Source organism: Ascaphus truei, chromosome 1, assembly GCF_040206685.1.
Source record: "Ascaphus truei isolate aAscTru1 chromosome 1, aAscTru1.hap1, whole genome shotgun sequence".
NCBI classification, from domain to species: domain Eukaryota; kingdom Metazoa; phylum Chordata; class Amphibia; order Anura; family Ascaphidae; genus Ascaphus; species Ascaphus truei.
This window is the reverse complement of record NC_134483.1, coordinates 548,532,046-548,676,224: the sequence shown is the minus strand read 5'-3', so window position 1 is coordinate 548,676,224 and position 144,179 is coordinate 548,532,046. Positions and strand designations below refer to the sequence as shown.

The window sequence follows — 144,179 nt, the reverse complement described above, 5'->3', positions numbered from 1 at the left end:
ATTTCCAATCCGAGTTCTTAAAACTCTGCGATCCCCATGCTCCACTAAACAAAATAAGGGTACAGGGGGCCCACCTTCCATGGGTTACAACTGACCTTATTGCACTCTACCAGCTCAGGGATGCCTTGTGGAAAAGCTACAAAGTAACTGGCACTACCAAGGATCTCAATCACTACAGATGCCTGCGGAACATGTGCACAAGGCAAACAAGGCACGCAAAAGCGCAATATTACTCTGACAATCTCCACCAGAATACATCAAACCCAGCTAACTTCTGGAAGGTTATCAACAATATATTTCAGCCTCCTAACCATCAACAACCAAGTAATATCACTAAGGGGGATATTACTCTGACAAACCCCACTGACATTGCAAATGCATTCAATGATTACTTTGTGGGGTGTGCCACTAACTTATTAGCGAAATGCAGCCCAAACCACAAACCTGAATCTCATCCTGGGAGTACCCAAATAGTCCCACCCCCTCCCAACACTGCCCACAATTTTCAATTTGGCCCAGTATCTGAAGAGGAGATTACACAAGCGCTCCTCAAACTAAAACTAAGCAGCCAATGCGGACCTGACTTACTACAATCTAGGTTCCTACGACTTGGTGCCCCAGCCATTGCCAAACCAATTGCTTCCATAGTCAACTCTATCCTGTCGGCAGGCCATATCCCTAAGACCTGGAAAACTGCCAGAGTTGTCCCAATCTTCAAAAGTGGGGACAAAAACACTGTCTCAAACTACAGGCCAATCTCACTTCTCCCAATTCTATCCAAAGTCATGGAAAAATGTGTCCACTCCCAATTAAGCGATTACTATACCAAGACAAATTTCCCTATCCAATTCCAATCTGGCTTTCATCCCAAACATTCCACCGTAACTACCCTGCTAAAAGTTTGCAATGAAATCCAGTGTGGAATGGAACGGGGACAACTTACTGGTGCAGTATTCCTAGATTTTACAAAGGCTTTTGATACAGTTGATCATGCTTTCCTGCTTAACAAACTCCAGAGCTCTGGAATATGGAAACATGCTTTAAACTGGTTTCAGTCCTACCTATCAGGAAGATCCCAACATGTGTCCATCTCAGGCTCTAACTCCAATCCCCTGGATATCACCTGTGGTGTCCCGCAAGGCTCTGTTCTGGGGCCCCTACTCTTCTCAGTGTTCATTAATGATCTTCCCACAGCTTGTTAGGAAGCCTCAATACACATGTATGCAGATGACACAATCCTATATGCACACAGCCATTGCCTCTCTGACCTTCAACACATACTTCAGTCTGACTTTTTCAGACTCGAAATCTGGATTTCCCAAAACAAACTGTTTTTAAACACTGACAAGACTGTAACAATGGTATTTGGGACTAAGACAAAATTTTTAAAGCTTCCAGCGACTGAGCTCCTGATTAGAACCAACGCTAACACCACCATAACCCCTGTCACTAGTTTTAAATACCTGGGCTTATGGTTTGACTCCCACTTAACATTCGGAATGCACATTGATACCCTGACAACCAAGACCTATGCCAAACTATGGGTACTTTACAGGAACAAATCCTCCCTAAGTCTTCTGGTCAGAAAGCATATCGCACAGCAGATGCTAATGCCAATTATTGACTATGGAGACATTCTATATGGCTCAGCACCCCAAACCCACCTTAGCAAACTTGACACCCTCTACAATTCAATTTGTCATTTTTTTCTCCAATGCAACTACAACACACATCACTGCGAAATGCTCAAAAAACTAGATTGGTCGTCACTAGAGTCTAGGCGCTATGTTCACCTTTCCTGTCTTGCCTTTAAATTCTTTATGGGCAAGCTACCCAGCTATCTGAACAAGCTCCTCACCCCTACCACATGCAGCACTTATCACCTGAGATCAGACTCAAAAAGACTGTTCATGGTCCCAAGGCTCAACAAAGTATCCGGCCGTTCCTCCTTCTCTTACCGTGCACCCCAAAACTGGAACAACCTAGCAGAAACTCTCACATCCACCACCAGTTTAAGTTCTTTCAAATCTAAGGCTGTCTCACATTTTAATCTGGTTTGTAACTGTTTCATACGCCCATAATATATATTTTCTTTAACTGTCCTTGCAATGTCTTGTATATAATGTATACCCTGTTCATTTATGTAACTGTATTTGTAACCATGTATTATTTGTCTTAACTCTGTCCCCAGGACATACTTGAAAACGAGAGGTAACTCTCAATGTATTACTTCTTGGTAAAATATTTTATAAATAAATAAATAAATAGTGGGGACAAACAGGACAGGCTTTATGGTTCTTTCTAACTTCTTCACTCGGTGCAGCGCCTCCATTCCCTGCAGGCCCCAGTAAGAACTGGGTGCAGTCCCTTCTTAGTATCCCTCAACACAGGGAGCTTGAGGCCCTAAGAGTCTATCCTTAGCTCTTCCCCTATTCCTTGGTGGAATATAGGGTAGTTTTCCCACTCCCCTAATGTAGGGGAAGGAAGGTTGGCTGAGCCCTTACTCCACACTTCCTAGAACTCAGCATGGAACTCTGTACAGAACAGACTAAATTTAGGCTCTGCAGCTCCTTTTGTGCCCAGGAGGAGGGTCCAAGGTCCGAGCCCCTGATTGAGCAGAACACAGGCCTTAGCCCACCCCCGTGTCACTCAAGGAAGCTGCTTACTGCAGTGGAAAGCCTGGAATAACCCTAACACTGCCTGCGCTGGTACCAGGGCTTATATGTTAGGCAGGGCAGATTAGTAGCCAAGAGGATACATGGCTACATTTGTAATTGTGCTATTCAGTTGTATATTGGTTATTATGTGTGTGGTCATTTGACCAGATATTAAATTGTTATTTTTAATTCTGATCCCTGATGTGCTGAGTGTGGATTTCTTTCTGCCCCAGAATTGCACCACGTTTGCCTTAATACTAAAGGGTAAAAGAGGCAAAGTATAAAGTGTTTGCTCGGTCTGTTCCAGCAGCAAAGTGACATTAAATAGCACAGTGTACGTCTCAGGTTAGTTGTATTAAATGCATTTGCCCCTTTTTAGTCTCCCCTGTGTCACACAAGGATAAGGGGGGTAGTTACACAGAGAAAGGTTTGGTGTAATATTGTAATAATGATTCCAGTGCTGGTCAGGACGGAGCAGGCAGAAGCACAGAAGTAATACAGGAACCCACGGGCAGACACAGGGAGGTGCAGTCCTATTCTGTTTAGTATCGGAACAAAGTAATGCAGATTACAAGTCATTCTCTGGCCAGTGAATCATTTCACTGACTGGGTGTATGCAGCCAGAGGAAGAGCTGACACTAACCTCGTCTTCCTAGCAATTTAGGTTAAATTCACCAGAATTACACATGCTAAATAATTATATATTAATCAATGAGAAATTTACAGTGCATATGTACTGTATGATACAGCCCGAGTTAAGCACAGAACATACGTGTAACAGTACAGTATGTCATGAGATCCCCAATTTATGGAATATGTGTTCTGCATGTTACCCCAGAATACCCATAGACAATAATGTGACCTATTTTACAATGTTAGTACTTGCAGCAATACAGGCCATATTTACTAAACCGTGCTACGGTATAAGACAGGTATAGCACTGTTTAGTAATATGGCCTAAAACTGTTAATTTATGTGCAGGGTTGTTGCTATAGGATGCGGTAGGGTTATTACTATAAGATGCATACCTACTGAAACCCATGGTGTGAAACATGTAAGGATGTAATGTATAAACCCCGCACACAGCGCCCTGCTAAATCCTTACATGGGCAGGAAGGTCCCTGTTATCCAGCACAGTGTGCAACGGGCAATTACATAACAACTGTATATTATAAATAGGCTTATGCTAGAAATATATATCACACCTGTTTATGCATGTACAGCGCTGAGCATGAGAGCAACAACATGCCACAAACCTGCTGAAATCCTGCGTCCTCATTCACATAATACTATACACATCTTTTTTATATAAGCAGAGGAGAAAGTAATGTAATTCTGCATCATTCAAGATATTAGATATGTATAAGATGATTTGTTACCATAACTTTTTTATAATAAATAATTTGCGTTATAAGATAAAATACAGTTTAATATGTAAAAAATACTTACACCAAACAAAAATAGCGAGGGATACTTCTGTGGTTATGTATAATTTCTTTCATTATATTACTCACTGTGAATATCCCCCCAATAATGATGTCTCCGTCCTGAGTATATTTGGGTTGAAATAAAGATCCTCTGGGAGAGAGATCACATCCAGGTGCTGAGTCCTGAAGTCTGCATTGTGTCACCAGTAAGACACTTACAGAGAATATTACTGTGAGCCGAGGAGACCTGCTAGAGGCCAGAACACACTGAATGTGCCTCATTGTAATCTCTCCTCACAGGGAAGCACAGAGTGGTGTGCGGGACGAGGTCCTGGAATAGAATCTTCCTGGTATTGCTGCACTGGTTGAGATCGGTCTGAGCTGATTTGTGATTTGCATTTAGTGGGAAGGAAGGAGTGAGGTTTAAATAGAAAATGAACTCGATGTGATGGAAACAGAGAGAGAAGCTGTTTCTATTTTATTCCACTTATGTGACTTTGAATAATTTCTAAAATAGATTCTGTCTATCCATAACGTCTCCCAATAGAGAAGCAAAGTGATTGGTTCTGCGTCTAATACCCAAAAGCCTCTTGTTAACTCCCCTCTAGGACTCAATGCAATTAAGAAGTTTGTGTAATACTATAATTTATATCTGCGGTAGGAGCAAGAATAATACAAGTTGTGTAGGGTTGTAAATATGTAACAGTAGGGTGAATCCTGGTCACACTTTGGGATCTATGGGGCTTATACAATAAGGTGTGATAGTGCTGATTTTGCAATACTGCACAAAAAGTCCCATTTAAGTCAATATTGCCTAAATAATAGCGCAGAATGCTCTATTGTTGCAAGTTTTGGGATGAAAGCGATACAATGCAACCTGTTTAATTAGAGTCTCAAGTTCTATATACATCCCCTCAAACCTCCCTCCAAATAACACAGGTAGAGAGACCCCTGTGCACCTGAGAGATATGAAAGTATATTTAAACGATTCACATCTATTTTGCTTTGACATGTGAGGCACCTTGTGAGAAATAGAACAGGATTACAATCCACAAAAACGACTAATAGTAGCTCTAGCAGTGTGAGCTAAACTGGCTGCTCGGTAGCACCACTATCACACATACTGCTCCACTGCTCACACCTGCTATTAGCATACCTCCCAGGTATCTCAGGTGTGCTGCTTTATGTGCACAAGGAACATATAACTGGTAATGGCACCCAGGAAATTTAAGTGGTCTGCTTATAATGGATGTCAGGGACACAGGGTTACAGGTGTGAGCAGTGAGCATCTTAAAAGTATTCTGTGACACACTGCTGGAGCTGCTGCCCAGAAAAGCAGCGGTTCTGTGGGTTCTTCTAATCATGTTCTATTCCCACAACGTACCATATCTTAGATGTCAACTCAATATAGCTCTTACAGAAATCCTTTTAGGAAGTGTGGGATATGAGTTATTTAAATATACTTTGCATATCTCATTAGCATATCTCCCACGTACCTCATGAGTGCTCCTTATTTTTTTAATGACAGGTGTCTCCCTGTAATGGATCGGGGGACTCTCTCTTCCCAGCGTGTCCCCGTCACCTCGGTCCCCCCGGCTAACCCTTCCCTTTCCTTACCCTTGCGGCCCCTACGCCTTGCGGCGCGCTCCCGTTCTTTGTCTGCACACTCATGCGGTTCTCCCGTGGTGCACACGCCATTACCCTAGATTACTTCCCTGTCTCCTCCCCTACTCTCACACACCTATCCCTGCAAGCTCCCAGACAAACCCCTGCTCCACCCCTTCCTGCTATTTGTCCTCCCTCCTTTATAACCCCAGTCTGCCCTCTGCTTCCTCGCTCTGCATAGCTTTCCTGCAGCTCCTGTGTGTGCAGTGTCTACACTGGCGACACACTTTATTCGAGCTCGGCTAGTCCCACGAATTCGGGTATACTTGGGTGTATTGAGGTTTGTGACTGTTTTCTGCCCGAGTGCATTGAGGTATTTTCTAGGCAGGGATTGAAGCATTTTATTCCCGCTGGCTGCAATACTGCACAGTATATATATATATATATATATATATACTGCATTACAATTCATGAATTTATGCCATCTGGTAGACACGCGAAGAATTGCAGCCTATTAAATCCTAATCATTATCATTTAAAAGATTAGCCGCCCGTAAGCCAGGCATGAACCCAGGCTGGGAAGGCAAATGCAACGGGGCTTGTCAGAGGTGAGGAGCGGCGCATTCCAGGTATCTGCCAGGTACATACTGGGTATTTGCTCGAATAAAGTGTGTCGGTGCAGTATGCCCAGCTCCCTTGTCTATTACAGCTCTGGTTCCTGTCCCTGCCCTTGTTTGGATTCCCTTGGTTTGAACTTGAACTCTGCTTTGGACTTTGACTATGCTGCCTTCTCCTGCCCTTGAACCTTGGCTATTGGACATTACTACACTGCTCCCTCCTATCCCTGGACTCTGGCTATTGGACAACTACCTACCTCTGGCGCCCCGGACTCAGCAAGTATAATGTTAACCCTTTCTCACCAGGCCCGGCAACGCAATTACCACACTCCGGGCATGCCCTCACTGCTGTGGGTGCGTGTGACACAGTGAGAATATGATGCAAGGAGGGGGGGGAGAGGTCTGACATAACAGCACTGGGATCTAAGCAGCCATTTTAAGTCAGCATCCATCTTAGGTGCCTGATATTGTCATCCATTTTGGGTTTTGTTTGAATGAACGGGGCATGAGAATGTAAGTTTGAAAGAGATTTTGTTTTGCTTCTAATTTTTAAGTGATAATAAGCTGTCCAGCTAACCACAAAAACCTTGAAGAGGGGAGAAAAGTGCGAATGTTATGAAAATAAAATATAGATAACATGCACGTCTTGCATTCCGAGGGAAGTTCCCATGAAATCTTGTACATAGAGTAAAGGTCACCGGTCTGTATAAGGAGTATTAGCTGAGTCATTTCATTTTTAATATGAATCTCATAGTAATGCTATTAACTCAATGTGTTCATGTTCATATTTTGTTTATCTTATATGCTTATGTAGTGATGCACATGCAACCTCGTATAGGGGGCGTGGGGTTAGTATTTGGGGTATAAATAGGGCCTGTATGCCAGTATTTCGTTGGGTGAGTTTTATTTTGAAACTCGTGTGCACATGTACACTGAAATAAACGTATTTGTTATTCTGCAATAATCCTCAGATTGTGACTCTTTTATTCACACTTTTCACAGATGGCGCTCCGAATAGGAACACAAATATACCGGAAGCTGAGCACCTGAAAAAAACACTCCTCGGTCACTCAAATCTGAGAGCTCATAAGAATCAAGGTAAAAGGCACCTTTTGAGGAAAGTCTGAGTTTAAAAAAGTTGTTTTGAGTGATGTGCAGAGAGATGTGTTTTGGAGGGTGTCTCAATCTGGGTTGACGGGGTTACCTAGCAATTTCAAATAAGTTTATTTGTCTGTTCCTGTATCTATTTTATAGTGTAAGAGTTGTAATGTTTTGTTAGGGACTAAGGTGAGAGACCCGTTAAAAGCTTTGTTGTTTTGGTGATGAAGGTGAGTGTTTGTATGCTTAAGGGATTGTTTTCAGACCTTCCTGGGTTGTGATAAATATTTTTTGTTGTCTGAGCAGGAAGGGTCCCTGATTGTACATTTTCTCTGTCTTGTCATTAACATACCAAGTGAGTCTATTTATGGATATCTGTTTAGAAGGTCTTATCTGTATCCATGTTATAAAGGTAGAAGGTTTATCAGGACTGGGTTGGACCCGCTGAAGTAATTCAAGTGTTTTCTTGGGTATGGTTATGGTGAAACAATATGATTGGGGAACAGTCTCGTGACAGGTCCTTATTTGCATATTTACACTATTCAGAACAATAATATGCCAAAAGAGTTGTACGCAATCAGCTTGCGCTGATTATTGTATAAGGAGTATTGTACAGGTCAATTAAATGTGATTATTGTAGCAGGATAATAATGGGAAACCAAAGTTCTCAAAATTTGCCGTTAGAGGTTGTGTGTCTGCAGACAAAAATAATAAAGAATGGATACAGAGAACAAGAAGAGACAATGTAAATATGTTTTGTTGGCCAATGAAAGTATACATGCAAGGCCAATGAAAATATACATGCAAGTTCAAGTGAAAAAACACATGCAAGTCCCAGTGAAAAACACCCCAAGGTAAAAAAGTTTGTTTGCAATAAATTACTATGGAAGGAAGCGTGAACCTATGGGCAGCCGCACTAGTTTTCTTATTCGTAAGAATGCGGACGCAAGGGCTCATAGTGGAACCTTCTAACTTTCAGTAATCCCTGTGCGTCTGTGCCAGTATAAATCTTTGGATTTTATGAGGTTTTTGTGGCTAAAGTCAAGCATGGCAGGACCGGCTGACGGAAGCGGCAGAAATCAGGTGTGCACGTATCAGCTTTTCCTTCCATTTCCCCACAAGCAATAAGTGGTTATAAATCATTTCCTTATATAAACTCAAGTTTCGGTGCCGGCAAGTAAAATTGTTGCGCCCTTAATGGAGAGTTGCCAGATGGATTTGATACCCTAATCAATTTTTCCTGAATGATTATCTGTGTGAAAGATAAACCATGCTAAATATCACGTATACACAAATCACCATCCAAGAACTTGCAAGTACTTAAAAAAACATGAATATTATTTGCTCACAATGAAGTCAAATGTCTGCAAGAAAGAGAATCAGAATAACAGCAGCACAGATCGTGCCCCCTCATTTTTCTCCAGCTCGAGGAATGTGCAAAGATAAGAAAGTTAACTCAAAAACTCCGGAGCATCAGAGTAGTTTTAAATTCAGGTTATTTATGAGAATAAAGAAAGAGAAGGGAACTTTTATTAATATAGTTGCAGGATGAAATTGTTTGGTAAGAGGGAAGAAATGTTTTTCTTTTATTTGTTTGTTATTTTTGTGATGTTGTTTGGCTGTGTATGAGAGAAGTTCTTGTATTGTGGTGTACTGTATTGTGTGTAACCAGTAAAAACACCTTTCAATTTTATTTCTATAATATTAGGATATAATTGGGAATATTTTGTGTTTAAACATGCAGGTAAAAGCTCACAAGCATTGTGTGAATTATATATTGTATTGTATGTTTTTATGTATATAACGCCATTAATATGCATAGCGCTTCACAGGAGTGGTGCACGTCGTAATCATATAGGTAGCAAATGGTAAAGGTAGTAGGTCATGAAATAAGTGATCCAAACATAAAAGTAACATTAAGGAAGAGAAGTCCCTGCACTGAGGAGCTTACAATCTAATTGGTAGGTAGGGAGAGCGTACAGAAGCAGTAGGATTTGATTAGTAGCAAGGAGAGGAATTTCAGGAGGGGAAACCCAGAATCAGAGTTTAAAGAGTAGAGTGATTCTGGCAGCAGCGTTTAGGATAGATTGTAGGGAAGACAGGTGAAAGTCAGGAAGGCAGGATAGCAGGGGATTACAGTAATCAAGATGGAAGAGAATGAGGGCCTGAATCAGAGTTTTAATAGTTGAGCAACAGAGGAACAGGTGTATCTTTGTGATATTGTGGAGGAAAAAAGCGACAGTTATAGAAATGTTTTGAATGAGAGAGGAGAATAGGAGAGAGGAGTTGGGAGTGACCCCTAAGCAGCGTGCTTGGGCTACTGGATGAAAGATTGTACTTCAAGAGTAATGTGGAAGGAGATAATAGGGTCAGGTTTGGGAGGAAGTATGAGGAACTCTGTTTTTGCCATGTTAAGTCTAAGGCAAAGGAGGGCCGTCTAGGATGGGATAACAGAAAGACATTCAGAAACTGTGGTTTGTACAGCAGGTGTAAGGTCAGGGGTTGAAAAGTAAATGTGTGTGTTGTCAGCATAGGGGTGATATTTAAACCCAAGAGATGTTATTAGGTCACCTAGAGAAAGTGTGTATAGAGAAAGGAGAAGAGTGTGGTCCACAGAGGCAAATGTTTCAGAGGGATTGTGAGTAATATGAGCAGAGTGTAATGACCTCTGTCTTTGGCAACATATAGGTCATCACTTATTTTAGTGAAAATTGTCTCCGTGGAGGGAGCAGTGCAGAAGTCAGATTCTAGAGGGTTAAAGAGAGAATGGGTGTTGAGAAAAATGGAGCAAGCAAGAGAATACAAGACAAGTTAGTAGTTAGAAAGACAGGTAGGATCAAGCTTAATATTTTTGAGTCATGGTATAACTGTTGCATGTTTGAAGGAGAATGGAAAGGTATCAGAGTAGAGGGAGAAGAGGAGATCAACAGTGGTGGTGACATTCTCTTCTGAGACAGTGGAAAAGAGTCAAGGAAAGCAGGAAGCGGTGTAGGATAGGAGGAAAAAGAACGAATAGTCTGATGTATGGATTTCACCTTTTTTCTTAAAATAGTCATCAAAGTCCTGAGATGAGATGAAGGAAGAATCAGTGTGGGTTAGACTTGTCGGTGGTTTTGGGGCATGCGTCCCAATGACAGTGCTCAATCCAATTCTGAACTTCAATAATATGAACAGTTTGAGTCCATAATTGTAGGAAGTCAGTATACCCACACAGCGAGATATTGGACCCAGTGCTTGATTGATGCAGCAGAACAACAGACACTAATCAATGTAATAGTCCATGTGTCAAAAGGAAAAAGTAAGGGTTAACATACCATTGATGTGTAGGACTGCGCCATACAGGACCCTTATGCTGCAGCACTGTTACCGGTCATCAAGTCTCCATGTGAGGGAGAAATACAATACTCACGGGTAGCTGCTTCCTTGGTTGCGTGCATCACGCTCCATATTCAAAGTAGTGGTAGAAATCCTGTGATTCCAGCGGTGCACAGCCAAGTAGAATAGGAGGGCAGCAAGGTGTGGGTTAACCCACACTTTGCTGGTCTCCTATTCTACTTGGCTGTGCACCGCTGGAATCCCAGGATTTCTACCACTACTTTCAATATGGGTTAGACTTGTGAGTGTTGATTAATGGAGAGAAGTAGGTTTGTTTAGCATGAGAAAGGGCAGAATTGAAACAGGATAGCATAAATTTGTAGTGAAGGAAGTCTGTGAAAGTATGAGAGTTCAACCAGAAGGCATTAAAAAGAACTGAGTGGAGGGAGATAGCATGAGCATGTGGGAGCTAATTGTGTGTTAAGAAGTTATATAACCTCAGCTATATAAAAGCCCGCTATTTAATTTTTGAGAGGCCATAAAAAATGTAGTTCTTAGGGCTCTGGATAGAGCTCCATGTATCTAACTTTAAGCAAAAGTTCCAATCCAATAATTATTATTTTGTGTAGGAAGAAGCCGTTGTGCCGTTATCTTATCTGTTCAGGGTCAAAGGAGATTATAAGTGGCACACCACTGTTTTATAAGGAGTTTACATTTGGTGCTCACCTTCGTTGATCCTGGCGTCCCAAAGCTGGATCCAAAGTAATAGCAAGATAGGAGAAAGGAAGTGGCACACAAATTGTAGTGGAATCAAATGATTTCAAATGTATTGATGCATCAGAGCTAACAATAGTAACGTTTCAGGACAAGCAGTCCCTTCCTCACACCAAACACCTTGGTCTGAGAAAGGGACTGCTTGTCCTGAAACGTTACTATCTGTTCAGAGTCAATTGGCGAAACGCCCAGAAACAAGATGGCTTTTTGCCCGGGAACAAGCTTTGAAAATATTTTTTTTCTTTAGTCAGATGAATATGCGGAGTGTCTTTAAAAATATAAAGCTGACCATGTGCTCAGCACTGTGCAAAGAGATTATATACAGCCGCGGACCCTTTTATTCTAAAACGTCACCGCATTTTCCGGGATTTTTATCCGAATGCTACGAACTTCACCGGGTGCATGCCGCATTCATGTTGCGTTCTCAGCCACGGTTGATGCGTGGTTCATGCGCGGTTGATGCGCGGTTCGTGCGTTTATTGAGAATGGTTCGGATTTAATAGGTTGCAATTCTTCGCATGTCCGCCAGATGGCAGATATTCATGAATTGTAATGCGCATGCGCTTCAGTAATGTGTCGACTTGCAGGTGTTTCGTTTAAAAAAGATACCACAGTGGGCTATTGTAAATTGGCCTTGGGACTGAAGGAAGAGGTTACAATAATGTATCAATTTAGGCTTTTCATATTAAAGAAAGACAAACACCAGTTTCTGTTATTCTCCAGAGTCCCGCCGCCATGAGTGTTCCAGTGCAGCCCGTGTTCCAAAAACCCGACAGAACTTACGCGTATTTAATATGGGCCGTGATTAATGCAACAGATGATAAGATGGCAACAATTGTTCAAATGTATCAGTATTTTATCGAAAACTATGACTTTTACAAATTTTCGCCAGCTCCTCATGTGTGGAAGCGTGCAATAAGGAAAAAGTTATGTAGCGATCCATGTTTTTATCGTATTGATCCCAAATTTATTGGAGGGTATAGGTGCGTATCACCGGGATTTTCCTGTATCTATGATCATGCAGACGGCAAAAGGCGAAAGATTGTGTTAAAACCAACTAAGAAACGACAGTCGCTGGCAAGCAATGCGCCAGCACCAGCACCAGCTTCCAATTACGGTCTGACCGTCAGTGACAGCCCTTGCTGTCTGTCCACGTCCGGATATCTGCAGCCTGAGCCGGATTTTGCATGCAGTTTCGAGCAAACTTGCATGTACCTAAGCGATTTCCAGCCTCATCAGCTGACTACAGGTGTAGTAGTCCCGCTGCCAACTGTCAACGTGTATGATCAAGAATACTGGACTGGCAGTGGCCCGGCGCCGGCGCTAGCTGAATGGAAAATTCTATGGTGAGTAATGTTGCCTTATTTTTTTCTGTTTTTTTTTTATTTTAAAAATATCAATATCGGTGCGATTCAAAAGTCAAGCGATTCTCCTGTAAGCAATATCATAGGCTGAGCGGCTTCTACAGTACTGCAGATACTGAACAATTGGTGGAACGCTAGGCGCATGCGCATTGGAACCTTCTTGAAACGCATATGCGTGTCATCACATCGACGGTAGGCGCATGAGCATGTGAACAGGAGACACCCCCGAGAAAATTATTGGTGGGACTGATTGGGAACTTCTTTAGGGTACTGACCATTACAGTAAAACTTTTCTTTTTGTTTTTCCTGAGAAAAGAAAACGGCAAATGGGGGGATTTCGATGGATAATATCGCTTTGTGTAACAATGCCTGCACATTGCTGAATCGGATTTAAAAAAACACGTACCGGAGTCTACAGTTTAGTGGCTGTTGTTATTGATTAGGATAGAATACCGGAAACAGTATGCTGATGTTTTCCGACCGTACAGTATACAATACTTTTTTATATATACTGTATAATAAACCCGAAAAAATAAAAAGTATGCATTTATTCTACATGTATTACAGTACATACAGTATGTGTCTTCTATACAGTACCAGTACATACTGTACAGTACAGTATGTGTCTTCTATTTTTTTTAATACTCTTGTGATGTGCAGTACTGAGCATGCCTACAGTATACAGTACAGTTTTGTTACCGTATCAGAGGAGCCAATGGACGAATTTAAAACAAATCAACATGTTCTTTTATTGGTGGAGTAAGTACAAAAACATTTATTTACAAATACTGTACAATGTAAAAACATTTTAAGTGCACAGCAATTCAAAACATCAACAGGTGTATGGTTTACTGCTAGTGAAAACATTTATGTACAGAAAGTAAAAACATTTACAGTCAGTCAGTATGGTTTACAGTCACATGTTGTTATTAAAAAAAAATCTTTATTCATAAAATATACAAAACGCAACATCTCCTTTATTAAAGAACGGCAAGTCAAAACATATACAGTGGGATGGTGTGCAGAACAGTCAGACAAGCCTGCACAACTCCAGTCCTCGCGGGCCACAAACAGGCCCTGTTTTCAGGATAGCCTTTGAAATCTGGGCCTGTTTGCGGCCCTCGGGGACTGGAATTGTGCAGGTCTTGTGTACAGTAAACAAAAACATTTATTTATTAATACAAGTTAAAACACACAACATCTCCTTTATTTAAGTACAGCAGGTCAAAACATGTACAGTACAGTTCAGCACAACAGTATGGTCTTACCTGTTATTAAAAAAAATTCTTTATTCATAAAATATACAAAACGCAACATCTCCTTTATTAAAGAATGGCAAGTCAAAACATTTACAGTGGGATGGTGTGCAGAACAGTCAGTCAGGCCTGCACAACTACAGTCCTCGAGGGCCGCAAACAGGCCCGGTTTTCAGGACAACCTTGAAAACCGGGCCTGTTTGCGGCCCTCGGGGACTGGAACAAAACATTTACCAAACATTTACAACAGTTGAACACTCACGCAAATGCGTACTCCACCAGATTGTCCTTCCATGGCCGATGCCTTGCATGGCGCAAAATGCCATTAATGCAGTCTCGAACGCCTTTCATTACAGGATCTGTAATTGAATAATAGCGCCGCAATTCATCCAGAATGGTCTTTCTTAAATTGTCAGGAAGCACCTTTTTTTCGCGATTTCCTTCATAGTTCTCTTTGAAGGCCCACTCGCAGTACATGAAGTAGGACAAGTGGTGCTTAAAAATTAACAAGGCATACTTGTGGGGTACACCAGCACTCATCACCCTATACTTCTTCCTGAGTGCCGGTGGCATATCACGCAGGATGATGTCGGGCACCGTATCGATGAGAGCGAATGTAGGTGTTCTTCTGTGAGCGGGTGTGCTTGTGGCGGCGGGCGAGGGTAGGTTGTCTGGGAGGAAGCTTTCCTCCTGTCTTGGTTGCCGTGTTGTCTCCTGGCATGGTCTCGATGGGGTTGTCATGTTATCCTCCTCCTCAACGGCATACATGTAAACAAAATCTTCTGGTGGAGGGGGTGCGCTTGGTGATGGAAGGTGGTCGATGCTCCCATTCATCACATCCATGCCACCCTCCTGCTCCGGCGTCGGGGATACAGGGACATCAACGCCGAGCAAATTATGTATCCCTGCTATGTCAGTCTCTATCTTCTCCATCCGTTGATCCATCTTCTCCATACGTTGATCCATCTTCTGCATCCGTTGATCCATATTTAGCATCCGTTGATCCATATTTAGCATGGTCTCCAGAAGCAGATCTATCTTTGCCAGCACAATAGAGTTCCTGGGGATATCCACACTTATCCCATTCAGCATCCGGTCTAACGAGCTGCTTCTTGTGCATGGAGTGCTGTGGACATCTGGGTGGATGGGTGCTACGGCGGATCAGATGGGGGTTCCATGGAGAGAAGCGGCAGCGTCGTCGAAGAAGGGTGGAGGAGGTGACCTGTGGATTTCCGGGAGAGGAGAAGCGGCAGCGTCGTCGAAGAGGGATGGAGAAAGAGACTTCTGGATTTCCGGGCGAGAAGCGACAGAGTCATCTAAGAGCAAAGGAGAAAGTGACCCGTGGATTTCAGAGGCACCAGCGGCAGCGGCGTCGAAGAGCAGTGGCGAAGATGGCCTGTGGGTTTCCGGGAGGGCGGCGGCAGCATCGAGGACGAGTAGTGGAGAAGACGGGCTGCAGACATCCGGGAGAGCAGCGGCAGAGTCGTCGAAGCGTATTGGAGGAAGTGGTCTGCGGGTTCGATGGGTTGGCTGCTATTTGTTTTGCGTTGAGTGTACATCACCGTATTTCTTCCTGACATAATAAGGCTGACGTATTTTAAAACCATTAGCCTTTGGAGTCAGCAGAAGGTTTTCTTTATTGGCCTTAGCCTGTCGCTTTGGCCTTGGCATGGAAACGTCTGCCACATTTCACTTTTTCTGTGTGATAGGCACGGCAGAGGCGAGTGGCTTCCTGCATCCATAGAATCGGGGTTGATCCATGGAAGCAGATGGCACAATGCAGTATCTGGACAAGGGCAAGTTCAGATAAAGATCATCGAGTGGTGGGCTATGCAAAGTGTGTAACCTTTTATGCATGGCGACGAGGTACAGGTGTTGAAAGTGGGCGTACTCTAATGTGAGTCATTAACGTATAAATACATCATCCATTTTGTGGATTCACTGCACATTGAATACACATCGACTAAACATCGAATATACATTCTTGTGTTTGTATTTCTTTCTACTCGCAGCAATGCCTGTTAAAAAGATTTCAAAGGATCTCAGCATGCGAATTAAGGAGATGTACACGAACGGACACCGAATTGCTGATATCCAACGCAGGTTAGCTACTTCATGCCTCGTTGTGCCAGCAGCCACCGTGAGCTATCATGCATACGGAAAAACCACAGAACGCAAAAGGGCACCAAAGGTAACTAACGCGTAAGTATATATATATAACTAAATTTATTTATTTTTTTATAAAATATTGTACTGTAGATCTACTGGTGTACTTTTTATAGTGTAGATCTACTGTATCTAATTTTATAGTTATTTTGGTATATTTATACAGTATAGCAACGGTATACACTGGCGACACACTTTATTCGAGCTCGGCTAGTCCCACGAATTCGGGTATACCTGGGTGTATTGAGGTTTGTGACTGTTTTCTGCCCGAGTGCATTGAGGTATTTTCCAGGCAGGGATTGAAGCATTTTATTCCCGCTGGCTGCAATACTGCACAGTATATATATATATACTGCATTACAATTCATGAATTTATGCCATCTGGTAGACACGCGAAGCATTGCAGCCTATTAAATCCTAATCATTATCATTTAACAGATCAGCCGCCCGTCAGCCAGGCATGAACCCAGGCTGGGAAGGCAAACGCAACGGGGCTTGTCAGAGGTGAGGAGTGGCGCATTCCAGGTATCTGCCAGGTACATACTGGGTATTTGCTCGAATAAAGTGTGTCGGTGCAGTATGTATATTTTTTATATTACTGCATATTAATAGAACAATATATTGTGTACTGTAGATCTACTGTATCTAATTTTATAGTTATTTCGGTATATTTAAACAGTATAGCAACGGTATATGTATTTTTTATATTGCTGCATATTAATAGAACAATATATTGTGTTCTGTAGATCTACTGTATCTAATTTTATAGTTATTTCGGTATATTTATACAGTATAGCAACGGTCTATGTATATTTTTTATATTGCTGCATATTAATAGAACAATATATTGTGTACTGTAGATCTACTGTATCTTATTTGATAGTTTTATCGGTTTATTTATACAGTATAGCAACGGTATATGTATATTTTTTATATTGCTGCGTATTAATAGAACTATGTATTGTGTACTGTAGATCTACTGTATCTAATTTTATAGTTATTTTGGTATATTTATATAGCAACAGTATATACTGTATATTGTTTATATTGCTGCATATTAATAGAACAATATCTCACTGTATACTATTTTTACTGCAAATGATGTGCTGTGCTTGTGGCCTACTGCACTGTAACTTACCGGATTGTTGTTTTTCTGTACATTGTAGGGAGACAACTCTTCTGGTGGACAAAATAAGTGAGGAGAATGATGAGAAGGGTGCATTAAGGGTCAAATACACTCTGCAGGAAAATCACAATCTCACTGTATCCGAGACCAGCATAAAGAAGATGAGACGCATAATTGGATGGAAATATGGACGTGTGAGGTTAGTACTGGACAGTACAGGAGGTAAAAGTGTTGTTTAAGAAACTGTAGTGTACTGCTAAAATTATTTATTCCTTGTCATTACAGAGCGTACCCCATGATAAGGGACGTTAACAAAATCAAGAGAGTGGTCCAGGCCCAGGCATGGATCAACAGTGGAGAAACTTTCCAGGATTACATCTTCACTGACGAGTATACTGTTTCGCTGGAGAGATTTGCCACTTTTGCATTCCACAAAAAAGGTCGCATATCTATGAAGCCGCGGCCAAAACACCCAGTGAAGATGCATGTGTGGGGTGCCATCTCTAGGCGTGGACCAGGATGCATTGTCATCTGTGAAGGTAAAATATATAAAATATAATGTAGCCTTATGCACTGTACTGTACTAGTGTGCAGTTTTTTGAGCACTTTTCTTTTCTTGTTATAGGAATCATGAATAAAGCTTTCTTCCAAGAGAAAATTGTGCCTGAGATTGTGGAATACATCACACGCGAGTTCCCGGATGGTCACCGTTTCTACCAGGCCAACGATCCGAAGCACACCGCGTCAACAGCGCATATCCTTGAGCGCGGTATCAACTGGGTGAAGACGCCAGCGGAGTAAGTGCGGTAACTGTGTCTCATTTTTTCCCCACTGTTTTTACTGTGTACTGTATCTTTTAAACTAATTGTCCTTTTTTTTCCAATGACAGATCACCAGACTTCAATCCGATCGAAATGGTCTGGCATCAGCTGAAGGACAATATCCGAAAAGTCGTATAACCCTCCAAAAAGGATGAGTTGGCGAAAGGCATACTGAGTTTTTGGAACGATGTACACACTGTGGAACGCTGTAATAAATATATTGACCATATTGCGACTGTGTTGCCCATTGTGATTGCGTGTAATGGGCAAGCATCAGGAAGGTAGTATGGTATACTGAAGTACTGTACTGTAGTATTGTAAGTACAGTATGATACAGGTAAGTATGGCACAGATTTTTTCTTTCCTTGTAGTCAGAGTATACAGTAGTTCCAGTATAGACTAGTTTGACAGTACTACGGTAACTGCATACTGTAGTCCAATATGGAGTAGCTATACAGTACACAAAGCCATAATACAGTATGCACCTACTGTACAGTACAGTAACTGCTCAATTTCTTTCTTTCCAGAGAGAGCAGCACCAGCCATCTAGTTACAAAGTATTTAACAGTAGTCAGAGTATACAGTAGTTCCAGTATGGACTTGTTTGACAGTGCTAACAGCGTACTGTAGTCCAATATGGAGTAGCTACAGTATACAGTACACAATGCCATAATAAAGTACAGTATGCACCTAACCGCTCAATTTCTTTCTTTCCAGCGAGAGCAGCACCAGCCATCTGGTTCCAAACTAATTAACAGTAGTCACAGTATACAGTAGTTCCAGTATAGAGTAGTTTAACAGTACTAATAAGCACACAATGCCATAATACAGTACGCACATAACTGCACTAATTTTTTGTTTTCTTGTCTTTGCAGGAAAAAAGGATGGACTGGGAGAGAGGGGGGTGTCGTGTACAGTCTGAACTGTTTGTACAGTCAAGTGTACAGTATCTAAACAGCAGTAATGATGTACACAAAACATCTCCTCTCTCAATGAACTACTGTACTGTACACAGAATGAGGAAGAAGATAAAGACGGAAACAATTATATTACTATATATATATTATAAATTATATATTATTAAATAATATTATTTTCAATCTGCATTATTCATGTTTATCCACCGGCCCTCAATTTCCATCTGACAGAAGAACTTAATAAGACTGCATTATGTATTATTCATGATTATTTTTATATTTGTATTTTTTGGTTCCTGATAAAATAAAATAAATATTTATTTACATTCATGCTAATCATAATCATTGACAACAACCTTCCCCCCCACACACCTACAGTACACCAAAGAAAAAGAATGAATGACAAAACAACATGAATCAGTTAATGGTTTTTTAACTCTCAATTCTCACAGTGCTGTGCAAATCAGATTTACATATCAAAATCGAGAAGGGATTTTTCCAAAGCGTTACCGCAAACAAAGCCTCAAAGAGTTGGAGGGGGGGGAGGGGTGGGGTGAGTCATGCGCAGTAATCAGCTAGCTCCCATCTCAAAGAGGATTACACGCAGGCGCAGTGAGGTGACGCTCGGCTAGGGACGGATTAAAAACACAATGACAAGCTTCAGAAACTGAATGACTCTATAGAGGTAAAGAGGAAAAAAGGGGGAGCACAGGTTTGAGAGGTGATAGGAAAATAATACAGATTCAATGTGAATAAATCAAATGTTCCTGAATTGATAGGAGCAGGGATGGTGGTATGTAAAATATTATAAACACTTACACGGCCTTGTGTAAATGCTGTCACGTAAGAGTCTTTTTCCTCTCCTCCTTCTTCCTTCTTTTTCTTTCTTCTTTTTTCTTCTTTCTGTAGTGCTTCTTCTGCTTTGGTCCGAATAAACGTCTCTTCCGTGTCTCAACGAGTTTCAGTTATGGTGTCACCCTCGGAGCAAGAGATAAGAATTTAGGGACAAAAATTTGTACAATATAACACACCCTATTCAGATGGTTGGAACAATAAATGCAGAAAATACTGCAAACACTCACACGGGCAAGTGTGAGTGTATTCTTAGAGGGGGTATCTTTATCCTCCTCACGGGTGAGAGTTCACACATAGAGCTCTAATCCTCCAGATAATGCACCATTGATGGGGAAAAGGGAAATGAATATAACAAAGTTAAAACAAAGATACTCACACGGCCACGTGTGAGTTCACACTGTCGTTAGGTATCTTTAAAACTCCTTCCTTAAAGTCCAACACTGCTGTCCAGTGGAAATGTTCTGAGTGCACCTGAAAGGTTCATTAAACCAAGAACAGGTTCAGATTAGTCTTATGGCCTAACAAAACAGAATTGCTTTCGACTATGTTTTAGCTTCAAAAGGAGGGGTATGTGCCCTAATTAAAGAACAATGTTGTGTTTTCATTCAAGATCAGTGTAGCAATGTGCAGCATGAACTAGATGAAATAGAAGAGATAAAAAAAAAAGGCTTACAAAGAGAAGTGACAGAATATCACCCATTGGGGTTAGGTGGATGGCTTAGATCACTTGGAGCAAAAACTTGTGAATGCTTTGGTGTGTGTGGGGGTGTTACTTGTTGTCATATATGTGTGTCATGTGTTGCAGAGGTAGGATCCACAAATGTGCTACCGCCTCCTCCAATCTGATGCCTCTCTTTGCAGATGCCAGAAACAGCAGTCCCTTGAAGAAAGAAGATGCCGATCACAGTTATTCAACTCCAAAAGACATGTTGGGGCCACAGCGCCTTACGAGACTATGACAGTGAAGGGCACGCACCCTTGTCCTCTGAGTTATACCAATGAGCAGTATCAGATGATGGAGCACCCCAGTATACAATACGAGTCTGTCTATGTGTCCCTGGACTAACATCATAACCTTAATTCTCAAAAGCGATGTTTTAAGAATAAAAAAGGAGGGAACTGACACAGTGAGAATATGATGCAAGGAGGGGGGGAGGTCTGACATAACAGCACTGGGATCTAAGCAGCCATTTTAAGTCAGCATCCATCTTAGGTGCCTGATATTGTCATCCATTTTGGGTTTTGTTTGAATGAACGGGGCATGAGAATGGAAGAGATTTTGTTTTGCTTCAAATTTTTAAGTGATAACAAGCTGTCCAGCTAACCACAAAAACCTTGAAGAGGGGAGAAAAGTGCGAATGTTATGAAAATAACATATAGATAACAAGAACGTCTCGCATTCCGAGGGAGGTTCCCATGAAATCTTGTATATAGAGTAAAGGTCACCGGTCTGTATAAGGAATATTAGCTGAGTCATTTCATTTTTAATATGGATCTCATAGTAATGCTATTAACTCCATGTGTCCATGTTCATATTCTGTTTATCTTATATGCTTACGTAGTGATGCACACGCAACCTCGTATAGGGGGCGTGGGCTTAGTATTTTGGGTATAAATAGGGCCTGTATGCCAGTATTTCGTTGGGGGAGTTTTATTTTGAAACTCCCTTCTATGTGTTGTGACAAACGCCCCTCTTTTGTAGCGCTGACGTCTGTCTGGGTTCTTCCCGACACAGTCTTCTAGGGTTATTTATACAAAAACAGGATCATGCAAAGTATTATGCTGCTTAACTCAGGCTTCTGCCTGCTTTATTTTCATCCAAGTAAGGGACTGCAGCTTTAACATGTGTAGGCAAGAGGCACTCAGATATTTACATTCAGCGGTTTACTCATATCAGTGTTACAGTATTTCCCACACTGTTATTTCAAGTAACAAGAAACCAAATTATATAAACAAAATCCTATCCCTTTCAGGGATCTAACTACACATCATAATCAGCCTCTAACTGCTGCTGAGCCAACTAACCTGGTTCCCCAGTTTAAAACAATGCCCTCTTATTTAGGGTCACCAGATAAAGCATAGAGTCTATTAGATACAGCAGTAAACATGTGTTTGTCTTATCTGTTCGTGGTGGGAACTCGGTCCCAAGTGTCCAGGCAAATCCTCTGGTACTGTGATACTTGAAGGGGCCGTCCACCCCGAACTGGATGCAGGGGAGCAGCGACACCCCCAGCCCCAGGCTCTAAGGAGAGAGAGTGAAATGCAAACCTCTCTGCTCTAAATACCTGTGCTAGTGATTAGGAGAGCAGGTGAGGGAGAACTAGACACATTGTAATCTGTGGTCTGGATTTTCCATCCACCAGCCTGAGTTAATGTGAAGCTGTGGAATGGATCATTAACTATTTCTGCACTTTCTGATCTAAAACGTGGCAGAAAGCTGCCTAATATCTTTGGACTATGTCACATATCCCCCTCCCCAGCTCACACCTACTGGGGTGAACGGCCATGGACCTCACTGGGGTGAGCGTCCTACCTGAAATATTTGAGCTAACTCCCCAGTACAATATTAAGCATTCACATGATACGAATATTAATGTTTTCACAGCAATTATGGACAATATGACGAAACCTAAGAGACTATACTTGGCAAACATATTTTGTTGCCCTCTATTAGGGAACTATTTTCAAAAATATATTTCTAGCAACCAATTACTATAACCCAGGATATGATAAACATACTCATAAAACTGGACAGTTTCTATTACCTCCCTGGGTTTTTTTCTTTTCTAGAATAGGAACGTCATTATATATTTACCAACCACAAAGGGCATTTTTTTCCTATATTGTAAGCTACAAATATATATATATATATATTTATTTATTTATTTTAAACTACAGCCTTTCTTAAGGGCCGTCAACCCTGTATATTAATTTGTAGTTTAGCTACATTTTCAACACAGAGAAACAATATAACATTGCAATATTGACAAAATGCTTATTCTAGAGGCCTAATATAGCATAACTACACTAGCTTATTTGCATAGTTAAGTGTCCGTGACATAGTCCACACGTGTAAAAAAAAAAAAATCGGTCAGTTCCCCCAACATTTTTTTTCCCCTTGACTTCCAGTCCATTACATCCTCTGACTTTATTTAATAGCCCGCTGCATCCTGCAAATGACTGGACTGTTTTTTCAGCCACTGATGAGACACTCGGACCGGATTCTCCTTGGCTCCACAGCGTGGTCCAGAGTGGCAAGATCTGGAACTATTCAGGCGCCGTGTTGACCTTCGTTGCTTTTTCTTTTCAATCTTTGATTTCCGTTTTGGGGCCATTACCATGCCTTTGGGTTTTGGAGACCTAGTTGCCTCTGTACAAACGTAGTCCATATTAACAACGTCATCAGGATCTGTCAACAAGTTTGTGTTTTCAGGAACTCTAGGCAAAGTTGAAAGTGAAAGTTGTCCACTTGGCTAAAACATCTTCTGTGTTGGCCTGGGTGTGTTCACTTGTTTGATAATCTTCTGGGCAACGTAAATGAAATTGAGGATCTGGATTTTGAATCCCAGATCAGGGAGTATATTCTCAGGAGGGTGCCTATCTGTTTCTGGAATAACAGCAGCACAATCAAAGTCAATTCTTTCTCCTTCCTCTTTGCCATCAGTGAGGGCATTGACTTTACGTGTATAGGAACGTACAGCTTGCTTGGTTAGGAGGTAGGATTGAAAGCCCGACTGAACCCCTTTAGCAGCTTCTCTCATGTCCTGGTAGCGTCTTTGTTGCTGTCCTTCTTTATTTCTTTTTCCACTCAGTGCGGCTGCTAATTCAACTTCTTTGGAGTTGAGTTGCGACTCCATGTCTGTCATCTGTTTAAGAGCAAGGTTTAACTTTGTTTCATTTTCTCTATTCTTGACCTGCAGCTGCAGGTGCTCCTCCCGGGTCTTGTCCAGCTCCAGCAGCAGCCGGGCCCCCTCATTTGCCGTGTGGTCCAGCTGCTTGTGGATATCGGCCATCTCGCTTTCATAGCGCAATGTCAGGCAGACCACCTGACGGACGGACATCTCCTCCCTTTCGGCGCACTGTATCTCACGCTCAGCCATCTGCTTCTGCAGCTCTTCCTGCATTTATAATTTTTCCTGGATCAATTGCTTCTCCACTTTTCCTGCTTGGTGAAGCTTCTTATCACCTTCACTGATCTGGTCAGTCAAGTCTGAATTTTTTTGTGTCAGAATTACATTCTCTCTCTTTACAGTCTCTAAATTACTCAGGGCATTCTCATAGGTTTCTTTCAATATTCCCAACTCTGTATTCAGCCCGTGGCCCTCCAGGCGTAAGTGTTGCACCTCTGCTGAGCGCGTGAACCTCTTGCAGAACCTTCCCGTATTTCTGTTTTAGGATAGCAATCGATTTGTCAGACTTAATTTGTTTTTCATCCATGGTGGCAATTATGGTGTTGGCCTTTTCCAGACTAGTCGTCACCTCTTCCAGCTCACTCCGTAGAGAGACTCTGTTTTCTTCAAAGCCTCGTGCTCTTGTAAAGCTGGGAGTATACACCTCTGTAACTCTGCGTTCGCTTCTCGCTCCTTCTTGAATCCCTGCCACAGGACTTCATAATCATGGCAGGCAACTTGGAGTGCAGAAACACAAGCCTCTTTACCCTGGATCAAGGACTCAGCTTCCCTTTGCTCCTCGTTTTCCTTGGCCACTGTTCCCGTGACAATTCTGCCGGTCACTCCGGTCTGCAGCACATCTCGGCGCCTTTCTGATGCATGTCCTGACAGCGCAGGTTCAAGTGGCTCGGTCACTTCCCCTGTGACTTGAGGAACAGTTTTCTTTTTCTTCTTCTTTCTTTTTGCTTTATTAGCTCCAGAGATATCAGTGGTACTGGGCACACACTCACTGGTAGCTTCCACATCTTGCTTGCACTCACAGGGCGTTGCTTGCTTTTGCAGCTGTTTGTCTTTGAAAATTTGGGGGCACACATCTTCCAAGTGACCTACTTCATGACAGGCCCAGCATACTAAATTCATCTGTGGGTACGGCTCTCCTCCAGGGGCCACATACGAGTCGTCATCATCATCGTATGGCCTGAAGGGACACTGTTTTTCATGATTATGTACATTACAAAACAAACATTTCACGTCGGCAATTTTTAGAAACCCGGCAGGGACAATTTGCTAGCTGCAATTTCACTCACTTCAGCAACTTACATACAGCACTTGCTAGATGCAATTTTCACTTTCTTCAGCAAAACATTTTGGTTTTCTGTTTGGGTTCAAGGTGCTATTGCATCCACACTTCACACATTCTCTGTGTATGCTAGAAGCACAACTGGATATACACAGTGGGACAGACTTCACTCATAGCATCTGTACTTTACTTCAGCTGGGCGGCCATTTTAAACCCCCGCATTTATTTTCAAACCCACAGACGTTTAGTGTCGACCCGCATTCTCCACCATATGCGCCCCTCTTTTGTAGCGCTGACGTCTGTCTGGGTTCTTCCCGACACAGTCTTCTAGGGTTATTTATACAAAAACAGGATCATGCAAAGTATTATGCCGCTTAACGCAGGCTTCTGCCTGCTTTATTTTCATCCAAGTAAGGGACTGCAGCTTTAACATGTGTAGGCAAGAGGCACTCAGATATTTACATTCAGTGGTTTACTCATATCAGTGTTATAGTATTTCCCACGCTGCTATTTCAAGTAACAAGAACCCAAATTATATAAACAAAATCCTATCCCTTTCAGGGATCTAACTACACATCATAATCAGCCTCTAACTGCTGCTGGGCCAACTAACCTGGTTCCCCAGTTTAAAACAATGCCCTCTTATTTAGGGTCACCAGATAAAGCATACAGTCTATTAGATACGGTAGTAAACATGTGTTTGTCTTATCTGTTCATGGTGGGAACTCGGTCCCAAGTGTCCAGGCAAATCCTCGAGTACTGTGATAATTGAAGGGGCCGTCCAACCCGAACTGGATGCAGGGGAGCAGCGACACCCCCAGCCCCCAGGCTCTAAGGAGAAAGAGTGAAATGCAAACCTCTCTGCTCTAAATACCTGTGCTAGTGATTAGGAGAGCAGGTGAGGGAGAACTAGACACATTGTAATCTGTGGTCTGGATTTTCCATCCACCAGCCTGAGTTAATGTGAAGCTGTGGAATGGATCATTTTTAACTACTATCTTTCCTTGCCCCTCTCTCCCTAAGGAACTACCGAAGAAGGTATTTCTACCCATAACCCTTGTGGCTCCTGAGCTCCAACTCGAGGTTAAAGCCTTCATCGACTCCGGGTCTGGTGGCAACTTTCTTGATCACGCCTTTGCTTGCAACAACCAGATTCCTCTAGTCAAAAAGAAGTCACCCATCGGCCTCGAGGCCATTGACGGTCGACCGCTTCAACCAGCATTCATCATTTGGGAGACCATGCCACTTAAATTGACCACCGCGGATGGTCATACCGAGGTAATTGTCCTTGACGTTTTCCACTCCCCTACTGTCCAGGTTATACTGGGATTGCCGTGGCTGCAGCTTCACAACCCGCGTATTGATTGAACCAATGTTTTGCCGATCCAATGGACTGACACTCCAGAGAAATTGGTTCCTCCTTCTGTTTTCTCACTCTGCCTTGCCAAAGGTATATCATGAATACTTAGATGTCTTCAATAAAACTCCCGTTGATTTAATTCCTGGAATCATTCTCCCTAAATCTAAATCGAATCCCTTATCTGTGCCCGAGATGGAAGAGATGACAGCCTACATCCAGGAGAATCTTAAGAAAGGGTTCATCCGGAATTCTTCTTCTTCGTTCATCATACCAAATTGGTTCTCTCTCGGCTTCGTGCTAATCGCCTTTACGCGAAAATGGAGAAATGTTTGTTCCATCAATCTTCCACAGCCTTCTTGGGCTATATAATTTCTGACAAAGGCTTTATCATGGACCCCGCGAAATTGAAGACTGTACTTGATTGGCCATTACTGAACTCTCTCAAGGCCGTGCAGTGCTTCCTTGGCTTTGCCAATTACTATCGGAAGCTCATCCGTAACGTCTCCACTATTGCTCTGCCTATCACTGCTCTCACCAAGAAAGGTGCTGATCCGACTGTCTGGTCCCCTGAAGCCATCAAAGCCTTTGACTTTCTAAAAAAAGCCTTTGTGTCCACCCCTATCCTTTGGCATCTGGATACTTCCCTTCCTTTCACTCTCGAAGTAGGTGCCTCGGATGTGGGAGCCAGTGCAGTGCTTTCTCAGAGATCCTCCCCACAGGAGAAACTCTATCCGTGTGGATTCTTTTCCAAAAAATTTTCTTCGGCCGAGAGAAATTATGATGTCGGGAACCGCGAGCTGTTGGCAATCAAATTGGCTCTCCAAGAATGGAGAAATCTCCTCAAAGGTACCAAAGAGCCAGTAGCCATCCTCACCGACCACAAAAACTTATTGTACATCGAGGGGGCTCGTCATTTGGGATCCCGTCAAGCTCATTGGGCCTTGTTCTTTTCAAGGTTCAATAATACTATTTCTTACATTCCGGGCACCAAGAATATCAAGGCCGATGCTCTATCTCGTCAGTTCTCCACCGAGAACGAATCTAACAAATCCTCGGAGTCAATTCTTCCTGCTAAGTGTATTATTGCTGCCAATTACTAATTCAGCTACTCTAGCCGACGTTTTTTCCAAGGAAATTTTCAGGTTACACGGTGTGCCAATTTCCATTGTTTCTGACAGAGGTACTCAATTCATCTCTAAGTTTTGGCGAGCTTTTTCTCAAAGACTTGGCATTTCCCTTCTATTCTCCTCGGGTTATCACCCACAAACCAACGGGCAGACGGAGAGGATGAATCAGACGCTGGAAAAATATCTTAGATGCTTCGTGTCTGAATCATAGTACAATTGGGTTGACCTGTTACCCTGGGCTGAGTTTGCTATCAACTCATTAAAAAACGAATCCACGCAAGAGTCGCCGTTTTTCATTAACTATGGATTCCACCCCAGCAGTCTTCCCCTCTGCTCCCTCCCCTCTGGTGTTCCCGCAGCAGATTCTCACATATCAAGCCTTCAAAATTCCTGGAAAAGGATTATAAAAACCTTGCAAAATTCCGTTCTAAGACAAAAGACGCAAGCGGATCGGCGATGCCAAGTGGGCCCAGAGTTCAAACCCGGAGACAGTCTGTGGCTGTCCTCCAGGAATATTAAACTCAAGACCCCTTCTCAGAAATTGGCTGCAAGATTCTTAGGTCCTTTCAAGATTCTCGAAAGGATCAACCCGGTCGCTTACCGTCTTGCACTTCCTTCCACCATGAAGATCCCTTCGGTGTTCCATGCATCTCTACTGAAACCTGTGATCCAGAACCTTCATTTTCCGGACCGTCCTCGTAGGCCTAATCCTGTCGTTATTCAAGGACAGCAAGAGTTGGAAATTCAATCCTTACTCGATTCTTGTTGGTCCTGGGGTAAACTCCAGTTCCTCGTACACTGGAAAGGATACGGTCCGGAGGAACGCTCTTGGATACCTTCTCACCATGTCCATGCCCCAACTCTCCTCAGGCAGTTCTGTCGGAAGTTCCCTCATAAACCTTGGGAGGATCGTCCGGAGTCCGATCCTCAAGGGGGGGACACTGTAACAGATCAGGGGACTTGCTCTTCCCAGCGTGTCCCCGTCACCTCGGTCCCTCCGGCTAACCCTTTCCTTACCCTTGCGGCCCCTACCCCGCTCCCTTGCGGCGCGCTCGGCGCACTCCAATTCACGGTCCGCACACTCGCGCGGTTCTCCCGCTGTGCGCGAGCGTTCCCGGTCCCTGGTCTCCCGTCAGGGGACTCACACCCCTCGGCGCACCTCCGCTCCTTCCCCCTCTCTTACACTTCAGCCGAGCACCTCCTCCGCGATGCTTCCACCACGCTCTGGCACTCGCGTATTGCGCGCACGTGACCGCGTTACAGAGGGCACGCGCGCACGCGCTCTATTGACCAATTCTCCCCTGATACTGGTTCCGCCCCTCGGAGCTTACAGGCCATTACCCTAGATTACCTCCCTGTCTCCTCCCCTACTCTCACACACCTATCCCTGCAAGCTCCCAGACAAACCCCTGCTCCACCCCTTCCTGCTATTTGTCCTCCCTCCTTTATAACCCCAGTCTGCCCTCTGCTTCCTTGCTCTACATAGCTTTCCTGTAGCTCCTGTGTGTGCAGTGTCTATGCCCAGCTCCCTTGTCTTTTACAGCTCTGGTTCCTGTCCCTGCCCTTGTTTGGATTCGCTTGACTTGAACTTGAACTCTGCTTTGGACTTTTGACTATGCTGCCTTCTCCTGCCCTTGAACCTTGGCTATTGGACATTACTATGCTGTTCCCTCCTATCCATGGACTCTGGCTATTGGACAACTACCTTCCGACCTCTGGCGCCCCGGACTCAGCAAGTATAACGTTAACCCTTTCTCACCAGGCCCGGCAACGCAATTACCACACTCCGGGCACGCCCTCACTGCTGTGGGTGCGTGTTATACCCTTACCCACCTCAGTACTGGGGACTGGCCAGGTCTGCGGGCATACAGGCGTTACACTCCCTATGTCATTTAGAGGGAGGTTTGAGGGGATATTTATAGAACTTGAAGCTCTAATAATAAAAGTTTTTGCTCTTTCACTCTCACTAAAGCCAGATTTCAGGGATTCGGCAATCACCAACGGATTGCAGGCTTTGAAGAATCCGTCGGGTGAACTTTCAATGATAGAAAAGAAACACGAATCTGCTTTTTTGAGATTAATCCGTGGAATTCCGAGGCTGGAAGGAAACGGCCAATCCGCAGTGGAATCGAATTTCGGGGAACATTTTCCCCATCTCTATATATTACCCCATTAATGATAGAAATACTGCATGGGTTAGAGAGATAACACATGCCTTTCCATTCTTTTCAATTAAACTGCGGCTTTTATTCTGTTGAATCGGTGTAGCGTAAACACGTGGCATTGCTTTAACGGGTGCATTAATGTCTGCTACATCTGTAATTGATCCAAGATGTTTACTTGTCACTGTGTTAATAGAAGGAAATCTATACATCGGCTGACACGTTTTCCATGGCCATTTTTCAGCAAATGTAAATAAAAATAAACCAGGAAACTAAAGTGTGGCAGGGCCTTAACCCCTGTCTAAAGGGGATCCAAATACAAAGCCTGGATCTGTCTGAGGAGCTGGTTAATTGCAGCTACAGTCAATTAGCAAAACTCTGGTTACTGCTGCGACACACTTTATTCGAGCAAATACCCAGTATGTACCTGGCAGATACCTGGAATGCGCCGCTCCTCAACTCTGACAAGCCGCGTTGCGTTTGCCTTCCCAGCCACGGTTCATTTTGGAAAAAATATATATCAATGTGGCGCTCTAAAATTATATTCCTATATAAACAAGTGCATATAAATAAGGTGATACTAATACAAACATGTGAATGCCATCAGGAAATGTGTTTCTGTTTTACACAGATGAAGATGGATTACAGATAGAAGACCCGTGGATTGATTTGGATTTTTAGTTTAATGTTTATTATTTTATGGTTTTTTATTTTATGGGTTCCTGATCGTGGATTGGTTCGTGAGTAAGCTGCTCAACGGGAATCGGTGGGGGCAAGTAATGGTAAGTTAACTAAAGAAATGTATTTTATTTAACTTGTTAATTTTTTCAAAAGGTTTTTTAACATGTGTATTTATTTATTTTTGTGGTATATCATTTCTTGCCACTGTATGTATGTATGTATATGTCTAGAGAGATATATACTGGTACATACAGAGTAAGAAATTATGATGTTTTAAAAGCTGGATTAGATGTGTTTTAAATTATTTTGTGTATGCTGCTATGCTTTATTGTGAGTTTAAAGTATTTTAAAATTAGATAGATGTATTCCTTGGTATTGTATTGTGTGTTTGAGGAAGGTCAGGGATAGGCTTGGTTGTATTTTTGTCGGTACTTATATTTTTTCAAAGGCTTAATTGTTCTGCTCTAGGCGTGAATTTGTTAATGGTTTCATTGTTCGGGATGTAGCGTCAATTGTTTAGGGATGTAAATAATGATTGCTAATTGATTTTTGTTTACTTGGTTGATTAATTTGCAGAATGTAGATGGTGCATAGATATTTAGGCATCATTTATATTGGAATGTGAGTTGTTTAAATGGCTTTTCAGAGGTTTTGTGATGATTTAGATTGAGAGATCAGTTATGAATATTAAAGGAAATTGATTTTAATTTAGTGTGTATGTATGGAGAAGTGTTTGGTTGTAGGACAGTATGGTTTTGATAACCCTTCTACATTTATTTGTACTGTATATTGGCTCATCATGTGTGTGTGTGTGTATATATATATATATATATATATATATATATATATATATATATACTGTATCTCTCTCTCTCTCTCTCTCTCTCTCTCTCTCTGTATATATATACAGTATATATATATATATATAGTTGCATGATGAAGCCACTGTACAAATTCATGGGTGAAGGGTGGGTATCGGTTCAATGTGGTTTAAACCCTTAATTACCTTTGCGGTTATTATCCGATAAGGTGTTTAAGGGGTTAATAGATATCTGAATGTACTTGCAATGTATTGGCTTGGTATTGGCTATGTATTGTGTGGGCAAGAGAAGGAAGGCGCTGGCGACGGACACTTCGTATTGATGAGGTCAGTAGTACTTTATTTATTTGAATATGCTAGTTAATGTTTTTAATAATGGGCAAATAATCTATTATCCATATCTGGATAATAGTTATTTTGCACATTATTGTACTGTAGGTGTTGGGGGGGAGGGTGTATTTATTGAATGTATAGGCCAGGTTTATTTTTTTTACATTCAGGGTTGGTTCCGTGGTTCTGCGTGGGACCTCTGGAGACCACCTGTGGGTATCCTCGGGTATCCCAAGGGTATCAGGCTGGTGGTTCCACGGGTGACACATGCGGGGATGAAGCGGTGGTTTCACATCTGTGGGGGCACCGCCGACCCGTAGTCTGCGGGGATGACGATGTGTGGTCCCACTTGCGTGGGGGCACCGCCGATCCGCAGGTGCGGGGATGATGTGTGTGGTCCCACTTCTGTGGGGGCACCGTGGACCCATAGTGAGCACTCGTGAGTTCCCCAGACCCCTGAGGGAACCACCCGAGGCCCCGCAGACACCTGTGGGTTTGACCCGGGGCTCCCAGACATCCGCGGGCCTACCGTGGGGACCCAATTGTGGCCCACGGTGACCCAAGGAGACCACCTGGGGGCCATGGTGCTGGCAGGATCCACCAGCAGGCCTCCAGAACCTGTGTAAAAAGGGCTGCTTGTAAACTGTAGGTCTGTCCAGGTGCCCTGCCAGCCCACCGGGGACTAGCGTGGGGCTGCGTTATGAACCCTGTATGTAAAAGGATAAATCTTGTATTTATGGGGGGGGGGCACAGGGGGTGGGTAATGTATTTAATAAATATAATGCTGTTTATTGTGGGTCATTGTACTGTTTTTATTGTGGGTACTGGGGGTGGGGTGTTTCCCCAACGGTATGTGGGTAGGCCTCCCTTGTGGGTACTGACTGGGTGGTTAGGCCTCACGGGGGGGGGTGGTTAGTGTGGGAGGGTATGTAGGCATCTCGAGTGGTGGTGGAGGGTGGGTTAACCCCTTAATGACTGTAGCGGTTAATAACCGCTATGGTGATTAAGGGGTTAGGGGACATTACTTTGGATGTTTCAATTTTTGTGTCTGTTTTGCAGAAGTGGAGGGGCCATGGCCAGGATGGGGGGGGGTAACGGTATGTGGGTAGTGGGTGAGGGTGGTTAGACCTCACAGTATGCACATTGGGTCCCCCCCCACATTTACATACACTGCACTCACAGCAATGCAGGCAGGAGATTTAACAGAAACATTAGGGGGGAGGGGGCTTTAAATCTCTCTGCCTTTAGTGTAATCTTTTTAAAGCCCCCTCCCCCCTAATATTTCTGTTAAATCTCTCTGCCTTCAGTGTAATCTGTTTAACAGAAACATTAGGGGGGAGGGGGCTTTAAATCTCTCTGCCTTCAGTGTAATCTGTTTAACAGAAACATTAGGGGGGAGGGGGCTTTAAATCTCTCTGCCTTCAGTGTAATCTGTTTAACAGAAACATTAGGGGGGAGGGGGCTTTAAATCTCTCTGCCTTCAGTGTAATCTGTTTAACAGAAACATTAAGGGGGAGGGGGCTTTAAACAGATTACACTGAAGGCAGGGAGATACAGGGGATGTACTGTACTGTATGTTGTTTATTGCAATGCTTCAATGTGTGTATAATGTATAATGTTTTTTACAATTAGATAGATGTAATCCTTGGTATTGTAAGGGTTAGCTTTGGTTTTAAATTGTTTTTTTCTGGTTGGTACTTACAGTATATATTGATTTTTGTTTACTTGATTGGTTAAAATAGTTGACTTGTTTGGAAGTGTTTGTATTTACTGGTACAGTAGCTTGCAATGATATTGTTAACATTCATTTGCAGAATGTATATGGTGCATAGATTTTATGCATCATTTATACAATGTAAATGCAATGTACTGTGTGGATTGGAATGTTATGTTTTATATTGTAAGATCAGTTAGGATTATTAAATGGATTATTATTATTGTCTGTATGGAGAAGAGTTATTTGTAGGACAGTATGACTTTGATAACCATTCTACATGTATTTGTATATTGTTTCATGATGTGTGTGTATATACTGTGTGTATATATATATATATATATATATATATACTGTGTGTGTGTATATATATATATATACACAGTATATATACACAGTATATACTGTATATGTATAGGGATTGTTATTATATATATACTGTATATATATATACAGTATATATATACAGTATATATTTATTTCTCTTCATGTATTTATTTATTTATTTAGATTTATTTATTAATTGTGGGGCTGCTGTGCGTGAATTTTTTTTATTGTGGGTAGCGGGGATGGGTGAAGGGGGTGTTTGGCCCTTGGTGTGAGTTTAGGACTTGCGGGGGGGTTGTGGGTGCACTTAACCCCTTCACGACCGTAGCAGTTAATACCGCTACGGTTGTGAAGGGGTTAAGTGCACCCGCTACCCCCCGCAAGCCCTAAACAACCACCGATGGGGCTAATACCCCCTTCACCCACCCCCACTACCCACAATAAAAAAAATTCACACACAGCAGCAGCAGCACAATTAATAAATAAATCTAAATAAATAAATAAATAAATGAATATAAATAAATACATTTAAAATACATTTTTATTGATAGTGTAGATGTGCAGAGGGTCTCCGGAGCTGAACCGCTGTGGTTTTGGGTCTGGGGACCCCCTGCTCCCCGAGATACAGGCCCCTTTAGGGGGTGCCGGTATCCCTCTGCTTGGGTTACAGGTCGCGGTCACGTGATTGGGACCTTTAAACCAAGTAGAGGGATACCGGCACCTCATAAAGGGGTTGTATCTCGGGGAGCAGGGGGTCCCCTGACCTGAAACCAACGCGGTTCAGCTCCGGAGACCCCCTGCACATCTACACTATAAATAAAAATGTATTTTAAATGTATTTATTTATAGTCATTTATTTATTTATTTATTTCGATTTATTTATTTATTTTTTGGCGGCTGCTGTGTGTGTATTTTTTTTATTGTGGGTAGTGGGGGTGGGTGAAGGGGGTATTAGCCCCAACGGTGGCTGTTTAGGGCTTGCGGGGGGGTAGCGGGAGGGCTTAACCCCTTCATGACCGTAGCGGTATTAACTGCTACGGCCGTGAAGGGGTTAAGTGCACCCGCAACCCCCCCGCAAGCCCTAAACTCACACCAAGGGCCAAATACCCCCCTCACCCACCCCGCTACCCACAATAAAGCGGGCACGGTGAGTTAACCCCTTCATTGCCTTAGCGGCTATCCGCTATGGTAATGAAGCAGCATTTCTGTATTTTTAATAATATTGTGCAGGAGCTTGGGGGGTCCCTGAGCATTAATTTCTGGCTCAGGGAACCCTCTGCTCACTGTACAATATTATTAAAATACAGAAATGCTGCTTCGTTACCATAGCACATAGCCGCTAAGGTTAAAAACGATTCTTTATTGATGTGTGTGTTTTATTTATACTGTACATGTTCAGAGGGTCTCCGGAGCAGAACCGCTGTGGTTTTAGGTCCGGGGACCCCCTGCTCCCCAAGATACAGGCCCCTTTAGGGGGTGCCGGTATCCCTCTGTTCTGCTTGGTTTACAGGCCGCGATCACGTGATCGGGCCCTTTAAACGCAGAGGGATACCGGCACCTCATAAAGGGGGCTGTATCTCGTGGAGCATTGGGTCCACGGACCTGAAACCAGTGCGGTTCAGCTCCGGAGACCCCCTGCACATCTACACTATAAATAAAAATGTATTTCAAATGTATTTATTTATAGTCATTTATTTATTTATTTATTTCGATTTATTTATTTATTTTTTGGCGGCTGCTGTGTGTGAGTTTTTTTTTATTGTGGGTAGCGGGGGTGGGTGAAGGGGGTATTAGCCCCAATGGTGCTTGTTTAGGGCTTGCGGGGGGGGTAGCGGGAGGGCTTAACCCCTTCATGACCGTAGCGGTATTAACTGCTACGGTCGTGAAGGGGCTAAGTGCACCCGCAACCCCCCGCAAGTCCTAAACTCACACCAAGGGCCAAATACCCCCTTCACCCACCCCCGCTACCCACAATAAAGCAGGCACGGTGGGTTAACCCCTTCATTGCCTTAGCGGCTATACGCTATGGTAATGAAGCAGCATTTCTGTATTTTTAATAATATTGAGCAGGAGCAGGGGGCCCCCTGAGTTTAGATTTCTGGCTCAGGGAACCCTCTGCTCACTGTACAATATTATTAAAAATACAGAAATGCTGCTTCTTTACCATAGCGCATAGCCGCTAAGGTAAAGAACGAGTGTTTATTTATATATGTGTTTTATTTATACTGTACATGTGCAGAGGGTCTCCGGAGCAGAACCGCTGTGGTTTTAGGTCCGGGGATCCCCTGCTCCCCGAGATACAGGCCCCTTTAGGGGGTGCCGGTATCCCTCTGCTCTGCTTGGTTTACAGGCCGCGATCACGTGATCGGGACTTTTAAACTCAGAGGGATACCGGCACCTCATAAAGGGGGCTGTATCTCGGGGAGCAGGGGGTCCCCGGACCTGAAACCAGTGCGGTTCAGCTCCCGAGACCCCCTGCACATCTACACTATAAATAAAAATGTATTTAAAATAATTTTTAATGTGCCGATGTTTGCGCAGAGAGAGAGCAGCGGATCTCTCTCTGCTGCAAACACATCTCGCCCCCGCCGGCCCATAGTATCATTTATGTATGTGCATATACAGTACTGTATGTGTACAGTACTGTATGTTAGGGGTTATAGGGGTTGTTGTTATACAGTATATATATTTATATATATACAGTATACAATATATACTGCATTACAATTCATTATAGGGGACGGCTTCAAAGAGAACAGCTCGCAAGCACCCCCATGTGTTTTTACACGGCATTGCAGTATTGCAGCCAGCCGGAATAAAATGCTTCAAAACCTGCCGGGAAAATAACGCTATACACTCCGGCAGAAAACGATCACAAACCTCAATACACCCGAGTATACCCAAATTCGCGGGACTAGCCGAGCGAGAATAAAGTGTGTCGCCACTGTACAGTCAATTAGCAAAACTCCACCTGTCTCATCAGTCAGGTAGAAAGCCTCCTGCATAAACTGCCGGGGATCCCTAGCTCTGAGGAAGTGACGCTGAAGGAGATCCGTAGGAACCAGACCCTCTATTCACAGACATAGCGGTCCCTGGAACCCGCCAGAGGGTTCACCCTATGGACATCAATCCAGACCTGGACTGAGGCAAAGAGCCCTTGATAACAGGTACCTCTTTGTACTTTTGGGTCAGGGGTTGGCAAGAGGACTAGCCTCCCAGCCCTGTAGATTTTGACTGGGAAGTGTGAGTCAGCCCTTATAAAAGATAGGCCTGTTTGTTTAGTTTCGTTTATTTGTATGCTGCCTTAAAGCAGTGTTGTTTTTGGAAGCTACAGGCTGAATAAAAGCCCAGGTTTATTTTCCACATTATATGTCTCCCTGGTAAAACCTCTGCATTCGTCTCCTACATGTGGTGTTTGAAGTGGGATGAGAGGTGGCCCTTGAATTTCAAAGGGGCCCCGGAGACTGTCTGAAAAATGGTTGGGCTTTTGTGTCCCACAACAGCATGAGAAACAAAACCAAGACCTACAGCGTCAAGTGCAATAGTGACCAGAATAAAAGGGCTACACTTCCAGGCACAAAAGCTACGCTGCGCTGGAGAAAGCTACAATGCCACAGTCTGCCTGACTGTGGGGACCACAACAAGGAATCTCGACCCCCTATACCAAAAGCAGAATCGTAGTGATAAATGCATTAGCGGGTATGTTAATAGCGCAGGGACATGTTAAGCAATACAAGAAATGTATCAATATGTTATTTCAGTGGATAACTCTAGGATACCACAACGTTATTCTCTGTAGTGCACAGGTGCTAGGATTAATATAACGTTAATATATGTTCACTCCTTGAGCACAGACATGCCATTCTAACAGAGGCCCTCACACGTAGTGTTCCGAGACACTACTTATCCAAAACACTCCAAGGATCCGGTGAGTCTCAGTATTATGGAGCTTATGTCCAAGCTGGGAGGGGACCGTTTTAGGTCCCTTTATGTCAGGGAATCATTCTGTGTCTCTAACACAGGAACATTTGCACCTCTAGGTTTGAATGAGTGTGTAGATATAAGCACTCTGGTTTAATTCAGTCTTTACCCATTGTTGCTTTGTGCTCTGGACTCATTGTTCTTTACATTGTGTCATCATCTTAGATTAAACATTTTTAGCCTCCATCTTTGATCTCGTCATTCCCCTTTTCATTAGTATAGTGGTATTATTTAGTAATACAATTTATAGTCATTTTATTTATTTACAATTTGTATACTTTATATTCATTATATATGTTGCACACATTACTATATTAGCTTCCAGTTATCATATCTTAGTTATTTTCCTCAACTCACTATTCCACATCACTTTATTAGTTTTTCATTTTTCTTATGGGTTTTTATTTAATTTTCTTTACATGACTTTAATATATTCTGTTTATTATATTTGTCTGTCATTGTTCTCTATGTATTCTTACTCTCTGTATTGTTATCTGATTGCATTGGGGTGTAAAAGCTGTAAAAATGTTACAACAAAGATTCAGTTATCAAATGAGTTTATTTCAGGTGCACACAGCGGAGACAGCTTCAAAACAAAAAGCTCTCCCCCAGATAACACAGTGTGCCATATATTTATACACTAAAACCTAAAGCTCCACCCCTTTATGGGGGGTGGGCTTGCACGTCACTAAATATTACCTCATTTTGTAATACATAACAATACTAAAGCTGATGTCATTTTGTAATACATAATAAATATATGTAAGCTAAAAATCATTATGGGGTTAAATGTGATGTCAGTTCTGCCACTTGGCACATTGTATGAGAAACTGAGCTTATCTTAGACTACTAACAAGGCTTTCTCATAACTTCTGGCCTGTTTACACTTTCATTTGGAGCTGATTGGATGAGGAAAGATCAATAAAGTCAGCTAGGAGCGAAAACATTCCATTCTCTCTTTCACACAGATTTCTTCACATAGAAAGATGACATTAAAACTCACAAAGACAAGACAAGATGGCGGACTAAAATAATCAAACAAAATGGCTTCTTTAACCCTCATGCTGTTACGTCAGACCCCATAATGTCTCAACTTCGTCAGTCCCTCTTTAAAACATTGTTTTTTTGAGAATTATTGGTATGATTTTAGTCCAGAAACACGTTGGAAGGCACAGGGGTGCTCCATCATCTCATAATGCTGCTTGAGGGTATAGGACAGTGCACGAGGGTGCCTGCCATATGTAGTCATAGTCTCGTATGGCGTTGCGGCCAAATTCTTTTCCAGAGTTAGAACACTGTACTTGGCATCTTCATTCTTCAAGGGACTGCTGTAAATTGGTTCTGCAAACAATGGCATCATGTCTGCAGAGGGGGTAGCACATTTGTGGATCATGCCTTTGACAAACATAACACAAACATAGAAGACAACGAGTATCACAATCACACACATTACCGCATTCAAAAATGTTGCTCCTAGTGTTCCTACCAATCCACCCAGCCCCAAAGGGTCCCAGTCTGTGTCACCTTCCTTCCTAAATCTTTCTTGAATTTCTTCTATCTTATCTAACTCATGCTGTACCTTGCCACTCTGATCTTGGATGAAAACAAAACATTGTTCTTTAACTAGGGCACATAAACCTCCTGTTGATGCTAAAATGTAATCTAAAGCCATTCTGTTTTGTAAGGCCATAAGCCTGATCTGGACCTGTTCTTGGTTTAGTGATGCAATAGCTGTAGTGGTGAGATTGAGGACATCATCTAACACATCTGTTAATGTATTAAGCCTGTCATATTGTAACCCAACTCCTACATTTGGGACTAAACTAGCACAAAATTGTTCTTTCCATAAAGTACTTTTGAGCCCTGAAATATTTGGTGTTTTTCTCTTGTTTCTGGTTGTTGGAGGCACTTGATCCATAAATGATTGGTGTTGCTAGTGTGTAAAAATGGATACAAAAATGCTAAAAACCTAATTTTAGGCATGTGACCTTTCTGCTGCTTGCTAAAGAAAATGGCATCTATCTCTACCATCATATATTTTGAGAATTTGCACAACATTCTATTACTGAGAGTTGAAGGGGGTTGGTGTCAGTGGAAGTGAATGCATGATCATCACTCCTGCACGCATTATATACATCATTCACTCAGAAAAACAGAACAAAAAAATGTCTGCTATGGTCAAAAATGGCTGACTTATGATCCTTTCCTTGTGGCTGACACATGCCCCTGGGTGACCCCCTCCTCTCAGTGGGGGTGCAACACACTTCTGGATCAAAGTTTTGCTGCACATGACACATACATAGAGAGTGATGAGTACTGTCAAAACACATACTAGAGCATTCACAAGTCTCACTTCCAGGGAACCAATGAACTTTGTGATGTTTGTGGGTGAGATGGTGAATTAGTGTAGTGTTACCTTGACCATGGTGATAGATATCAGCGATGTATAAGGAACACAGGCAGATGAGTATTGTTGACAAAGCTCTGTAGAGCATCATCATGACAAGCCTGTCATCTCTCTGTGGGTTATACCTTTGCAGACCCAATGGTGCATACATCTTAAAATTCTAACTTAAACACACTATAAAAATTAAAATATTGAAAAAATGAAATGTTCTGATAAGATCAGGCCTCAGCCTGGTGTCTTATTTTCCTCGTTGGTTAACGGTCAAAGTTTATGTCTCGTCAAAACGTTAACTTGATGCGGCTGTGCTTTAGATGACTCTGGTCTTTGGTGGAGCTGAAATGAGCCACGTGGATCCAGGAAGAAATCTCTGACACTTTAATTGCTGTATTGGTGGTTAGTATCGGCCTTTTCATCTGGGATGAAGAGCATGCTTGTGTAGGAACTACTTGACCTTTAACTCTGTGAGACTCAAAAAATATATTAGTGGCATACAATACTTATTAATTGTTTTATTACCAATAGATGGTCCTTAACTTGTTCCTTTGAACCACTGATAGTCATAAGTCATCCCATAAGTGTCTCATTGGGAGATAATTTATACCTAGGAATAAATTCTTGTGTCGATGTGTTTACTACTGTCTTAACATCCGCATATAGACAGAGGTATCTCCTATTAATGCTCCTCATATTTAAAACTAAGCAGCTAATGTGGACTTGACTGTACTACAATCTAAGTTCCTAAGACTTTGGGCCTCCGCCATTGTCAAACCAATTGCTTCCATAATCAACTCTATCCTTTCTGCAGGCCATATCCCTAAGACCTGGAAAACTACCAGAGCTGTCCCAATCTTCAAAAGTGGGGACAAAAACACTGTCTCAAACTACAGACCAATCTCTTCTCTCCATACACACTTGCTCTCATTCATGCCTCACTGTCATCTCCTCCGATGCAAATGGTATTAACCTTTTCATTAAATACTAACTAACCTTAAAACTTGTCCCACAAATCAAGCATCCCAATAGCCTGCACTCATGGCTATTATTCCACACACAGTCACTCCTACCACACCCATTGTGGCCAAGCACTGCCATCCACAGCACTTATTCCCTCACCTGCTATCTCTGTAAATTCCACTCAAACCTTAGATTGTAAGCTCTTAAGGGCAGGGATTTCCTTTCCTATTGTCTGATTTTGCTGCACTTACTATTCTATTCTTTGTGAAGTGCTGAGTACATTTTTGACGCTATATATAAATAAAGTCATACACTACAATACAATACTATCCAAAGTCATGGACAAAAATGTGTTTACTCCCAATTAAACAATTACTATACTAAGACAAATGCCCCTAGCCAATTCCAGTCTGGCCTCCACCCCAAACACTCCCTTGTAACTATTCTGCTAAAAATGTGAAATGCCTTGCATATAATGTATACCCTGCTCACTTATGTAACTGCATTTGCAACTATGTATCACCTGTCCTTTAACTCTATACCTAGAACATATCCAAAAAACGTGAGGTGACTCCCAATGCACCACTTCGTGGCAAAACATTCTACAAATAAATAATAAATGAGCACCTAGGATGTTGTTTGCTTAATCAGCAGAATTAGAATTATATATTATACAGTGATTTTACCAGTAACTACTGCTTATAATAAAATAGAACACCTATGGAAAAAATAAATGGTTAAAAGTTATAAAATACATCACATATTCAGATAATAGTCAAATGCTTTTGTATAGGACTTCACATTAAATTTCTTGTAATATAATCTCTTTGCACAGTGCCGAACACACTGACAGCGTTATTTTTTTTAAAGATACTCAGAGAAAAATTTCAGAGCTTGTTTATCTTGGGCAATTAGCCAGCCCGGGCGTTTCGCCAAAAAGACCTTGAGAGTGCCGAGCAGATAACAAAACAGCTTCTCAGTCTTCTAAATATTAATTACTGAATTGAAACGTCCGCTGAAAGTTAAAAATGGAGCTCTCTCCACAGCAATAAAAACGAAAAAATTTATGGCCTCTCAAAAAATAAAAATATGGCCTCTTAAAAATAAAAATGTGGCCTCTCAAAAATAAAAATATGGACTCTCAAAAATAAAAATATGGGTTCTCAAAAATAAAAATATGGCCTCTCAAACATAAAAATATGGCCTCTCAAAAATAAAAATGGGACAATTAACTAAACTGAGGTTAGATACACATCATATATAATTTAAACAATACGTGTGAGCTTAAAATATTTCCAACATATCCTTATCCTATAGAAATGCAATTGACATGTTTTTACTGGTTTACACATACAGAAACCACAATACAGACACACAAAGAACATAGACACAAACTTTTCTCCTACACAGCTAATCAACTTCTCATAAATAACCTGCTTTTAAAACTAAATTTTTTTTTATGCTCCGGAGCTTTTGAGTTAACTTTTCGTATATCTTTTGCACATTCCTTTTGGAGAAAAGGGGGGGTTTTGTCGCGGTCTGTGCTGCTGTCATTCTGATTCTCTTTCTAGTTGCCATTAGAACAGAAGGAAAAATAATATTTTCTGGTTTAAAAGACCTATTCGTGTGGCCAGTATGAACAAACCTTTTAAATTCCATTCTTTTTCTTCTATTCTCTCTCTTAGGGCAGCTCTGCAATTACTGGCAACATGTCCTACCTTTTTACACTTATAACACTTTCTGTCCCTTCCAAACAATATACACAGTCTCTAATTGTATGCCAATTTCATAAAAATAACCCTCAATACCTACTTCCTCAACACCATCATATGCCTTGAATATCTATCGGCAAATTCACTTGCTATTTCTTTCCTATTCACTTTCTATTTCACTTGTTATTATATTAACTTCTGTCCTGGCAATGGTTAAAATAAATGCAGCGTGACCCTCCTGTCCCTCAACAGAATTCTTTTGCCCCTTATTAACGTAAGGTATGTTTCCCTGCTTATCAATCCCACAGAAAAAGACCCCTCTTTCATTTAAACATCTGCGCAAATTGTTGATAATAGTACAAACAGTGCCATTCACTGGCCAACAAAATATATTTATATTGTCTCTTTTCGTTCTCTGTATTCATTCTTTATTATTTTTGTCTGCAGACACACAATCCTTTGAGAATTTTTGTTTTCCCATTATTCCCCTGTTACAGCAATCAAATGTAATTGACCTGTACAATACTCCTGATACAATAATCAAATTTAATTGACCTGTACAATACTCCTGATACAAAAATCAAATTTAATTGACCTGTACTATACTCCTGATACAATAATACAATTTAATTGACCTGTACTATTTAGCGTTACAATAATCAGCGCAAGCTGATTGCGTACAACTCTTTTGGCGTGTTATTGTTCTGAATAGTGTAAATATGCAAATAAGGACCTGTCACGAGACTGTTCCCCAATCACATTTTTTCACCATAACTATACCAAAGAAAAACTCGAATCACTTCAGCGGGTCCAACCCAGTCCTGATAAACCTTATACTTTTATAACATGGATACAGATAAGACCTTCTAAATAGATATCCATGAATAACTCACTTGGTATGTTAATGACAAGACAGAGCAAATGTACAATCAGGGACCCGTCCTGCTCAGACAACAAAAATATTTATCACAACCCAGACCGGTCTGAAAACAATCCCTTAAGAATACAAATACTCCCTCTCTTCACCAAAATCACCAAAGCTTTTAACGGGACTCTTACCTTAGGCCCTAACATCTCTTAACAACTCTTACACTTTAAAATGAATACAGGAACAGAGAATAATAAACTCACTTGATAAAGCTGGTTTCCGTCACTCAGAGAAACACCCTTTAAGGACCAGCTCTCTACACAGCACTCAAACAATTTTAAACTCAGGCTTTCCTCAAAAGGTGCCATTTACCATAATTCTTATGAGTGCTCAGGTTTGAGTGTCCAAGGAGAGGCCTGTCCAGGTGCTCTGCATCCGAGATATTGGAAACCATCCTCTGCTACCATATGTAAAAGCTGTAAAAATGTTACAACAAAGATTCAGTTATCAAATGAGTTTATTTCAGGTGCACACAGTGGAGACAGCTTCAAAACAAAAAGCTCTCCCCCAGATAACACGGTGTGCCAAATATTTATACCCTAAAACCTAAAGCTCCACCCCTTTATGGGGGGGCTTGCACGTCACTAAATATTACCTCATTTTGTAATACATAACAATACTAAAGCCGATGTCATTTTGTAATACATAATAAATGTATGTAAGCTAAAAATCATTATGGGGTTAAATGGGATGTCAGTTCTGCCACTTGGCACATTGTATGAGAAACTGACCTTATTTTAGACTACTAATGAGGCTTTCTCATAACTTCTGGCCTGTTTACACTTTCATTTGGAGCTGATTGGATGAGGAAAGATCAATAAAGTCAGCTAGGAGCGAAAACATTCCATTCTCTCTTTCACACAGATTTCTTCACATAGAAAGATGACATTAAAACTCACAAAGACAAGACAAGATGGTGGACTAAAATAGTCAAACAAAATGGCTTCTTTGACCCTCATGCTGTTACGTCAGACCCCCTAATGTCTCAACTTCATCAGGGGTCACCATTATAATGCTGTATTATGTATTATTTGTGAGACTTTTACCCTTCTCGGTCAGTCTAACACGTTCTGTCACTTTATTGCTTGATTGTAGCAGACTACTGATTGCACAGTCTGTGTGTACTGTTGCTTAGCAACAGGGGGTATTTAAACCCATGCTACGCTTTAGCCAACCACCTCCTGATGAAGTCACGTAAGTGATGAAATGCACAGGGTTACGTGCAACGACGCCCTGAGCTGGCTGATACGGAGGTGAACACTCTGGGTGGTGGACACTATATGAACCTTCTGGCAAATCTTTTCCCTCAGTAGAGACCTCACAGGCGTGTTCTGTGTGTGACCCGATACCTCTGCGGGCACCATTGTCACTGCTGGTGAGGAAAAAAGCCTGAACTGTGTGGGACCTGCATCGCTGACCTCCCCTGTGTCCGTGAGCTTGTTGACTTGTGCAGTAGAGTAAAACACTTACATATGTGATCATTCCTGCTTCACTTGTGATGGAAAGTCCATAGGACGGTTTTATTTTTGATGAAATAATTTTTATACAGCATTACGATTTGGAGCTTGTGCATCTTGTTCTTTTTCAGATAATGTTAATTTTGGTTAACGTTGCATTAAATTGTCTAAGGGAGCTTCATGCATCTAGGTGTTAGTGTGTCGTCATTGCAGCCACATACACAGGTTACAAGTGTAACCACACAAGAGATAGCTATAAATCTATATAGAATACAAATGAATTTACAGTACATTGTAAACATTTATACTTTAAGTATAGTTTATTTCTTTATTTCCAAGTGCTCACAGACTATTGATAAAGCTGTACCTGAATAAATCACTGTAACGGGAGACCAGGACTAACACACCAGGAATCAACTCGCCAGACAGAACTACAGAGTTAATAAAAGTGAATTATTTGGAAAATAATATCCACGACTGTCAAAGACATGAGACATACACTCACCCACTGGGATAACTGGGAAATACCCTGCAGGCCTAGGCGCGGGTAGCTTCGTGAGGAGAATTTCCCTGTTCTGCTCCTATGCAGTGTCTACAGGAACTTGACTTCAGGCTCGGAACCGGCACTGGAACCCACTCTAAGGTAGACACCGGCACAAATGCCTAAGTCTCTGACGGGAATTCTAACCTGGAACTCTACATAACAGGGACCTCCCAACCTCTTATACCCCATGGCACAACATGGATATATTTAGGCAGGGACATTGGCAGCTGCGTCCAATATTATTTAGCCCCCTGATTGGTGGGCTAACTGCAACATAACTTTGGTTACATAAAAAGAGTTACATGGAAAAGGTCAACCTGAACTAGCAACATTTCTCCTGAGTACAGGGTTAACCCCTTGTCCTTGAAGTGCTGGAACCGGGCTGCTCAACACATAGATATATTCATACAGTAGAATGGACAGGTAGGGGTAAAGGCAGGCTTATCCTTTATTCAAAGGACCCAAATCTACCCGTATCGGCACAACCACTTCTAGAGAAAATGATCAACAGGATTTTTATTAGGTTCAGCTTCAACTTAAACTTCTCATGTCAAAAAAAGGTAATGGGGACACATTATAAATAAAAGTTACTTTAACCTCCCATTTACAGGCAAATATCGCAGATGTACATGACCTATAAATCAAAATATTTAAAGCAAACAATTGTAACACAACGTCATTGGTTTAACAGGATCAATTTCTCTTGGTTGAGTAACAGTTGCAGTAAATTGCATTAAAATACATTTCTCTTCTGCTAAATATCCTTATTGATGTTGATGTTTGCCTTCAAACTTGAACTCCAAAGTGATAATGTTTTGATTTCCCCGTCTTTCTTTGTTCTGTACCCCAAAATGAAAATCTTAATAAAAAATCTGTGATAAAAACAAAATAAATTTCCATTACTACCTTTTCGCACATATAAGTTGCAGCAATATTTTTAGATGTTAGCCTTTCTAAATAAATAACTTTTTGTGTTTAAATCAGGTCTCAGCAACATAATGTAGCATTTTGGAAAGAATATACAGGACAAAATTCCCGCACTTGATGATAATATGGCAAAAATCTCTACAATAACCATGTTCTTCCCCATAACACTTAAATATGCTGGTATAACAGAGACCCACACACTGCAGAACACCAGCATGCTGAAGGTGATGTACTTGGCTTCATTAAAACTGTCAGGTAATTTCCTAGCTAGGAAAGCTACAATGAAACTCGCAGCTGCAAGGAATCCCAGGTAACCCAGGACAGTGTAAAATGCAACAACAGAGCCTTCATTACACTGAATAATGATCTTTCCAGGATAAGAGTGTGTGTTAAGCTCCTGGAAGGGGGGAGAAATAGCCAACCAACTAACACTAATTAAAACTTGAATAAACGAACACATAAAGACCACACAGTTGGATATTTTGACTCCCATCCATTTTCTCCAGGTGTTACCAGGTTTGGTGGCTTTGAAAGCAATGCAAACCATGATAGTCTTGGCCAGCACAGAAGAGACCGCTATGGAGAAGATAATTCCAAAAGAGGTTTGTCTCAGCCTGCAGGTTATATCCACAGGACGACCAAGGAACAAGAACACACAGAGGAAGCTCAGCATGATGGAGACGAGGAGAATTAAGCTGAGGTTGTGATTATTGGCTTTGACAATGGGAGTGTCCCGGAATAAAATGAAGATACGCAAGATAATGGCAGTTATAATAGAACATAAAACTGAAATAAAAGAGAAGATCGGAGCTATCGGATCCCTTTTGTAGGATAGAAATTCAGTGCTTTTCAGAACACATTTGTTCTTCTTCTCATTTGGCCACCGATCATCTGGACACTTCTGGCAAGATTCACTGTCTGTTGTAAAAGGTAAAAAAAGGAGGAACGTTAAAATGCATCTGTAATATTATTATATAAAAAATTTGGGGTGACCATCGGGCCTCAGATTTATCTTTATGGGTTGTTTTTTTTATAGTTGGGCATTGTCCATTGGATTTCCTCCTAGAGACTTCAGCCCTGAATATGAGAATGGCCATAATTCTCAGTGTGGTAAGTAGCCCAATTTTTTTTACAGGTCATCATTTATTGCCAATGTGTGTATCTACTGTAGGTCCCCATTAAGAAGGTATAGGTATCCCCAGTGATAATCAATGGCTTTATGGTTGAAATGCTTTTTCTTTTTTTTTCTTATTTGGATTGGCCAAAATGAACCATTTGACTAATATGACTATTGGTCATTAGTCTAGAGGGGTGCAGAAGTTAGGTTTGTTGGGGGGTCTGGTAGTGTATGCGACAAGGGTGATGGTAGAGGTTAACCCCTTATTTGCCTTAATGGTAAAACTTTGCTAGCCATTGAGATAGCGAAGGGGTTAGGTAGTGTAGTTGAACATTAATATATTTGTAGGTGATAAAAAAATAATTATAAATATCTGGACTGGATATATGGCATTTAGTCAATTTGATGCCTATCGCAATATTTTTAAGTCGTGGTAAAGAAAAATGGTGTTGCGACGTTGATGTATTGCCCCATAAAAATAAAAATAATACATTTATATGGGAAATAATACTGAAGGTTGATGTATCCAGGCCATAGTGCTTCTAAATGTTAACCCCTTAGGCATCGTATACATGCCCCGCATCTCGTACTACTGACGATATCATTGTTTTCTTCCTCTAATCTCTATGCAGTGGAGAAAATACAAAGGACACAATGTAACATTGGTAGTGTAGGAACCTGATGAGGGGGTAGGAACCTGATGAGGGGGTAGGAACCTGATGAGGGGGTAGGAACCTGATGAGGGGGAAGGTACCTGATGAGGGGGTAGGAACCTGATGAGGGGGAAGGTACCTGATGAGGAGGTAGGAACCTGATGAGGGTGTAGGACCCTGATGAGGAGGTAGGAACCTGATGAGGGGGTAGGAACCTGATGAGGGGGAAGGTACCTGATGAGGGGGTAGGAACCTGAGGAGGGGGAAGGTACCTGATGAGGGGGAAGGTACCTGATGAGGGAGAAGGTACCTGATGAGGGGTTAGGAACATGATGAGGGGGTAGGACCCTGATAAGGGGGTAGGAACCTGATGAGGGGGTAGGAACCTGATGAGGGGGTAGTACCCTGATGAGGGGGTAGGACCCTGATGAGGGGGTAGGAACCTGATGAGGGGGTATGAACCTTATGAGGGGGCAGGAACCTGATGAGGGGGAAGGTACCTTCACGTTGTTGAAGACTTGACAAATGTGGGACAAAATATTGAACTAGATGACCCATACTTATGAGAAGAAGAAAAACACATATAGACATTAACGAAATAATTTAACATATTGGATGTGCATTGGGACTCCTTTTTCTACCCTGGCCACAACATATGAATACTATTTTACTACTACAGATGCAGCAAACATTATTGCAGCCCATAGTGCACTGCAGCAGGACATACATGATGTGAAGAAGTGGCCATTGTTTTGAATCAGTGGCATGTGAGCAGGAGGTGCGGCTGTGGCACCATTCCACCCACATGTGTGCACCACAGTTTGCAATACCACTTGCTACATCTGTATATTCTACAGCAGAACCAGCTGCCTCCCCACATGCAGAATAAAGTACATAGAAAGCTTGTGCACCAGATTGATTGGAAATCTCTCCCATTGAGCATCTTATGCAGTCATAGCAGCAGGCTGGCTGTCCTCTCCGCGAGACTTTTCTATAGCCAGGAAAGCAGTTTTCCGAACATTGAGAGCGAGGAATCTGTAACAAATGTGAAAATAAACAAATGTTTTTCAAATACAATTAGACGATCAGAACATATTCCCAAATGCACAAGTCGATACTTATCTGTCTGTGTGTTTAGGAGCCTGTGCGAACAGCATCCTCTTCATTTCAAAATAACCAATGGGTTTGTGTTGGTATTTATCATTATTATTTTAGTAATAGAAACATGACTATATTTGAAGACGTGAACAATGGAATATACAGTACCTATGTTAGAACCCATCTAGCTATTACGTTTGTCTTGTCTAAGGATATATTTTTCTTATGGGTAGGAAATTAAATTGCACAGCCTAATGAATTTTAAGATTTACGATTGTATCTGCAATGATCTCAAGAGTGAGATCTATTCTTTGCTTTTCAGACATGTACAGTACTATGTATGATTCCAGGCTCTCCAGTCCATAAAACCAGGGTTATCCAGAGTTATGAGATTAAAGTAATGCAATGTTAATGCCACAAAGTGTAAACATTATGGGGATTAAAGTTAGTTAAACAAATATCCTAATATTAAAACAATGAACCAGGATGTGGAACTCTTTAGAGAGATATTATTAGGAATGAAGAGGTGACACCAATAGAGACCATTGATAAAAGCTCAAGTGCAGACTATTAAATAACTAGTAAATAGTGAGCATACTAAAGACACTAAAAGAGACAATGTTACATCTAGACATCAAACTAGAAAATATTTTAAATCCTCAGAAATAGAAAGCTTGAAAAGGTATTTTTATATAACTGATCTGTAAGACATTTACATGCAGTATTCTTTCTGCACATCAGCCCGACTCAGCATAGGGAGGTTCCTTGGGCTTGCTCCTTTATAGAAGGATTTGTGGCTCAGCATAGGGAGGTTCCTTGGGTTTGCTCCCTTTATAGAAGGATTTGTGTCTCGGCATAGTGAGGTTCCTTGGGCTTGCTCCCTTTATAGAAGGATTTGTGACTCAGCATAGGGAGGTTCCTTGGGTTTGCTCCCTTTATAGAAGGATTTGTGTCTCGGCATATGGAGGTTCCTTGGGTTTGCTCCCTTTATAGAAGGATTTGTGTCTCGGCATAGGGAGGTTCCTTGGGTTTGCTCCCTTTATAGAAGGATTTGTGTCTCGGCATAGGGAGGTTCCTTGGGTTTGCTCCCTTTATAGAAGGATTTGTGGCTCAGAATAGGGAGGTTCCTTGGGCTTGCTCCCTTATAGAAGGATTTGTGACTCAGCATAGGGAGGTTCCTTGGGCTTGCTCCCTTATAGAAGGATTTGTGGCTCAGCGTAGGGAGATTCCTTGGGTTTGCTCCCTTTATAGAAGGATTTGTGGCTCAGCATAGGGAGGTTCCTTGGGCTTGTACCCTTTATAGAAGGATTTGTGGCTCAGCATAGGGAGGTTCCTTGGGCTTGCTCCCTTTATAGAAGGATTTGTGACTCAGCATAGGAAGGTTCCTTGGGTTTGCTTCCTTTATAGAAGAATTTGTGGCTCAGCATAGGGAGGTTCCTTGGGCTTGCTCCCTTTATAGAAGGATTTGTGGCTCAACATAGGGAGGTTCCTTGGGTTTGCTCCCTTATAGAAGGATTTGTGGCTCAGCATATGGAGGTTCCTTGGGTTTGCTCCCATATAGAAGGATTTGTGGCTCAGCATAGGGAGGCTCCTTGGGCTTGCTCCCTTTATAGAAGGATTTGTGACTCAGCATAGGGAGGTTCCTTGGGTTTGCTCTCTTTATAGAAGGATTTCTGACTCAGCATAGGGAGGTTCCTTGGGTTTGCTCCCTTTATAGAAGGATTTGTGGCTCAGCATAGGGAGGTTCCTTGGGCTTGCTCCCTTTATAGAAGGATTTGTGACTCAGCATAGGGAGGTTCCTTGGGTTTGCTTCCTTTATAGAAGGATTTGTGGCTTAGCATAGGGAGGTTCCTTGGGTTTGCTCCCTTATAGAAGGATTTGTGGCTCAGCATAGGGAGGTTCCTTGGGTTTGCTCCCATATAGAAGGATTTGTGGCTCAGCATAGGGAGGTTCCTTGGGTTTGCTCCCTTATAGAAGGTTTTGTGGCTCAGCATAGGGAGGTTCCTTGGGCTTGCTCCCTTTATAGAAGGATTTGTGGCTCAGCATACTGTAGGCAGGTTCCTTTGGTTTGCTCCCTTTATAGAAAGTTTTGTGGCTCAGCATACTGTAGGCAGGTTCCTTTGGTTTGCTCCCATATAGAAGGATTTGTGGCTCAGCATAGGGAGGTTCCTGGGGCTTGCTCCCTTTATAGAAGGATTTGTGACTCAGCATAGGGAGGTTCCTTGGGTTTGCTCCCATATAGAAGGATTTGTGGCTCAGCATAGGGAGGTTCCTTGGGTTTGCTCCCTTATGGAAGGATTTGTGGCTCAGCATACTGTAAATCTTTGTTGACTGCGTAATCACTTTACCTTTTAATATTGTTTTATAATATTGTGTGTCATTACTATAAATGAAGAATAACTTTGTTGAAGGAGATTTTAATGAAATGATATCATTAACCCTTCCTGTGACTGTAAATGGAATATGATCACAGATTTGGTGAGAGCAGCTGCCAGGATATTGATAGAGAATGTGGTGATTTAGCATTGGCATTTATAGTTCCAAACTCCGGCATTCTCACAGTATAGTCGAATGATTGAATCATCTACATTGCATATCTCCAGCTTTTCTACTAGAAAGTTAGCAATAATCTGGACAGTTTCTAATCTTAATATATTTAACACACACACACCAAACACACACACGCACACACACAAGCACACACACGTACACAGGCACACACATACACAGACACAAACACACACACAAACACGCACACACACAGACACACACACACACACACACACAGAGACAAACACACACACACACACAGGCACACACACACATACAACCCACACGCACAAGCACACACACGCGAACAGAGACACAGAGACACAGAGACACAGAGACACAGAGACACAGAGACAAACACACACACAGAGACAAACACACACACACAGAGACAAACAAACACACAGAGACAAACACACACACAGAGACAAACACACACACAGAGGCACACACTCACACAGAGGCTCACAATCACACTCACACTCACAATCAGACTCACACTCACACTTTCAACCACACACACACAACAAACAACATACACACTATAATATATCCTTATTACATACTAGGAGAACGGGGGAATTTCCTGAGTTGAAGATGGTTGGTTACTGTTTATGTGGTAACTGACCTGACTGAGGTTATGCTTCCACATGATGTCACTCTGATTGATGATGAGCTGCTCTCCTTCAGGAGCTGATGTATTGAAGCTTCCAACATGTCTCACCAAGAAGGTCCCATTGGCTAAAACAAACCGGTTTATAATGTGATACAGTGTGGCCATTTCTCCTTTCTCATTGAAATATACATCCTCCCCAGTGGGATCCTTGAATCGAACTCCTCGTATAAAGTTCTGTAACTATCAGATTGGTAGATTTGTTAATAACAGGTTCATTTATAAGTTGTTATAAACCCATCAGAAAACCCAATTCCTTCTGATTATTGTACTATAGGATATGAGAGAACAGCCTTGATGAAGAATGCAGCAAAGAAGACTTTATGGGGCTTGTTTTTGTAGCTTCGATAACCAACTCATCGAGGATTTTGAGCAACTATCGCAAAATTTTGCTCGGTACTTTAGCTATTCAATAAGCCTCAATGAGTTGGTGAAAGCATACGGGGAAGGCATATTTTGTGTGATTTCTGGCTCCTGGACAAACTTGCTGAAAGAAAGCTGCAAAACTGCAACAACTCGCATTTTTCTGAAGTCATGCTATTCTAGTAGCTCAGATGAGATAATTGGAGCTCTGGAATTGCGGGTTTATCAAAAATTCATCTCGCCGGCACTCGGGTGGCGAGATGGGATCTGAGAGAAGGACTTAGAATAAAAAATGCATTGTTCCTGCATCGGATTGAAGCCGGGAGTCTCCGGAGCTGATACCCATTAATACCGGCTCCGGAGACCCCCGGCTTCTATCCGATGCAATAAAAATGCATTTACAGGCTGCTTCATTATATTAGCGTGTAACTGCTAAGGCAATGAAGGGGTTAACTACCTGTGTCTGGTTTATTGTGGCTAGCGGGGGTGGGTGAAGGTGGTATTTGGCCCAAGGTGGGTGTTTAGGCATAGCGGGGGGGTTGCAGAAGGAACTAACCCCTTAATTACCTTAGCGGTTACTACCGGTAAGGTAATGAAGGGGTTAACCCCTCACGTTACCCACCCGGTAGGTATAAACACCCACCACAGGCCAAATACCACCTTCACCCACCCCCGCTAGCCACAATACACATAAAACAAAATACAAACACAATACTAAGCAATACGCCTATTCATTGTAGAGAAAGGAAATACAAGGCGCGCTGTCCCAAAGGTTCATTAAATCCATTAACCAATAACTGTTATCTCCCTGGAGCTCCTGTTCTCCTGTGATCAGCGGGGTCACTGAAGGAAACAGTCAAACAAAAAAAGGGTGTAAAAGAGGAAACAAAAACAGAATCAGTAACAGTATAATCCCATTTATGTAAAAAACACAGGTGATATTCACATCAATGAAAAATCACATGAAAAAATAATCACATGGTCCTCTGCTCATCAAACACAGAGGACATGATCCTTCAAAAACAGGGTCCTTCGAACTGAAGAGTCCCAGATCTAAATAATGGATTCAGTCCTCTTTAGCAGATATTATGTGCAAAGAACTTAGCTTCTGGTCGGCGTCCTCGTGGGAGCAGGATGAATGGCAGCCATCCAATATCCATCACTGTGGTATCACGTGCTGCGCAATGATGTCACCACAACGAGTTTTGCGCCTTTTGCCATGCTCGCAGTTAGCGGGTATAGCCAGGTATCATCTCCGTGGAAGGTACCATGAACTTTCTGAACGTGGAGCGGTCAGGGTAAGCCTTCTGAAGCAGGCACCCTGCACCTAGTTGAGGCAAGAGTCTCCCCCCAGACCTCCAGTTAAGTATGTATTCTACTGTATTTTGTGTATCATTGGTATATCTGCTGGTCTCACTAGAATAAACCTCATTTTATTCCACTGCGCACCTTGTTCTGCCTGGTGATCTCGGAAGGTAAAAGTGTTAAAAGTACTGGTCTTCTGTGGCAGTAGCTTTGCCCATTATTGTATTGTACTGTACTGTATGGTTGTCGGGGTAGAGGGGGTGCCCATTCATTCTCATTGAGGTTATCATTGCTCCCATTGAGGGCATAGGTATCCACAATAGCAATGAATAGGTGTGTGCAAAGAACTTAGCTTCTAGTCGGCGTCCTCGTGGGATAACATAACTGCTAAATAAAAAACAAAGCACTTAAATAAAAAGAAACACTTGTATACACTTGTATACTTAATTCACAGGGTGTTGAGGCTATCACACATTTTTTGCATGCAGATAACACTCTCATTTTGCACAACAACAATTTATAATTGATATTATCATTTTTATATTGAATCACAATTGTGTTTTATTTGAGGGTCAATTCTATCTCCAGACCACTGAGACGGCCATGGGGACACGTTTTGTACCAAATTATGCGGGACTTTTTATGGAAAATGGGAGCTCGATTTCATCTGCAATATTAATGAATTTAACAAACACCTTAAATATTATCGAAGATATATAGATGATATCTTGATTGTTTGGGCAGGGACTTTGGAAGATCTCAATAACTTTATCTGCTGTTTGAATCGAAATGGTAGAAATCTTGTACTGATTGGTACAAACCACAGTACTGAGATTAACTTTTTGGATCTCAACTTGAAAATTGAGAACAACAATATCGTTACAAAATACATAGTTTAATCAAGTTGATGTAAACTCATACCTGGATTTCCAGAGCAGTCATTCCAAATGATGGTTGAACAACATCCCATACGGTCAAATGCTACGGGCCAGGAGAAATTGCTCCCAGGTATCAGATTTTGACGAACAATCTGGAGTTTTAGCCCAAAAATGTGCTGATTAGGGTTATGGTTCAACACTTGTTAATAGGTCCATTCAGAAAAGCAAAGATTATCCTAGAGATCAACTGCTGATCCCCAAGAAACAAAAACCACAGTAAATGAGTTTGGTGATACACCATTATTCATTACAGGGTTTTGTAAGCAGGATAACAGAGTAATAAAGATCCTAAAGAAGCATTGGGGTGTCCTCCAAATGGACCTTATTCTGCAAGATAAAATCACAAGGAAACCTAAAATAGGATTTAGAAAAGCCAGAAACATTACAAACATTTTAGATCCCAGTGCATTGAAAAGGATAACCCTAAATGCACCTTTAAATGAGAACTTCCAATCTAAACCAGTGGGGAACTACATATGCGGAAAGTGTGTTATGTGTAAATACATGGCACGTGAGAGAAGCTTATGTGATGTTAGACTGGAAAATATCACAGTATTACACAATTTAATTGTCTGACAACGTGTGTTGTGTATATCATAGATTGTCCATGCAATTTATGGTATGTTGGTAAGACAATTAGGCCACTCAAAACAAGGATTGGTGAACATGTCAATGGAATAAAAAATGCCCAAAGTAATTTGGATAAAGATAAAAAAATTACATAACCTGGATGTTCCATTCCTGAAATAGAATTTGCCTTATCTATAACTGTATGACATCCAGATCCTGTGTTCAGAGTGTTTACTATTTCACATTTTCTTTGCTGTCTATGTTAATGGAGAATAGTTCTGATATTGATTGATTATTATTTATCAAGATTTTATCATTTTTTTTATCACATCCTTTATTGTGGATGCTTTCATAAAAATTATATTTTAATTTATTTTGGATTTATTCAATGGTTATATTTATTATTTTTTATATCTGTTTCATTATTCAATATAATATTTGTTGTATTATTAATCATTATTAGTTGAGTGTATTTGTGACAGTGCATATTCTATACACAGGCGGCACACTTTATTCGAGTGCGGCTCATTCCGCAAGCCGGGAAATGTCCCGGCTTGCGAGCCGCACTCCCTCAGCGTGCCGCGCATCACCGATGCGCGGTCACGCATCATCGGGTGCCTGTGCCGCCTGTACGCGTGCCCAGGGCTCCCCGAGGGAGCCCTGGTGTCGCGGGGATGTGCTGACGGCGGCGGGACGTTCCGGGGGACCCGGCGGACCCGGTAAGGAGAGGGGGAAGCCCCGATCGGCGGGCCTCTCCTCCGAGGCTTCGGCGCGCGCCCGGCACCCTCCGGCGCGCGCCAGGTTACTGCTGCGGCCGAGAACGGGCAAATGCTCGAATAAACTCGGCCGCAGCAGTATATATATTTACTTTTATATTCTATTGCAGGGGAGCGCAATTTTTTCCCCTGCGCCCCCCTGCCGGCTGTTCCCTGCTCTCCACGGCCCCCTCCCCACCCCCCATTATCTCGGCTCCGGCGTTGGCGTCATGATGTCACATTGCCATGGCAATTTTAAGGGGGATATACTGCACTCCACAATGATAAATTAATGTATACAGTTTACCGGTGCTGCTGGTTCAAGAAGGTACCTGTATGTTATGTATACTTACTAAGGTCTACCCACTATTCATGTCTTAAAAAATCTTTATGCATCTGGTGCTACTATCAGATACACAAATAAGATACTGTGCTATATTAACAAGACTGTAAATACACTGTGGTATTATCTGGTTCCAAAATAGTAATTAGAGGTCTTACACAATGGGAATATAATATCCTGTCCTCACAAATCCCTTTTGTACTGTTTCCATGTAGCAATATCATACTGTATGTGTATACCTACTGTCATTCTAGAGTTGCACTACCCATCTATTCATTTGGGGTATGTGAATGTAGCTTTTGGAAAGAATATGCATAGTTATGGTGTTGTTTAAAATGGACCAATTTGGATGTATAACTTTGTTTGCATACTTGATACGAGTTACTTTCTGAGAAATAGCATAATTATGCATGTGCTAGATTTTAGACAGTTTTCCATCTCTTATGTTTTTAACGTTGCGCTTTTTAATTAGTATAGTGTTAGCAAATATTTCTTTGTTATTATTCACGTTGTGTTTTGTATATTTGGCTATTTCTCCGTTATACATATGACTCCCAGGCCACTCCTATAGGGGAGGCTATTCTCCTACGAGTTGCGCTATTGGTTGTCATACCTACAGTACCAATGAGCTAGCTTATCCAGCAACTCGCGCGATATTTGTAGACCCTGTGACATCATCGTTGGGGGCGGGAGCCAGAGCTTATAACGGAGAACCTAGCAGACGCGCATTTACTCTTTGATAAAGGGACGCAAGTCCTGAAACGCGTCAGAGTGTTCTTTTGTACTCCTCATGACCACCCAATAAATTCTTTTTAATTCGGAACTGGTTTGCAGCCCCCATTGTTTACAATTGCAGTGCTCCGCCGTCGGATCCCACGGGACCACACACCGCCTATCTATTGCAGGGAAGCGCAATTTTTTCCCCTGCGCCCCCCTGCCGGCTGTTCCCTGCCCTCCACGGCCCCTCCCCACCCCCCTTACCTCGGCTCCGGCGTTGGCGTCATGATGTCACATTGCCATGGCAATTTAAAGGGGGTTATACTGCACTCCACAATGATAAATTAATGTATACAGTTTACCGGTGCTGCTGGTTCAAGAAGGTACCTGTCAGGTATGTTCCAAGGCAATACTCAGGAAGGAAGGATCCAACGCTCCACGTTTTTTAAAATAAAGTTAATTTATTGTGCCACACAACGTTTAGACCAATAGGTCTTTCTCAAGTGACTAGGCATGCACCAACTGAGGAAAACCCATGGCAACATGATGTCACATGACCTTGCGGCGTAATTTGACACTGCGTTGCCATGACGACGCGCCTCCAGGAACCACCGGTGCCACGGTAAGTGCTGTTTACAGAGGCCTTCGCCGCTTCCCAGGCACTTAATTTAAGTTCCTTCAGGAAATGCGTGGGGCCTCTGTAAACCCCGCGCCCCTCAGTTTGCACACCGCTGTTCTATTGTGTCATTTATATATAATTTTGTATTGTGTCAGCAATTATGTTTTGCTTTCATGTTTTTTTTGCAATATTTGTATTGCTATATATGTAGCCTTTTCTTTTTATTTATGTGCTTTGTTTTTTGTTTAGTAGTTATGCTATGTTTCATGTACTATTTGTATTGCCTTGTATGTAGCCTTAGTAATGCAATGTTCTGATTGGTTGGCTTATTAACAATATCCTGATGCGATCTGGATTGGCATGAAGGTTCGAGCCTTCTGGTATTTAAACCGCGCCTTAAGATCTATTAGACCAACCCCTGATGAAGCATCATGAAGGCGCAAAACACGCTGTGGTGACATCATTGCGCAGCACGTGATACCGTGATGACAGCTATTGGATGGCTGCCATTCATCCGCTCCCACGAGGATGTCTACTAGAAGCTAAGTTCTTTGCACACACCTATTCATTGCTATTGAGGTTACCTATACCCTCAATGGGAGCAATGATAAGCTCAATGGGAATGAATGGGCACCCCCTCTACCCCCAACAACCATACAGTACAGCACAATACAATAATAGGCAAAATTACTGAATTAATGACATGGGAGACCAGTACTTTTAACACTTTTAACATTTTTACCTTCGTACTAGGCAGAACAAGGTACATAGTGAAATAAATGAGGTTTATTCTAGTGAGACCAGCAGATATACAAATTATACACAAAATAAAGTAGAATACACACTTAACTTGGGTGTGGGGGGAGTCTATAGCCTCAATTGGGTGCAGGGTGCCTGCTTCGGAAGGCTTACCCTGTCCACTCCATGTCCAGAAACTTCATGGTACCTTCCTCGGAGAAGATACCTGGCTATTCCCGCTAACTGCGAGCAAGGCAAAAGCTGGAACTTGGACGCAAATGCAGAACTTGGTCTCAACTAGGAAGGCTTCTCCGGCAACTCCGTGCTGAGTGCTTTGCTATTCAGAGCAAAGCACTTTTGAAAAACCTGCCAGTGCCTCACCGACCCAAGTTCCAAGACGGATCACGGGCATATCTCAAGAATCCATTTAGAGATTTGTTTGAATAACAGCCGCTGCATCTGTATCACAAAAGGAAACATCATGTTAACTATAATCTATCTCTAGAAGAGAAAAAGCTTCCAAAGGGATGGTGGACAACAAATACTAGGGGCCTCATGCAGTAAGCAACGATAAGCCCTATCTCGCCAAAAAGCCTACTGATATTCAGTAAGCCCTGAGAAGTTGTCGAGAATAGGAAAACTCGCCTTTTTTTTTTGGCGGAATAAAAAATCCACTGACTGCTGAAGCCCTATATCGCCGCTCATCGCCAGTTTTTTAAACTCGCTGTATTCAATTTCCCCCGATCAGCATCTCACAGCGGATCACCGCTCAAAAATGGCGAATTTATCGCCAAATCGCCTCGGCACAAACAGTTGGCAAGAAGCTGGGGACGAGCGGCGAGACGGGACTTAGAAAAAATCAGGCCTTTATTTCATCATAGCTTTAAAGTATGGAGGCTATGGAGCTGAGCCATATTATTTAGGATTTGTGATGCCATGGCCTTAACCCTTTCTGGTCCAATGTCGGAATACATCCGACAAAATATTTTGCCACTTGCGGTCCAATATCGGATCCGGCGGATGAGGGAGGAGGGAGGAGGGAGGAGGGAGGAGGGCGGAAGTTGTGGAGTGAGGCGCCGGCAGCAGCACAAAGAACTAGATTGGTCATCACTAGAGTCTAGGCGCAAAGTTCACCTTTCCTGTCTCACCCTCAAATACATTCTGGGCAAGCTACCCGGCTACCTGAACAAGCTCCTCACCCCTACCACATGCAGTACACTACCGACACGATTTATTCGAGCAGGGCTAGTTCCGCAAGCCAGGGGATGCCCCGGCTTGCTAGCCCCACTCCCTCGGCGTGCCGCGCGTCACTGATGCGCGGTCACGCGTCATCGGGTGTCAGCGCCCCCTGCACGCGCGTCCAGGGCTCCCCGAGGGAGCCCTGGTGTCCCGCGATGTGGGGGACGGCGGCAGGGGGTTCCGGGGGACCCGGCGGACCCGGCAGCGGTAGGGAGAGCGCCCCGATCGGAGGGCGCTCTTCCGCTGCTTTGGCGCGCGCCCGGCACCCTCCGGCGCGCGCCAGGTTACTGCTGCGGCAGAGAACGGGCAAATGCTCGAATAAACTCTGCCGCAGCAGTACCTATCACCTGAGATCAGACTCCAAAAGACTATTCATGGTCCCAAGACTCAACAAAGTATCCGGACGTTCCTCCTTCTCCTTCCGTGCACCCCAAAACTGGAACAACCTACCAGAGACTCTCATATCCACCACCAGCTTAAGTTCTTTCAAATCTAAGGCTGTCTCACACTTTAATCTGGTCTGTAACTGTTTCATACGCCCATAATACATATTTTCTTTAACTGTGCATGCAATGTCTTGTATATAATGTATACCCTGTTCATTTATGTAACTGTATTTGTAACCATGTATTATTTTGTTTTACTCTGTGCCCAGGACATACTTGAAAACGAGAGGTAACTCTCAATGTATTACTTCCTGGTAAAATATTTTATAAATAAATAAATAAAATAAATAAGTCCCTTGCATTCCCTTCTCTCAGCAGCCGCACTGATCCCTCCTCCTCCCCCCCAGCCCTGTACCGATACCACCCCCAACCCTGCACCAATCCGCCCCCTCCCCCACAGTGCCGCACCAATCCCCACAGGCAGACAAAGCAACTGACATCGGAGGTAGGGGGTGTGTGTGCAGTGTGTGCAGTGTGCGCAGTGTGCGCTGTGAGTGTGCGCAGTGTGCTGTGAGTGTGCACAGTGTGCGCTGTGAGTGTGTGCAGTGTGCGCATATGCGCTGTGAGTGTGTGCAGTGTGTGCAGTGTGTGTGCAGTAAAAAAAGCTGTATGTGTTATTTTTCCCAAAAAATAAATTAGACTTGCTGGCGCACTTAGTGAAAATTAATTGGACTGCAAAGGGTTAAAAAGAACTATTTTTAATCAATATAAGTGTTTAACTTATTGATCTAATAGTGTCCCTGCATAAGTTATTAATGTGTTGAGATATGACTTGCTGATGTTATGATTCTTTACGTGGTACATTAATGTTTACATTAGCAGGATAGTGCTATCGTTACCTCTTAAAGGTACAGTTCTTACAATAACAAAAATACATATAGGCATACCCCGCATTAACGTACGCAATGGGACCGGAGCACGTATGTAAAGCGAAAATGTACTTAAAGTGAAGTACACCCCTTTTCCAGTTATTGATGCACGTACTGTACTGCAATCATCATATACGTGCATAACTGATGTAAATAACACATTTGTAACAGGCTCTATAGTCTCCCCGCTTGCGCACAGCTTCGGTACAGGTAGGGAGCTGGTATTGCTGTTCAGGACGTGCTGACAGGCGCATGCGTGAGCTGCCGTTTTCCTATTGGTCGATATGTCCTTACTCGCGAGTGTACTTAAAGTGAGTGTCCTCAAACCGGGGTATGCCTGCACTGTAGATGAGCATGTGTACCGTAATAGGAAACTGTAATGCCTGCGCTGATCCATGAGCAAGACTGGACCCTGGTACTGAGGTGGGGAAGTAGCAAACCATGCACCCACAACAGCGGGAGCTTGCCTGGCAGGTGGATTGTCAAATGTAGCCGGGTCTGGGTTGGAGAGAGTGGGTTAATCAATACTTGCCAAGGTCTTGGAGTGGAGAGTTCAGAGTAGTCAAAGTCTGTTAGCCGTGGTCTGGGATTGGAGAGATCAGAATCATGGAAGTCCATATAGACGTGGTCTGGGGTTGGAGAGGTTAGAATATTGAGGTCCGTATAGCCGTGGTCTGGGTTGGAGATTCCCACAAGGTCGAGGGCAAGCCAGGGTCAGTCTCCAGAGAGATTCCAAGGTAAAGCCGGGTCGGTACACGAAGGGTTAAACTGCAAGGTAAACACAAGACAAGGAGCAGGTCACAATGGACATAAGCGCTCAAGGCTAGAGGAAGTTATGCTCAGCAATGACTGGGAGTGAGAGCAGGTGTACTTATGGGAAACAGGAACCAGTAGCTAGGGCGGTGGAGCGGAGACACGGCCTCTGCGGAGGCAAGGATTGGCTGCAGGAGACAAGTTGGCTAATGAATACTTGGCACGCAGCTGGGGAGCGGTGCACGTCGTGATGTGTGCGTGCCACACATGACAGAAGCGCGTCGTGTCCGAGGGGGCAGAGCTAAGCTACGTGGCACACTAGAAGAGCTGCGCGTGTGTGCGCATGCGCTGGTGCCAGAGCAGAGGTCTGAGATGAGACAGGTAAGGAAAACACGTTGCAAAGGACGTGTTCCCCGATACCTTACAGAAGCACTTTCACTCCATGATTGTGCAGGTCGTATGCGATGCCTACATGAAAATTCTGAATGTGGTAGCCAGATTTCCAGGTTCTGTCCACGATTCCTCTATCCTCCGGAACTCATCTGTCTTCCATGCATTTGAAACAGGTCATTTTGGGCATGGTTGGCTGGTGCGTTAGTATAAATAATTCATTTCACTGTTAGGCAACATTTTGTGGTAATGTTGTTTGTTTTATAAGTTTAGTTATTTTAATTATCACATATCCATTTTGTCAAATACTCACAAGTACATAAATATTTTTTAAACTTAATTGTTAGAATGTAGATTAGATTTTTGTTAATAAAAAATCCATGTGTATTGTTTTTGTCACATACTAAACAAACATACACAACAATACATTTGACATACAATACATCTGTTAAGTTAAAAAATAAGATGAGCCATATTTGAATACTACCTATCTAACATCCAAACATGACATTTTGTTATTAAATTTACTATGGATGTTTAATGTCATTAAATAATATGATTTATTAAGGTTTCAAATACAGATATCTGAATGTTTTATGATCCTCTCAGATATGGATAAACACCTCATAAATTAGATATACAATATGTTTGACATCATAGAACTAGTGTGTCAATAACAATATACAAGTAGAAATATTTTTACATGGTACTATGTTTTTTTAATTATTTGAATATGATGTATTATAGGTGACCCAGGATATGGGATCAGACCATGGCTCTTAATCCCACTTGCTAACCCTCAAGCCCCAGCAGAGGAAAGATATAATGTGGCACACGTATCCACTAGGTCGGTTATAGAGAAGACATTTGGACTGTTAAAAAGTCGGTTTAAATGTCTGGATCACTCAGGTGGTGCCCTATAGTACAGGCCTAAAAAGGTGTCTGACACAGTGATTTTTTGGTGCATTCTGCACAATGTTGCACTGCGTCATAATCTTCAAGGCGACATATGGGAGGGTCTGGAGGAGGACCCTTCTGTCCATGCTGCAGGGGATCAGGAGCAAACAGCCAGTGGGGTGGAGACACATCTGAATGTGATAAACAACTATTTTTCAGGTAAGCAACAATGTATATGTTAACATGAATATATACATTCATTCATGTTTATTACAATGACATTTTACAAATATTATTATCTTAGGATAGGGATGCCTATAAGCAACTTCTTTGCCCAAATGATCTTGTATAAAAACATGTAATAACATGTGTAAAATGTGTGCATGAGAGGACTATGTTGAGCATGTACAAGTGTTATGTTAATTTTTGTGTTGTGTATGCGTTCAAATTTGGTGTTTCTTAATTTTCAGTCATATTAAACTAATCATCATTGAAGACATCTCTAAAAATGTATGTACATTAAAGTTTAACATTAAATCTATTTTGTTTAACATTATGTACTCTGTGTTAATATCTAAAGAAAATGTTTGGATGAAATATTAACATATGTACCTGACAATTAGATACATTATAACGAACAGAGATAACAAAACATGTATGTCCTTTCTCTAGCAGAAATGGCTTCATTATTATTGACCGCAAAAAACAGGAGATGATGATGAACCTGGGAATAGAAGCTTATAGGTATTTACAGATTACTTGAAGTGCTTAAAATGTGCTTATTCAACATTTTTTGCGTTGCCACAGTCCATTAGTTTCATGTGTCCATGGTCTTTGGGGAGAGGCGGAGGAGAGGGACTTAAACTTAAACGACTCTGTGTAGAATTGTTATGGAACATATTTGTTGACGCGTATGCATGATAAGATTTTACATTAAACTCATGCACATGCGCGAATAGAACACTCTGAACGCACATGCACTACATCACACAGCACCAATTTTTAACACCATCACTTGCCTAGCACAATATGTTGAATGTTTGCCTGTATTTTGATATGCTTCTTATTAACGCAGTTTACATATATATATGTTGACATTAATTATTGTCACGGGAGACCAAGACTTATGCACACATTAATACCGGGATTCTGGACTGAGCACACAAGATGAGTAAAATAAATTGTAATTTATTTATTTTCAGACAAACATACAGAATCTTCACAATATACACTTAATAAAACACTGGGATGGGGGAACAAAAACTTATGTCCTTGGAACGAAACAAAGTCGCTGGACACCCCTGCACGCATGCAAGTGGATACGCAAAAGGATCCGTGTAGCAATTCCTGGCTAGGGGCTCAAGTTGCCAGCCCTCTCTCTCAGCCAAATGGACAAAGTTCATTCAGTCCTTACAGGGTTTGTTCGTGAACCCTTAGCTCTAACGAATTCCAGAAGAGGGCATCAATCTTCGTTGCAATGTAGTTTAACCCATCACACTCTGGAACCGCTGACGCTAACCTTGGATTTTTCTTCTTAGTGGAATCCTAGGGAGAAGCAGGCATTTTTGTGGGGTTCAGGGTCCCATACTTAAGATGCATAACCAATACGCCCGTGGGAACATTTCTCCCACCTATCCCCGACATGCCAGTACTTTGCAGAAAGGGCAGAAGTTGCGTCCCGGATCGCACGGAGCAGGCGTTAACCTCACACCTGGGCTCCTTAGCATACTGGGGTCCAACCTCTTCCCTGGCGGCACTAAGTCTGGGGTTTGGCCACCCATACTTTACACCGGTATCTGGCACTTACCATATACCAGCCATCCTAACATCTAGGATCTCTGAGGTTTTTCAACTCCGGACTAAACTTTATATGTGTGTGCATGGTTTCTTTCTTCCTAGCTGCACTCCAAGAATTAGAGTGCTAGCTCACTTCTAGCATGTGTTAGCTTACTTAATTGATGTTGCTTGCTCGTGACACTACGCGTCTGCTGACAGACTCCTGACGAAGCGGTGAGTGACGTCAGCAGGGCGCTCGTGATTCTACGCGTTTTGCTGTCGTCGCTTCGTCAGGAGTCTGTCTCCTGACAGACTCCTGACGAAGTGATGATAGCGAAATGCGTAGTCACAAGTGCCCTGCTGACGTCACTCATCTGCACCTCTCTGCACCCACGATCCTCCGTGATTTGGAAAGTTGGAGCGCGCCTCAAAACCAGAAGTAACGCGCCGAGAGATCCATGCTGAGGATGGGGTGAGAGTATGGAAGAAGAGTTTGCCTATCTTATGTGCCTATGATGTATTTTTATTGATGTAAGCATACATCCTTATGTTTTATAGATTAAATTAAATTTGAGTATTATCAGTACACACTATGTTTGGCTTCTCGTTTTCCCATACATATATGGCTCCTTAGCATACCGAGGAGATTTTAAACTAGAATGGAGGGGGGAGGGGAATGAAACAGATAATTAACTAAATGGAATAGATGAGGATACAAGGTGGTATGGAGGTAGAATGGGGGAAAGTGCAAGTTTGACAAGCAGTGAGACACCCATAGTAATTACAGATAATACTAGAAAACTTCTAAAGATTATACCAAGTGGGAGCAGAAAGGAAGGAGCAGATAATAGTACAGGCTGAAAAAAACTTAAATGCATGCTTGCTAATGCATGAAGCCTGGCAGATAAAATGGGGGAGCTTGAATTAATAGCTGCAAGGGAGCAGTATGATATCATAGGGATTACTGAAACATGGTGGGATGAAACTCATGACTGGACAGTTAATTTAGAGGGTTATTTTCTTTTTCAGAAGGATCGAACAAATAGAAGGGGAGGTGGAGTATGTTTATATGTTAAACCGGATCTAAAACCTATTATAAGGGATGATGTCTATGAAGGGAATGATGAAAATGTAGAGACTTTGTGGATAGAAATTAGCAGTGGAAATAAAAGTATAAAGAAAATGTTTGTGGGAATATGCTATAAACCATCAAATATCTGTGAGATTGAGGAAGCTAAAATACTTTTGCAAATGGAGAAGGCATCAAAACTGGGTCATGTTTGCATAATGGGGGATTTTAATTATGCAGACATAGACTGGGGCAATGAGATTAGCGTTACAACAAAAGGAAACAGGTTTTTGGGGGTGCTTAAAAACAATTATATGACCCAAATTATTGAGGAACAAACCAGGAGAGGGGCAGTTCTGGATTTGGTCATATCAAACAATGTAGAAGTAATAACAAATATTCAAGTCCTGAAACATTTGGGTAACAGTGATCATAACATGGTCTCATTTGAAATAAATTATCAAAAAACAGATTACTTGGGTTCAACAAAGTCCTTAAACTTTAGAAAGGCAGATTTTAATAAACTGAGGTCTAATCTAGTAGTAATATAATGGGATGATGTTTTTGCATGGAAAAATGTAGAAGATAAATGGGCAGTCTTTAAAACATTGTTAGAAAAGCACACTTATCAGTGTATACCCTTGGGTAATAAGTGTAAAAGAAATAAGTCAAAACCAATGTGGCTAAATAAACAGGTAGGGGAGGAAATGGACAAGAAGAGGAAGGTGTTTAGATTCTTTAAGTCAGAAGGGACAGAGACATCGCAACAGATTTATAAGGATTGTAACAAAAATTGCAAAAGGGCAATCAAATTAGCAAAAATGGATAATGAAAAAAGGATTGCAATAGAAAGTAAGGTCAACCCTAAAATGTTCTTTAAGTACCTTAATAACAAAAAAATGAGAAAAGAAAATATAGGACCCTTTCAGTGTGAGATGGGTAGGCAGATTATTGGAGATATGGAAAAAGCTGAGGTATTAAACAAATTCTTTGCCTCTGTATTTACCAGGGAAGAATCAAGTTCAATAGTAGTGCCGCAGGAGTAAACCACAACCTCCATATTAATGAACAATTGGTTAACTGAGGAAGAAGTTCATAAGCGACTTGAAAAAATTAAAGTAAATAAGGCACCTGGCCCCAATGGCATACATTCAAGAGTTCTCAAGGAGTTAAGCTCAGTAATAGCAAAACCATTATATTTAATATTCAATATTCAAGGACTCCATTTCCACAGGCTCAGTACCACAAGATTGGCGTAAAGCAGATGTGGTGCCTATATTTAATAAGGGAGCTAGATCACACCCAGGGAAATTACAGACCTGTAAGCTTGACTTCAATAGTAGGGAAACTACTTGAAGGTTTAATACGGGATAATATTCAGGAATACCTAATGGAAAAAAAAAATTATTAGTAATAGTCAGCATGGATTTATGAAGGATAGATCATGCCAAACTAACCTTATTTGTTTCTTTGAGGAGGTAAGTAGGAATTTAGACCAGGGTAATGCAGTTGATGTGGTCTACTTAGATTTTGCAAAGGCTTTTGATACGGTTTCACACAAGAGGTTGGTGTACAAAATAAAGAAAATTGGACTCAGTAATAATATATGCACCTGGATTGAAAACTGGTTAAAGGACAGACAACAGAGGGTTGTCATAAATAGAAATTTTTCAGGTTGGGCTAAAGTCGTGAGTAGAGTACCTCAGGGATCGCTACTGGGACCCCTGCTTTTTAACTTGTTTATTAATGACCTTGAGGTTGGGATCGAGAGCAAAGTCTCCATCTTTGCTGATGATACTAAATTGTGTAAGGTAATAGAATCAGAGCAGGATGTAATTTCTCTTCAGAAGGACTTGGAGAGACTGGAAACGTGGGCAGGTAAATGGCAGATGAGGTTTAATACAGATAAATGTAAGGTTATGCATTTGGGATGCAAGAATAAAAAGGCGACTTACAAATTAAATGGAGATATATTGGGGGAATCCTTGATGGAGAAGGATTTAGGAGTGATTGTAGACAGCAGGCTTAGCAATAGTGCCCAATGTCATGCAGTAGCTGCAAAGGCAAACAAGATCTTATCTTGCATCAAACGGGCAATGGATGGAAGGGAAGTAAACATAATTATGCACCTTTACAAAGCATTAGTAAGACCACACCTTTAATATGGAGTACAATTTTGGGCACCAATCCTAAGAAAAGACATTATGGAACTAGAGAGAGTGCAGAGAAGAGCCACCAAATTAATACAGGCGATGGACATTCTAACTTATGAGGACAGGCTAGCTAAATTAGATTTATTTACATTAGAAAAGAGGTGTTTAAGAGGGGATATGATAGCTATATACAAATATATTCAGGGACAATACAAGGAGCTTTCAAAATAACTATTCATCCCACGGGCAGTACAAAGGACTTGGACCATCCCTTAAGGTTGGAGGAAAGGAAATTTCACCAGCAACAAAGAAAACGGTTCTTTACAGTAAGGGCAGTTCATTACCCATGGACACTGTGATGGCAGATACAATAGATTTGTTTAAAAAAAGGTTGGACATCTTTTTAGATAGGAAAGTTATACAGGGATATACCAAATAAGTATACATGGGAAGGATGTTGATCCAGGGATTAATCCGATTGCCAATTATTGGAGTCAGGAAGGAATTAATTTTTCCCCTCAATGGGGTTTTTTGTTTGCCTTCCTCTGGATTAATAAGTAAGTATAGATATAGAATAAAGTATCTGTTGTCTAAATTTAGCATTGTGTGTGTCACAATAGAACAGACAATATATACAATAACCGGGACAGATTGAACAAGATTAGGATATAGTAAACTGAACGAGTTTATTTCTTCTGAGCAGAACAGACAATGCATGAAGCAAATAACATTACAGAAATATCCACACTTACTGGGGTTGGATAATGAGATATTCATCCGAATAGCAGCTCATTTAGTTGTTACAGTCACGACAAGCACAGGAATAAGGGGTGCTAGCAACTATATAGATGCAGGACCCCATTCCTACCATGGCAGTTCAGTTATTGGTGAACAATTACCTTGTCTCAATCACAGGTTGACAGGTAACGTGAGAAGCAGGGTTTACCCAGCCCCTCATTAATACACCCCTCCCCGGTTACTACTTGGCCAGCCCATTTATAAAAAACTATGACCACAGGTCTGGGTGCCGTTCTGTCTAGCAAAATGCTTATTGGGCAGAGACTGTTCCTGAAAGGGTGTTACATGTAACAGGTCACAATGGTTAGTGTCCATCTGTGAGAGCTGGCTGCATATGCAATGAGGCGAGTCACCTCCATTGATGTCCAGGTCTTTTAGCACCTATGGCTAACCTCCACAGGGGACCGAGGAGTAAAATACCTCACAATGCCTTTCAAGTATCCTCCTTTTATTGTACAATTACACATCAAAGCTGTCATCTGGCAAGCTTTTTGTCCTATGTCCAAAGTTATAGTAAAAAAAGCGATAACTCATAATTATATTTCACATGTCATAAATCAGATTAATAATATGTATGCGACCTGTGTTATTTGCATAGGAAAACATATCCAAATTTCACTTTCGTAGCATGTATATAGCAAAAGTTATAATTTTTTACACTTTATCCATTGTCAACGATACAATACAATTCTTCCCCTCCCTCCATGTTAATTCATAACATAGCAATTAATTCTGCTGAAGTGGGGAAATGCAGATCCACATATACACAATATGGTTAACCCTTTCCCTCCCGACATGATTTCTACACATACAGGAATATAACACAGACTGCTGGGGAAATAAATCTAAGACCTGGGATAATTCTGCTGAAGCAGGGGGATGCAGATCAACATATACACAGATCCCATTAACCCCTCCTATCCTGATCATGACAAGGGATATACCAAATAAGTATGCATGGGAAGGATGTTGATCCAGGGATTAATCCGATTGCCAATTCTTAGAGTCAGGAAGGAATTTATTTTTCCCCTTATGAGATATCATTGGATGATATGACTCTGGGTTTTTTTGTTTGCCTTCCACTGGATCAATAAGTAAGTATAGATATAGGATAAAGTATCTGTTGTCTTAATGTAGCATAGGTTGAACTTGATAGACGTACGTCTTTTTTCAACCTCATCTACTAAGTGATAGTGATAATCCAGTGATCAACACAAATTATGTGACTTATAAATATGACCGTGAAAGTGAACAATAAAGTGATAATATAGTGCAACTCAAGTGCAAAAAATTGATAAATGCTGCTCAAAAACCCTTAAAGGGATGGTCCACAGTAATCCCTCCTGCTGGAACGTGTGGAAGTTGAAGGGGAGCGCAACTCAATCAATGGTGAATATGCAATTATAAGAAAAACACAATATAGTGCAACAACATCTCTTCAAAGTGTTATCTTTCTGAAGGCTTCTTTAAAATCAGGACTCACATTTTCTCTGTTAAAATCAAGCATTTATCCCAAACTCAGGGGAATGACTGTAGTGGGGTGTGCTGCAGGTCCAGCCTTCCTCTATTGTATGTTGTCTTGGGGGTCAGGTCACTCTCTGTGATGGGGTGTTAGTCAGGATAGTGGAGGCACAACCATATATGTATGGGAAAACGAGAAGCCAAACATAGTGTGTACTGATAATACTCAAATTTAATTTAATCTATAAAAACATAAGGATGTATGCTTACATCAATAAAAATACATCATAGGCACATAAGAAAAGCGAACTCTTCTTCCAGACTCTCACCCCATCCTCAGCACGGATCTCTCGGCGCGTTACTTCTGGTTTTGAGGCACGCTCCAACTTTCCAAATCACGGAGGATCGTGGGTGCAGAGAGGTGCGGGTGAGTGACTTCGTCAGGTGTCTGTCAGGAGACATAGTCCTGACGAAGCGAAGACAGCGAAATGCGTAAAATCACGAGCGCCCTGCTGACGTCACTCACCGCTTCGTCAGGAGTCTCTCAGGAGACAGATTCCTGATGAAGCGACGACATCGAAACGCGTAGAGTCACGAGCAAGCAACATCACAGCCCGTTCAATTAAGTAAGCTAACGCACGCTAGAAGTGAGCTAGCACTCTAATTCTTGGAGTGCAGCTAGAAATAAAGAAACATGCACACACATATAAAGTTTATTATAGTTACATAAGCAGAATATACTTTTATTAATAAACTGTATTGTACTGATGGTTTTAAATGTGAAGACGGGCGTTTTTTTCTGTCAGCCCGGGAATAAATCCTTTAACATGCAAAAATGTTAAGGATGAATGGACTGAGGGATTTTTCATCTCCGTACTACAGAGACACCCTGCTTAGAGGGTGCCTCAATGTCTATGAGAAGTCCGGAGTTGAAAAACCTCAGAGATCCTAGATGTTAGGATGGACAGGATATGGTAAGTGCCAGATACTGGTGTAAAGTATGGCTACTTCACACTTGGTGGTCAAACCCCAGACTTTGTGCCGCCAGGGAAGAGGTTCTATAGTTACATAGTTACATAGTAGATGAGGTTGAAAAAAGACGTAGGTCCATCAAGTTCAACCTATGCTAAATTTAGACAACAGATACTTTATCCTATATCTATACTTACTTATTGATCCACAGGAAGGCAAACAAAAAACCCCATTAAGGGAAAAAATTAATTCCTTCCTGACTCCAAGAATTGGCAATCGGATTAATCCCTGGATCAACATCCTTCCCATGTATACTTATTTGGTATATCCCTGTATACCTTTCCCATCTAAAAAGATGTCCAACCTTTTTTTGAACAAATCTATTGTATCTGCCATCACAGTCTCCATGGGTAATGAATTCCACATTTTAACTGCCCTTACTGTAAAGAACCCTTTCCTTTGTTGCTGGTGAAATTTCCTTTCCTCCAACCTTAAGGGATGGCCCCGAGTCCTTTGTACTGCCCGTGGGATGAATAGTTCTTTTGAAAGCTCCTTGTATTGTCCCCGAATATATTTGTATATAGTTATCATATCCCCTCTTAGACGGCTCTTTTCTAATGTAAATAAATCTAATTTAGCTAGCCTCTCCTCATAAGTTAGATTGTCCATCCCCTTTATTAATTTGGTGGATCTTCTCTGCACTTACGATTGGTGCCCAAAATTGTACTCCATCTTCAAGGTGTGGTCTTACTAATGCTTTCTAAAGGGGCATAACTATGTTTACACTGGCGACACACTTTATTCGAGCACGGCTAGTCCCACGAATTCGGGTATACTCGGGTGTATTGAGGTTTGTGACTGTTTTCTGCCCGAGTGCATTGAGGTATTTTCCAAGCAGGGATTGAAGCATTTTATTCCCGCTGGCTACAATACTGCACAGTATATATATATATACTGCATTACAATTCATGAATTTATGCCATCTGGTAGACACGCGAAGCATTGCAGCCTATTAAATCCTAATCATTATCATTTAACAGATCAGCCGCCCGTCAGCCAGGCATGAACCCAGGCTGGGAAGGCAAACGCAACGGGGCTTGTCAGAGGTGAGGAGCGGCGCATTCCAGGTATCTGCCAGGTACATACTGGGTATTTGCTCGAATAAAGTGTGTCGGTGCAGTACTTCCCTTCCATCTATTGCCCGTTTGATGCAAGATAAGATCGTGTTTGCCTTTGCAGCTACTGCATGACTTTGGGCACTATTGCTAAGCCTGCTGTCTACAAGCACTCCTAAATCCTTTTTCATCCATAATGATTTTGTTCTTTTGTTGTTAAGATTTGTACTCACCAAAAATGTCTTTTTATTTGATAAGAAAATCTATCATCAGATCCAGGGCACGGCCATATGCACCACGTGCGCTCCCACCTTCGCCAATCTATATCTGGGCTGGTGGGAGGAGGCCGTGGTGTTCGTGGAGGCCAACGCTAAGTATACGGATCATATTGATCTCTGGATCAGATTCATTGATGACGTGCTGATGCTCTGGTCAGGCACTGAGGAACTATTGAGAAGTTTTATTGACACACTTAACAACAACCCCTTTAACCTTAGACTCACGTTTGAGGTCCATTGGTCCAAAATCAATTTCCTTGACATCACGGTCCATAGGAAGGCTGATGGTAAACTAACTACCATGAATTATCGCAAATCAACATCCACCAATAGCCTGCTCATGGCAGATAGTCACCATCCATCCTACATGATTAACAGCATTGCCCTGGGTCAGTTTTTGCGTCTCAGACGTAATTGCTCAGAGATCAGTGAGTTTAGGATACAGGCCAAGGACATGATGCGTTGATTTGTTGAAAGGGGGTATTGGAAGAAAATCATCAAGCAGGCCTTCCATCGAGCCCTACATACCCCAAGACCATCACTCCTCACTGATCATGCTAAAACTAATGAAACTGACTCAGGTGTGATACACTTCATAGGCACTTACAGCAATCAGTGGTCTACACTACACCACATCCTCAGTAAACATTGGCATCTATTGCTAGAGGATCATGATTTTTTGCATGTTTTAAATTCTACACCCACGATGGTATGCTGCCGTGCAAAAGCCTGAAGGACAGACTGGTCCACAGCCATTACCAGACTCAACCAGCTAGGACATAGCTGGGACCAAAACCCCGTGGCACTTATACGTGTGTAAGATCACTTACCAGGTCAATTCCTTCATCAACTGCCTCACCACTGGGGTAGTGTACTTGATTTCTTGCAAGTCCGGTATGCAATATGTAGGTGAGACTCATAGGGCCTTCAAAGTGCATTTACTTGAGCATTTGGGCTCAATCTGTAACCTACAAGATACACCTGTCGTGAGACATGTCAACGGTACACACAAAGGAGATGCAACTACCCTATGTTTTATGGGTATTGCACATGTCCCTTGGGGCCCACGCAAGGGCAAATAGGACTATAAATTGCTGAAATGCGAATGCAAATGGATTCACACATTGAACACTTTATCTCCTCATGGTTTTAATGAGGGTTTTATTTTTTCATCATTTCTTTAAGTCCACATTTTTTTCATGATATAACATTAATTTGGTTTATTGTACTCAATATGGTTCTGTGTATCAATATGAGCTTAGTGGGATCCAGGTATACAGTATGCTATTAACTATTAGAAGGATCCGTTTTGACTTTAATTAGGCGGTTCCGACAGTGTAGCACATTCCTACATCATTATACCTGTTACCCACTGGCCTATCCCATTACGTATTCATGGTGAATAAATAATATATTTTTACAGTATCATCTATATTGACATTTGTGTTCCTCGCAGCCTACTATAATATTACATCATATTATCTCCTTGTACTTGTTGACATGTCTCTGACTTTTGCCTTCTCCTCCTACCCCTATGTGTAATTTTGCAGTGCTGGTACTGTTTCTTTCTTTTGTGCTACATGGTAGCCTACAGCTGTTCAGCTATCATTACTTTGTGAGTTGGGAAGCATGCCCCTCCCCTCCACACACACCCACGCAACTATTGGTTACTGACACCCCAGTTAAACTTGCCCTCCGAGCATTTAAACTCTCACATACCATCTGTACATGACTCCTCCTCCCCCTGTGAAGAAGCGCGTGAGACGCGCAAAACGGTTGTCGAGGCATAGTGATGTCATCACACTGACGGTCACGGCGGGCGAAATGGAGCGTACACACACTTTCTAACTGTGCGTACATTCCTTCTAACTGGAGTTTTTGGTATCAGGCTTTTGGAACATTGCTCCCATCCACTCGGCGGTCAGGTTGTATACTTCCTGCTCACCATAGTCCGTGGGATGTGGCAAATTGCAGCCCTTATAACATACTGTGTACACTATATTTACACCAATGTCTGGTGTATACTATATGTGGTTATGTACTTTACCATTCTTTGCCTGATCACTGGAATATTGAATAACATCTAGTTGTGACATACTATCACTCAATCACCATTGCTATCCCCTACTCTTAGCAGGATGTGATCATTTGTTATCTAGCTGTTGCTCTATTGCATGATATTGTAGTGAGGTTATTAACCAAGTTATTATATTCTGGTTTCTACATTACTCCTGTGTAGTACATTTCTAGTAATATACCAGTACTTATTTCCACTACATCTCCGTTTCGCCCTTAAGGGGACCTTTTTAAATTTAAATTGATATGATAAATTGATATGATAGTTGTCATATTACATTTCTCATCTGGTTTTATTTTGTATTAAAGGTTACGTAATTTTTGTCGTGTTATATTTGTGGTTGTGGGACCTTATAATTGGTCTGTTTCTACTTTGGAATTTGTGGTATCAGTTATTTAACTGTTACTTTATGTATACAATATACTATACTATACCTAGAGTGCAACATTAAGGGAGTTTTAGTGACCCCTTGTGCACCAGTTATTGTTTTTCTCTTATGTCTGGTGAGCAAGGTGCTTTTGTGTGATCTTTATCCCTACTTCCGCACAGCTGGCTCAATTAGTGGCTCAGTATGACTGAGCCACTAATTGAGCTAGCTGTGCTCAAGTAGGGAAATCCTGAAAATCTGGCCTGTTTGCGGCCCTTGAGGCACTGCTGGTGAATTTAGAGAAGGGAACATCAATTTGAATTTGCTTACAGGAAACTTTTCTAAACTTGTAAACCGAATTCCACTAGTAAATGAGTTTCCAGTAGGTGGATTTTACATAAATTACACTGGGAACAACAATAAATTTATGGGTCATGTGCCTCCACCAACTAATGAAATCTGTGTAAAAATGTATTTACAGCCCGCAGCAAAAAAATTACAGGAGGATGTAGCCTTAATTTTACAGTTTTAATTAGTATATTAAAAAATGCTTGCAAAGATTCTTCTTTACCCTGCGGACTCTATTGGCTCTGTGGTAGGTGGGCCTATAGAGTCTTGCAATGTGGATGGACAGGCTCTTGTTACTTAGGAAAAGTGGTCCCTGCTTTCACAGTCACCAAATAATTATCTAAAGGCCATCTCAGAAACAAGCGAGAAACACCCAATACTTCAGGGCTGAAAAGTAGTTTATGGAAAGAAGAGTTTTGGGCTAGTTTATTTTCAGATGTATGGTTTGGGTTACTATATGACAGGCTCAATGCATCAGCAGATGTATTAGATGATCTTCTCAATCACACAACTACAGCCATTGCATAATTAAACCAAGAACAGGTACTGATTAGGCATATAGCCTTACAAAACAGAATGGCTTTAGACTATGTTTCAGCTTCAAGAGGAGGTGTATGTGCCCTAATTAAAGAACAATGCTGTGTTTTCATCCAAGATCAGAGTGGCAATTTACAGCATGAACTAGATGAAATAGAAGAGATTCAAGAAAGACTTAGAAAGGGAAGTGATAGAATGGGATCCTTTGGGACTAGGCGGATGGCTTGGATCACTGGGAGCGAAACTGATGAATGCTTTGTAGTGTGTGTTAATGGTACTTGTTATCATATATGTGTGTGTCATATGTTGCAAAGATATGATCCACAAATGTGCTACCCCCTCTTCCAATCTGATGCCACTCTTTGCAAATGCTAGAAACAGCAGTCCCCTGAAGAAAGAAGATGCCAATCACAATGATCTAAATGGCTTGTGCGTCATTACATATGCGTATAAGATAAACAAAATATGAATATGAGAACATTAGTTTAATAACAGAAATGAGCAAAAATTAATTGAGTCTGCTAAAAAATCATTATGCAAGCTCGCAACCTTTATTATATATACGCAACTTTTCAGTGTCTCCTGTGTTTATGTATTTCTTACAGGGGTACATTTGACCGTGAGACCCTCCCTCTGTATTTCTACCACTTTAAATGTGAGAAGTGACTGTTATCTTTATTTCAGTTTCACAACGGCTTATCTCCATCTCAAGGTTTGCAGCGAGCTAGATGGCTTAATATCAACAAAATGTTCTGAGAGTGAGAAAAAGAAAAAATCTTTCTTTCAAACTCAAACTTCCATGCAGACAAACATTAAGTTGGATGACACACAGAAATGAGAATACATACTGGGACAAAATGGCTGCCAAGATCAGGCAACCAAGATGGATGCTGAGCAAAATGGCTGCTTAGTTCTTTTTACGTCAGACCCCCCTCCTTATATAACATTCTCAACTTTCTCTGTATCCATCTTTCCTGATGACACTAAATTGTGTAAGGTACTGAAGTAGAATCAAAACAGGATGTAATTTCTCTCTACAAAGACTTGGATATACTGTTAACTTGGGCAGGTAAATGGCAGATAAGTTTTAATACAGATAAATGTAAGGTTCTAATAAACACTCAACTTACAATTTAAATGGGGATACATTAGGAGAGTCCTGGATGGTGAAGGATTTAGGAAAGTTTGTAGACAGCAGACTTAGCAATAGTGCCCAAAGTTATGCAGTAGCTGCAAAGGCAAACAAGATAATATGTTGCAATGGATGGAAGGGAAGTAAACATAATTATGCACCTTTATAAAGCATTAGTAAGGCCACACCTTGAATAGGGAGTACAATTTTGGTCACCACTCCTTAGAAGAGACATTATGGAACTAAAGAAAGTGCAAAGAAGTGCCACCAAATGAATAAAGGGGATGGATAATCTGATTTATGCTATGAAGAGAGGCTAGCGAATTTAGATTTGTTTACATTAGGAAAGAGCGGTGTAAGAGGGGATATGATAACTATATATAAATATAATTGGGGACAATAGAAGGAGCTTTCAAAATAACTATTTATCCCAAAGACAGTACAAAGGACTCAGGGGCATCCCTTTAGTTTGGAGAAAGGATATTTCACCAGCAACAAAGGAAAGGGTTCTTTACAGTAAGGGCAGTTACAGTGTGGAATTCATTACCCATGGAGACTGTGATGGCAGATACAATAGATTTGTTCAAAAAAAGTTTGGACATCTTTTTAGAAAGGAAAGGTATACAGGGATATACCAAATAAGTAAACATGGGAAATATGCTGATCCTGGGAGTAATCTGATTGCCAATATTTGGAGTCAGGAAGGCATTTATTTTTCACCTCATGAGATATCATTAGATGATATGTCCCTGGGTTTTTTTGTTTGCCTTCTTCTGGATCAATATACTGTAAGTACGGATATATGATAAAGTATCTGTCATCTAAATGTAGCATCTAAAAGACGTATGTCTTTTTTCAACCTCTTCTACTATGTAACTATGTATTACAAATGGGGTGTGTGGAATATTCCTTCCTATTATTTAATGTGTAATGATAGGCAGTACAAATGGTTATGCATTCAAAGGGCCTCATGCAGTAAGCGTCCATAAGCCACTTATTGACCACTTATCAGCCAAAATACCTACTCCGATTCAGTAAACATCGATAAGTGGGTGATAAATGCCTGATTTGCCAAAAAAACTTTGAACAAAACCAAATCGCCGACTGAGCGGCGATAAGCCACTTATTGACGCTTTTCGGAATGTTCATCAACTCGTGCAATTCTAGTAGTAACGAGTAGGTTATCGACGCCTATCGCCTCTCTAGAATGGCGATTTTCTCCCCAAATCCAAACGTCAGGGAAAGTTGGCAAGTTGGTGGGGAGAAGCTGGCGATAAGCAGAGAGACGGGACTTAGAAAAAAATCAGGCCTTTTTCCTGCATGGATGCTGTTTCATGCCTTCATGGTACGTGAGCTTCCTGTTTCCCCGGGAGTCGGAGGGCCAGCGCTTCTAATGGTAAGTAAAATATTGCATGTTTGTAAATGTATTTTTTTACAGGTTGTTACATTTTTTATTTTTTATACATTGACTGATAATGTATTAATCTGTACCACTTTAGGGTACAAATCAATACATTATTAGAATTTTTTTTTGCCATTTCTCGCTTTGTATTGATGGTGATTTTTGCTATGTCAGTTTATTATGTGGATGTAATTGTTTGGTATTTTGATGCTTTATTTAAATTAATTGTTGGCGATTGATTTTCGCTTTTAATTAATGATGTCTTGTGTTGGCAAATGCTTTAGATATTTTTTAATAATTAATTTCTTTGTAGATTAATGTTTCAATTAATTCATTGCTGTTGTATTAATTAATTGGTATGATTGATTACTGGTACAATTAATTTATTGTTGTTGTATTAATTAATTGGTTTGATTGGTTACTGGTTTCATTAATTCATTGTTGATCTGGTTACTGGTATTAATTGCATTAGCTGGCTAGTGTTTTTATTTAGTGATTTTTTTTGTGTGGAGTTTTGTAATGTTTTATTATTGTGTGTTTTGAGCATTAATGTATTTTGATTAGGGTGCCCATTGAGTGCTGTAGAGGCTTATCATGCCCATATTATTATATGGATATGATGTACCACTATACTACTCACTGGGTACAATGTGGGTGATTAGGCATCCCAGGTGGGTAGTAGGGCAGGGTGGGTTAACCCCTTAATTACTATAGCGGTTATTAACCGCTAAGGTGATTAAGGGGTTAGGGGCCATTAGAATGTACATATTATGTATGTATGCGTTCTGGCAATGGAGGACAGGGACCTTTATTATCCTGATGAGGATGCCCTTCATATTACTGTGGTAAGCAGAACTGTATTTTATTTAGTGTATTTATGCTGGTTAATGTTGTGTTTAATAATGAGCAAATAATCTATTATCCATATCGGGATAATAGTTATTTTCCCCATTACTGTACTGTATGTATGTGGTGGTGGTTGAGGTGGTGGTGGTGGTGGTGGGGGGGGGGAGATTATTGATTTATTTAATGTAGACTCATGTTTTATTTGTTGACATATAGGGTTGGTACCTTTGGTCTGCGGGGACCTATGGAGACCACCAGAGGACCCCCGGATGCCCCCAGGTACCACTCAAGGACCCCCAGATGCCCACGGGTACCACCTGTGGACCCATGGGGGACATCTGTAGGGAAGAACCGGGGAACCGGCAGGGACCACTTGAGGGCCCCAGACTCCCGTGGGAACCACCTGAGGGCCCCCAGACATCCATGAGCACCCCCCAGGATGCACTGTAGGGCCTGCGGACACACGTTGGGCCCACTGGGGACCCCCGTCGATCTGGGGTATGAATCCTGTAATACAGAGATATGTAACTGTCATGCGCTCCTAGGCTAAAGTTGAATGAAGCACTGGTTGTGCAGGGCTGGTAGGAAAATGAGAGGATAAATAAAGACCACTATAAAAGTTGGGGCTCAGGGGCAAAACAGCAATCTTACCCCTGTCAGCTCATCCGTCCTGGGTCCTAATGGTTCCTCAGCAGTGAGTCCTACAGCGTGCATCCAGCAGAGAGGTCATGTGGAAGGGAGAGGTGTATCCAGAGCAACAGCAAACAGCCCAATGACGTCACAGTCCAAAATTGAACATCAAAGCTTTATTGGAGACACACAGTGGACACAGCAGGCTGCAGCACAGCCTCCTCCTCTACATGTTTCACGCACACAGGCGCTTCGTGTGCGTGAAACATGTAGAGGAGGAGGAGGCTGTGCTGCAGCCTGCTGTGTCCACTGTGTGTCTCCAATAAAGCTTTGATGTTCAATTTTGGACTGTGACGTCATTGGGCTGTTTGCTATGAATCCTGTATATTAACAAAATACATCCTTGATAAAGGACACGTGTCTGAAACGCGTAGGAGGGGTTTTCACCTCTTTGGGTGATGTTTTGTATTTGTGCTGAATAAATAGAAGATTATTTTTACAACACCTAACACCCTGGCAGTGTGCTGCTTTCCTCTTTTTTTCTACAATTGAAATTCTGCATCAGCGGATGGCACGCCATCACGAACTCCTCAAAACTTAAGGAGTGGGTAAGATCTTTCCCAAATATTCCTTATGTGATTTATGGATATGGATGAGTACCAGTGCATAGTTTATTTCCTCCAATGAGGTTACATCAAGGTGATATCCAGCATTTTTGATTGTTTCCTTCAGGAGAAGTTATATCTTACTTGATTGGTCACTCACAGATAACCCTTTATAATTTACCCACTCCGCAGTATAGTCTGTTATAAGAGCCCTACACGTTAATCTTTATGGATATTATTGTGTGAAGATTTCATCATCCTTGCAGCAACCACTCCCTATACATGTTAAAAAATAAATAATGGCTTTACATTATTGGGGTGCATGGGGTGCATGGGGGGTGGTGTTGTATTGATGCTTAGTAAATATTTTTTAATATACATTTTCTTCCTAGTGTACAAGTGCGCCGACGAGTATTCTAAAACTTGCCATAAACATGCTTTGGAAAATCTGGGGCTACCACCAACAAGATCCAGGTACATGCTGCAAACATTTCAGTGACATTTCTGCAGAGACTAATGGCCCATCAGATTAACAGAGCAGGGGTCCCAGGGATTGCCAGGGACCCCCGCTGTTAATCCAATGGGCCATTAGTCTGTCTGCAGAAATGTCACTGAATTGTTGCAGCATGTACCTGGGTCTTGTTGGTGATTGCCCCAGATTTGTTTTAGAATACTCGTCAGCACTACAGTAGATGTGCAGGGGGTCTCCGGAGTAGAACCACGGACGCCCTGCTTCCCGAGATACTGGCCCCGTTATGGGGTGCCGGTATCTCCTATGCATTGGATTCACACGTCACGTCACCGGGACATTTAAATGCATAGGAGATACCAGCACTCCCTAATGGGGTCTATATCTCAGGAAGCAGGGGGTCACCAGACCTCCAACCAAGGTGGTTCCGCTCCAGAGAACCCCAGCTCATCTACACTTGGAAGAAAATGTGTATTAAAAATCATAAATTTCAGGTGAGATTTTCTCACGGAGAGGCGATCCTATCGTCGGCAGCAACTCGCTGTTTTGGAAATTTTCCTGTGACAGGTAATTAAGCTTTTCTGAATACCGTGATACCAACGCTCCAAAAAACGGCGATATAAATGGCCGGGCGATATTTATTTTGAACCTTTACGGCATAGGCCCCTGAGACTTAAAGCTACATACTTGATACTTTCATATAAAACAGACAATGAAGGAAGTGCAGCTCTTTGCTACTTGTTATGTTTAATAATGTTAATATTTTGAGTAAAGCAGAATGTGTCACAGGAGCGCAACCAAAGGGTTTGATGGGAAGTGTCTGCAATGTGTATATTTACCTGCTGTTTGTATTCATAGTTTTGTTGGTGCTTTTTAGCAGGATTCCTAGAGATGGATAAGTGCATTTTGTGCAGAGCATGAGCCATGGCATACACTGCCACGTACACATGGTAAGTGGTTCCAAATCTATGAGTATTGTACACACGATTGCCAATATCAGTAAGACGTTTCTTCTCGGTGCAGTTGGAGAGATGGACATTGTAAAGCCTTTCAATGATCATGTTCCTATCTGGATTTGATGATAAACATTTCAAATACATTGTCCACATATGTTCAAGTAACTGGTCATGTGGGCGACTTGCAGGGTTAACGTTCTCTAAGAAGTCCTTCATGGCTGGGATATTTTTCCTGGGATGTGTAAATGACAGACTGCCATTAAATGGTGTTATGGAGATATTGTGATTATCTTTGTGAAACGTCCAAGTAGCAGGTACAATAAGAGTCTTTTCGGTAATGGCGGCACACTCTTTTCCTATGGAATAAATACAGGACAAGGAAACTGCGCCACAAAGTACAACAACCTGGGAGTTTGAGGATTGGAGAATTGCAGTGTTTCTAGCATTAAGCTCTCTTCTATTTGTGCTTTGGAGACGAGCTATCTTCAGGATGAACTCAATGCATATTCCATGATTGGTGGCCTCTTTTTCCAGCTCCTGACTCTGTGTCTCTCCACCCTCATCATCTGATGCAATAATTCCAACCCACGTCCAGCCAAAATGTCTCAGTAACTTGGAAATTGCTTTGTATTGAATCTGGTCATTTTGATGGGTTTGGAAAAAGGATGGGTAGAAAAGTTTGTTGCCTAGAAGAGGGTCTGTTGCACCATAGCTGATCTAAAAAAATAAAAATGCATCAGTAAGCAGAGATGCTAATAACCATCTCAGCTAGTTTGCAGTCACAGTCTATACAGCTGCATGTGATTATATTTTAACAGTAAAGTAACTCTGAACTTAGAATTTTCTAAACTGGCATCAAAGCCAAAAGACAAAGTTCTGGAGGAGTCCTTAAGGCAGGTCAGGTTACTCAGTTACTGCATTGACTGAATGGGGACAGTTGCTTGGTGGAAATGCATCCTCTCCCTTCTATCCATCACAGTCATTGCCTGGGCCACTGATTGAGCCACTTGTGCTGAAGCCAGAATATCCTTAAAACCTGACCTGGCTGGTGGCCCTTGAGGACGGAAGTTGGCCACCCTTGGTCTAGATACTCTAAAAGATACTACGCTTTAGCACACCTCATTCATTCATTCATTCATATACATAGGAGTAAAATGTAGCACCCATTGTAAATCTGGGCCAAATACTGTATTCCTGGCACAAGAACAGGTTTTATAACAATAAGAAGAAAAAGGAATGGAAACATGACAACAGTAACACATATTTAATAACAATTTGTAGGACTTAGTGTGAAGTGAGGGGGTAACCAGGCTCTTAATAAAGGTTACAACCGTTTTTGGATGCCCCTGATCCAAAATAAGGGTTCAAGAAGAGTCAGCTCTTGAGCCCATTAGCGTTATATGCATAACCTGTAATTTGCGGTAATAAATAATTGTTATCTTTTTGCCTTTTCAGGGATGCCAGTGAGCGGGTATTACTAGGGTATGAGTTTCAAGGGGGTTTTTGAGGAGGAATTGTTGTCAGAATGTGCCTAGGTAGTTGGGGTCCAGAGTTGTCAGTTCCCCTAAAAATATACACGGGAATCATGCCTGATTCTCGTATATATGTAGGCACATTGTCCCGGCAATATCTCCCCTTGAAAAGGTAACCGCGACTCACCACTAGGGTTCCCTTCTTCAGAACAGTTGTGACGGTGAGGGGGTAACCAGGCTCACTAATAAAGGTCAAGTCTACTTGGTTGCCCCTGATCCATGTTTTGGGGTCCAAGAGTGTTAGCTCTTGGGCATGACTGTTGTATATGTTCTGAACAAATAGAGTGATGCTGCACACCTCAAAAATAGAAAAAACATACAATTACCGGTGCTCCAGTGTTTGCACGAAAGCCTGCAATCAGTCCAAGACAGATGAATGAAGGAACAAAGGGCACTGCGGATTTGAGCAAAATAAACCCATTTATTGAGCCAACACGACGTTTCGACCTAAGTGGTCTTTTTCAAGTGACAATGGCATAAATACATTCCACAATAGTAACATATAAATAGTGCCCCAAATCCCCACAATGCAACCTGTCCAATTAGTGTAGATAAAGTTCATATACTGAGACAGTCCCTTTAGCCAATCTCCAATCTGTGCTCCTTTACACCAGCTGTTGGTGCTCCATGTTAGATTCTGGTGTTCACATCCTCCTTGCTCCTGTGTAGTCCGGCATCCATCTTGATGACGTCATCACTCCTCGTTTCTGGCGTTTGGAACGCATCCTGGTCCCATTCTGCCATTGCACGTCATCTCCGATCGTGCTTTTCAAGTCCGCGCGTGCGCGGTGTCAATCCGGTCGATCCTCTTCATCCCTATACCCCTTCCGATCGTAGAAAGCGCAGATCATTGCAGAATCATTGCGCCTGTGATTGTCAATCATCCTGCGGTCCTGCAGGCTCGGGGGGGGGGGGGGGGGGGGAAACAACTGATCTCCAGTGTCAAATCGGTCAGGTGTCTTGATCCTAGTACGTCATCTTCATCTGTCAGACAGTGTGGTAGGATGTCTTCATCACCAATGATCCATAATGCATAAGTGGAGGAGAAAGGGGAGGAACAGATCAGCATTCCCCATATAGAACAGGCTGTGTGACATATTATATCACCGTGATTAAGTGTTGATAATAAAAATCTAAGAAAAAGGTTTGTCTTTGTCAATGAATTCAAATGCCTAACCCCAGAGGTACAGTATAAACGGACGAGTATACTTACAGCAGGCAGTGGCAGCAACCTAAGGAAAAAATCATCTCTCCTCAATGAAACAACCTAATGACAAAAAGTCATTTAGTCCATTTGGGTATACAGTATTTAATGTGTGGATCCAAAAGGATTCCCGCTGTAATAATAGCGTATCCTTATCCAGACCAGCCCTAGCTTTTTTAATATGCTCAATACCCATTAACTTTAGTGAGGATATTGGGTGACTGAAGTCAGAGCAATGTTTGATAAGAGCTGTATCCTCTGCATGATTATTAATTTTGCTCTTGTGTTCTATAAATCTAGTTTTGAGCATGCGACTGCTCTTGCCAATATAACATAGTCCACAAGGGCATTTAATCATATAAATGATGTTCGTAGTGATGCATGTGATACGCTCCTTTATTTTATACAGTCTGCCACTTCTGGGGTGGTAGAACTTATCCCCTGTATTCAGACTGTTACACACGCTACAGCCATAGCATTTATAACAGCCTACTTTAGGCAAACTCAAGAAGTGTGGTGTTATGTAATGTTTTTCATTATCCGCCTTTATCAGGATGTCTTTAAGATTCTCTCCATGCTTATAAGCAAAACGTGGGAAATCCTTACAAACATCTTTGAGTGTTTCGTCTGTCTGTAAAACTTTCCATTGTTTTTTTTAAGTGTTTTTAATGAAACCACTGGCCGTTGTGAATTTGCTAACAAATGTCAGACGGTCACTTTTAATCTTTGATTGGGGTGTTGTATCAAAAGCCTTTATAATCTCAGATCTGTTGTGTCCCCTCTCAACAAATCTGTCCTCAATCTCCTTTAAAGTTTCCTTCAAGTTAGTTGGCCTGTCTACTATGCGTGTAGCCCTAACCTTTTGTGAAAATGGTAACATATGTTTTAATGGTTCTGGGTGGAAGCTGGTTGCATGTAACGTGCTATTCTTATCTGTTGGTTTTCTATATAGATCACTATGAAGTATTCCATTTTCATAGGTAAGGAGCACATCTAGATACGAAATCTGCTTTGTGCTCCAGTTTTTTGTAAACCTAACAGTGGTGTTTAGACCATCCAGATAGTCACAAAAGTGGATAAGTTCTTCCTCTGTACCCTCCCACAGAAACAGCAGATCATCAATATATCTACAGTAAAATAACATTCTCTTATAGTGTTCTGTAGGATAGATAAATTGCTCCTCAAAATCAGTCATGTATAAATTAGCATAGGACGGGGCCACATTGCTGGCCATAGCTGTCCCTGCAGTTTGTAAATAAAAGGTCTGCTCGAACTTAAAGTAATTTTTGTACAAAACAAAATGTAGGAGGAGCATGATAAAATCCACAGATGGATTTGATTTGTGAGAACTAGTAAGATTCCTTCGAATGACATCTAAGCCACCATCATGAGGAATTATGGTGTACAAATTAGTAACATCCATAGTAACCATGATAAGTTTTTTTCCAGTTAATGACACTGTGCGTATTTTTGTAAGAAAATCAAATGTGTCACGTATGTAAGATTTGTTCTTAATTACCAAAGGTTGAAGAAAGGTATCAATAAATACCGCTAACGGTTGATTGATGGAACATGTAGCAGAAATTATGGGTCTGCCGGGGGGATTCTGTAAACTTTTGTGGATTTTTGGGAGTAGATAAATAACCGGGCGTCTTGGATTTTTCATAGTAAGAAAGTTAACTATCTCCTCACTAATCCATAAGTTATTTAATCCAAGTTGTAGTATCCCCCTAATTTCTGTTTGATACCTTACAGTCGGATCCATATCCAATTTAATGTAACACTCTTGATTCTCCAATTGTCTTAAAACTTCTGTTTTGTACACACTATAGTCCTGCACTACAAGTGCTCCTCCCTTATCCGCTTTTTTAAAAATGATGTTGCTATTCTCCCTAAGTGTTTTTAAAGCCTCCTTTTGTGCAATTGTCAAATTATAGTTTGTGTAATGATGTTTCTTAAAATGTTGTTTCACATCATGTTTTATAAGATTCATGAATACACTCACACTAGAATTTTTGAAAGGTGCAATAAACCTTGATTTCAATTTACACCGGTTAGGGTTTACCTGCTCTTGTTGCTGCCACTGCTGATCTTGCTGATCTGTGGGTCTTAAAAAGAAAGATTTTAGATTCAAGTTTCTTTCAAATTTGAACAGTTCAACCTCTAATTCAAAAGGGTCAGGTCTAGTGGTGGGGACAAATGAAGGACCTTTGGATAAAACACAGATATCCATTTCTGTTAACTCATGAGAAGACAGATTAATGATTAGATTATGCTTACTCATGGTCGTGGGCGGAGAACCGGAGGTGTTCTTTGTGCATCTGCGGCCCCTCCTTGTCTTGCGTCTTTGGCCCTTGATGTCTGTCCTCGTCCCTTGTCTAAAAAAGACCTCCCTGGGGTTTACTATAAATAGAAACTCATTCCTAGGGGGTTTCGTATAAAAAAATCGCCCAACTATTGGAATTGACAATACTATTTTTTGTGACAACTGGTATAGAATTTTGAATAAAGCATCACTTGATTTGATACTGCTGGTGATAGAAGAAGTGGGTCAGCAACTCACCACTGTGAGGCATGAGATTCTAAAAATAGAAATCATTATTGAGCAGACACATCAAAATGACATTACTGTCAAATCACTAGATGACCTTAAAGTTAAGCTACAAAAATTTAAGGATGATTTAATCCACTTTAAGAAACAAAAATTTAAGGTAGTAGTGACAGATTACAAAGAGAACAACGTCTATTTTTGGAGAAAGTCTGACAGACGCTCAAAAAACCTAACAAAATAAAAAAAAGTGGCTAAAAAACCATCAGACTTCACAAGTGATTCTGACACCGCTTCATCAGCAGAAGGTGCAACAACCCACACCCCAGGGAGGTATTTTTTAGACAAGGGATGAGGACAGACATCAATGGCCAAAGACGCAAGACAAGGAGGGGCCGCAGATGCACAAAGAACACCTCCGGTTCTCCGCCCACGACCATGAGTAAGCATAATCTAATCATTAATCTGTCTTCTCATGAGTTAACAGAAATGGATATCTGTGTTTTATCCAAAGGTCCTTCATTTGTCCCCACCACTAGACCTGACCCTTTTGAATTAGAGGTTGAACTGTTCAAATTTGAAAGAAACTTGAATCAAAAATCTTTCTTTTTAAGACCCACAGATCAGCAAGATCAGCAGTGGCAGCAACAAGAGCAGGTAAACCCTAACCGGTGTAAATTGAAATCAAGGTTTATTGCACCTTTCAAAAATTCTAGTGTGAGTGTATTCATGAATCTTATAAAACATGATGTGAAACAACATTTTAAGAAACATCATTACACAAACTATAATTTGACAATTGCACAAAAGGAGGCTTTAAAAACACTTAGGGAGAATAGCAACATCATTTTTAAAAAAGCGGATAAGGGAGGAGCACTTGTAGTGCAGGACTATAGTGTGTACAAAACAGAAGTTTTAAGACAATTGGAGAATCAAGAGTGTTACATTAAATTGGATATGGATCCGACTGTAAGGTATCAAACAGAAATTAGGGGGATACTACAACTTGGATTAAATAATTTATGGATTAGTGAGGAGATAGTTAACTTTCTTACTATGAAAAATCCAAGACGCCCGGTTATTTATCTACTCCCAAAAATCCACAAAAGTTTACAGAATCCCCCCGGCAGACCCATAATTTCTGCTACATGTTCCATCAATCAACCGTTAGCGGTATTTATTGATACCTTTCTTCAACCTTTGGTAATTAAGAACAAATCTTACATACGTGACACATTTGATTTTCTTACAAAAATACGCACAGTGCCATTAACTGGAAAAAATCTTATCATGGTTACTATGGATGTTACTAATTTGTACACCATAATTCCTCATGATGGTGGCTTAGATGTCATTCGAAGGAATCTTACTAGTTCTCACAAATCAAATCCACCTGTGGATTTTATCATGCTCCTCCTACATTTTGTTTTGTACAAAAATTACTTTAAGTTCGAGCAGACCTTTTATTTACAAACTGCAGGGACAGCTATGGGCAGCAATGTGGCCCCGTCCTATGCTAATTTATACATGACTGATTTTGAGGAGCAATTTATCTATCCTACAGAACACTATAAGAGAATGTTATTTTACTGTAGATATATTGATGATCTGCTGTTTCTGTGGGAGGGTACAGAGGAAGAACTTATCCACTTTTGTGACTATCTGGATGGTCTAAACACCACTGTTAGGTTTACAAAAAACTGGAGCACAAAGCAGATTTCGTATCTAGATGTGCTCCTTACCTATGAAAATGGAATACTTCATAGTGATCTATATAGAAAACCAACAGATAAGAATAGCACGTTACATGCAACCAGCTTCCACCCAGAACCATTAAAACATATGTTACCATTTTCACAAAAGGTTAGGGCTACACGCATAGTAGACAGGCCAACTAACTTGAAGGAAACTTTAAAGGAGATTGAGGACAGATTTGTTGAGAGGGGACACAACAGATCAGAGATTGTAAAGGCTTTTGATACAACACCCCAATCAAAGATTAAAAGTGACCGTCTGACATTTGTTAGCAAATTCACAACGGCCAGTGGTTTCATTAAAAACACTTTAAAAAAACACTGGAAAGTTTTACAGACAGACGAAACACTCAAAGATGTTTGTAAGGATTTCCCACGTTTTGCTTATAAGCATGGAGAGAATCTTAAAGACATCCTGATAAAGGCGGATAATGAAAAACATTACATAACACCACACTTCTTGAGTTTGCCTAAAGTAGGCTGTTATAAATGCTATGGCTGTAGCGTGTGTAACAGTCTGAATACAGGGGATAAGTTCTACCACCCCAGAAGTGGCAGACTGTATAAAATAAAGGAGCGTATCACATGCATCACTACGAACATCATTTATATGATTAAATGCCCTTGTGGACTATGTTATATTGGTAAGAGCAGTCGCATGCTCAAAACTAGATTTATAGAACACAAGAGCAAAATTAATAATCATGCAGAGGATACAGCTCTTATCAAACATTGCTCTGACTTCAGTCACCCAATATCCTCACTAAAGTTAATGGGTATTGAGCATATTAAAAAAGCTAGGGCTGGTCTGGATAAGGATACGCTATTATTACAGCGGGAATCCTTTTGGATCCACACATTAAATACTGTATACCCAAATGGACTAAATGACTTTTTGTCATTAGGTTGTTTCATTGAGGAGAGATGATTTTTTCCTTAGGTTGCTGCCACTGCCTGCTGTAAGTATACTCGTCCGTTTATACTGTACCTCTGGGGTTAGGCATTTGAATTCATTGACAAAGACAAACCTTTTTCTTAGATTTTTATTATCAACACTTAATCACGGTGATATAATATGTCACACAGCCTGTTCCATATGTGGAATGCTGATCTGTTCCTCCCCTTTCTCCTCCACTTATGCATTATGGATCATTGGTGATGAAGACATCCTACCACACTGTCTGACAGATGAAGATGACGTACTAGGATCAAAACACCTGACCGATTTGACACTGGAGATCAGTTGTTTCCCCCCCCCCCGAGCCTGCAGGACCGCAGGATGATTGACAATCGCAGGCGCAATGATTCTGCAATGATCTGCGCTTTCTACGATCGGAAGGGGTATAGGGATGAAGAGGATCGACCGGATTGACACCGCGCACGCGCGGACTTGAAAAGCACGATCGGAGATGACGTGCAATGGCAGAATGGGACCAGGATGCGTTCCAAACGCCAGAAACGAGGAGTGATGACGTCATCAAGATGGATGCCGGACTACACAGGAGCAAGGAGGATGTGAACACCAGAATCTAACATGGAGCACCATCAGCTGGTGTAAAGGAGCACAGATTGGAGATTGGCTAAAGGGACTGTCTCAACATATGAACTTCATCTACACTAATTGGACAGGTTGCATTGTGGGGATTTGGGGCACTATTTATATGTTACTATTGTGGAATGTATTTATGCCATTGTCACTTGAAAAAGACCACTTAGGTCGAAACGTCGTGTTGGCTCAATAAATGAGTTTATTTTGCTCAAATCCGCAGTGCCCTTTGTTCCTTCATTCTGTTGTATATGTTCTGCCATGCATTGTATGTAAGATATGCGACAAGTAGATAGAAAGTTGAGGAGCGCTCAATGCCAGGAAGAATGTTAAATAACACCAAACCACCAGCCAAGGAAAATGATGTCAGAATTAATAAGACGTGTAAGTAATATAGCCAGCAATTGTGGGTAAACACCCCCTGAAGAAGGGTGGTGGGAAGCAAGAAAAAGTCCCCACCATCAATCTCATTGGGGGGTATCCCTGTAGAAAAAACAAAATAATTACTCACAATACCTGGTGTTGCTGGATGGATATGCTGCTTCCAATGAAGTATATGTGATGCAGATGATATAAGGAGCGCACAATCCGGTAGGAGCAAAGAGAGGACCCAGGTAACAAAAGTATACATTTATTGAGTCATCAAGACATTAAAATCCAACACATTTCGAACGTGTTAGCGTTCTTTATCAAGGATAATCATACAGTGAAAACCAGTCCTTATAAATACCCTTCTTACCTGTATCCCGTTCGCGCCGAAAGAACATGCGTAATGACATCATGACGTCCTCGCATGCGATACCGCGCAAGTGCGAGCAACCAAGACGTCAGAAGCAGTCTAAGGGCGGAAGTGGATGCAAGAAAGGGCAATGAAACTAAAATAACCAAAGGCAAAGTCGAACCAACGGAAAGCATAGAGGAACAAAAAAAACATAACAACATAATAAATCATTGATGTCCTCAAACAAAAAGAGAAAAAGAAAGACAGGGGAGAGAGAGGAAAAGAGAAAACAAAAAAGGGAAAGAGAAGAAAAGAGGGAGAAGGCAAAAAGGGGAAAAAAGGGGAAAAAAAAGAAGAAAAAAAGGATGATAACAAATAATGACAATTAAAATCAATAACAAGAACTGTAAAGGAAGCACCAAATAAAAGGAGAAAAAAGAATATATGAAGAGAAACAAAATTGACAAATCACAATAGTCATAACAAAAAACCTAAATAAATAAATATGTAAAAATATAAACATATAAACCATGGTGCTATAATCCCAGCAAAGCAGCTTGATAAATGGTGATAAATCAGCATAACATGTTATAACATTCTTTAAAATACGTACTGCACCGACACACTTTATTCGAGCAAATACCCAGTATGTACCTGGCAGATACCTGGAATGCGCCGCTCCTCACCTCTGACAAGCCCCGTTGTGTTTGCCTTCCCAGCCTGGGTTCATGCCTGGCTGACGGGCGGCTGATCTGTTAAATGATAATGATTAGGATTTAATAGGCTGCAATGCTTCGCGTGTCTACCAGATGGCATAAATTCATGAATTGTAATGCAGTATATATATATATATACTGTGCAGTATTGCAGCCAGCGGGAATAAAATGCTTCAATCCCTGCCTGGAAAATAACCCAATGCACTCGGGCAGAAAACAGTCACAAACCTCAATACACCCGGGTATACCCGAATTCGTGGGACTAGCCGAGCTCGAATAAAGTGTGTCGCCAGTGTAAGTAATTATGAAATCACAAGTTACTGTATCATGATAAATATGTTTACGGACTCAAAGGACATCATTTTGCATATTATATAGTGGATACTGAAATATACAAACGGCCCAGGGAATATGACAATCAGAGTAAGTGGCCCATATGCCATTCAATATTTAAACCAAGGGGGTAACGTGTTCTAAGAATAAAAATCCAATATGCCTCCCTTTGGTTTAACAAATTGACATGATCACCACCTCTCAATTTATTGTGAACTAATTCAATACCCAAGAATGAACATTTTCTAACACCTCCCTGTCGACATTCAGAGAAGTGCTTGGACACTGGGTGGTTATGGTACCCTAATCTTATCAGTCTTAAGTGCTCTAAAATTCTGATTTTAAGTGCTCTAATAGTCCTCCCCACATATCTTTTGCCAAAACCGCATGTAATGTAACCAGTGGAGGTTCTAAGGCTATGAATTTCAAGGGTGACTTTGGTTGTGTTTTCTGATTGTGTCTAGATTGCCGGGGCCCAGAGTTACTGGCCACCTCAAAAATGTAGCCAGGAGCCGAGTCGAATTTCCGGGTACATGTAGACACAGACCTCCGGTCAAAGTCCTCCCTGGAAAGCCGTTATGCGGCTCACCGCCAGGATGCCCTGCTTCAGCACAGAACAGAAATGTAAAAGGGGGCATTGGGATAAGCATATCCCAGGTATAGTCAGGGTTCCCTGGTTTATGTGGAGTCCCCCATCGTATATACCCAACCCCCGGAACCGGTATACCCGGTAGGAACCTGTACATTAATAAAGTATATTTTGATACACTAAGGTATACAGTATGTTTAATATAATTCTGAGTCTCTGGGTACAGGGGACAGAATAAAGAAGATGCTGTACTACTATTCCTAGCTGCTTTAATCCCCATACACTATCTTTTGGACTCATACTGGACTCTCAGAGTCCCCCCTCAACCTTTTATATGGTTGGGGCACCCACGAACCCTACACTGGTTCTGGGTCACCTTGGCACTAGCTGAGGTACCCCCCTTAATCTAGGGATTCCCTCAGGTACAGGGATACCTATTCATCCCTGTGCCTCATTCTCCTTTCTGAGCTATGCTGAAGCAAGGTACCCTATTGGTGAGTCGCGCTTGCCTTTTCTAGAGGAGATATTGCTGGGACAACGTGCCTACATGTATCCGAGAATCAGGCATGATTACCGGGTACATTTATGGGGGAACCGGCAACTCCGGACCCCAACCTCCTAGGCACATTCTGTAAACGAATCCTCCGCAAACCCCCCCTTGAAACTCATACACATATATATGTGTTGTGAAGCAGTAGAAGTGGAGTGGTAAGTGAGGTAGAGACTATGGGAAGCTAGTGTAGGGATATGTGTAATGGAGCAGTAGAAGTGCAGCAGTGAGTGAGTTAGAGGATATGGGAAGGCAGGGTAGGGATAGTGTAGTGCAGCAGTAGAAGTGTATAGGTGAGTGAGGTAGAGATTATGGAAAGGCAGGGTAGGGATATGTGTAGTGAAGCAGTAGAAGTGGAGCGGTGAGTGAGGTAGAAGCCATGGGAAGGCAGGGTAGGGATATGTGTAGTGGAGCAGTAGAAGTGGAGCGGTGAGTAAAGTAGAAGCTATGGGAAGGCAGGGTGGGGATATGTGTAGTGGATCAGTAGAAGTGGAGCGGTGAGTAAAGTAGAAGCTATGGGAAGGCAGGGTGGGGATATGTGTAGTGGATCAGTAGAAGTGGAGCGGTGAGTAAAGTAGAAGCTATGGGAAGGCAGGGTAGGGATATGTGTAGTGAAGCAGTAGAAGGGGAGCGGTGAGTGAGGTAGAAGCTATGGGAAGGCAGGGTGGGGATATGTGTAGTGAAGCAGTAGAAGAGGAGTGGTCAGTGAGGAGTAGCTATGGGAAGGCAGGGTAGGGATATGTGAAGTGCAGCAGTAGAAGTGTAGAGGTGAGTGAGGTAGGGATTATGGGAAGGCAGGGTGGGGATATGTGTAGTGAAGCAGTAGAAGTGGAGCGGTGAGTGAGGTAGAAGCCAAGGGAAGGCAGGGTAGGGATATGTGTAGTGGAGCAGTAGAAGTGGAGCGGTGAGTGAGGTAGAAGCTATGGGAAGGCAGGGTGGGGATATGTGTAGTGAAGCAGTAGAAGAGGAGTGGTGAGTGAGGAGTAGCTATGCGAAGGCAGGGTGGGGATATGTGTAGTGACGCAGTAGAAGTGGAGCGGTGAGTAAAGTAGAAGCTATGGGAAGGCAGGGTGGGGATATGTGTAGTGAAGCAGTAGAAGTGGAGCGGTGAGTAAAGTAGAAGATATGGGAAGGCAGGGTAGGGATATGTGTAGTGGAGCAGTAGAAGTGGAGTGGTGAGTGAGGTAGAAGCTATGGGAAGGCAGGGTGGGGATATGTGTAGTGAAGCAGTAGAAGTGGAGCGGTGAGTAAAGTAGAAGCTATGGGAAGGCAGGGTGGGGATATGTGTAGTGAAGCAGTAGAAGTGGAGCGGTGAGTGAGGTAGAAGCTATGGGAAGGCAGGGTGGGGATATGTGTAGTGAAGCAGTAGAAGTGGAGCGGTGAGTGAGGTAGAAGCTATGGGAAGGCAGGGTGGGGATATGTGTAGTGAAGCAGTAGAAGTGGAGCGGTGAGTGAGGTAGAAGCTATGGGAAGGCAGGGTGGGGATATGTGTAGTGAAGCAGTAGAAGTGGAGCGGTGAGTGAGGTAGAAGCTATGGGAATTCACTGTAAGAACATAATATAATAGCTAACATAACATAATATCTAGTTACTTTAAAATGGACAAACAATGTAACAAGAAAGTTGTAATGGCCACAAGAGTGTGAAGTTGTAGAGGGAGACTTGTTACCAGTAGAAAGAGTTGGTATTGGTGCCACTTTTATTTGTAAGACTTTAGCTAAAGCACAGATTTGGAGATTATATACATTAAGGATCCATCACAATAGATGTAGCAGCGTTAATTGCTCCCACTGAACTTATAGGTTCAAAGAACAATGACACCATATATCACAGAATATTCCACCCTAACGCGCCAGTTGGAGATATTACCGTTGCTATATCTGCACTGTATGTGCACATGTTTTTCTCCTAAAGCCATAAGAGGACCTTTAAAGGTGACGATTTACATTGGACCAAATGAAATGTAATGATAATAATTTGATTCCATAATTTATAGCGACATGAATAAGGGTTTAAAAAAAGGTCAGAACTAACATTTTCCTTTATTTCTTAGTTTATTCTATAACCTGAATTTGATGCAGATCATTTTACTGTGCTTATATTTACATTATCTCTATCATGTTCTTTCTGATTTGTTTCTCAGATTAGTTATGCAGCATTTATATGCTGAATAATGTATTATTTGTGTGGAGCAAAGACAATATATACAATCACTGCACATTCATCCTTTGTAAATAAGGACAGAGGGAAAAGCTTTATACCTTTCTCAAAATTTTAATAACGTGTATTTGGATACTGAACGTATCCCTCTCATTAGTTCAGTTGCAGGATTACAACATACGTACAGCACACATTTTTGATTAAATTACAGAGTATAAGGTAATCCTTTCAGTATACCCGTAAATTAGGTACATACTGCTGCGCCAGCCTTTATTCTAAAACTTCTCTGAGCCGTTGTCGTTGCATCTCCTGTATTCCACGCGCTATAAATTTTGCATCCCCCGTGTTCATGCCCGGCACCCACGGTTGATCTGCGGTTGATCTATTTAATTACAATGGTTTCGAATTTAATTGGGGGCAATTCTTCGCGTATCCGCCAGGTGGCAGATATTCATGAATTCTAATGTGTACACTACTTGTGCTACAGTAATGTGTCAACTTGCAGGTGTTTAAAAAAACCCACAGTGGTCCATTGTGAATTGACCTTGGTACTGCAGAAGTTACTGTATCAATTTAGGCGTTTCATAATAAAAACTCAATACGCTGTGTCATTTTTACATTATTTCTCCTGTCCTGCACAGTTGCCGACCGGACGGACGCAATGAGTACACCGCAGTACGTGTGCAAAAGACCTGACTTATGTTCTGCAATTAATGCAGCAGATGATAAAATGGCCACAGTTGCCGAAATCTATCAATATTTCATCGTAAATTATGACTTTTACAAATTTTCCCTGATGCTCGTGGGTGGAAGCGAGAAATAAGGAAAAAGTTAAGTAGTGATTCGTGTTTTTTTCGTATTACCCCTGCACACGGAGTTAGAGGAAGGTATTGGTGTGTGATGCCAGATTTTTTCTGTATCATTGATAAAGAAGACTTCAAAAGGAGAAAGGTCATGTTAAATCCAAATAAGATTAATCAATCCCAGACCAGCAATGTAACAGCGCCTGCACCGGCGCCAGCACTGGCTTACAATAACGGTCTGACCATCAGTGAAAACCTGGTGACTGGCAACCCTTGCTACTGCTGCGGCACACTTTATTCTAACAAATCACCGGTTTGTCACCGGCTTGTTCCTGGAATGCGACGCTGTTCACCCGGAGCATGCCGCGTTCGTTTTGCTTTCCCAGCCACGGGTCATGCTCGGCTGACGCGCGGTTGATGTGTTAATTGTTAATGGTTCAGGATTTAATAGGCTGCAATGCTTCGCGTGTCCGCCAGATGGCAGAAATTCATGAATTGTAATGCAGTATATACAGTATATATATATATATAAATATATATATACAGTATATATACTGTATAACAACAACCCCTATAACCCCTAACATACACATAAAGTACTGTATATGCACATCAATGATACTATAGGCCGTCCCCTGGCGAGATGTGTTTGCAGCAGAGAGAGATCCGCTGCTCTCTCTGCGCAAACATCGGCACATTAAAAATGATTTAAAATACATTTTTATTCATAGTGTAGATGTGCAGGGGGTCTCCGGAGCTGAACCGCGTTGGTTTCAGGTCCGGGGACCCCCTGCTTCCCGAGATACAGCACCCTTTATGAGGTGCCAGTATCCCTCTGCATTTAAAGGTCCCGATCACGTGACCACGGAATGTAAACAAAGCAGAGGGATACCGGCACCCCATAAAGGGGCCTGTATCTCAGGAAGAAGGGGGTCCCCGGACCTAAAACCAAAGCGCTTAAGCTCCGGAGACCCTCTGCACATCTACAGTATGAATAAAACACACATATCAATAAACACTTGTTCCTTACCTTTGCGGCTATGTGCTATGGTAACGAAGCAGCATGAATGTATTTTTAATAATATTGTACAGTGAGCAGGGGTTTCCCTGAGCCACAAATCAAAACTCTAAATACTGTATATATATATATATATATATATATATATATATATATATATATATATATAATCAAAAAATAAATAGATGACACCGTTCTGTGGCTAACGAAATGCTTTTATTTGTGCGAGCTTTCGAGATACACTGATCTCTTCTTTCGGCGATGTTACAATGAATGAAGCAAAAGGTACAGTATACTTAAAAACAGTGTCTCTTGGAATGTTATCTGTGCTGTTCCTTTCCCCGGTGTGGATGTGTTTTATGGCCAGAGGTGTCAAAAGGTTACTGAAAGCAAGTGAAGAAAGAGTGTGTATGTGTATCAGTGTGAATAAAAATGAATGGAGAGCCCACAGTATATACAGTGCTTTACACAAGGTGTGTGTGGAGTGGGAGTGGATATAAATGGTGCGGGTGGGTGTGGAAATGTGAGAGTTTGTAGCACAACTAAAAGCGTGTGTGGATACTTAGTGGTCCCTATTGGTGTATAGTATATATATATATATATATATATATATATATATATATATATATATATATATATATATATATATATATATATATATTGTACAGTGAGCAGGGGGTTCCCTGAGCCACAAATCAAAGCTCAAGGGACCCCCTGCTCCTGCACAATATTATTAAAATACAGAAATGCTGCTTCATTACCATAGCTGATATCCGCTAAGGCAATGAAGGTTTAAGGCAGAATAGCATGTTTATTGGGGACATTTTCCCCCAATAAACATTGCAATAAACAACATACAGTACACCCCCTGTGTATTTAAAATACATAAACAACAATAAATACATTAAATACATATTTTGAATGTGTCTGTTAAGCTTCCCTGCCTTGACTGTAATCTGTGTAAAGCCCCCTCCCCCTATTGTGTCTGTTAAGCTTCCCTGCCTTGACTAATCTGTGTAAAGCCCCCTCCCCTATTGTGTCTGTTAAATCTCCCTGCCTGTGTTTCTGTGAGTGCAGTGTATGTAAATGTGGGGAGGGGGAGGGGGATCCCGATGTCCATAAACTATAATGCAGTGCCTCACTGCCAATGACCCACCCGTGAGGCCTAACCACCCTCACCCACTACCCACAAGGGAGGCCTACCCACATACCGTTGCCCCCCCCCCTCCACCGCCCAATCCTGCCCATGGTCCCTCCGCAGCTGCAAAACAGAGACAAAAATTAAAACATTCAAAGTAATGTCCCCTAACCCCTTAATCACCATAGCGGTTATTAACCGCTACAGTCATTAAGGGGTTAAACCACCCTCACCCACCACTCAGGATGCCTACATACCCTCCCACACTAACCCCCCACCCCGTCAGGCCTAACCATCCTCACCCACTACTCACAAGGGAGGCCTACCCACATACCGTTGGGGAAACCCCTCCCCACACCCCAAGTACCCACAATAAAAACAATACACAGCCCCACAATAAGCATCATTACATTTATTAAATACATTACCCACCCCCTGTGCCCCCCCCCATAAATACAAGATTTATCCTTTTACAAACAGGGTTCATAACGCAGCCCCACGCGTGTCCCCGGTGGGCTGGCGGGGCACCTGACAGACCTACAGGGTGCCAGCAGCCCTTTTCAAACAGGTTCTGGAGGCCTGCTGGTGGGTCCCGCCAGCACCATGGCCCCCAGGTGGTCTCCTTGGGTCACCGTGGGCCATAATTGGGTTCCCACGGTAGGCCCGCGGATGTCTGGGAGCCCCATGTCAGACCCACAGATGTCTGTGGGGCCTTGGGTGGTTCCCACGGGGGTCTGGGGAACTCATGAGTGCTCACTATGGGTCTGCGGTGCACCACATCTTCATCCCTGCACCTATGGGTCGGCGGTGCCCCCACAGATGTGAGGCCACCGCTTCATCCCCGCAGACTACGAGTTTGCGGTGCCCCCACAGATGTGAGGCCACCGCTTCATCCCCGCATGTGTCACCCATGGAACCACCAGCCTGATACCCGTGAGATACCCGAGGAGACCCGCAGGTGGTCTCCAGAGGTCCCACGCAGAACCACGGAACAAACCCTGAATGTAAAAAAAATAAACCTGGCCTATACATTCAATACATACACCCCCCCCCCCCAACACCTACAGTACAATAATGTGCAAAATAACTATTATCCAGATATGGATAATAGATTAATTGCCCATTATTAAAAACATTAACTAGCATATTCAAATAAATAAAGTACTACTGACCTCATCAATAAGAAGTCTCCGTCGCCAGCGACATCCTTGTCTTGCCCGCAAAATACATAGCAAATACAAAGCCAATACATTGCAAGTACATTCAGATATCAATTAACCCCTTAAACACCTTATCAGATAATAACCGCAAAGGTAATTAAGGGGTTAAGCCACACTGGCCCGATACCCACCCTTCACCCATGAATTTGTACAGTGGCTTCATCATGAAACTATATATACAGTATATATATATATATATATATATATATATATATATATATATATATATATATATACACAGAGAGAGATATATATATATATATACAGTATATACACACACACATGATGAACCATATACAAATAAATGTAGAAGGGTTATCAAAACCATACTGTACTTCAAATAACACTTCTCCATACAGACATACTACAATAAAATCAATTTCCTTTAATAATCCTAACTGATCTTACAATCTAAATCATCAAATGCCAATGCAAGCAAAATACAAATACCTCCAAACAAGTAAACTATTTTAATCAATCAAGTAAACAAAAATCAATTAGCATTCATTATTTACATCCCTAAACAATTGACAGTCCATCACGAACAATTAAACAATTAACCAATTCACGCCTGGAGCAGAACAATTTAGCATGTGAAAAAATATAAGTACCAACCAGAATACAAAATTTAAAACCAAGGCTAACCCTGAACACAAGCACACAATACAATATCAACAATTACAGTACATCTATCTAATTTTAAAATACTTTAAACACACAATAAAGCATAGCAGCATAGACAAATTAATTTAAAACACATCAAATCAAGCTTTTAAAACAACATCATTTCTTACCCTGTATGTATATATCTCTCTAGACATACATACATATACAGAGGCAAGAAATGATATACCACAAAAAAAATACACATGTTAAAAAGCTTTTAAAAAAATTAACAAGTTAAATAAAATACATTTCTTTAGTTCACTTACCATTACTTGGCCCCACCGACTCCCATTGCGCAGCTTACTCACGAACCAATCCACCAGGCACAGGAACCCATAAAATAATGAACCATAAAAAAATAAACATTACACTAAAAATCCAAATCAATCCACGGGTCTTCTAATTTTAATCCATCTTCATCTGTATTCTTCTTTCTTCTGTCTTCTTCCCGCCTTCGGCCACGCCCTGGCCTTCTTTCTTCATAGGAGGTCCTTCCTCCTCGGCGGCTGGCTTCAAAATGAGATGACATAGGCTTTTAAAGGCCTATGACGTCACATTTTCATCATATGGTTCCCACTGCCCTGATTGGGCCGGGAAAACCATGTGTTTTGGCCTATAAAAATAAAAATGATGACGTCATTTAAAGGCAATGAAAGCACAGCCAATCAGAATGGCTTTGCTTCAATTGCCTTTAAGATGACGTCATTAAAAGAAACATGGCCGGCCTCACATGGTACGGTAGCCAATCAGAGCGTGGGAACTCCATCCCTACTCTGATTGGCTCTAGTATACCATGTGACAGATGCTTGGGGGAGAAAGGATGTGACGTCAATGAAAACCTGTCACATGGTACCGTAGCCAATCAGAGCGTGGGAACTCCATCCCTACTCTGATTGGCTCTAGTACCATGTGACAGGTTTTCATTGACGTCACATCCTTTCTCCCCCAAGCCTCTGTCACATGGTATACTAGAGCCAATCAGAGTAGGGATGGAGTTCCCACGCTCTGATTGGCTACCGTACCATGTGAGGCCGGCCATGTTTCTTTTAATGACGTCATCTTAAAGGCAATTGAAGCAAAGCCATTCTGATTGGCTGTGCTTTCATTGCCTTTAAGTGATGTCATCATTTGTATTTTTATCGGCCAAAACACATGGTTTTCACGGCCCAATCAGGGCCGTGGGAACCATATGATGAAAAATGTGACGTCATAGGCCTTTAAAAGCCTATGTCGTCTCATTTTGAAGCCAGCCGCCGAAGAGGAAGGACCTCCTATGAAGAAAGAAGGCCAGGGCATGGTCGAAGGCGGGAAGAAGACCCCACCCGGAAGAAGATAGAAGAAAGAAGAATACAGATGAAGATGGATTAAAATTAGAAGACCCGTGGATTGATTTGGATTTTTAGTGTAATGTTTATTTTTTTATGGTTTATTATTTTATGGGTTCCTGTGCCTGGTGGATTGGTTTGTGAGTAAGCTGCGCAACGGGAGTCGGTGGGGCCAAGTAATGGTAAGTGAACTAAAGAAATGTATTTTATTTAACTTGTTAATTTTTTTAAAAGCTTTTTTAACAGGTGTATTTTTTTTCTTGTGGTATATCATTTCTTGCCACTGTATGTATGTATGTATGTATGTATGTCTAGAGAGATATATACATATAGGGTAAGAAATGATGTTGTTTTAAAAGCTTGATTTGATGTGTTTTAAATTAATTTGTCTATGCTGCTATGCTTTGTGTGTTTAAAGTATTTTAAAATTAGATAGATGTACTGTAATTATTGATATTGTATTGTGTGCTTGTGTTCAGGGTTAGCCTTGGTTTTAAATTTTGTATTCTGGTTGGTACTTATATTTTTTCACATGCTAAATTGTTCTGCTCCAGGCGTGAATTAGTTAATTGTTTAATTGTTCGTGATGGACTGTCAATTGTTTAGGGATGTAAATAATGAATGCTAATTGATTTTTGTTTACTTGATTGGTTAAAATAGTTTACTTGTTTGGAGGTATTTGTATTTTGCTTGCATTGGCATTTGATGATATAGATTGTAAGATCAGTTAGGATTATTAAAGGATATTGATTTTATTGTAGTGTGTCTGTATGGAGAAGTGTTATTTGTAGTACAGTATGGTTTTGATAACCCTTCTACATTTATTTGTATATTGGTTCATCATGTGTGTGTATATACTGTATATATATATATCTCTGTATATATATATATATATATATATATAGTTGCATGATGAAGCCACTGTACAAATTCATGGGTGAAGGGTGGGTATCGGGCCAGTGTGGCTTAACCCCTTAATTACCTTTGCGGTTATTATCTGATAAGGTGTTTAAGGGGTTAATTGATATCTGAATGTACTTGCAATGTATTGGCTTTGTATTTGCTATGTATTTTGTGGGCAAGACAAGGATGTCGCTGGCGACGGAGACTTCTTATTGATGAGGTCAGTAGTACTTTATTTATTTGAATATGCTAGTTAATGTTTTTAATAATGGGCAATTAATCTATTATCCATATCTTGATAATAGTTATTTTGAACATTATTGTACTGTAGGTGTTGGGGGGGGGGGGTGTATGTATTGAATGTATAGGCCAGGTTTATTTTTTTTACATTCAGGGTTTGTTCCGTGGTTCTGCGTGGGACCTCTGGAGACCACCTGCGAGTCTCCTCGGGTATCTCACGGGTATCAGGCTGGTGGTTACACGGGTGACACATGCGGGGATGAAGCGGTGGCCTCACATCTGTGGGGGCACCGCGGACCCGTAGTCTGCGGGGATGAAGCGGTGGCCTCACATCTGTGGGGGCACCGCCGACCCATAGGTGCGGGGATGAAGATGTGTGGTCCCACTTCTGTGGGGGCACTGCGGACCCGTAGTGAGCACTCGTGAGTTCCCCAGACCCCTGTGGGAACCACCCGAGGCCCCGCAGACACCTGTGGGTCTGACCCGGGGCTCCCAGACATCCGAGAGCCTACCGTGGGGACCCAATTGTGGCCCACGGTGACCCAAGGAGACCACCTGGGGGCCATGGTGCTGGCGGGACCCACCAGCAGGCCTCCAGAACCTGTTTGAAAAGGGCTGCTGGCACCCTGTAGGTCTGTCAGGTGCCCCGCCAGCCCACCGGGGACTTGCGTGGGGCTGCGTTATGAACCCTGTTTGTAAAAGGATAAATCTTGTATTTATGGGGGGGGGGGCACAGGGGGTGGGTAATGTATTTAATAAATATAATGATGCTTATTGTGGGGCTGTGTATTGTTTTTATTGTGGGTACTGGGGGGTGGGGGGGGGGGTTCCCCAAAGGTATGTGGGTAGGCCTCCCTTGTGGGTAGTGGGTGAGGGTGGTTAGGCCTCACGGGTGGGTCATTGGCAGTGAGGCGCTGCATTATAGTGTATGGACATCGGGATACCCCTCCCCCTCCCCACATTTACATACACTGCACTCACAGAAACACAGGCAGGGAGATTTAACAGACACAATAGGGGGAGGGGGCTTTACACAGATTAGTCAAGGCAGGGAAGCTTAACAGACACAATAGGGGGAGGAGGCTTTACACAAATTACAGTCAAGGCAGGGAAGCTTAACAGACACATTCAAAATATGTATTTAATGTATTTATTGTTGTTTATGTACTTTAAATATACAGGGGGTGTACTGTATTTTGTTTATTACAATGTTTATTGGGGGGCAAATGTCCCCAATAAACATGCTATTCTGCCTTAACCCTTCATTGCCTTAGCGTCTATCAGCTATGGTAATGAAGCAGCATTTCTGTATTTTAATAATATTGTGCAGGAGCAGGGGGTCCCTTGAGCTTTGATTTGTGGCTCAAGGAAACCCCTGCTCACTGTACAATATTATTAAAAAAGACATTCATGCCTATATTATCATTGATGTGCATATACAGTAAGTGTATTACTGTATGTTAGGGGTTACAGGGGTTGTTGTTATATATATATATATATATATATATATATATATATATATATTTATATACAGTATATATATATATATATTTATTTATATTCATGTATTTATTTAGATTTTTTTTTTTTTTTTTGGGCGGCTGCTGTGTGTGATTTTTTTTTATTGTGGGTAGTGGGGGTGGGTGAAGGGGGTATTAGCCCCAACGGTGGTTGTTTAGGGCTTGCGGGGGGGTAGCGGGAGTGGTTAACCCCTTCATGACCGTAGCGGTATTAACTGCTACGGTCGTGAAGGGGTTAAGTGCACCCGCAACCCTCCCGCAAGTCCTAAACTCACAACTGCCAAATACCCACTTCACCCACCCCCGCTACCCACAATAAAGCGGGCACGGTGGGTTAACCCCTTAATTGCCTTAGCGGCTATCAGCTATGGTAATGAAGCAGCATTTCTATATTTTAATAATATTGTGCAGGAGCAGGAGGTCCCCTGAGCTTTGATTTGTGGCTCAGGGAACCCCCTGCTCACTGTACAATATTATTAAAAATACATTCATGCTGCTTCGTTACCATAGCACATAGCCGCAAAGGTAAGGAACGAGTGATTATTGATATGTGTGTTTTATTCATACTGTAGATGTGCAGAGGGTCTCCGGAGCTGAAGCGCTTTGGTTTTAGGTCGGGGGACCCCCTTCTTCCTGAGATACAGGCCCCTTTATGGGGTGCCGGTATCCCTCTGCTTTGTTTACATTTCGCGGTCACGTGATCGGGACCTTTAAATGCAGAGGGATACTGGCACCTCATAAAGGGGGCTGTATCTCGGGAAACAGGGGATCCCCGGACCTGAAACCAACGCGGTTCAGCTCTGGAGACCCCCTGCACATCTACACTATGAATACAAATGAATTTTAAATAATTTTTAATGTGCCGATGTTTGCGCAGAGAGAGTAGCGGATCTCTCTCTGCTGCAAACACATCTCGCCAGGGGACGGCCTATACTGCACCGACACACTTTATTCGAGCAAATACCCAGTATGTACCTGGCAGATACCTGGAATGCGCCGCTCCTCACCTCTGACAAGCCCCGTTGCATTTGCCTTCCCAGCCTGGGTTCATGCCTGGCTGACGGGCGGCTGATCTGTTAAATGATAATGATTAGGATTTAATAGGCTGCAATGCTTCGCGTGTCTACCAGATGGCATAAATTCATGAATTGTAATGCAGTATATATATATATACTGTGCAGTATTGCAGCCAGCGGGAATAAAATGCTTCAATCCCTGCTTGGAAAATACCTCAATGCACTCGGGCAGAAAACAGTCACAAACCTCAATACACCCGGGTATACCCGAATTCGTGGGACTAGCCGAGCTCGAATAAAGTGTGTCGCCAGTGTAGTATCATTGATGTGCATATACTGTACAGTACTGTATGTGTATGTTAGGGGTTATAGGGGTTGTTGTTGTACAGTATATATATATATATATATACTGCATTACAATTCATGAATTTCAGGGGACGGCTTCTCGGCTGCAAAGACAACAGCTCGCAAACGCCCCCATGAGTTTTTACACGGCATTGCAGTATTGCAGACAGCGGGAATAAAATGTTTAAATCACAGCCACGAAAATAACGCAATACATCCCGGGCGAAAACGACACAAAACCGCACATAACCGGGATAATCTGAAATTCGCGGAGCTAGCCGAGTTAGAATAAAGTTGTTCAACTCTGTATATGTCCCCGCCAGGATACCTGCATATCTTCCAGCCTGAGCCAGATTTCAGGTAGAGATACCAGCAAGCTTGCATGTACCAAAATGATTTCCAGCTTCATCAGCTGTCAACTACAGATGTAGAAGGCCCGCTGTCACCTGTCAACTACGTGATTAATGAAGACTACAGGACTGACAGTGGCTCATCACCACCCATTTAGCAAAGTCTATAATGAACGTAAATACAGTATTATTTACTACATTAACTACCTGTATTACACTAGAGTATGTGCATTACTTACACTACCTGCAGTTCAAGCTGCCGTATTTTATTCTTTTTTTTAAATATCAATACATTATGCACACAGACAAGTGATTAGTTACTGCAGATCGTGTTCCTGTAATCAATCGCTTTGCTCATGCTTATTTAGTTCTATTATTTTATTCACAATACTAGAAAATGTAGTCCAGCAATATATTGGCTTGATGTTACTACAGTAGATATTGAACAATTGGTGGACAGCTAGGCGCATGCGTGTATGTCTCATGGTACCTTGTTGAAACGCATATGTGTATCATCACATCCCCAACCCCCACCCACCTCGCACACAAAGTCTTACTACAGTAACAAGACAACGGTAATGCAACCACTTATCAACACCCCCTGCCCCCCCCCCCCCCACCCCCTGGGCCATTCATGAAAATTCTTGTAGCCTTCTTGAAGGAACCATTATGTGAAATGTTATACAGTACTTACTGTATGTTTTATAAAAGGTGACACAATGAAACAATTTAAAAAAATCAACTTTTTATTTTTTTTGGGAGTAAAAACATTATTTTATAACTTTTGAACAACAGAACAATCAAGCAGCAGCAAAGTCGATCCCCACCAGTCTGTCCTTCCAGGGACGAGCCCTTATATGCCTCAAAAGGCAATTGATGGTGTCTCTCACGTTCTCATTAAATGATCGGTAACAGTAAAATAACGCTGCACTTCCTCCAATATTGTTCTCCTTAAATTTTCTGGCAGAGCCTTCTTGATTCTATTCCCTTCATAATTAACATTGTGGGTCCACCTGCTGTACATCTCATAGCTGACGTGGTGTTTAAAGATGTACAGGGCATATTTATGGGCTACACCAGCACTTCCGATCTTGTATTCTCCCAGACTTGCTGGGGCAGGTCGCGCAAGATGATGTCTGGCAAAGTTTCAATGCAAGCTTGTGTGCTTCTGGGAGTGGGTGTGCTTCTGGCGGAGAGTGAGGGTAGGTGGTCTGGGAGGATGCTTTCCTCATGTTGTAGTGGGATGCTTTCTTCCTGTCGCAGTGGCCTTATCGGGGTTGACATCTCCTGTCGTGGTCTTACAGGGTTTGTCATCACATCCTCATCAATGGCATACAGGTACACGTCCAGGCCACCCTCCTGCTCCTGCGTCCCACATACAGGGCCAGGAACTCCAAGCAAAGAATTTATCCCCGCTATGTTACTCTCCATCTTCTCCATGTTCCTCTCCATCTTCTCCATACGCCTATCCATATTTAACATGGTCTCCAAAAGATGGTCAATCTTTTGCACCATAGAGTTGTCAGGGATATCGACACAGCTTAAACCATTCAGCATGCGGGTGAAAGAGCTGGATCTGGTGCGAGGAGTGCTGTTGCCATCTGTGTGGATGGGTGCTGGAGCGGATGAAATAGGGGTTCATAGCAGAGCACCGTAGGGGATGGGTGCTGGAACAGTTAATCTCTGCTTCAAATATACATTTTCAAATTACAATTACTGTACACACACACACACACACACACACACACACACACACACACACACACACACACACACACACACGCACACACGCACACAGACTTGCAGAACTGTATGGCTGTACAGTAGGTTGAATTGCTACTAGACTTTTAAGACAACAGTGTCACGATGGACGGAACTTATCAACAATTTTTATATTTTGGGGATTCTCGATTGAGCAAACAAATTAAGCAAAATAAATTGTCATTTATTTCCTTGATGGACAAACACACGACAACTTCAGAATACACTTAATAAAACACTTACTTAAATGGGGGAACGGGATAAATGTTCCAGTGAACGAAAAACACAGAAATAGTCTTTTAAATTGCAGTCCTTTTGCAAGGGGGGCAAGATGCCAGCCCGTTATTTCCTTGAAATGTAAAAAGTCTGTTCTGGTTCTTTGGGGTTCGTTCTGGAATCCCCAGGGCTAACTAAATCCTGAAGCAGGGCTAGTTTCCTTGTTGCAATGTTTTTAACCCCTTGCGTTCTGGAATCGCAGTCGCTGTACTTAGATCTTATCCGCTTGAAGAAATCAGGTAACAACCACAGGAATGAGGGCTACAGGCCTCTTTAAGGACAGGGGCCATTAGGGTTTTTTTCATTAGCCTCATCCCATTGGCAAGGAATTATCTTCCTCCTATCAGAGCCTGCTCTGTAACGTGGGAAAATCCTAAGGCCAGCCCGGGTAACTCTGAGCATGCTCAGTGAGCAGCTTGGTAGCACTACTGAGTAAAAGGGGACCTCTCGTTTCGGGGGATGCAACATCTGGAGTGTGGTCCCAAGGTGTGAAATATCCAGGATGAGTAACAGGATCTGCTACTCAGAAACATCCCGGTTAAGTCACACTTTAAGACTCTGGGGCCTTTCATCCACCACACATCCCTAGACGCATTGCCTCAACAGGGGGCTTTTGAAGCTGCAGAGGGAAATACCCCCCAGCTCATGTATGCATAACATTTGTTCCTTAATGATTCACTTACAAAGGCGGACAGGAAAGTTTCCTGTCCTGACTTTTAAAATTGCACAGTAATTCACATTAATAAAAACATATGTTCCACTTGTCGTACAGTTATATTTTTAATATGTGTGTGCTTGGGGGATTAGACTGAGGCTGCACACCAAAAATCAGGGTGCTGGCTCACTCCGTTCCTGAGTTAGCAGTCTTAATGGAACGGCTCCTGTTATTCAGCACTGCAGGTAGAGACTAGCCTGCAAAATGGGGACAACAATGCATAGAAGGGAAAATACTACATGAGTGGTGCACATAAATGTAACCCCTTCAGTCCCAATGCGAATTAGGATTAATCAGCCGAGCATACTGCTCGCGATCGCTCACGTGAGTTTCTAGACGGTATTGCAGACAACGCTAAAATGCAATTTTCTGCGCCCGATAGAAACCTGAGAGAAACCCAAGTCAATTGCTATACGATTGAAAAACATAGCGCGTCATGACCCGGAATTCAGAGCGGTACGCCTGGCGAGGTTTTAGAATAAAGGCTGGCGCCTCTGTACTGAGCCAAATACCAAAATAAATCAACACTGGAAAGAATGTTGATCCAGGGAGAAATCTGATTGCCAATATTTGGAGTCAGGAAGGAATTTATTTTTCCCTTATGAGATATAATTGGGTGATATTTTACTGTTTTGTTTGCAACAGAGGAAATACTATAACTTATAATAGAAACATCACCTACCTGTGAGTACCCGTATATCCTCAGTGTTTGTGCTATCGGTAAAGATGTGAGTGAGGACAGATCTCCAATAAAACCTGCCAGTTTTCCGTGCTGCATGCAGGAGTAATTAGGGGCTGTCTTCCCGGGCCCCGATAATATCTGTATCACACTCTCTATAGCTTTGTTCACATCTGCACAAGAATCGTATGCATGGTATCCCAGAGTGACATTGGGCAAAATGTCAGGATTCCTGTTTATCTCATCAATGGCAAAAATAAAAGCCAGGAGATGCCTATAATTTTTGGGAATGGGTCTGTGAGAAGATAGGGAACAGGGTTACACCATTATTCAGATATTCAATGGTCACGTCAGCATGTTAATATATCTCTGATCCATCCAGGAATTAATAACGTCACTTTTCTGATAATGTTTAATAAACAATTAGATATAAATATATAACTGAGCCCTATTCATAGTGTTCTGTCCCCGGGATTCACTAAGTGCCAATGCCGAGTATCGCACTGTGAGACGTGTTAATTGCCCCAGAAATGAAAAGCACGCAATCCATGCTCGTGCTGTCCTATGTATTCTACTGGAAATATCCCCTTGCAGCTGTGTATGCTGGAGTAACTTCCCAAGCGCTCCTAAATGGAGGTCCACCAGAGGGGACCTCAAAAAGACAAAACGAAATACACACAAGCCTGTCACGTGAGACAAGGCAGTTTACACCTGTAGTCCTTGTACCCCCACCCTAAGTGATATTGGGGGAGGGAGGGGGGTATGCTACATCTCTGGCTACTACTTAGTGTGTTGTGCTGTGACCTGTTGGTAAACAGGAGGGCTGAGTGCACCGCGATGGTGGAGAGAGCCAGAACAGGGGTGCAGGTTACCTTTATTCTTCATTGGTGCAGCGCCTCCAGTCAGCATAGATCCACTGCAGGGGCAGGGGATGTTCCATACTGACACCTTGTCTTCCTTCACAGCAGCAGACAGTAATCACATTGTTTCTGATACAACTGTCTTTTTTGCAGGCAGATGGTAATAATACAGCAAGCACAGAGGTATCCCTTTTCTCTCGTCTCCCATGCTGGTCAGACTCTTGACTCAGGCATTTGGCCCCTTTCAGGCCTATTACACTTTCCTCCCATCCCCTGGCGGGATGGAGGAAGAGGCTCCTCGCTCCACAGGTGGCGGAGAAAGGATCAAACAGGATCACACTCCTGACTCTTCTCCCTCAATTTAGGAGAGTGTTAGAATTTATAACCTGAGAATGGGGTTTAAAACCCTGCCCCATACAGAAAAGGTTGAATACTGATTGGTGATCACTACTTTTGGATGAACCAATCAGTATCCTTCTCTCTGACTGACACTCTCTGGTAGTTGCTAGGCCTGTCCTTGGATACCGGAAATGTATCCAAGTCTGGAATACACACACAGAGCCTAATGAAGGAATAAACCCCTCCACTGCCTGCACCTAACAGGACTTACACTGGAAAGGTCAAGGCAGATAAGTAGCGGCCGGGAGGCTATGCTATACACCTTTTTACCGGGATCATTCACTGAGCAAAACAAGTTGGTAAAACAAATGATAATTTATTCACTTAAAATAGGCGTAAACACAATGGGACACAAAATACATAATAAAGACACACTTACTGGGGGTCTGGGCTACAAAACCAGACTTTCGTAGCTTAAATAGAACGTAAAACAAAGGTTTTAGTTGACCGAAACTTAGCCAGAAGTGTCCTGGAACTCAAATCGGCATGAGGTTCCTGACGGCGCCACTGTATCTGCTCCGGTTGACTTGTAATAACTTGACCGCAACTTAGCTCCAAACGTCCTGGAATTAACATCGGCATAAAATCCCAACCGCGACCACTACGTTTAATTCTCAGAATTTGGGCGCAAAAAGTGGAACTTAGAAAATATTTAGACCTGAAATTTCTGAATCCGGCTCACTGCTATTTCTTGCAGAGCATCTTTTGGTACATTAAAATTTGCCGCTGCTGTTCTGGCGCTTAGAATCTCACAAATAGATTGGTTGAGGGATTCTTATAGTATTTCAGAGTCCATTCATGAAATACTACAACCAATCTGAGCATGGGAAATGTCTTCCCAGCCAATCAGAGTGATGCCAGTCTACTGAAGCCGGGCAAGCGGATCTTCTGAATCAGCCAAGGGCTTGCACAAGTTTGACATAGTTAAATATAGTGTTGTTTATTGTGTTTAACGGGGGTGGAGGAAGTGGATAATGTCCCCAAGCCAGGCTGGGTAGGCCTCCTTGTGGGTAATGGGTGGTTAGGCCTCACGGGGTGGGTAGACGGGAAGGGTGAATAGGCCTCCCGAGTGGTGGGTGAGGGTGGGTTAACCCCTTAATGACTATAGCGGTTAATGACCGCTAAGGTGATTAAGGGTTAGCGGACATTACATTGGCTATTTTGATTGTTTTTTATATTTTGCAGCTTTTGGAGGGGATATGGGCAGGATGAAGATGAGGATGAAGACGGCCTTCATCGGGGGTGCCTGGAAAAGGTAAGTGTAATATGTATTTACTGTATTTATTGTGATTTATATGTATTTTAAATGGGCAAATGCATTATTATCCATATGTGCATAATAGTAATTTTGCCCATTACTGTATTGTATGTATTAGGGGGCGGGGGGAGGGGGGTGTATTTAGTTAGAAATATTGTTTATTTTTTTGTAGGCACAACATTGGTACCGCAGGCCCGCGGGGACCCCTGGACTCCCGCTTGATCAGCTGGGTACATCTGCGGGGACCCCCGGATCCCCACGGGGTCAGCCGGGGACACCCGCGGGACCCCCAGCCTCCCTTGGGGACCCCCGCGGGTCAGCCGGGGACACCCGCAGGCCTGTTGTATGGGTGTTGCGCCTGCAAAAATGTAAACAAAGACATTTTTCAAAGTCCAGCTTTTTTATCACCTGCCTTTAGCTGGTGAGCTTTGTTCAGTGCAACTTTCATGTACGATAAGTTTGCGTTGCTTAGTGAATCCCGCAGAAGGGCAGGATTCAGCGCAAATAGCTGATCGTACGAGCAAAGATAGACTTTGAAAAATTTCTTGAAAAAAGTCAGTTTTAGAGCACAAAGTGCCTGTTTGCGCGGCTCTTTGAATCGCGCTTGGCAGAACTTCTCGTTCTAAGAGCACTTGGCGCTCTTAAAATGACTTATCACTGCTTAGTGCATAGCCCCCTTAGACTTTAAAAACTGCACACAACCTTATATATCATTCGAGTACCCCCAGAACATCTATACCAGGTTCTGGGTGACCTGCGCATTAACTGGGGATCCCCCCTTTTCTGACCCTTCCCTGGAGAAAGCTAGGTACTCAGCCATCCCTCCCCCAGCAGGATCATCGTCGAACCCCACCCAGTTTCCCCTGTCCTGTGTAGATTTTGCTACCCACTGATTGTCCTGGGTAAGCTTGGTAAAGGCTGCAGGCTCCTCAATGTCTTTGGATGAATCAGTCTTGGCCTGCCTACCACAGCCTGTTACTGCCAACAACTTATGTATTTCAGGGTCCATAGGGTCCTTGTGCCCTGGGCCCTTGGCTCGGTCATGGTGTTGCTGTAATAAATGGTCAAGTGGGGCCTTGCTGACCAGAGCGGGTATAGTAGTGTCCTCCTCCGTTGCGGCGGTCGCCTTTGCGATGACGACATCCGGTTGCACCGGAAGGGTATTGATTTCCTCGGCGTAGGAAGAAGTACCGTCTGGTACATCTCCACTGGATCCCTTCGCTGGAACATGGAGAGAAGTATCCTCACTGCTTTGTTGACTCCTAGCAGTCACGTGGTTCTCCCAACCGGGAGCATGCATGCCCAATGCCATCTCTCGAGGAACCGCCAAGGCCTTGGTGCTCCTACGCTTAGGGTACACCGTCGCTCTCGCTGACATCATGATTACGGGACTCCACTCCCATTCATCCTTGGGGGTAGGCATCTCCTTGGCTGCCCCACTTGAGTGAAACTCCGTCCGGTGCATCACAACGGAGCGCTTCCCATCATAGTCATCCAACGAGGCTTGGGACTCGTCCCCAGGGGAAGAGGACCGGGACACCTCGTGATCGCTGGCAGCTGCTTGCAGGTAGTGGTCCCACTCCTGTGCCATCAGCGGAAGAGCCTCAGCCTCCTCCTGGGCGGTCACCTTACTGGGTAAGTCTTTTCTAGGTACTGGAACAGGGATGCACAGGTCCCTTGGAGCGCACTCTCTCGAGGCTGCGGTCCAATCCGCACCTCTCTGCTGGTAGGTCACGTCATCCTAGCGGGCCTGCAGGGGTGGCAGCAACACCTTTAACTTTAGGTGGGTGGTCCCACACCACTGGCACTTAGACATTAGGCTCACCTCCCCGCCTGGGAAATCACAGCAGGGGCAGATACATTTCAAGAAGCTCTCCCCGTGGACTTGTACTAACAGGAAGCCTCCTGGTAGTCGATATTGGGACACCCGGCCATTGTAGGGTGTTGCGCGGTAGTAGTGTGGATTAGCTCCTGCTTGCTACCTCACCACGAGAAACTGAGATTGCGGTAGCTCGCATCTAGATCCATCCCCATTGGTGACAGTCTCTTTGGTAGTACAATGCCTCCTCCCCTGGTGGATCCCAGAGTACAGGTACATTGCAGATGGGTGTAGCTTCGGCGTTCACGCCGAACCACTCACAGTAGACGGGTGTGGCTTCAGCTTTCATGCCGAATCTAACACTTTTCAGGGCGTGACTTTGCTTCACGCCAAGCCCTGCACAGATTTTGCAAAGGAAAAGCTTGCTTCTTGCAAACTCCTCCATGCGGTCCTCCCATTTTTGGTGGGAACTGCCATTTTCATGTGCTGCAGCTCCTCTGGCTGGGAAGGTGTTTAGGCGGAACCTCTAATTTCACGCGTTGCAGCTCCTCTCTGGCAGAGAAGGTGCCCCATGCTAGGCAACCCCCCCCTCCCAGTACGCTGCACACATGGACAGTTTCATTTAAGCACACTGTGGCTCCCTGTGCTGGGAAGGTTATTAGTATTGTTGTAGCTCTTCAAACTGAGGTTCTGGCCTCCTGACTTTCAAGATCCCCCCCTCAGACACTACCCACAAATGCTGTGAAAACCACCGGTTGAACCGTGATACTATAGTTCCCTTCCTGAGGTTTCTGTGTCCCAGACAGTCAAAACATCCCCTCCAGGTGCCCTACATATCAGTCCGCAGGGTGACATGAAACAGAACAATTAGGGTGATACCATTGTCCCTTTACTGAGGTTTCTGGGTCCCAGAGAGCCAAAAAAACCCTCCTGTTGCGCTATGTATCAGTTCTTAGAATAGCAGGAACAAGCACAGGTTACCACACATTCGGAAGCAGCACAAGCTACAGTTCCACTGGCGTGGAAGTTGGCCCCTTGCTGGGCAAGAGTCCCCTGGACACTACACCTGGCCTAACCCCCCCTTCTTTGTACTTAGAACTGGAGCGTACCTCCTTTCTCTAACTTGCTTCGCTGTAAAAGCCTGTCCTGTGGTGAGCAGTGCGGTGACCCTTCGTTTCTCACAAACTATGTGACCAATGCTTGTTTTTATTTTGCACATTGTAAGTGCACACTTTTATACCTTTTTACATATAATTTTTGTCTATCAGACTGATCGCACTATGTAGTGTTTTCTTATCTCTCCTATATACATCTACATACTGCTGAGTGTGCCTCTGAGGAAGATCCTGACTGCATTTATTCATAACGGGTAGCAGCCCTAATTGCAAACTGCACTTTATCCATCTAAATCTTGTGAGTAGGCTGAACACTCGAGCCAAGATTACATCATATGCCAGATTCTATTTTCCATACATCTGCACTTAAATTGTGTATTTTCTCTTTCTCTTTATCCCATATATGCTCCTCCTGGATTGTTTGAAAAATACCTGCTAAGGATCTCAGCAGCGCCTCCAAATGTAACAGGTTTTCCCCCACCCTCTGGGAGATTTCACTGTTACTCGGATGGCTCACCTGCTGGCTCACAGAATACTGAGCGTCCGCAAAATTTGCCTCCCCTTTTCTAAGCCCATCTTGCTCGCTGGCATCTACCGCCCCCCTAAAGCCCCTCTACAATCCCTGACTGATATCACCCAGTTTCTTGGCTCCATTTCCTCTCTGAATGAGAAGAGTGAGCTGCTACACTGGCGACACACTTTATTCGAGCTCGGCTAGTCCCACGAATTCGGGTATACCTGGGTGTATTGAGGTTTGTGACTGTTTTCTGCCCGAGTGCATTGAGGTATTTTCCAGGCAGGGATTGAAGCATTTTATTCCCGCTGGCTGCAATACTGCACAGTATATATATATATACTGCATTACAATTCATGAATTTATGCCATCTGGTAGACACGCGAAGCATTGCAGCCTATTAAATCCTAATCATTATCATTTAACAGATCAGCCGCCCGTCAGCCAGGCATGAACCCAGGCTGGGAAGGCAAACGCAACGGGGCTTGTCAGAGGTGAGGAGCGGCGCATTCCAGGTATCTGCCAGGTACATACTGGGTATTTGCTCGAATAAAGTGTGTCGGTGCAGTAGTTCTTTGGAATTTCAACTTCAATTGGTTTGACCCTAAAAACCACAAAATCCAGATACATCTCAAGTCACTTAACCTATCACAACTCATTTCCCAACCCACACGGAAAAACCTGAAATTGCATAACCATTCCTTGCTAGACTGGATTCTCTCCTCAAACCCCAGCAGAATCCAATCCTCTGGCATCCTTCCTGATATTTTCAGTGACATGCAATAGTGAACTGTGTAAGGAAAATAAACCGCCCCATTCAAGCCCTAAAGTTCTCCTCACTAGAACATTTAAAAACTTTAACCCACAACAGTTTCTGGATGACCTTACCAACTGCCCATGGCACAGAATCGATTTAATTCTCGACCCTGATTCTGTGCTCGACTATTTCCAATCCGAGTTCTTAAAACTCTGCGATCCCCATGCTCCACTAAACAAAATAAGGGTACAGGGGGCCCACCTTCCATGGGTTACAACTGACCTTATTGCACTCTACCAGCTCAGGGATGCCTTGTGGAAAAGCTACAAAGTAACTGGCACTACCAAGGATCTCAATCACTACAGATGCCTGCGGAACATGTGCACAAGGCAAACAAGGCACGCAAAAGCGCAATATTACTCTGACAATCTCCACCAGAATACATCAAACCCAGCTAACTTCTGGAAGGTTATCAACAATATATTTCAGCCTCCTAACCATCAACAACCAAGTAATATCACTAAGGGGGATATTACTCTGACAAACCCCACTGACATTGCAAATGCATTCAATGATTACTTTGTGGGGTGTGCCACTAACTTATTAGCGAAATGCAGCCCAAACCACAAACCTGAATCTCATCCTGGGAGTACCCAAATAGTCCCACCCCCTCCCAACACTGCCCACAATTTTCAATTTGGCCCAGTATCTGAAGAGGAGATTACACAAGCGCTCCTCAAACTAAAACTAAGCAGCCAATGCGGACCTGACTTACTACAATCTAGGTTCCTACAACTTGGTGCCCCAGCCATTGCCAAACCAATTGCTTCCATAGTCAACTCTATCCTGTCGGCAGGCCATATCCCTAAGACCTGGAAAACTGCCAGAGTTGTCCCAATCTTCAAAAGTGGGGACAAAAACACTGTCTCAAACTACAGGCCAATCTCACTTCTCCCAATTCTATCCAAAGTCATGGAAAAATGTGTCCACTCCCAATTAAGCGATTACTATACCAAGACAAATTTCCCTATCCAATTCCAATCTGGCTTTCATCCCAAACATTCCACCGTAACTACCCTGCTAAAAGTTTGCAATGAAATCCAGTGTGGAATGGAACGGGGACAACTCACTGGTGCAGTATTCCTAGATTTTACAAAGGCTTTTGATACAGTTGATCATGCTTTCCTGCTTAACAAACTCCAGAGCTCTGGACTATGGAAACATGCTTTAAACTGGTTTCAGTCCTACCTATCAGGAAGATCCCAACATGTGTCCATCTCAGGCTCTAACTCCAATCCCCTGGATATCACCTGTGGTGTCCCGCAAGGCTCTGTTCTGGGGCCCCTACTCTTCTCAGTGTTCATTAATGATCTTCCCACAGCTTGTTAGGAAGCCTCAATACACATGTATGCAGATGACACAATCCTATATGCACACAGCCATTGCCTCTCTGACCTTCAACACATACTTCAGTCTGACTTTTTCAGACTCGAAATCTGGATTTCCCAAAACAAACTGTTTTTAAACACTGACAAGACTGTAACAATGGTATTTGGGACTAAGACTAAATTTTTAAAGCTTCCAGCGACTGAGCTCCTGATTAGAACCAACGCTAACACCACCATAACCCCTGTCACTAGTTTTAAATACCTGGACTTATGGTTTGACTCCCACTTAACATTCGGAATGCACATTGATACCCTGACAACCAAGACCTATGCCAAACTATGGGTACTTTACAGGAACAAATCCTCCCTAAGTCTTCTGGTCAGAAAGCATATCGCACAGCAGATGCTAATGCCAATTATTGACTATGGAGACATTCTATATGGCTCAGCACCCCAAACCCACCTTAGCAAACTTGACACCCTCTACAATTCAATTTGTCATTTTTTTCTCCAATGCAACTACAACACACATCACTGCGAAATGCTCAAAAAACTAGATTGGTCGTCACTAGAGTCTAGGCGCTATGTTCACCTTTCCTGTCTTGCCTTTAAATTCTTTATGGGCAAGCTACCCAGCTATCTGAACAAGCTCCTCACCCCTACCACATGCAGCACTTATCACCTGAGATCAGACTCAAAAAGACTGTTCATGGTCCCAAGGCTCAACAAAGTATCCGGCCGTTCCTCCTTCTCTTACCGTGCACCCCAAAACTGGAACAACCTACCAGAAACTCTCACATCCACCACCAGTTTAAGTTCTTTCAAATCTAAGGCTGTCTCACATTTTAATCTGGTTTGTAACTGTTTCATACGCCCATAATATATATTTTCTTTAACTGTCCTTGCAATGTCTTGTATATAATGTATACCCTGTTCATTTATGTAACTGTATTTGTAACCATGTATTATTTGTCTTAACTCTGTGCCCAGGACATACTTGAAAACGAGAGGTAACTCTCAATGTATTACTTCTTGGTAAAATATTTTATAAATAAATAAATAAATAGTGGGGACAAACAGGACAGGCTTTATGGTTCTTTCTAACTTCTTCACTCGGTGCAGTGCCTCCATTCCCTGCAGGCCCCAGTAAGAACTGGGTGCAGTCCCTTCTTAGTATCCCTCAACACAGGGAGCTTGAGGCCCTAAGAGTCTATCCTTAGCTCTTCCCCTATTCCTTGGTGGAATATAGGGTAGTTTTCCCACTCCCCTAATGTAGGGGAAGGAAGGTTGGCTGAGCCCTTACTCCACACTTCCTAGAACTCAGCATGGAACTCTGTACAGAACAGACTAAATTTAGGCTCTGCAGCTCCTTTTGTGCCCAGGAGGAGGGTCCAAGGTCCGAGCCCCTGATTGAGCAGAACACAGGCCTTAGCCCACCCCCGTGTCACTCAAGGAAGCTGCTTACTGCAGTGGAAAGCCTGGAATAACCCTAACACTGCCTGCGCTGGTACCAGGGCTTATATGTTAGGCAGGGCAGATTAGTAGCCAAGAGGATACATGGCTACATTTGTAATTGTGCTATTCAGTTGTATATTGGTTATTATGTGTGTGGTCATTTGACCAGATATTAAATTGTTATTTTTAATTCTGATCCCTGATGTGCTGAGTGTGCATTTCTTTCTGCCCCAGAATTGCACCACGTTTGCCTTAATACTAAAGGGTAAAAGAGGCAAAGTATAAAGTGTTTGCTCTGTCTGTTCCAGCAGCAAAGTGACATTAAATAGCACAGTGTACGTCTCAGGTTAGTTGTATTAAATGCATTTGCCCCTTTTTAGTCTCCCCTGTGTCACACAAGGATAAGGGGGGTAGTTACACAGAGAAAGGTTTGGTGTAATATTGTAATAATGATTCCAGTGCTGGTCAGGACGGAGCAGGCAGAAGCACAGAAGTAATACAGGAACCCACGGGCAGACACAGGGAGGTGCAGTCCTATTCTGTTTAGTATCGGAACAAAGTAATGCAGATTACAAGTCATTCTCTGGCCAGTGAATCATTTCACTGACTGGGTGTATGCAGCCAGAGGAAGAGCTGACATTAACCTCGTCTTCCTAGCAATTTAGGTTAAATTCACCAGAATTACACATGCTAAATAATTATATATTAATCAATGAGAAATTTACAGTGCATATGTACTGTATGATACAGCCCGAGTTAAGCACAGAACATACGTGTAACAGTACAGTATGTCATGAGATCCCCAATTTATGGAATATGTGTTCTGCATGTTACCCCAGAATACCCATAGACAATAATGTGACCTATTTTACAATGTTAGTACTTGCAGCAATACAGGCCATATTTACTAAACCGTGCTACGGTATAAGACAGGTATAGCACTGTTTAGTAATATGGCCTAAAACTGTTAATTTATGTGCAGGGTTGTTGCTATAGGATGCGGTAGGGTTATTACTATAAGATGCATACCTACTGAAACCCATGGTGTGAAACATGTAAGGATGTAATGTATAAACCCCGCACACAGCGCCCTGCTAAATCCTTACATGGGCAGGAAGGTCCCTGGTATCCAGCACAGTGTGCAACGGGCAATTACATAACAACTGTATATTATAAATAGGCTTATGCTAGAAATATATATCACACCTGTTTATGCATGTACAGCGCTGAGCATGAGAGCAACAACATGCCACAAACCTGCTGAAATCCTGCGTCCTCATTCACATAATACTATACACATCTTTTTTATATAAGCAGAGGAGAAAGTAATGTAATTCTGCATCATTCAAGATATTAGATATGTATAAGATGATTTGTTACCATAACTTTTTTATAATAAATAATTTGCGTTATAAGATAAAATACAGTTTAATATGTAAAAAATACTTACACCAAACAAAAATAGCGAGGGATACTTCTGTGGTTATGTATAATTTCTTTCATTATATTACTCACTGTGAATATCCCCCCAATAATGATGTCTCCGTCCTGAGTATATTTGGGTTGAAATAAAGATCCTCTGGGAGAGAGATCACATCCAGGTGCTGAGTCCTGAAGTCTGCATTGTGTCACCAGTAAGACACTTACAGAGAATATTACTGTGAGCCGAGGAGACCTGCTAGAGGCCAGAACACACTGAATGTGCCTCATTGTAATCTCTCCTCACAGGGAAGCACAGAGTGGTGTGCGGGACGAGGTCCTGGAATAGAATCTTCCTGGTATTGCTGCACTGGTTGAGATCGGTCTGAGCTGATTTGTGATTTGCATTTAGTGGGAAGGAAGGAGTGAGGTTTAAATAGAAAATGAACTCGATGTGATGGAAACAGAGAGAGAAGCTGTTTCTATTTTATTCCACTTATGTGACTTTGAATAATTTCTAAAATAGATTCTGTCTATCCATAACTTCTCCCAATAGAGAAGCAAAGTGATTGGTTCTGCGTCTAATACCCAAAAGCCTCTTGTTAACTCCCCTCTAGGACTCAATGCAATTAAGAAGTTTGTGTAATACTATAATTTATATCTGCGGTAGGAGCAAGAATAATACAAGTTGTGTAGGGGTGTAAATATGTAACAGTAGGGTGAATCCTGGTCACACTTTGGGATCTATGGGGCTTATACAATAAGGTGTGATAGTGCTGATTTTGCAATACTGCACAAAAAGTCCCATTTAAGCCAATATTGCCTAAATAATAGCGCAGAATGCTCTATTGTTGCAAGTTTTGGGATGAAAGCGATACAATGCAACCTGTTTAATTAGAGTCTCAAGTTCTATATACATCCCCTCAAACCTCCCTCCAAATAACACAGGTAGAGAGACCCCTGTGCACCTGAGAGATATGAAAGTATATTTAAACGATTCACATCTATTTTGCTTTGACATGTGAGGCACCTTGTGAGAAATAGAACAGGATTACAATCCACAAAAACGACTAATAGTAGCTCTAGCAGTGTGAGCTAAACTGGCTGCTCGGTAGCACCACTATCACACATACTGCTCCACTGCTCACACCTGCTATTAGCATACCTCCCAGGTATCTCAGGTGTGCTGCTTTATGTGCACAAGGAACATATAACTGGTAATGGCACCCAGGAAATTTAAGTGGTCTGCTTATAATGGATGTCAGGGACACAGGGTTACAGGTGTGAGCAGTGAGCATCTTAAAAGTATTCTGTGACACTGGTGCTATCCAACAGCTGGTTTAGCTCACACTGCTGGAGCTGCTGCCCAGAAAAGCAGCGGTTCTGTGGGTTCTTCTAATCATGTTCTATTCCCACAACGTACCGTATCTTAGATGTCAACTCAATATAGCTCTTACAGAAATCCTTTTAGGAAGTGTGGGATATGAGTTATTTAAATATACTTTGCATATCTCATTAGCATATCTCCCACGTACCTCATGAGTGCTCCTTATTTTTTTAAGGACAGGTGTCTCCCTGTAATGGATCGGGGGACTCTCTCTTCCCAGCGTGTCCCCGTCACCTCGGTCCCCCCGGCTAACCCTTCCCTTTCCTTACCCTTGCGGCCCCTACGCCTTGCGGCGCGCTCCCGTTCTTTGTCCGCACACTCATGCGGTTCTCCCGCGGTGCACACGCCATTACCCTAGATTACTTCCCTGTCTCCTCCCCTTCTCTCACACACCTATCCCTGCAAGCTCCCAGACAAACCCCTGCTCCACCCCTTCCTGCTATTTGTCCTCCCTCCTTTATAACCCCAGTCTGCCCTCTGCTTCCTCGCTCTGCATAGCTTTCCTGCAGCTCCTGTGTGTGCAGTGTCTACACTGGCGACACACTTTATTCGAGCTCGGCTAGTCCCACGAATTCGGGTATACTCGGGTGTATTGAGGTTTGTGACTGTTTTCTGCCCGAGTGCATTGAGGTATTTTCTAGGCAGGGATTGAAGCATTTTATTCCCGCTGGCTGCAATACTGCACAGTATATATATATATATATATATATATACTGCATTACAATTCATGAATTTATGCCATCTGGTAGACACGCGAAGAATTGCAGCCTATTAAATCCTAATCATTATCATTTAAAAGATTAGCCGCCCGTAAGCCAGGCATGAACCCAGGCTGGGAAGGCAAACGCAACGGGGCTTGTCAGAGGTGAGGAGCGGCGCATTCCAGGTATCTGCCAGGTACATACTGGGTATTTGCTCGAATAAAGTGTGTCGGTGCAGTATGCCCAGCTCCCTTGTCTATTACAGCTCTGGTTCCTGTCCCTGCCCTTGTTTGGATTCCCTTGGTTTGAACTTGAACTCTGCTTTGGACTTTGACTATGCTGCCTTCTCCTGCCCTTGAACCTTGGCTATTGGACATTACTACACTGCTCCCTCCTATCCCTGGACTCTGGCTATTGGACAACTACCTACCTCTGGCGCCCCGGACTCAGCAAGTATAATGTTAACCCTTTCTCACCAGGCCCGGCAACGCAATTACCACACTCCGGGCATGCCCTCACTGCTGTGGGTGCGTGTGACACAGTGAGAATATGATGCAAGGAGGGGGGGGAGAGGTCTGACATAACAGCACTGGGATCTAAGCAGCCATTTTAAGTCAGCATCCATCTTAGGTGCCTGATATTGTCATCCATTTTGGGTTTTGTTTGAATGAACGGGGCATGAGAATGTAAGTTTGAAAGAGATTTTGTTTTGCTTCTAATTTTTAAGTGATAATAAGCTGTCCAGCTAACCACAAAAACCTTGAAGAGGGGAGAAAAGTGCGAATGTTATGAAAATAAAATATAGATAACATGCACGTCTTGCATTCCGAGGGAAGTTCCCATGAAATCTTGTACATAGAGTAAAGGTCACCGGTCTGTATAAGGAGTATTAGCTGAGTCATTTCATTTTTAATATGAATCTCATAGTAATGCTATTAACTCAATGTGTTCATGTTCATATTTTGTTTATCTTATATGCTTATGTAGTGATGCACATGCAACCTCGTATAGGGGGCGTGGGGTTAGTATTTGGGGTATAAATAGGGCCTGTATGCCAGTATTTCGTTGGGTGAGTTTTATTTTGAAACTCGTGTGCACATGTACACTGAAATAAACTTATTTGTTATTCTGCAATAATCCTCAGATTGTGACTCTTTTATTCACACTTTTCACAGATGGCGCTCCGAATAGGAACACAAATATACCGGAAGCTGAGCACCTGAAAAAAACACTCCTCGGTCACTCAAATCTGAGAGCTCATAAGAATCAAGGTAAAAGGCACCTTTTGAGGAAAGTCTGAGTTTAAAAAAGTTGTTTTGAGTGATGTGCAGAGAGATGTGTTTTGGAGGGTGTCTCAATCTGGGTTGACGGGGTTACCTAGCAATTTCAAATAAGTTTATTTGTCTGTTCCTGTATCTATTTTATAGTGTAAGAGTTGTAATGTTTTGTTAGGGACTAAGGTGAGAGACCCGTTAAAAGCTTTGTTGTTTTGGTGATGAAGGTGAGTGTTTGTATGCTTAAGGGATTGTTTTCAGACCTTCCTGGGTTGTGATAAATATTTTTTGTTGTCTGAGCAGGAAGGGTCCCTGATTGTACATTTTCTCTGTCTTGTCATTTACATACCAAGTGAGTCTATTTATGGATATCTGTTTAGAAGGTCTTATCTGTATCCATGTTATAAAGGTAGAAGGTTTATCAGGACTGGGTTGGACCCGCTGAAGTAATTCAAGTGTTTTCTTGGGTATGGTTATGGTGAAACAATATGATTGGGGAACAGTCTCGTGACAGGTCCTTATTTGCATATTTACACTATTCAGAACAATAATATGCCAAAAGAGTTGTACGCAATCAGCTTGCGCTGATTATTGTATAAGGAGTATTGTACAGGTCAATTAAATGTGATTATTGTAGCAGGATAATAATGGTAAACCAAAGTTCTCAAAATTTGCCGTTAGAGGTTGTGTGTCTGCAGACAAAAATAATAAAGAATGGATACAGAGAACAAGAAGAGACAATGTAAATATGTTTTGTTGGCCAATGAAAGTATACATGCAAGGCCAATGAAAATATACATGCAAGTTCAAGTGAAAAAACACATGCAAGTCCCAGTGAAAAACACCCCAAGGTAAAAAAGTTTGTTTGCAATAAATTACTATGGAAGGAAGCGTGAACCTATGGGCAGCCGCACTAGTTTTCTTATTCGTAAGAATGCGGACGCAAGGGCTCATAGTGGAACCTTCTAACTTTCAGTAATCCCTGTGCGTCTGTGCCAGTATAAATCTTTGGATTTTATGAGGTTTTTGTGGCTAAAGTCAAGCATGGCAGGACCGGCTGACGGAAGCGGCAGAAATCAGGTGTGCACGTATCAGCTTTTCCTTCCATTTCCCCACAAGCAATAAGTGGTTATAAATCATTTCCTTATATAAACTCAAGTTTCGGTGCCGGCAAGTAAAATTGTTGCGCCCTTAATGGAGAGTTGCCAGATGGATTTGATACCCTAATCAATTTTTCCTGAATGATTATCTGTGTGAAAGATAAACCATGCTAAATATCACGTATACACAAATCACCATCCAAGAACTTGCAAGTACTTAAAAAAACATGAATATTATTTGCTCACAATGAAGTCAAATGTCTGCAAGAAAGAGAATCAGAATAACAGCAGCACAGATCGTGCCCCCACATTTTTCTCCAGCTCGAGGAATGTGCAAAGATAAGAAAGTTAACTCAAAAACTCCGGAGCATCAGAGTAGTTTTAAATTCAGGTTATTTATGAGAATAAAGAAAGAGAAGGGAACTTTTATTAATATAGTTGCAGGATGAAATTGTTTGGTAAGAGGGAAGAAATGTTTTTCTTTTATTTGTTTGTTATTTTTGTGATGTTGTTTGGCTGTGTATGAGAGAAGTTCTTGTATTGTGGTGTACTGTATTGTGTGTAACCAGTAAAAACACCTTTCAATTTTATTTCTATAATATTAGGATATAATTGGGAATATTTTGTGTTTAAACATGCAGGTAAAAGCTCACAAGCATTGTGTGAATTATATATTGTATTGTATGTTTTTATGTATATAACGCCATTAATATGCATAGCGCTTCACAGGAGTGGTGCACGTCGTAATCATATAGGTAGCAAATGGTAAAGGTAGTAGGTCATGAAATAAGTGATCCAAACATAAAAGTAACATTAAGGAAGAGAAGTCCCTGCACTGAGGAGCTTACAATCTAATTGGTAGGTAGGGAGAGCGTACAGAAGCAGTAGGATTTGATTAGTAGCAAGGAGAGGAATTTCAGGAGGGGAAACCCAGAATCAGAGTTTAAAGAGTAGAGTGATTCTGGCAGCAGCGTTTAGGATAGATTGTAGGGAAGACAGGTGAAAGTCAGGAAGACAGGATAGCAGGGGATTACAGTAATCAAGATGGAAGAGAATGAGGGCCTGAATCAGAGTTTTAATAGTTGAGCAACAGAGGAACAGGTGTATCTTTGTGATATTGTGGAGGAAAAAAGCGACAGTTATAGAAATGTTTTGAATGAGAGAGGAGAATAGGAGAGAGGAGTTGGGAGTGACCCCTAAGCAGCGTGCTTGGGCTACTGGATGAAAGATTGTACTTCAAGAGTAATGTGGAAGGAGATAATAGGGTCAGGTTTGGGAGGAAGTATGAGGAACTCTGTTTTTGCCATGTTAAGTCTAAGGCAAAGGAGGGCCGTCTAGGATGGGATAACAGAAAGACATTCAGAAACTGTGGTTTGTACAGCAGGTGTAAGGTCAGGGGTTGAAAAGTAAATGTGTGTGTTGTCAGCATAGGGGTGATATTTAAACCCAAGAGATGTTATTAGGTCACCTAGAGAAAGTGTGTATAGAGAAAGGAGAAGAGTGTGGTCCACAGAGGCAAATGTTTCAGAGGGATTGTGAGTAATATGAGCAGAGTGTAATGACCTCTGTCTTTGGCAACATATAGGTCATCACTTATTTTAGTGAGAATTGTCTCCGTGGAGGGAGCAGTGCAGAAGTCAGATTCTAGAGGGTTAAAGAGAGAATGGGTGTTGAGAAAAATGGAGCAAGCAAGAGAATACAAGACAAGTTAGTAGTTAGAAAGACAGGTAGGATCAAGCTTAATATTTTTGAGTCATGGTATAACTGTTGCATGTTTGAAGGAGAATGGAAAGGTATCAGAGTAGAGGGAGAAGAGGAGATCAACAGTGGTGGTGACATTCTCTTCTGAGACAGTGGAAAAGAGTCAAGGAAAGCAGGAAGCGGTGTAGGATAGGAGGAAAAAGAACGAATAGTCTGATGTATGGATTTCACCTTTTTTCTTAAAATAGTCATCAAAGTCCTGAGATGAGATGAAGGAAGAATCAGTGTGGGTTAGACTTGTCGGTGGTTTTGGGGCATGCGTCCCAATGACAGTGCTCAATCCAATTCTGAACTTCAATAATATGAACAGTTTGAGTCCATAATTGTAGGAAGTCAGTATACCCACACAGCGAGATATTGGACCCAGTGCTTGATTGATGCAGCAGAACAACAGACACTAATCAATGTAATAGTCCATGTGTCAAAAGGAAAAAGTAAGGGTTAACATACCATTGATGTGTAGGACTGCGCCATACAGGACCCTTATGCTGCAGCACTGTTACCGGTCATCAAGTCTCCATGTGAGGGAGAAATACAATACTCACGGGTAGCTGCTTCCTTGGTTGCGTGCATCACGCTCCATATTCAAAGTAGTGGTAGAAATCCTGTGATTCCAGCGGTGCACAGCCAAGTAGAATAGGAGGGCAGCAAGGTGTGGGTTAACCCACACTTTGCTGGTCTCCTATTCTACTTGGCTGTGCACCGCTGGAATCCCAGGATTTCTACCACTACTTTCAATATGGGTTAGACTTGTGAGTGTTGATTAATGGAGAGAAGTAGGTTTGTTTAGCATGAGAAAGGGCAGAATTGAAACAGGATAGCATAAATTTGTAGTGAAGGAAGTCTGTGAAAGTATGAGAGTTCAACCAGAAGGCATTAAAAAGAACTGAGTGGAGGGAGATAGCATGAGCATGTGGGAGCTAATTGTGTGTTAAGAAGTTATATAACCTCAGCTATATAAAAGCCCGCTATTTAATTTTTGAGAGGCCATAAAAAATGTAGTTCTTAGGGCTCTGGATAGAGCTCCATGTATCTAACTTTAAGCAAAAGTTCCAATCCAATAATTATTATTTTGTGTAGGATGAAGCCGTTGTGCCGTTATCTTATCTGTTCAGGGTCAAAGGAGATTATAAGTGGCACACCACTGTTTTATAAGGAGTTTACATTTGGTGCTCACCTTCGTTGATCCTGGCGTCCCAAAGCTGGATCCAAAGTAATAGCAAGATAGGAGAAAGGAAGTGGCACACAAATTGTAGTGGAATCAAATGATTTCAAATGTATTGATGCATCAGAGCTAACAATAGTAACGTTTCAGGACAAGCAGTCCCTTCCTCACACCAAACACCTTGGTCTGAGAAAGGGACTGCTTGTCCTGAAACGTTACTATCTGTTCAGAGTCAATTGGCGAAACGCCCAGAAACAAGATGGCTTTTTGCCCGGGAACAAGCTTTGAAAATATTTTTTTTCTTTAGTCAGATGAATATGCGGAGTGTCTTTAAAAATATAAAGCTGACCATGTGCTCAGCACTGTGCAAAGAGATTATATACAGCCGCGGACCCTTTTATTCTAAAACGTCACCGCATTTTCCGGGATTTTTATCCGAATGCTACGAACTTCACCGGGTGCATGCCGCATTCATGTTGCGTTCTCAGCCACGGTTGATGCGTGGTTCATGCGCGGTTGATGCGCGGTTCGTGCGTTTATTGAGAATGGTTCGGATTTAATAGGTTGCAATTCTTCGCATGTCCGCCAGATGGCAGATATTCATGAATTGTAATGCGCATGCGCTTCAGTAATGTGTCGACTTGCAGGTGTTTCGTTTAAAAAAGATACCACAGTGGGCTATTGTAAATTGGCCTTGGGACTGAAGGAAGAGGTTACAATAATGTATCAATTTAGGCTTTTCATATTAAAGAAAGACAAACACCAGTTTCTGTTATTCTCCAGAGTCCCGCCGCCATGAGTGTTCCAGTGCAGCCCGTGTTCCAAAAACCCGACAGAACTTACGCGTATTTAATATGGGCCGTGATTAATGCAACAGATGATAAGATGGCAACAATTGTTCAAATGTATCAGTATTTTATCGAAAACTATGACTTTTACAAATTTTCGCCAGCTCCTCATGTGTGGAAGCGTGCAATAAGGAAAAAGTTATGTAGCGATCCATGTTTTTATCGTATTGATCCCAAATTTATTGGAGGGTATAGGTGCGTATCACCGGGTTTTTCCTGTATCTATGATCATGCAGACGGCAAAAGGCGAAAGATTGTGTTAAAACCAACTAAGAAACGACAGTCGCTGGCAAGCAATGCGCCAGCACCAGCACCAGCTTCCAATTACGGTCTGACCGTCAGTGACAGCCCTTGCTGTCTGTCCACGTCCGGATATCTGCAGCCTGAGCCGGATTTTGCATGCAGTTTCGAGCAAACTTGCATGTACCTAAGCGATTTCCAGCCTCATCAGCTGACTACAGGTGTAGTAGTCCCGCTGCCAACTGTCAACGTGTATGATCAAGAATACTGGACTGGCAGTGGCCCGGCGCCGGCGCTAGCTGAATGGAAAATTCTATGGTGAGTAATGTTGCCTTATTTTTTTCTGTTTTTTTTTTATTTTAAAAATATCAATATCGGTGCGATTCAAAAGTCAAGCGATTCTCCTGTAAGCAATATCATAGGCTGAGCGGCTTCTACAGTACTGCAGATACTGAACAATTGGTGGAACGCTAGGCGCATGCGCATTGGAACCTTCTTGAAACGCATATGCGTGTCATCACATCGACGGTAGGCGCATGAGCATGTGAACAGGAGACACCCCCGAGAAAATTATTGGTGGGACTGATTGGGAACTTCTTTAGGGTACTGACCATTACAGTAAAACTTTTCTTTTTGTTTTTCCTGAGAAAAGAAAACGGCAAATGGGGGGATTTCGATGGATAATATCGCTTTGTGTAACAATGCCTGCACATTGCTGAATCGGATTTAAAAAAACACGTACCGGAGTCTACAGTTTAGTGGCTGTTGTTATTGATTAGGATAGAATACCGGAAACAGTATGCTGATGTTTTCCGACCGTACAGTATACAATACTTTTTTATATATACTGTATAATAAACCCGAAAAAATAAAAAGTATGCATTTATTCTACATGTATTACAGTACATACAGTATGTGTCTTCTATACAGTACCAGTACATACTGTACAGTACAGTATGTGTCTTCTATTTTTTTTAATACTCTTGTGATGTGCAGTACTGAGCATGCCTACAGTATACAGTACAGTTTTGTTACCGTATCAGAGGAGCCAATGGAAGAATTTAAAACAAATCAACATGTTCTTTTATTGGTGGAGTAAGTACAAAAACATTTATTTACAAATACTGTACAATGTAAAAACATTTTAAGTGCACAGCAATTCAAAACATCAACAGGTGTATGGTTTACTGCTAGTGAAAACATTTATGTACAGAAAGTAAAAACATTTACAGTCAGTCAGTATGGTTTACAGTCACATGTTGTTATTAAAAAAAAATCTTTATTCATAAAATATACAAAACGCAACATCTCCTTTATTAAAGAACGGCAAGTCAAAACATATACAGTGGGATGGTGTGCAGAACAGTCAGACAAGCCTGCACAACTCCAGTCCTCGCGGGCCGCAAACAGGCCCTGTTTTCAGGATAGCCTTTGAAATCTGGGCCTGTTTGCGGCCCTCGGGGACTGGAATTGTGCAGGTCTTGTGTACAGTAAACAAAAACATTTATTTATTAATACAAGTTAAAACACACAACATCTCCTTTATTTAAGTACAGCAGGTCAAAACATGTACAGTACAGTTCAGCACAACAGTATGGTCTTACCTGTTATTAAAAAAAATTCTTTATTCATAAAATATACAAAACGCAACATCTCCTTTATTAAAGAACGGCAAGTCAAAACATTTACAGTGGGATGGTGAGCAGAACAGTCAGTCAGGCCTGCACAACTACAGTCCTCGAGGGCCGCAAACAGGCCCGGTTTTCAGGACAACCTTGAAAACCGGGCCTGTTTGCGGCCCTCGGGACTGGAACAAAACATTTACCAAACATTTACAACAGTTGAACACTCACGCAAATGCGTACCCCACCAGATTGTCCTTCCATGGCCGATGCCTTGCATGGCGCAAAATGCCATTAATGCAGTCTCGAACGCCTTTCATTACAGGATCTGTAATTGAATAATAGCGCCGCAATTCATCCAGAATGGTCTTTCTTAAATTGTCAGGAAGCACCTTTTTTTCGCGATTTCCTTCATAGTTCTCTTTGAAGGCCCACTCGCAGTACATGAAGTAGGACAAGTGGTGCTTAAAAATTAACAAGGCATACTTGTGGGGTACACCAGCACTCATCACCCTATACTTCTTCCTGAGTGCCGGTGGCATATCACGCAGGATGATGTCGGGCACCGTATCGATGAGAGCGAATGTAGGTGTTCTTCTGTGAGCGGGTGTGCTTGTGGCGGCGGGCGAGGGTAGGTTGTCTGGGAGGAAGCTTTCCTCCTGTCTTGGTCGCCGTGTTGTCTCCTGGCATGGTCTCGATGGGGTTGTCATGTTATCCTCCTCCTCAACGGCATACATGTAAACAAAATCTTCTGGTGGAGGGGGTGCGCTTGGTGATGGAAGGTGGTCGATGCTCCCATTCATCACATCCATGCCACCCTCCTGCTCCGGCGTCGGGGATACAGGGACATCAACGCCGAGCAAATTATGTATCCCTGCTATGTCAGTCTCTATCTTCTCCATCCGTTGATCCATCTTCTCCATACGTTGATCCATCTTCTGCATCCGTTGATCCATATTTAGCATCCGTTGATCCATATTTAGCATGGTCTCCAGAAGCAGATCTATCTTTGCCAGCACAATAGAGTTCCTGGGGATATCCACACTTATCCCATTCAGCATCCGGTCTAACGAGCTGCTTCTTGTGCATGGAGTGCTGTGGACATCTGGGTGGATGGGTGCTACGGCGGATCAGATGGGGGTTCCATGGAGAGAAGCGGCAGCGTCGTCGAAGAAGGGTGGAGGAGGTGACCTGTGGATATCCGGGAGAGGAGAAGCGGCAGCGTCGTCGAAGAGGGATGGAGAAAGAGACTTCTGGATTTCCGGGCGAGAAGCGACAGAGTCATCTAAGAGCAAAGGAGAAAGTGACCCGTGGATTTCAGAGGCACCAGCGGCAGCGGCGTCGAAGAGCAGTGGCGAAGATGGCCTGTGGGTTTCCGGGAGGGCGGCGGCAGCATCGAGGACGAGTAGTGGAGAAGACGGGCTGCAGACATCCGGGAGAGCAGCGGCAGAGTCGTCGAAGCGTATTGGAGGAAGTGGTCTGCGGGTTCGATGGGTTGGCTGCTATTTGTTTTGCGTTGAGTGTACATCACCGTATTTCTTCCTGACATAATAAGGCTGACGTATTTTAAAACCATTAGCCTTTGGAGTCAGCAGAAGGTTTTCTTTATTGGCCTTAGCCTGTCGCTTTGGCCTTGGCATGGAAACGTCTGCCACATTTCACTTTTTCTGTGTGATAGGCACGGCAGAGGCGAGTGGCTTCCTGCATCCATAGAATCGGGGTTGATCCATGGAAGCAGATGGCACAATGCAGTATCTGGACAAGGGCAAGTTCAGATAAAGATCATCGAGTGGTGGGCTATGCAAAGTGTGTAACCTTTTATGCATGGCGACGAGGTACAGGTGTTGAAAGTGGGCGTACTCTAATGTGAGTCATTAACGTATAAATACATCATCCATTTTGTGGATTCACTGCACATTGAATACACATCGACTAAACATCGAATATACATTCTTGTGTTTGTATTTCTTTCTACTCGCAGCAATGCCTGTTAAAAAGATTTCAAAGGATCTCAGCATGCGAATTAAGGAGATGTACACGAGCGGACACCGAATTGCTGATATCCAACGCAGGTTAGCTACTTCATGCCTCGTTGTGCCAGCAACCACCGTGAGCTATCATGCATACGGAAAAACCACAGAACGCAAAAGGGCACCAAAGGTAACTAACGCGTAAGTATATATATATAACTAAATTTATTTATTTTTTTATAAAATATTGTACTGTAGATCTACTGGTGTACTTTTTATAGTGTACTGTAGATCTACTGTATCTAATTTTATAGTTATTTTGGTATATTTATACAGTATAGCAACGGTATATGTATATTTTTTATATTACTGCATATTAATAGAACAATATATTGCGTACTGTAGATCTACTGTATCTAATTTTATAGTTATTTCGGTATATTTAAACAGTATAGCAATGGTATATGTATTTTTTATATTGCTGCATATTAATAGAACAATATATTGTGTTCTGTAGATCTACTGTATCTAATTTTATAGTTATTTCGGTATATTTATACAGTATAGCAACGGTCTATGTATATTTTTTATATTGCTGCATATTAATAGAACAATATATTGTGTACTGTAGATCTACTGTATCTTATTTGATAGTTTTATCGGTTTATTTATACAGTATAGCAACGGTATATGTATATTTTTTATATTGCTGCGTATTAATAGAACTATGTATTGTGTACTGTAGATCTACTGTATCTAATTTTATAGTTATTTTGGTATATTTATATAGCAACAGTATATACTGTATATTGTTTATATTGCTGCATATTAATAGAACAATATCTCACTGTATACTATTTTTACTGCAAATGATGTGCTGTGCTTGTGGCCTACTGCACTGTAACTTACCGGATTGTTGTTTTTCTGTACATTGTAGGGAGACAACTCTTCTGGTGGACAAAATAAGTGAGGAGAATGATGAGAAGGGTGCATTAAGGGTCAAATACACTCTGCAGGAAAATCACAATCTCACTGTATCCGAGACCAGCATAAAGAAGATGAGACGCATAATTGGATGGAAATATGGACGTGTGAGGTTAGTACTGGACAGTACAGGAGGTAAAAGTGTTGTTTAAGAAACTGTAGTGTACTGCTAAAATTATTTATTCCTTGTCATTACAGAGCGTACCCCATGATAAGGGACGTTAACAAAATCAAGAGAGTGGTCCAGGCCCAGGCATGGATCAACAGTGGAGAAACTTTCCAGGATTACATCTTCACTGACGAGTATACTGTTTCGCTGGAGAGATTTGCCACTTTTGCATTCCACAAAAAAGGTCGCATATCTATGAAGCCGCGGCCAAAACACCCAGTGAAGATGCATGTGTGGGGTGCCATCTCTAGGCGTGGACCAGGATGCATTGTCATCTGTGAAGGTAAAATATATAAAATATAATGTAGCCTTATGCACTGTACTGTACTAGTGTGCAGTTTTTTGAGCACTTTTCTTTTCTTGTTATAGGAATCATGAATAAAGCTTTCTTCCAAGAGAAAATTTTGCCTGAGATTGTGGAATACATCACACGCGAGTTCCCGGATGGTCACCGTTTCTACCAGGCCAACGATCCGAAGCACACCGCGTCAACAGCGCATATCCTTGAGCGCGGTATCAACTGGGTGAAGACGCCAGCGGAGTAAGTGCGGTAACTGTGTCTCATTTTTTTCCCACTGTTTTTACTGTGTACTGTATCTTTTAAACTAATTGTCCTTTTTTTTCCAATGACAGATCACCAGACTTCAATCCGATCGAAATGGTCTGGCATCAGCTGAAGGACAATATCCGAAAAGTCGTATAACCCTCCAAAAAGGATGAGTTGGCGAAAGGCATACTGAGTTTTTGGAACGATGTACACACTGTGGAACGCTGTAATAAATATATTGACCATATTGCGACTGTGTTGCCCATTGTGATTGCGTGTAATGGGCAAGCATCAGGAAGGTAGTAGGGTATACTGAAGTACTGTACTGTAGTATTGTAAGTACAGTATGATACAGGTAAGTATGGCACAGATTTTTTCTTTCCTTGTAGTCAGAGTATACAGTAGTTCCAGTATAGACTAGTTTGACAGTACTACGGTAACTGCATACTGTAGTCCAATATGGAGTAGCTATACAGTACACAAAGCCATAATACAGTATGCACCTACTGTACAGTACAGTAACTGCTCAATTTCTTTCTTTCCAGAGAGAGCAGCACCAGCCATCTAGTTACAAAGTATTTAACAGTAGTCAGAGTATACAGTAGTTCCAGTATGGACTTGTTTGACAGTGCTAACAGCGTACTGTAGTCCAATATGGAGTAGCTACAGTATACAGTACACAATGCCATAATAAAGTACAGTATGCACCTAAACGCTCAATTTCTTTCTTTCCAGCGAGAGCAGCACCAGCCATCTGGTTCCAAACTAATTAACAGTAGTCACAGTATACAGTAGTTCCAGTATAGAGTAGTTTAACAGTACTAATAAGCACACAATGCCATAATACAGTACGCACATAACTGCACTAATTTTTTGTTTTCTTGTCTTTGCAGGAAAAAAGGATGGACTGGGAGAGAGGGGGGTGTCGTGTACAGTCTGAACTGTTTGTACAGTCAAGTGTACAGTATCTAAACAGCAGTAATGATGTACACAAAACATCTCCTCTCTCAATGAACTACTGTACTGTACACAGAATGAGGAAGAAGATAAAGACGGAAACAATTATATTACTATATATATATTATAAATTATATATTATTAAATAATATTATTTTCAATCTGCATTATTCATGTTTATCCACCGGCCCTCAATTTCCATCTGACAGAAGAACTTAATAAGACTGCATTATGTATTATTCATGATTATTTTTATATTTGTATTTTTTGGTTCCTGATAAAATAAAATAAATATTTATTTACATTCATGCTAATCATAATCATTGACAACAACCTTCCCCCCCACACACCTACAGTACACCAAAGAAAAAGAATGAATGACAAAACAACATGAATCAGTTAATGGTTTTTTAACTCTCAATTCTCACAGTGCTGTGCAAATCAGATTTACATATCAAAATCGAGAAGGGATTTTTCCAAAGCGTTACCGCAAACAAAGCCTCAAAGAGTTGGAGGGGGGGAGGGGTGGGGTGAGTCATGCGCAGTAATCAGCTAGCTCCCATCTCAAAGAGGATTACACGCAGGCGCAGTGAGGTGACGCTCGGCTAGGGACGGATTAAAAACACAATGACAAGCTTCAGAAACTGAATGACTCTATAGAGGTAAAGAGGAAAAAAGGGGGAGCACAGGTTTGAGAGGTGATAGGAAAATAATACAGATTCAATGTGAATAAATCAAATGTTCCTGAATTGATAGGAGCAGGGATGGTGGTGTGTAAAATATTATAAACACTTACACGGCCTTGTGTAAATGCTGTCACGTAAGAGTCTTTTTCCTCTGCTCCTTCTTCCTTCTTTTTCTTTCTTCTTTTTTCTTCTTTCTGTAGTGCTTCTTCTGCTTTGATCCGAATAAACGTCTCTTCCGTGTCTCAACGAGTTTCAGTTATGGTGTCACCCTCGGAGCAAGAGATAAGAATTTAGGGACAAAAATTTGTACAATATAACACACCCTATTCAGATGGTTGGAACAATAAATGCAGAAAATACTGCAAACACTCACACGGGCAAGTGTGAGTGTATTCTTAGAGGGGGTATCTTTATCCTCCTCACGGGTGAGAGTTCACACATAGAGCTCTAATCCTCCAGATAATGCACCATTGATGGGGAAAAGGGAAATGAATATAACAAAGTTAAAACAAAGATACTCACACGGCCACGTGTGAGTTCACACTGTCGTTAGGTATCTTTAAAACTCCTTCCTTAAAGTCCAACACTGCTGTCCAGTGGAAATGTTCTGAGTGCACCTGAAAGGTTCATTAAACCAAGAACAGGTTCAGATTAGTCTTATGGCCTAACAAAACAGAATTGCTTTCGACTATGTTTTAGCTTCAAAAGGAGGGGTATGTGCCCTAATTAAAGAACAATGTTGTGTTTTCATTCAAGATCAGTGTAGCAATGTGCAGCATGAACTAGATGAAATAGAAGAGATAAAAAAAAAGGCTTACAAAGAGAAGTGACAGAATATCACCCATTGGGGTTAGGTGTATGGCTTAGATCACTTGGAGCAAAAACTTGTGAATGCTTTGGTGTGTGTGGGGGTGTTACTTGTTGTCATATATGTGTGTCATGTGTTGCAGAGGTAGGATCCACAAATGTGCTACCGCCTCCTCCAATCTGATGCCTCTCTTTGCAGATGCCAGAAACAGCAGTCCCTTGAAGAAAGAAGATGCCGATCACAGTTATTCAACTCCAAAAGACATGTTGGGGCCACAGCGCCTTACGAGACTATGACAGTGAAGGGCACGCGCCCTTGTCCTCTGAGTTATACCAATGAGCAGTATCAGATGATGGAGCACCCCAGTATACAATACGAGTCTGTCTATGTGTCCCTGGACTAACATCATAACCTTAATTCTCAAAAGCGATGTTTTAAGAATAAAAAAGGAGGGAACTGACACAGTGAGAATATGATGCAAGGAGGGGGGGAGGTCTGACATAACAGCACTGGGATCTAAGCAGCCATTTTAAGTCAGCATCCATCTTAGGTGCCTGATATTGTCATCCATTTTGGGTTTTGTTTGAATGAACGGGGCATGAGAATGGAAGAGATTTTGTTTTGCTTCTAATTTTTAAGTGATAACAAGCTGTCCAGCTAACCACAAAAACCTTGAAGAGGGGAGAAAAGTGCGAATGTTATGAAAATAAAATATAGATAACAAGAACGTCTCGCATTCCGAGGGAGGTTCCCATGAAATCTTGTATATAGAGTAAAGATCACCGGTCTGTATAAGGAATATTAGCTGAGTCATTTCATTTTTAATATGGATCTCATAGTAATGCTATTAACTCCATGTGTCCATGTTCATATTCTGTTTATCTTATATGCTTACGTAGTGATGCACACGCAACCTCGTATAGGGGGCGTGGGCTTAGTATTTTGGGTATAAATAGGGCCTGTATGCCAGTATTTCGTTGGGGGAGTTTTATTTTGAAACTCCCTTCTATGTGTTGTGACAAACGCCCCTCTTTTGTAGCGCTGACGTCTGTCTGGGTACTTCCCGACACAGTCTTCTAGGGTTATTTATACAAAAACAGGATCATGCAAAGTATTATGCTGCTTAACTCAGGCTTCTGCCTGCTTTATTTTCATCCAAGTAAGGGACTGCAGCTTTAACATGTGTAGGCAAGAGGCACTCAGATATTTACATTCAGCGGTTTACTCATATCAGTGTTACAGTATTTCCCACACTGTTATTTCAAGTAACAAGAAACCAAATTATATAAACAAAATCCTATCCCTTTCAGGGATCTAACTACACATCATAATCAGCCTCTAACTGCTGCTGAGCCAACTAACCTGGTTCCCCAGTTTAAAACAATGCCCTCTTATTTAGGGTCACCAGATAAAGCATAGAGTCTATTAGATACAGCAGTAAACATGTGTTTGTCTTATCTGTTCGTGGTGGGAACTCGGTCCCAAGTGTCCAGGCAAATCCTCTGGTACTGTGATACTTGAAGGGGCCGTCCACCCCGAACTGGATGCAGGGGAGCAGCGACACCCCCAGCCCCAGGCTCTAAGGAGAGAGAGTGAAATGCAAACCTCTCTGCTCTAAATACCTGTGCTAGTGATTAGGAGAGCAGGTGAGGGAGAACTAGACACATTGTAATCTGTGGTCTGGATTTTCCATCCACCAGCCTGAGTTAATGTGAAGCTGTGGAATGGATCATTAACTATTTCTGCACTTTCTGATCTAAAACGTGGCAGAAAGCTGCCTAATATCTTTGGACTATGTCACATATCCCCCTCCCCAGCTCACACCTACTGGGGTGAACGGCCATGGACCTCACTGGGGTGAGCGTCCTACCTGAAATATTTGAGCTAACTCCCCAGTACAATATTAAGCATTCACATGATACGAATATTAATGTTTTCACAGCAATTATGGACAATATGACGAAACCTAAGAGACTATACTTGGCAAACATATTTTGTTGCCCTCTATTAGGGAACTATTTTCAAAAATATATTTCTAGCAACCAATTACTATAACCCAGGATATGATAAACATACTCATAAAACTGGACAGTTTCTATTACCTCCCTGGGTTTTTTTCTTTTCTAGAATAGGAACGTCATTATATATTTACCAACCACAAAGGGCATTTTTTTCCTATATTGTAAGCTACAAATATATATATATATATATATTTATTTATTTATTTTAAACTACAGCCTTTCTTAAGGGCCGTCAACCCTGTATATTAATTTGTAGTTTAGCTACATTTTCAACACAGAGAAACAATATAACATTGCAATATTGACAAAATGCTTATTCTAGAGGCCTAATATAGCATAACTACACTAGCTTATTTGCATAGTTAAGTGTCCGTGACATAGTCCACACGTGTAAAAAAAAAAAAATCAGTCAGTTCCCCCAACATTTTTTTTCCCCTTGACTTCCAGTCCATTACATCCTCTGACTTTATTTAATAGCCCGCTGCATCCTGCAAATGACTGGACTGTTTTTTCAGCCACTGATGAGACACTCGGACCGGATTCTCCTTGGCTCCACAGCGTGGTCCAGAGTGGCAAGATCTGGAACTATTCAGGCGCCGTGTTGACCTTCGTTGCTTTTTCTTTTCAATCTTTGATTTCCGTTTTGGGGCCATTACCATGCCTTTGGGTTTTGGAGACCTAGTTGCCTCTGTACAAACGTAGTCCATATTAACAACGTCATCAGGATCTGTCAACAAGTTTGTGTTTTCAGGAACTCTAGGCAAAGTTGAAAGTGAAAGTTGTCCACTTGGCTAAAACATCTTCTGTGTTGGCCTGGGTGTGTTCACTTGTTTGATAATCTTCTGGGCAACGTAAATGAAATTGAGGATCTGGATTTTGAATCCCAGATCAGGGAGTATATTCTCAGGAGGGTGCCTATCTGTTTCTGGAATAACAGCAGCACAATCAAAGTCAATTCTTTCTCCTTCCTCTTTGCCATCAGTGAGGGCATTGACTTTACGTGTATAGGAACGTACAGCTTGCTTGGTTAGGAGGTAGGATTGAAAGCCCGACTGAACCCCTTTAGCAGCTTCTCTCATGTCCTGGTAGCGTCTTTGTTGCTGTCCTTCTTTATTTCTTTTTCCACTCAGTGCGGCTGCTAATTCAACTTCTTTGGAGTTGAGTTGCGACTCCATGTCTGTCATCTGTTTAAGAGCAAGGTTTAACTTTGTTTCATTTTCTCTATTCTTGACCTGCAGCTGCAGGTGCTCCTCCCGGGTCTTGTCCAGCTCCAGCAGCAGCCGGGCCCCCTCATTTGCCGTGTGGTCCAGCTGCTTGTGGATATCGGCCATCTCGCTTTCATAGCGCAATGTCAGGCAGACCACCTGACGGACGGACATCTCCTCCCTTTCGGCGCACTGTATCTCACGCTCAGCCATCTGCTTCTGCAGCTCTTCCTGCATTTATAATTTTTCCTGGATCAATTGCTTCTCCACTTTTCCTGCTTGGTGAAGCTTCTTATCACCTTCACTGATCTGGTCAGTCAAGTCTGAATTTTTTTGTGTCAGAATTACATTCTCTCTCTTTACAGTCTCTAAATTACTCAGGGCATTCTCATAGGTTTCTTTCAATATTCCCAACTCTGTATTCAGCCCGTGGCCCTCCAGGCGTAAGTGTTGCACCTCTGCTGAGCGCGTGAACCTCTTGCAGAACCTTCCCGTATTTCTGTTTTAGGATAGCAATCGATTTGTCAGACTTAATTTGTTTTTCATCCATGGTGGCAATTATGGTGTTGGCCTTTTCCAGACTAGTCGTCACCTCTTCCAGCTCACTCCGTAGAGAGACTCTGCTTTCTTCAAAGCCTCGTGCTCTTGTAAAGCTGGGAGTATACACCTCTGTAACTCTGCGTTCGCTTCTCGCTCCTTCTTGAATCCCTGCCACAGGACTTCATAATCATGGCAGGCAACTTGGAGTGCAGAAACACAAGCCTCTTTACCCTGGATCAAGGACTCAGCTTCCCTTTGCTCCTCCTTTTCCTTGGCCACTGTTCCCGTGACAATTCTGCCGGTCACTCCGGTCTGCAGCACATCTCGGCGCCTTTCTGATGCATGTCCTGACAGCGCAGGTTCAAGTGGCTCGGTCACTTCCCCTGTGACTTGAGGAACAGTTTTCTTTTTCTTCTTCTTTCTTTTTGCTTTATTAGCTCCAGAGATATCAGTGGTACTGGGCACACACTCACTGGTAGCTTCCACATCTTGCTTGCACTCACAGGGCGTTGCTTGCTTTTGCAGCTGTTTGTCTTTGAAAATTTGGGGGCACACATCTTCCAAGTGACCTACTTCATGACAGGCCCAGCATACTAAATTCATCTGTGGGTACGGCTCTCCTCCAGGGGCCACATACGAGTCGTCATCATCATCGTATGGCCTGAAGGGACACTGTTTTTCATGATTATGTACATTACAAAACAAACATTTCACGTCGGCAATTTTTAGAAACCCGGCAGGGACAATTTGCTAGCTGCAATTTCACTCACTTCAGCAACTTACATACAGCACTTGCTAGATGCAATTTTCACTTTCTTCAGCAAAACATTTTGGTTTTCTGTTTGGGTTCAAGGTGCTATTGCATCCACACTTCACACATTCTCTGTGTATGCTAGAAGCACAACTGGATATACACAGTGGGACAGACTTCACTCATAGCATCTGTACTTTACTTCAGCTGGGCGGCCATTTTAAACCCCCGCATTTATTTTCAAACCCACAGACGTTTAGTGTCAACCCGCATTCTCCACCATATGCGCCCCTCTTTTGTAGCGCTGACGTCTGTCTGGGTTCTTCCCGACACAGTCTTCTAGGGTTATTTATACAAAAACAGGATCATGCAAAGTATTATGCCGCTTAACGCAGGCTTCTGCCTGCTTTATTTTCATCCAAGTAAGGGACTGCAGCTTTAACATGTGTAGGCAAGAGGCACTCAGATATTTACATTCAGTGGTTTACTCATATCAGTGTTATAGTATTTCCCACGCTGCTATTTCAAGTAACAAGAACCCAAATTATATAAACAAAATAATATCCCTTTCAGGGATCTAACTACACATCATAATCAGCCTCTAACTGCTGCTGGGCCAACTAACCTGGTTCCCCAGTTTAAAACAATGCCCTCTTATTTAGGGTCACCAGATAAAGCATACAGTCTATTAGATACGGTAGTAAACATGTGTTTGTCTTATCTGTTCATGGTGGGAACTCGGTCCCAAGTGTCCAGGCAAATCCTCGAGTACTGTGATAATTGAAGGGGCCGTCCAACCCGAACTGGATGCAGGGGAGCAGCGACACCCCCAGCCCCCAAGCTCTAAGGAGAAAGAGTGAAATGCAAACCTCTCTGCTCTAAATACCTGTGCTAGTGATTAGGAGAGCAGGTGAGGGAGAACTAGACACATTGTAATCTGTGGTCTGGATTTTCCATCCACCAGCCTGAGTTAATGTGAAGCTGTGGAATGGATCATTTTTAACTACTATCTTTCCTTGCCCCTCTCTCCCTAAGGAACTACCGAAGAAGGTATTTCTACCCATAACCCTTGTGGCTCCTGAGCTCCAACTCAAGGTTAAAGCCTTCATCGACTCCGGGTCTGGTGGCAACTTTCTTGATCACGCCTTTGCTTGCAACAACCAGATTCCTCTAGTCAAAAAGAAGTCACCCATCGGCCTCGAGGCCATTGACGGTCGACCGCTTCAACCAGCATTCATCATTTGGGAGACCATGCCACTTAAATTGACCACCGCAAATGGTCATACCGAGGTAATTGTCCTTGACGTTTTCCACTCCCCTACTGTCCAGGTTATACTGGGATTGCCGTGGCTGCAGCTTCACAACCCGCGTATTGATTGAACCAATGTTTTGCCGATCCAATGGACTGACACTCCAGAGAAATTGGTTCCTCCTTCTGTTTTCTCACTCTGCCTTGCCAAAGGTATATCATGAATACTTAGATGTCTTCAATAAAACTCCCGTTGATTTAATTCCTGGAATCATTCTCCCTAAATCTAAATCGAATCCCTTATCTGTGCCCGAGATGGAAGAGATGACAGCCTACATCCAGGAGAATCTTAAGAAAGGGTTCATCCGGAATTCTTCTTCTTCGTTCATCATACCAAATTGGTTCTCTCTCGGCTTCGTGCTAATCGCCTTTACGCGAAAATGGAGAAATGTTTGTTCCATCAATCTTCCACAGCCTTCTTGGGCTATATAATTTCTGACAAAGGCTTTATCATGGACCCCGCGAAATTGAAGACTGTACTTGATGGCCATTACTGAACTCTCTCAAGGCCGTGCAGTGCTTCCTTGGCTTTGCCAATTACTATCGGAAGCTCATCCGTAACGTCTCCACTATTGCTCTGCCTATCACTGCTCTCACCAAGAAAGGTGCTGATCCGACTGTCTGGTCCCCTGAAGCCATCAAAGCCTTTGACTTTCTAAAAAAAGCCTTTGTGTCCACCCCTATCCTTTGGCATCTGGATACTTCCCTTCCTTTCACTCTCGAAGTAGGTGCCTTGGATGTGGGAGCCAGTGCAGTGCTTTCTCAGAGATCCTCCCCACAGGAGAAACTCTATCCGTGTGGATTCTTTTCCAGAAAATTTTCTTCGGCCGAGAGAAATTATGATGTCGGGAACCGCGAGCTGTTGGCAATCAAATTGGCT

General features: G+C 42.2%; 1 protein-coding gene across 1 annotated transcript; it reads right to left on the bottom strand.

The window, feature by feature from the left end:
- Window positions 1-46,521: 46,521 nt before the first annotated feature.
- LOC142466063 (vomeronasal type-2 receptor 26-like) lies at window positions 46,522-114,378 on the bottom strand. Its single transcript, XM_075570781.1, has 6 exons — window positions 113,678-114,378; window positions 110,274-110,565; window positions 82,527-83,360; window positions 52,666-52,893; window positions 49,301-49,424; window positions 46,522-47,537 (listed from the first exon to the last, which is right to left on the bottom strand). Exons 1-6 carry the CDS (start codon window positions 114,376-114,378, stop codon window positions 46,630-46,632), a joined length of 3,087 nt encoding a protein of 1,028 aa, XP_075426896.1. The 3' UTR covers window positions 46,522-46,629.
- Window positions 114,379-144,179: the final 29,801 nt, after the last annotated feature.

Coding starts and splice junctions, on each gene's coding strand:
- LOC142466063 (XM_075570781.1), bottom strand. CDS start 114,378: ATGGCACAGGAGTGGGACCACTACCTGCAAGCAGCTGCCAGCGATCAC. Junction 83,361..110,273: donor GGATATACGGGTACTCACAG/GTAGGTGATGTT, acceptor TTATTTTTTTAG/ATCAGCTATGGTGCAACAGA. Junction 49,425..52,665: donor GGAAGCATAACCTCAGTCAG/GTCAGTTACCAC, acceptor CATTTGTTACAG/ATTCCTCGCTCTCAATGTTC.